The 126,405-nt window shown below is 38.1% G+C and overlaps 4 protein-coding genes across 13 annotated transcripts; 1 reads left to right on the top strand and 3 right to left on the bottom strand.

The window, feature by feature from the left end:
• Positions 1-7,548: 7,548 nt before the first annotated feature.
• RALGPS1 (Ral GEF with PH domain and SH3 binding motif 1) lies at positions 7,549-88,092 on the bottom strand. 8 transcript variants are annotated; one of them, XR_015278265.1, is made up of 24 exons: positions 87,903-88,092; positions 85,496-85,612; positions 81,503-81,678; positions 80,626-80,740; positions 79,621-79,736; positions 77,786-77,893; positions 77,353-77,403; positions 74,364-74,447; positions 73,791-73,880; positions 72,040-72,132; positions 70,031-70,157; positions 39,300-39,437; positions 37,528-37,621; positions 28,364-28,431; positions 16,963-17,089; positions 16,251-16,402; positions 15,001-15,052; positions 14,647-14,727; positions 13,643-13,748; positions 12,472-12,564; positions 12,195-12,300; positions 11,408-11,547; positions 10,708-10,799; positions 7,549-10,306 (listed from the first exon to the last, which is right to left on the bottom strand). XR_015278265.1 is itself a non-coding variant. In XM_086858548.1 (23 exons), the coding sequence occupies exons 5-23, from the start codon at positions 79,675-79,677 to the stop codon at positions 10,277-10,279; spliced, it is 1,749 nt and encodes a 582-aa protein (XP_086714674.1). In that variant the 5' UTR covers positions 79,678-79,736; positions 80,626-80,740; positions 81,503-81,678; positions 85,496-85,612; positions 87,903-88,092; the 3' UTR covers positions 7,549-10,276. The 8 variants fall into 8 exon arrangements, 4 of the variants coding, with proteins under 4 accessions (XP_086714674.1, XP_086714676.1, XP_086714675.1 ...); XR_015278267.1 differs by having other exon boundaries at positions 87,636-87,992; XR_015278266.1 differs by lacking the exon at positions 80,626-80,740 and having other exon boundaries at positions 87,903-88,082.
• Positions 48,835-65,940, top strand: ANGPTL2 (angiopoietin like 2). Its single transcript, XM_023938417.2, has 5 exons — positions 48,835-49,479; positions 58,105-58,960; positions 63,131-63,324; positions 63,571-63,841; positions 64,359-65,940. The coding sequence occupies exons 2-5, from the start codon at positions 58,153-58,155 to the stop codon at positions 64,556-64,558; spliced, it is 1,473 nt and encodes a 490-aa protein (XP_023794185.1). The 5' UTR covers positions 48,835-49,479; positions 58,105-58,152; the 3' UTR covers positions 64,559-65,940.
• A 7,003-nt stretch (positions 88,093-95,095) lies between the features above and the next one.
• ZBTB34 (zinc finger and BTB domain containing 34) lies at positions 95,096-106,009 on the bottom strand. Of its 2 annotated transcripts, XM_086858555.1 has the most exons (3): positions 105,879-106,009; positions 98,420-98,531; positions 95,096-97,457 (listed from the first exon to the last, which is right to left on the bottom strand). In XM_086858555.1, the coding sequence occupies exons 2-3, from the start codon at positions 98,455-98,457 to the stop codon at positions 95,936-95,938; spliced, it is 1,560 nt and encodes a 519-aa protein (XP_086714681.1). In that variant the 5' UTR covers positions 98,458-98,531; positions 105,879-106,009; the 3' UTR covers positions 95,096-95,935. The 2 variants fall into 2 exon arrangements, with proteins under 2 accessions (XP_086714681.1, XP_086714682.1); XM_086858556.1 differs by lacking the exon at positions 98,420-98,531 and having other exon boundaries at positions 105,879-106,000.
• Positions 106,010-112,953: 6,944 nt separating this feature from the next.
• On the bottom strand, positions 112,954-117,247 carry ZBTB43 (zinc finger and BTB domain containing 43). Of its 2 annotated transcripts, none has more exons than XM_086858558.1 (2): positions 117,010-117,247; positions 112,954-114,762 (listed from the first exon to the last, which is right to left on the bottom strand). In XM_086858558.1, the coding sequence occupies exon 2, from the start codon at positions 114,737-114,739 to the stop codon at positions 113,345-113,347; it is 1,395 nt and encodes a 464-aa protein (XP_086714684.1). In that variant the 5' UTR covers positions 114,740-114,762; positions 117,010-117,247; the 3' UTR covers positions 112,954-113,344. The 2 variants fall into 2 exon arrangements, with proteins under 2 accessions (XP_086714684.1, XP_086714685.1); XM_086858559.1 differs by having other exon boundaries at positions 116,669-117,118.
• Positions 117,248-126,405: the final 9,158 nt, after the last annotated feature.

Raw genomic sequence — 126,405 nt, 5'->3', positions numbered from 1 at the left:
TTATTCCAAGGATATTTTAGCATTCTTACAACATAGAGGAGGTCACATTTAGCATTCTTACCCTTGATTTTACCTATACTTAAAATATTGTTCTGTCTTACAGAATAAATATTTTTTAATTAAAGAAACATGAAACAGTAAATAACAAACTAAATTTATTACCTGTTATTTCTTCTACTTTTGCTAGCAATAAATAACTAACAAGAAAAAATATATCTTTTCAACTGTGTTTTGAACAGCAAACACTGGAAAGGAAAAGGTACCTTTTAAAGCAGATAGCCGAGTGAAGTTCTGTTCAGTCCTCCGTTCACTTTTAAGTTATTTTGCTAAAATAATCTACTAATTGTTTATTTGAAACAGATAAAAACTTAAATACCTTTAAGGTAAATTGCAATAATTGTTCAATACAGAACAATACTGAGAGAAAAAAAAAGTGGTACAATACCTAAGACCCTTCCTGGCACATTTTATTTCACACAGCTGCTGCTCTTTAATGTCAGTAACAGCAGCCACACCTACCAGAAAAACAAGTTCTCCTTCTCTTGAGTGAAGCACACAGTTGTGTTGCAAGAACTTAATTACAATTACAAGTATGTAAGTGAGTATGGAGTTGTTGAAGCAAATCAAACATTTTTCATCAATTTTTTTAAGGCTACTTAAATTTTCTTCTGAAAATTAATCTTACAGTTGATATAAATCCAGTTCTCACACATACTTAAAAGGAATTAGAAAAATACACTATATATATACATATATATCTATATCTATCTATATATATATATCTATATCTGTATTTCTTGGACAAACATTTTTAACATAACATGCTATAGGCCTAGTTAGAACATGTAGATACAGGTTCTGATTAGGAACTGTGTAAGAGTGCTGAAACAACAGCAAGTTCTAGAAGCCAAGAAAAAGCAAAATCAAGAGCTCAAAGACACATCAGAACACCAAATCTTAAAGAAATGAAATATGTAATTATTTGACAAGTGAAATTCATGGTTTCCCCAATACAACTCATTAATTTTGCACTCCTGAAATAAACAGTACAAATATGTAGTCATAAAATACATAAAGACAGTGTAATTAAGAACACTGCATTTGTATTTCCTCACTACAGAGAGGGTAAAATGGCAAGTTTTAACTTTAAAAGTATGTGTTCAGTATATTTAGATGAGTCTCTTTTATAGTAACAATATAGTTCAATCTTGCATTTTTTAATTCAAATTAATATGCAGCTAACCATGACACAAATTATGCACATTTGCTTTAACAAATCTAAATTTAAATTTAGCTAAATTTAGCTAATGGTATCAATGGCTACCTTGCAGTATTCTCCTTAACTGTAAACAGGCTTTCTTCCTCCCCACCACCCTGATAGACTACAGTAATATCACCTCCTCGTCTTCATATTCATTACCTTTTCTTTCAACAAAACAGTTGAATGCAAGGTAAAACCATGTCATAAGAAACAATCTTCCTTCAGCAATCATTTTTGTGCAGTTGGCTCAGTTTCCATTACTCTAGTACAGGAGACTAGAAATGTCTGTACCTTATCCACATGTATGTGGCAACTAACAAACCCTCATTGTTGGAAATTTTCTTTCCTAATGCATGCTAGGATATTTTTTGGAATGCAACATATTGCACAGATACATCTGAGCTTGTCATCAGCCAACAATTAATGTATCTGCCCAATCAGCCAAGCAAGTGCAGTTACACAATGTGTTTTCTTCTGCAGGTAGGTCATAATAAAGAGCTCTTGACACGGTTAGAATCATGGAATGGCTTGGGTTGGACAGAACTTTTAAATATCATTTGGTTCAAATCCCCTTGCTGTATGTGAGACATCCCTCACTCGATTGAGCTGCTCAAATTAATCGTGTTTCTCCTTATTTCATTGGTTACAGTCCTAAAATTGACTCTAAAACTTTGTATGGGACCAAGAATGCACCTACAAACTTTCATCTATCTGAATCTTCTTTTTTTCCCCATCCTAAACCAAGGAATCACTCATGCTGAAGCCACATTGTACCACTACACTCACAACAGATTTATTAATCTCCCATTATAGGTTCTTCCAATAGCTTGTCTTTTTAGAATTTTGAAATGGAGTTTTTTTTAATCACCTTCAAATTGGATGTTGTTTACACCTTTGCTGTCTAGCTTCTATTTTCAGATCTTCTTTTCCAAGATCTTTCAAAACCCCCCCCCAGCTAGCACTGTTCTTACCAAAAGGTGGTATCAATTGCTAATTTAGTTCAAGAGTCATTCCTGAGAAATAATTAATCTCCCTCACATACTCTCTGCATTGTGGCCTTCCTTTGTAATTTATTTTGTTTGCACAGAGACAGCTGAAGGCTTTTTATGTTGCTCATTTCAGTATCTTGACAATGTCTACATTGCATTAAGATTTTCATAACTCTCATCTTATTACTTTTATCTCCCAGTCTAGTGTAAGCATAAAGAGCAACTGACAAGAGGTGAGTGCCAAGTTTCAGTTGCTAATATGAAGTATTAGCTTCAGCAGTATAAGAACAATAAACAACCTAATCCTTGCTTATCCAGGGTCTAACTAAAAACCACCCACTGAAAACACAGCCTCACAAAACTTAGAATTTTTGAAAAAAGTTATTCTCTATCCTTTTGTTTATGATTTTTTGTCAAAAGCAAAACCACAGATCACTAGTGCCTAAATAAGAATTACAAATATTAACAATCATTTATCATCTTTACCTCAGTTGCCTGTTGCCAATCTCTTGATAGCTTCCTTTTTTCAGAAAGGTTCTTTGGATCTTACAAGAAAGGAAGGACACTAGTATGTCAAAGTCAGAATCACATTGTTTGAAGGATCAAACTGAAGGCAGTATTTTTCCACTAATAAAATACTATAAATAATTCAAACTGTCTGTTTCTATTCTAAATACAAAGACACTAAGCTAGAACAATATATAGTGTTGTCATACAACACTATATACAGTCAGTATACTGTTGTTTTACTTATTTTGTGCCATTAGAACGGACAAACCCCACACTTCCCTGTATACACTCAGAAACATCTCCGTTAACAATGTGCTGTACATCCCTAAGCCAAACTCCTCCTATTGCAAACACTTAAACTTTGTGTCTTTTGAAAAATCAAACAGATCGGGCAAAATAAAAACTGTGTGACATTTAAAAGACTGTTATTTCAACTTCTTTTCTTTCACACTGCACTTTTTTAGCTGGGACTGAGTTAATTTTCTTCCTAGCAGGATGTTGTGTTTTGTGACCAAAGCAAGTGCTTCAAACACACCAATGTTTAGCTACCACTTACGCAGAGTCAAGGCCATCTCTTGTTTCTCCTGTGGCTCCCATCCCAGGAGTTGCATGGCACAAGAAGTTTGCATGGAACACAGCTGGGACTGCTGAACCAAACCACCCAACATCATATGATGCCATGGTCAGCCATCTAAGCTGGGGGAAGGAGGAGAGGGGAAAACACGCAACTTGACAGCATATGGCTTCCCAAATCACTTCTAAACATGATGAAGTCCTGATTCCCTGGAAATGGCTAGAAACGTGCTGGCTAAAGGGACATGATGTATAGATTACACATTCTGTTTTCTATGCAGCTTTGCTTTATCTTTTAAAGTGTCTTTATCTCAGGCAAAGCCCAGAGGAAAACCCATGCTTGCCTGTCTGGTTCTATCCCCATCGCCACTGCAAGAGCGAGGGTGAGGGCTGAGCTGCCTTCCAGGATTAACCCACAACACACAGTGGAACTATGCTTTGGAGAGCTTTTGCATTCTTCAAATCTAAACTCCACCCTTAGTAGGTATTCAGACAGAGATTCAGAAAAACGTGGCTTTGATAATTAATATATACCTTTAACTTACCGTTAGGTGGTTAACCCCACTACTTAAAAATAATGCTACAGCTGATCACCATACTCCTATTTCTTGTGTGGAAATGAAATTCCGAATCTGTCGCGCTTCTCCTGTGAGCGCTGCCAGTTACAGGCTCCCGAGCAGGTGCCGCTGTCTGGCCTCCACTACGGTCCCCGTTTACCACCCTTGCACAAGCCGGCAGCGCGCCCCGTCCCGCGGCACCCGCCCTTCCCCGCCGCCAAAGCTGTGCGAAGCTGAGCCGGCGCTACCGGAATCCCCGCGCCTCTCTCTGCGGTACCGACAGCAGCAAACGCAACACGCCCCTGCGGCCCGGGGTCGGCGGGAGCGCCCGGTCCCATCACGTCCAGCCCGGGCAGGCGGCGGCGGCGGCTTTGGCCGCAGAGACGCCGCGGAGCCCTGCCTCGGCTGCAGTACCTCAGGCAGAGCCCCCGCCCGGCGCCGTCCGGATGGAGCCCTTGGCGCTCGGGGCGGCTGCTCGTCGCTTCGAGCCGTGGCGGTGCCTCGGCTGTGCACGCCATCGGCCCCGGCTGTCGGCGAGCGGCCCCGAGGGTCTCGTCCGGAGAGCGACGAAGGGAAGCCCGGGCGGGCCGCAGCCTTGCAGCCGCCGCTCTGGCCTCTCCCGCCTCATTTCCACGTTCGCCGAGGCATCGGCCGGGGACACCCCATCTAAGACCGCGAATGGACGCTAACACGTCCGTGCCGGCTGAGGATTTTGGGAAGCAGGGCCTGCCCATCCCGCCGCAGATCCGGACGCCAGCGGCTCTAGAGCGCTGATACCCCGGGTTTCACATGCTGTGCTCTGGGGGAACGCTCCCACACAGCCTGGAAATGATCGGCAGAGACGGCACAAGTTGAAAAGAAGGACCTCAACAGTGGTACACTGTTCTCGAAGAGGTCTCCGGATTCGACCCTGGCTGTCAAATTAACTTGTGTGAAAAGGAGAAACACAAGCTCTAGCCATTATATTTTCTAAATGCAAGTCAATTAAAACAAAAAAGTACAGGGAAATTGATAATTACACAACGATAAAAAACCAGTACTTAACTGGAGTCCTGTCTGCTTTTAGAGATAGACGTGATAGCTGAATCAATTCTACAATAAAATACAAGGTTGGCATTCGTAGGAGTCCTGTGGTGGGATTTTCTTTTCTAGTGCCAAAGGCCCCAAGTTACAGATCTTTGTTTCAATTATAGAGATCTCAGACACAGAGTGTCTTTATTTTCTAGTTTTGTATTATTACAAAAAATGGAAACCATTTACTACAACTATATTTCAGTGTTTCCAAGTGTTCCTGTGTGTTCCTTTGCATTCACAAATTACATTTTGTATTTTATTAAGACAGTAGTATCATTAACAAATTGTATGTAAAATAGTTTAGCTAGATAGTTGTTTGCAGTTTTTATTCTGCAGAATTTGATGGACTTTTCTCTATATCTGTGCTAGAACAAATCTGTTTTCTGGCCTTCCTTGTTTGCTTTATGTTCAGTTACATCATGCTTGCAAACACAAAACATGGATCATCTGAAGCAAGTAATCATTTGCAACACCAAATAATTTTCCCACCACAGTCTATTCTTCCTAAAACCTGATTTCTGGCAGAAAGAATATGGCTACAGACAAAGTCTGTCAAAGAAATACAAAGGATACATCATTCAGTTCATGACTATGGGCACTTCTTATGGACCACTGTATTTTAGCTGATGCAAAATGGGTGTTTCCATCCTTTGTGATATAATTATCTGAGATGCCCTTACATCTGGGATCTACTGAGACCTGTACACGTTGACTTTTTTTTCTTTAAATACTCTCCAAGATATATTTTCTGAATTTGACTGACAGATCTTCAGAGTAATGGTTCACAATTAACCATTAATTATTCACAAAGAAAAACTAACACTGTGTGCTAGTGCCCTCCCTTGCACACCTAGCACAGCCTTGCAACCAGAGTAGGAACAAAGCTACTTAATATTTAATTTAGTTTTTTCTCTCCCAAGTTACAAGACAAGATGCTTGGACATAATGAGCATTTAATGAGCTCTTCAGTACTGTGGGTATTGTATGACAAAAGCACGTTACCTTATAATGAAATACAGCAATGCAGAAGGTAGTCCTGTCTCCCCCCTGCAATTTGATTCCATAACAGTGTCAACCTGGGATATTGTGACTGTTAATTTTCCTTCCTAACATGCTCAATTTGTTTATTTTCTATCTTGCTACCTATGGAAAGGAGAAGAATTTCAGTCAATTTTCCCATTTTAACTGATGCTATTAGTGAAAAAAAATATTTGATAGATACGAGAGACACTTAAAGATGCTTTCTTTATAAAATATTTACAATGAAACACTGGACATGACCCTGAGGGAAAATTGTATAGTTCTGACTTACTTCCAAGACTGCTAAGTAATAAGAAAGTATTTAAACACTCTTCCTGTTTCTTGGAAATAACAGGAAAAGGAGTCAACTTCAGGAAAAGGATATATGCTTTCCTGTTCAGCTGCAGAAGTAACTTTTTTATATTAGCTTGCTTTGCTATCATCTTCACATCATTTTTCTCTCAGACAACTGTTCATGAAATGATGTTTCTGCAGAAATTAAAGGACCTTCATTGCCAGTGATAATCTGGACTTAACTTCCTTTGCATAGCAAATAAAATCATAGAATGGTTTACTTGGATCATATAGTCCACCTCCCCTGCCATAAGCAGGGGCATCTTCAACCAGGTTGCTCAGAGGCCTGTCCTACCTGACCTTGAACACTTCCAGGGATGGGGCATCCACCACGGCTCTGGCCAACCCAGTGTTTCATTACCCTTACTGCAAACAATTTCTTCCATTTATCTAGTCTGAATCAACCTTCTTTTAATTTTAAACTATTGTCCCTTCCCCTATCACTGTAGGCACTACTAAAAAATCTGTTCCCATCTTTCTTGTAAGTCCCCTTCAAGTACTGAAAGGTGGCAATAACGCCTCATTGGCACATTTTCTTCTCCAGGGGAAACAATTCCATCTGTTTCAGCCTTTCTTCATAGCTGAGGTGCTTCAGCTGATTTTTTTTGTGGCCCTTCTCTGGACCCACTGCAACAGGTTCACCTCTCTCCTATACCAAGAACTTGAGAGCTGGATGAAGCACTCCACATGAGGTCTCACAAGAGCTGAGTGGAAGGGCAGGATCACCTCTACCACCTGCTGCCCTTTTGATGCAGCCCAGGACATGGCTGGCCTCTGAGCTGCCAGCACACATGGCCAGGACATGTCCAGCCTCTCATATACCAGCACCCCCAAGTCCTTCTCAGCAGAGTTGCTCTTATCTGTCATTATAATTATGTCAGCCCCATCAAGCTTGTCCAGGCCCAGTCTTCAGGTGTGGGAACTGCTCCACTCAGTATGGTGTCATCTGCAAACCTGCTGAGCTAAATTTTAAGGGCAAAGAAATGTAAACTTTGCTCTACTTCTTTGGAATTTCCACATCTCACTAGAAAAAGCTGCAGATTTGGAGGCTTTTTCAATTTTATCCTAGAAATGTTGATTCTGTGTATTTATACTACTAAATGGCTAGACAGTATGCTCTATAAAGTCTGTTCAATTATATTACCATTCATTCACAAATGAAATATGCATGCTGCCTTTGAGCTAAAACATTCCTTCTGTATCTCTACTATTATTTTTCAGAATATTTTATTGTCAACAGCATACATACCCTGCACATTTTTAAACTTACAACCAAATGCTATTACTGTTGTAGTAAACAAACTGTTTTTACATTAAAGTATTTAATTAGCAAAACAATCATTATTATCAATGTAACAAACTGAAAAATGCAGCAACTTGATACAAGACTGAGGTAACAAAATACTTTGCCAAAATCCTAGATTCCAATGCCAGAGTTCTTACAGGTGAGACAGTTCACAAGAATTATAGAAAGAATCCTTTACACAAATGGCATGCAGTGGACTGCTGGAAAACACAGCCAAAAATAGTGCAACAGTTTCCACACAAAACAAACCAAAATGTTGAAATTGATTAACATTATAATGTGACAAGTCAGTCTCAGTTTGAAAACTAGTTTCTTTGCCTCATTTTAGTGCTATTTGGAAAAACATGCATTTTGGCACTGAATTACATCAAGATTGCACATTTAATAAACTAATAATATTACCTACAGTTATTGTATTGCCACAATTCTGAAAATAGTTATTATGACATAATGTTTACTTTTACATAACTATTGAAGTGTTCTCTTTGATGGAGGAAAACTTGTATGGTTTGTGATATTTTTTGTGAAAATGCTATAATAATCAATAGTGATAGGCAACATATTGTATTTCAATAGTAGCTTTCAATTAACCATAGAAGTACTAGAATGACATCATACCACCTCTAATCAGCAGCTACAAACTCTTTAATACTTAAAGACTAATTTTAAATTGTTTTAAGATGCTTTACTAGTATTCTTTCACTGCCATCAATCTGAATTTCTCAGTACTGTGTAGCAATTTCACAATTGTGCTATACTGAAAAGATCTTTAATCTCATTGATGGCTAATCACAAAAATCCACAGGTGCAGAATAATTCGGACTAGATCATAGTCTGACAGTCTGAAGTCATTTAGTGGTGACAGGATGTTAACACATTCAAAAGCTTCTACACCATCTCTAATGGTGTTAGATGCTCTGCCCTTGCACATAACCATGTTTTTCCTAGTTCAAAGTTGTCTTAAATTAGCAAAAAAATAAAAACTATACAAATGTACATTTTGCATTACCACTCTTTTCACACAGTTCCTCGGGTATCAAATAAACTTTGTCAACTTTACGTAGACTTTCCCATGTCCCAGGATCTAAATGCAGTTGTCATCAGGAACCGGTTTTCTTGAAAAGCTGGTATGTATTATGCTTTCAGGATTGTAACATGAGCTCTTAAAAGAACTCATTGACCTACATTTAACAACACAGGTATTTTTTCTTCCTTATTGTTAGAGAAGTTTCAAAATAAAAATGTAGAAAATCATGGAAATCCACAGAATACATACTGCTAATACTAGCTTGTTCTAGTAGAGGTTCTGTTCACTTAAACTAACTTCTACCGTGTTCCTGGTTTGTAAGCTAGAGGCTCACTTGTTAATTTCTCCTCTATGCAATCTTAGGAAAGTCAGAAGAGGTTTTCTGGTGATTGATGAAGTCTGAATAATGATGCTCTATGGCAAAAGAGTTTCAAACAGAAAAAGTGATGAATTTAACATATGAACAGAAAAAGATTCTGACTGTAGGAGTGCCAGGGCACAGCAGGAATACAACATAGAGAGTTCCTTCAGAGGGGAAGGCCCAGAAACACTTCTTTTGTTTGTTCGTCTGTTTTCTGGATATTGATGTGGAGACTTCTTTGTACTTGCTCCACTGTTAGATAGTCTTTCACTGCCACCATGATTTTATAATAGCAGTACCATCTACCAGTACTTATGTCCTGAAGTTGCAACATATACTGGAATTGAGTGGAGCCACGTCGTCCACAGAAGGACAGAACAGAAACAGTGATATGGAGCCAGGACCATGTGATATATAACACCTGATTACCTGCTTCCTTGTACTGAGGGATTTGAAATGAACGGTGTTCAGACTGAACTGAAACACCAAATTTATAAGCAACTATGCCACTGGTAAAAGAATGAAAGACAAATTTCAGCACAACATAAATTTAAACAGCCTTAAATCCATTACCAGGGTACTCCTGAGCAAAATAACTGAATGAAAAAAAAGACCAACTGTCCTATGCCAAAATACATTTTTTCCAAATAGCTCAAATATGAACAGCAGAATTGTCCAGAGATTTGATAGAAAATTTGAGGCAGCCACATTGCTAAGCAACTCAGTGCACTTACATTATAAAAATGTTGTTCCACAATTTTCTATTCTAACTGACACTTTGCAGCAAGTTAACACTGTCAATCATTCTGTGCATTAGAAAGAATTGAAACCCAACATGGGCCAAATATTCTTCAGTCACACAAAGCAGCTTAACAATAAAAAGAACCATTTAAAAAAGAATAGGCAGAAGATATGATGCTCAGTTTGTGGTCAAATATCAGTTCATGCAGTCTCTGACCACAAATAGGTGAGGGCTCTAGAATCCTGCAGGAGTCAGGATTAATCTTCTGTCCATATAACTTGCCTGCTTTCACTCAGTGCATGAGACTTTATCTGGTCCTAGGGACAACATTCACTTTCTGCTTTTAAAAGCTGTGTCAGAATAACTTTCAAGTTACATAGGAAAGTGCTGAAATATCTGTGGCTGGCTCATGTCAGGAAAACCATTCTCCTCTTCCTCCTTAGAGAATAATAACCTGTTTCTTCAGTTTGGCACTTGAAGTCACACCAGGTAGGAGAGGAAATTACTCGAATGACATTAGATTAGCAGGTACCTGGAAGAGATTGCAAATTACTCATAGAATTATTACATTTGGGAAAGATATCTAAGATCATTGAGTCCCTCCTAGTATGGTTGATTTCATTTTCCATAAGACAGTCCCTTCTAAAGAAGAGATGAAGTTATCTTGCTTGAAGCCACTGAGATTAGAGGTTATATGCTCTTAAGGTAACCAAACCAATAGCCACACCGGAATAAAACCTGATTTGATGGGAATTCTCTAATTTTAAATAATCTTTCTTTCTCTTATTGAAAAATGGGTCAGTGTACAGAATGAAGAATTATGTCTTTCCCCATAGGAATGTGTATGCACACAGATTGAAAAAGGTACCTTTTCTAGTAAGGATTTTCTGGAAAATAGGAAAAAGTGGGTAGAAATATTTTTCACAATCTTACCTGAGGCTTGTTGCTTTTGCATGCATCACCCAAATGTTTATGCCATAATATTGCATGAAACCTTGAACCAGTCTGAAACTTGTAAACATTGCCTAGAAAAATAAGAAAATGAATGACTCTGAATTTGCAGACAGACATATAGTTTCAAAGGATTTTGATTTCTGTGTAGAAGCCAAAGTCCTGAAGTAAGCTCTTAAATTAATTTGCACCTCAAATGCTCAAACATAATGCTGCTAGTGTAACAGAGCCCATGTGAGGCATGTTGCCCAGCAATTCTTGGGTGAAACAAGTATGAGAACATATGTAGCCTCATAGGCAGAAAGGCCAAATTACAGCCACAGAAAATACCATGTAGGTCGGTGTGGGGCAAGAAAACAAAGAACACTTACTAATAAGAGAACCAAAGACCATTTGGTTACGAAGTACAAGGACTATTCATCAAGGCAGGAGAGATGTAACAAAGTTTCTAAACCGTAACAGGCATCAGAACCTCAGTAGTTTGCAAAAAGAATTGTTATACAAGCACTTGATTTAAAGAAAAAAGGCTGATGTGAATATTAGGCATGTGATCCCTTATATTATTGGTTAGCAGACGCATGAACAGTTAGACTATTGGCTATCCAGGCACGTGATATTCTAATCTGATAGTGAAAATATTATAAAAGCTATATACACTTTTAATAAATGTTTCTGGTTATACCACAACTGGAGACTGTGCATCATTCATACGCCGCAGGTCAGATCTAATTTAATCCTGGCTTTCTTCTCATCAAGGCTTCTGATAAAGTTTTTCATATTTGTAAACTTAGTTTTCTTCAATGTCCTACTGCAAATTGTTTCCTGCAATCAAATATTTTGTGCAATTTAGTTAACACCCAGATGATGCACTTCACACAGTATATGGGACTCCATATCCAGCACCAAAGCTGAAAACATGGAAACTGAAGAAAGCCTCAAGAACCTGTAAGTAACCACTCAAAGTGCAAAGTAACTCCAGGAGTTTTCTTATTTTTTGAAGTTTTTGAAGTTTAATCAAGGGAAAAGAGTTATGGCACTGCAAAATTAATTATTAATTATTAAAAAGTAATAATTGCTTAGCAGACTTTGGTAAATGGTTTGATATTTTAATTGGGTCAGTGTAAGTCAAGATTGGACACTGACTGATTTTAAGGAAGCTATTCAGAGACTTGGAAAACAATGTCTGGAGACACATGGACATGCTGCAATCTCATATTGGCTGAGGAATTTCTGCAAAACTTACAGTAACTGTCAAAAGAAAGGAATCTCCCAGTAGGCATCAAAGAAGCACCAAAGCATATTGTAGAAATACATTCCATTTAATTTGTACCGTCCCTAGAAAATTCTGTATTGAAGATCTCCCTCTTATGAGTGCCACTGCAAGTTCTGTTATCTACAAGCTCATTAATAGATATTAATCTACTTCCAGTTACAGAAATGTAATGCAGACATTGTCTTTCAATACAAACCTTTGTCAGGATTATTTAGCTGGAAAATATCAGGATGTTCTGGGTCATCAGGCAGTGCCACCATCCAGCCCACAATGGAGACTTTTTTCCCAGGTGTAGATTTATACTGGAAAAGACACACAAGTCAGTGATAGCTGAGACTGTAGCAGAGAATAACTTTTTACTGAAGTTGTGCAGAAATATGGCTTACCCTGAAACAGAAAGTACAGTTTGGATGCCTTTCCAGATATACTTATGAGTATTCAATATTTGGTTTTAAAATAAATTTAAAGCTTACATGTTTTCTTTCAGTGCCTCTTAAAGCTTTTGCTCCAAAGTACAGAAGAGTTGATCCTGACAGCATGACCCAGTATCTAGTCCATGAGGAGAGCTGAATGCAAAAGGGAAAAAAAAAAAAATAGGAAAAATTCTGCATATCTCTGACATTTCAAAAATCTATTCACAGGCAAGTCCAAGTGCTACCAAAGTTAATTTCAGAAACCAGGAATGAAGATAAAGAGTGTCTCCTTGTGTAAATCAGCCTAGCTACCTAAATCTTGATGGCTGCCTGAGAATACAGTCCTTCTTAGTTGGGTATCTCATAAAAGTATCAGTACTGATTGTTTAGAGAATAGTGTTCTACCTTCTGCTGTACAGATCTTAGACTCTTGATGAAAAAAAAAGAAATTACTGAGTTGACAACTGTGCAATTCTTCACACCTTCTAGCTCTGAACTAAACTGGGTTGCATGTGAAATACATCAATCAACTCTACAGAAAACAAAAAAATTATCAAATGCATAGGACTAGAACCATGTGAAACCCCTGAATTCAGGTTAAAAATGAATTGCCATGACTTTGGTCCTATGGGTGGCTGCCCTGCAGCCTATCCATTTTAATGCAGTACCATAGAAGCACCAAAATATATTGTAGAAATATGTTCAATAGAATTTGTACCCTCCCTTGAAAATTCTGTATTGAAGATCTTCTTCTGTCTTTTATGAGTGCCACTGCAAGTATCTACAAATCTACAAACTCGTTAAAAGTTATTAATCTACATCCTGTCACAGAAATGTAATGCAGACATTATCCATCCTGCAATATCTGCCTTTGTCAGGGTTGCTTAGCTGGAAAGTATCAGGGTGCTCTGGGTCATCAGGCAGTGCCTCAAGATTTATTTCTGCCCTCACAACACTGCTTGCTAATTACACAATTGCTTCACTCCTGCTCTGCTGTCACAGCTAGAAACATGACTTGCAAATGCAGGGAGAAGCAAAGTGGCTGTACAACAAATGACACACAAAGGTAACAACCTTGTTATAATCTGGTTACAACTTTGATCAGAAAATCACAATTGATAAAACCATTGTTTTGTGTGGTATCAAGCTGCAGGTTTAATCTAATCCTGAAAATTAAAACAGCCACTAATGAATTAGGACTGTAGGAATAATTATAATTACAATCACTTACAGTAGGTTTCTTGCCTTCTTTGAGCATTGTTTTTCTTCTTAATGGCCCTTCCATGGTAATGACTCCTGTGGAACCACCTGCTGTGCAGCTGCATGCACCTGTTGGGCTGGAGAGACAAAGCATTCCTCTATGTATTTGAGAAGAAAAATAAGGACGATAAGTAAGCAATATAATTTAGCTCTAAATACATCTATCCTGCAGTGCTTTATGTATATTGTGTCATCTGATATGTGACTCTAGAATATGTGTTTCCCTAGCCTAGCTATCAAATAGGAACCAGGATCTTTCAAGAAGGTTCTGTTCTGGGGGCATAGACATAAAAAAATAAAACAGAATAAATACTGAAACCCAGAGTCAAAGGGAAAACAGGCAATTTTCTTTTTTATTCTGGTAAATTACAGAAATTACCTGAATTTCTGGAAATTTTTGGCTTACAGTTTTGGCAGAAAGAGTTCCCACAAATGTGATTTTACATAAAATGAAAATACCTTGCCTAATTGGAAAAGAGTTGTGAAAACTACATAAAAATAAATCAAATAATTATTAAAAATAAGTTGAATCATTTATTGTACAGCGATTACAATAGTTTTTCCTTTTCCAGAATGAACATAAAACTTCCCACATACAACACTGAGAAAGAGATACAACTGATAGAACCCAAACACAAGCAGTTAGCACTGTTGACTCACATGAGTCAAAGATGGCCTTCATGAGAAATCTGCTTCTGTAAAGGTTTCATGAAACCCTAAGTAAAGCCTAGTTTTCTGCAAAACGGAAACCAGACATCATTAGTTAAATCAATAGCTAAACTGAATTTCATGTCAAAGGGCCCAAACCCTGCTTTAGCATTAATAGGAGTTTTTACAAGTAGGATGGGGAGACTTCATAAATTGTTATGGTCATACAATGATATTTGGACACAAAGTACATTACACTAGGAAGACATAAAGACCTAAATTGAAGTTTAGCATCATACAATGAAAGAGGCAGACCCTGAACTGTACCTGTATACACAGCTTCGACTCCGAGGAGAATTCCGGATTGGTACCCTCCAGTTAGGCCCCAGTGTGGCATATAAACGACCCCTGTTTGTGAATGCAAATATCTGATGAGGGATATTCTAGTTCGAGACTTCAACAGTTAGGGTTTGGTAAACATGACAGATAGCTCCCAATCTTTTCAGGTTCAATACCTTTACAGTGCTTTATTTTAAAATGTTTGCCATTTTTTTTCCTAACTAATCAATAATTTGATAAAAGTAACTATTGATTTAGGGCTTACCTATGTTAGGGATCATTTGTGAATTTCTTAGCTAAGTCTGTAGAGTGCTCAGTGAGTGTACATGAAGACTAACTCACCTTTCAAGCCCTGACGGCAGCTCCTCACTAAATTCTGAGCTTTCACTGCTATCTAGAAAGAGAGTAGTACAGAGAAGGAGTAAGAAAACCACCCATGGGAAAATAAAAAGCCAATGTATGTGGATCACCAGAATACTCTTTTATATAGTACCGTGGACACCGCTTACTCAAATCATGTTTTGAAAAAGAAATGTTCAGAGTTCATGATAAAACCCATAGTTGGAAGAGGCTTACATAAGCCACTCCATTTACAGTATCTCACTGTTAACTTATGTTACTGCTGTGTTTTCATACCATTACTTTAACTTTCATCATGCTTCTACTTCAGAAGCTGAGCACTTCAGGTACATAAAATCTAGCTCCTTTGCAAGACAATATTTCTACCATAATGTCCGTTGACTGAAGTTATTAGGTATGGTGTCATGGTTTCTTTTCAAGACACCAACGCACACCTAATAGAGGATATGTCAGCTTTATGCTGCTGCTAGGAGTTATTAAAATATATACATGACAATATTAATAACTAAAGTTCCTATTTCTCCTTCAAGCCCACCACCCACTTGTCCCTCCTCTTCTGGCACAACTATTTAGCTCAGTTTTAATTTTCCCAGGACTGATCTTCTAATGCTCAGTTTTAACACAGTGAGCTGTGCCTGTATTTTCAGAAATACAAAGATCATCTCAGTGTCTAACTTGGACAAGTAATGTGCTTTCTTTCACAGTGAATTTCCTATTCTAGAAATAGCCTGAGTCTCTTAAAAGGTGACTTTCTCTTGCTTAGAACACAGATTCTTGATCACTTTTCTGATATTATAATAATTTTTAATTAATTATAATAACATAATGTGTTCATTTTATCTTTCTTTTTTAGTCTCAGAGAGTACTGTCAAACAATTCTCCCATCTTCTAAAACATATAGTTAAAATTAAAGCTTTCTTTGTGTAAAGGTAGCTTTTAAAATATATATCCACTTTTCCCCTGGTAAAAGCTGATGAACACTTTGTGTCACACACGGAGAATCTACAAAACCAATCTTCTTTCATCCCACTTTTACCAAAAGCATCAGTGGATAATTGAGGAAAGCTGAGGTAACGTTAACCAGGCAGCAGTCCTTATCTAATTTCATCCATGAAAATAATCAGTCTTTGCATGGGAACTAATGATGTTCCTAGTTCTCTACTTTCAGCTGTGTGTGAGGCTGCAGCGCCGTGGGACGGGCGCGGGGCTGTGGCTCCACACGCTCACGGTACCTCTGGAGAGCCCATTGGCGAGGCGCGTGTCGGGCGGGTGGCCGCGCGCGGGGCTGTGACACTCCAGGACGCTGTCGTCCAGCAGGTGCCTTGGCCGGTCTGTCGGGAAGGTGGCGCTTTTGCTCTCCACGACGCTCAACTGACACATCATACTGGAATATGGAAGATGAGAAAAATATTAAACCCCTCTTATGTCATGTAAAAGCAATCCTTGGCTTGCACTATTTCCACTCGGCCTCTGCCTCATCAGCAGGATATTAAGGAGCAGGCAATTATACACTACCACTTACTGTACATATAGATGCTCCTTTACTACCAAAATGAGTTTCAGATTTTACTTCTCTTTGTCAGTAACAATTATTAAATTTCTGCAGCTGGAAACTTTTAAATGTTTTGACTCCTGTCCATACAAAACCTGAACATCCTTGGTGGCAGCAAAAGCAAAAACCCAGAAAAAGGAGACACATCAGGAATCCAGAGACCAAAGTGGCAAGGAATTTTCAAGTATTGCCAGTGTCTGGCACTAGCAGAGAATAGAGTCAGCAAAAATAACAAAGTGTCAAGAGAAAACCTAGAGAATACATAGTAAAGCCTAAACCACTCTTGCAATACAAGAAATGGAAAGGACAAATGCTAGCATGTTCTCTGCTGCTATCTTAAATTTTTATGACACATGTAACTGCCTAAGCATGAGATAGCTGGGATTACGCACTTGTTTCCCAGGCTGTGACTCTTCCGGTGCCTTGGGACGGGAGGCGTAGGTAGACTTGCTGCTACTGAGGCATCAGGACATGTGGGTCTCCTGCTGAATTTCATAATTGCTGACAGCTCAGATGGACCTAAAAGACAGAGATTATTTAACACTGAACTGATGCAAATCCCAGAAATTTAATTGGCTGATGTGTTTAGGAACTGATTAAAATTAATTTTTACAGATAACCAAAAGGCACCATTTCTGAAGCACTGTTTCTTGTACATTAGGGTTAGGGCTACACCATCCATTTTGGTTATTAATCCATCTCCATTATCTTGAACTCCCTGAAGTAATTTTTAAAACAGTTTTGCTCATACTTTTAATAATGCACTAAAAAAACTCTTGGCATCCTTAAAACAGCTGGCTATGCCAAAGTGCAAATATGCAGAGCCATAAAGTCAGTTTGTACTTCAGGTGTGAACAGGAACATTCACAGGTGTTTGTTCACATCTTCATGTTGTGAATAAACTGTAAACAATCTGCTCATACTGACTCACAGCTTGAGCATGTAAGAGAAATTAAGGGCTTTTTCATATTCCTAATGGCCAGACTCAAACATCTATGAGCTCTAGAGATGTCTCATTGCAATCATTCCTCCTCTCAATTTACAGGTTTTATGAGGCCTCACAGAAAACACAGACAAACTGGTTTTGTAATACAATGGAAATACAGTGACCTTTGCAATACAGTGGAAAACACAGACTATCATCATCCTCGGCAAATGCCAGGCTCTTCTTGGCTTCACAGCAAACAGCTGAGATTTCGTTTTTAAACATTTAGTTGTGGCATTGGTGCTTGTGATGAAAGTGGGAACAGTGGTCATGAAAGTCGTCATCTGACCCACATCTTTCCCCTTGGGACAGTCCAGGTACCAGCAGAACAGACTTCCCTCTACATTACAAAAATCACTTCTTCGAGGCTCCAGAAACCTCAGCTTAGCCAGCTTCTGGACTCTAACCAAAACCCAGCCATTAAGAAGTTGACACAAGAAGAAATTTTGTGATGTGAAAAGCCATGTACAATCATCATCAGAGTCTTTACAAAAGTGTCTGGCATCAAATAAGTAATATACTGAAACAGAAAAAAACCTCAAAACCAACCCAAAACACCAACATTCCACAGCAGAGTTTGACAACAGGATGTGAACATGAACTTCTTACAGAAATGGTTCTGAGAGACAAGATTTCCCAGGAAAGTGGTCATGGCACTAAGCCTGTCAGAGTACTAGGTATATCTTAGTGATATAATTTAGTTTTATGTGGCCCTGCAAGGAGCAGGAAGCTGGACTCAATGATGCTTATGGATCTCTCCGTACTTGAGACATTCTGTTTCAATTTGTAATATAGGCTACTCTCTCTACCCTGATATCAACTTCCTCTGCCTTGAACTGAGGAGGATTCATGAGATACAAGAAGAAATAGGAGAACCAGTAATAAGTTTGTCCCAGTAAGAGTCAAAAAAAAGATACAAATAAACGCAAGATGGTTTCTTGCCCATACTCACTCTGCAATATAGACTTATAACTAGTTGTATGAAATACAAAAATTAATTCCAAATTACTTGTAGTTTTTATTTTCTCATAGCCCAGACTCTGGAATTTGACCATGAACTGGATTGTAACTAGGAAAAATTGCAAAGCGTTTTCTCTAGCAGTAAGGGGAAATATTTAATCCACATAGTGTTCTGCACATTGGAGCAAACAGTTCATTATGCTGCTTATTAATAATGAAGGGAGCCCCAAGACAAGCAAAAAGACAAAACTCCTTTTAGCAATGCAGAGAGGAAGGAGGGACAAATTTAGAGGAACCTTCAGTAGTATTATTCATCAGACCATCAATTTAGTAGAACAAAGACAAAACAGTTTTTAAGCCTGTTTTCTGCCTCATTCATATATACCATCAGGACAGCATTTTTGCCTGCCTGTCTTTGCTACCATCACACAACTGTGAATTTGTGAAACACAACAGTCATAGCATCAGTCACTGGCATATGCAGCTTCAGAGAAGGTCTTACACATGGTCTAATGGCCATGTGCAGTTTTAAAAAATGAACTTTAAGTCATTACTTCATCCAGAGATTCACAATGAATTCTAACTCATTACTTCATCCAGAGATTCACCTAGAGATACGCATCTGGGACGTTGGAGGGGCCAACAGCGTTCTTGCTGCCCATACAACTAAAATTTTGATCCATTTGGACTGTAACACAACACTGGAAGCTTCTTCCCTAAAACCAAAGTAGCTAATCTTTCATTTCTGCCACAGAGGCAAAGCACAAATTAGGACAGAAAAAGTATGATTGTGAGTGCAATTACGTGTTGCCTTGTTTAATGAAAAAACTGTATGGAATCATATTTCACCACTAGGTCAGAAAAATCTTATCTGCTGCATTAGTAGCAAGAATATACATTTCACTGAAGTCTTTTACCACAGGTTTTCATTACAAAATTAAAATTTATGCAGAGACAAAACAAATGCCTTCTGAAGTTTCAGAAATTATTACAAATTCTTTAGTTTGAAAACCTCCAATTCTTCTGATGGACTAGGTTCCCAAAAAAAAGTTTGCTCTATATGCTTTGTTTGCAGTGCCTTTCCATCAACTTGTGAACAGGAAAATACTTAGGACTATTGAGGTATTTATTACCTGCTAAGAGCCTAAAATATATTGGAACTGAAACCCATGCTAACGACAGTGGCAGCTAAAAGAGAATTTCCCTGAAAACTATGAGCATTTCAGCGAGAGTTTAATTTGAAACTCAGCATAAACTTAATAAGTGCTCATGTGCCCACTCTAAGACTTGTCCCTTAATTTGCCTGCAGGAATTGCTTGTTTTTATATTGCTTCCTGCTGTGTCATTCAGGTGTTTCTGGTGCCAGTCCTCAACCTTGATTTACATTGTTTTTTTCAAGTGGGTGATGTTAAATTCTTTTAAGTTCACTGAATGCTATTAAAGTATTATTTTTAACAAGCTACTGAAAACACAGCCTGTGAAAGAGCAGCAATCTTAAGGCACAGGCCTAAAGGATTACCAGTACAGTGCAGTGCTTTTTCACACAGACATTGCGCCACACATAAAAATAACTGTTACATTTTGTAACATATAATAGTTTAAACGTTTAAGTTTCTCACTGTGGAGAATCAGAGACCTGAAAGCAGTTTGATTAATTTTGTTCCAAAACACTGATATACAACAAAACAAAAGCATGAGACTGCATCAAAATTACTTTATCAGGAAGAACAGCAAAATAACAAATCCAGTGCTGACACAATCAAACCATTACAAAATGAAAGTTGGCTGGATTTGACTCCAGGTAGGTTCAAATGTTACTATCAAAACCTACAAAGAGTAAGAGATATTATCTAACAAGAATTAACTATTTGAGACTTTTCCCTCTATACTCCCTTTTTTTTCCTCTCTCTCTTTAGGGAGCATGGACTGAAATTTACTCTAATATGATTGCAACACAAAACTATTTAAAGATTCATCATTATAAAGATGACAATTGCTTGATATAAGTAAGAGCTTTTATTACCTGGACGGCTTTAGAACAGAAAAAGTCTGTTAAACTGTCCCCCATCCCCTAAAACAAATGATGTAGAATGTCTAAAAGTACTCCACATCTCAGATTATAATATAACATTAGGGAATATTATAAATAATATGAAAATAATATTAGGGAATAAAATTTCAGTTCACATAAAAATATTGCCAGGCTTAAGGTGTGATGTGTCAAGGGTGACAGAATTTATAGAAATGGGTATAAGAGTCTTACAACTTAAGACAACAGTCCAGCTTGGCTTCCTTGATATTATATATGGCAATCACAATTGCTTGCATCAGTCCTGTGAAAGAAGGAAATGTACTTGGATTGACAGACCACTGGAACAGGCTGCCTAGAGAGCTTGTGGAGTTGCCTTCACTGGAGATATTCCAGAACCATCTGGCCACAATCCTGTGCCATGTGCTGTAGGATGACCCTACTTGAGCAGGGAGCTCGGACTAGATGACCCACTGTGCTCTCTTCAAACTATGCTGTGATTCTGTGACTTACTCAAATTCATAGTTAGGCATCTTCAGTGAAGATCCCAATGGCAGAAAACAGAATGCTTTGTGGGATCAGATGAAAACAGAAATAACATTTGTGCATTTTCAATATTTGAGCATTTTCAATATAGTTCTGCATCCTCCTCTTCTTCAAGATAAGAAATTTATACAGTTTAGCTTTGTTAGCCCTGTGCTGAGGTATTAAGAATCTGAACGTAAACATCTTTACAAAGTCTTTGTTTCTGCTCTGCTGCCAAATGTCTATGAAGAAGAATGGTGAAGTTTATAGAATTCTCCTCAGCTGGCTACACTCAGTTCAGCAAGAAATCTGGGGTGCAGTGAGTGTCAGCATGAGTTACGGGGCTGAGGGCAGATGACCTCGTTTCTGTAAAGGCGTAAGAGACAAAGCGAGCCCATGCCAAGAAGGATGCCAAAGAGGGTAAGCAGTGAGATACTGATGAAAACTGCACAGACCAAGGGATGTTTATGGACATACCAGACTGCTGAGCAATTAGCTAGGGAAGTTATGCCTGATACTGCTGATAACAAAATTCCAATACTTAAATTCATTTGGGATTGAGTTATTTTGCCCCTTTTTTCCAATAAGTGAAGTCATCTGCTACTGCTAACTCTTGTCTTTACTCTTCTGGCTCCACTCCTAGTGCATACTGTTACCATGATTGCTATTCTGTTATTTTGCCTTTCATGGAGACAAAGCACTCTTAGCAGGATTTTCCAGTCAGCTGGCATGAACAAGGGTTAGTTTGGTTTTCATTATTTCTCAGCATCATTTTTAAGATTATGCTGACATGCACAGGAATGATGTATAAAAATATAAAAATGTTATTAAAAAATTTGTTTGCATTAGGGAACGTGAGACAACTTCATCAGAGTGAGCCGAGTGCTGTTCCTAGATCTGTGGCAAGAACATTTGGAAAAGTTTACACATATCCCAAAGGATCTCACTGTTTTTTCCTTTGCATAATTTTTCCATGAATAATCCTTCAAATGTTATAAATGAATGTTACTTTTGCAATCCTTCAGTAAAACATGTGAACATTTACAGTTTCCAGAGCTTTTAAAAAAAGCAGCAGGGTGAGGGAGTTACAGTTCACAATTTTTCTCCATTAAAAAACTATCAATATACCAGTACTAGATATGCAAACTAAAACCTGAAAATGATATTATAAGAAAATGCATATTATATGATGAAGAACAGAGTGATTTTTCAGGAAGATAGAACAGTCTCAACTATTCACTATTTTTTGGTGAGCAGTTAAGATGTAAAACTTACCAGCTCTGCTTCTAAAACTTAATAAAGACATTCCAAGCCACAGACTCTCTAATTAAATCCTCACTGTAAATTTTTACTACTCTGTTTCCATTGTAACCAGCATGATAATTAAAACTTCCAAAGAGAAAGATCTACTTACAAAACACACAATAAATAACTTTAGATTAACTTTGTGCACCGAATCAAGAATGACACAAAAAATTACATCTAGAATGATGGCTATTGTAAAAGAACAATTTTAATTTTCAGAGTATTCTTTACAATTCAACAAAAGGATACTAATGCACGCAACATATAAGAGACATATATGTTATGTCTGCTTCTTAGACAAGAGCAAACTAAATCCAAGAATCTGCATTCTTGGCTGCACCTCCCTATGCTCCTTCAATCTCCCCAAAAGCTGTCACTCACACTCACACTCACACTCACACACACATAGTTCTGACTGCACAGTAAGCACACCTGAGTGTACTTCCTTCAAATGCTTCCTGGATAGAAGTTGATATTTTCAAGTACCTCTTTTATGGAAACATTAATTGTCAGCATTTGTGTCACTTACTCTGCACCAGTGGAATGCACAAACCCCAGACTTACAACTTCAGCAAAAATGCTCAAGTTTTTGCAGTTAGATCTCCAAGGCAGCATATGGGCTTGGGTGACATCAACATTGGCAATGAAAACATATCCATTGTGAGAACATAGCTGCAGGAAAACTGAAGTTTGGGTTCAACCAAACAGATGAACCAGTTCATCAAAAAAACCCCAACGTTTTACAGAAATAATTTCAGGTGACTGCTGTGAGAAAAGAGTCAAAACAAAAAAAAAACCAACCCAACTAAGCCTCCAAAAAACAAGCCAGAAAAGTCCTTTGTCCTCTGGCTGGTCTATATTTGTAACATTCCTCAGAATAATGGCTTGGTAGTTAAAATAATCATCAATGAACTAGGACATTTGGAATGGAAGTCACAGAAAGTAATAGAAAGCAATAAAGTTGAAAACTGAGCAAAATCATTCTCTCCCTGGAAACTTAGCATTTGTTTTGACAGAACATTCTTCTACAATTTTTGTGAGGTTTTGGTATGTTAAGAGAAAACCCACAGCACACTAATTCCAGTTGGATTTAGTGGTTGATAACATGTGAATCCACAGATTTGTCTGGTATGGATTTGTTTCAAAAATACTCCAGTGCATTGTAAAAGTTTCTCAGGAAAGGATCACAGAGGAAGAGAAAGTAAACCAAAGAGTAAAGTTTTCTGGATGATCTGTAAATTTATGTGAAGGAAACTTAATTCTTCTATTTCTATCCTAAGTCCTCTGTAAGAAAAGCAGACATGGTACACAGTGACCAAGAACTCGCACATGGATTAGACAATCCTCATTTCCACAGAATGACTGGCTGCTAAAGCACTTAGTACAAATTATTTATTGGTTGCCAAAGCAACCAGTAAAACAAATGGCAAAACTAAATGTCAAACTCAGTGTTTACATGGAAAATGATGGTGTGTGGGTTTTTTATTATAAAATGCTGGAACTACTGTAGAGATATCACTAAGGTAGTATAGCTACTTCAGAGAGTATGTGCCCTTGTACAAATGTGCAATTATCTCCGGTCTTTCTTCCTTCTGTTTCTACATTTTCAACTCCAATATATCACATACTCTACATCCAATAATTGACCTCTTCTAATTAATTAAAATATATATTCTAAGTTTGTTATGAGCTAGCTGTCAAAGCTGAATGGGCTTGGCACAATAGGCTAAATTTTACCCCAGTAACAAAGAGGAGAATATACCTGTTTCAGATTAATTACTCCACATTCCTGGTATGATGGTAACATAAAACCTCTGATCTAATTATTCAATTATTCTCCCCTCAAGAATTACACCATGACCTACTTGGGGGAAAAACACAAAAAGAAAAAAAAAGAAAAAGGAGGGGGTGAGGATCCATCCCAAGCTACTGCGTAACGAACGCCCCCAAATAAGGGCTACCCACAGCAGAGGCCTGGCAGTTGATAAAATCTAATGCCAGGTGTTAACTTTAATGAAGGGGTTCATTAAAAATCACAGAATTGTTAAGACCGGTCTTTGAGTCACTTAGTATTAGTGACTGGATATGGTCATTATTTTACCATTATTTTAACTTTTTTATATTGTTTTTCAAGACAGAATAAATATGCTATATTCCAGAGAATAAGTAACCATTTTCTGTTCTGATTAGCACTGCACCCTGAACTTTTCCAAATAACATGATAAGAGAGAGTATCTGTAACAGAACATTTCTCTTCTGAGCTACACTTAGTGTGCAAATTCTGAGGAACTTCAGTTGCTTAGAAGGCTTACATTTACCATATATTGCATTAAATAGTTTCCTTTGTTCTGGGAAAATGTATTGAGTTATACCTTCCAAAACAACCTAACAGCCATACCATAAATGACAAGCACCTTTCAGGTAACACTGCAGGAACACAGATGTCTTTTACAGCTAATTCAACTAGAAACTGTGAACAGTTAGCTTACTATAAGCTCTCCAGCTACATTCTCTCTCTCTCAAGCCACAGCAAGACAGAATGAGCAGACCTAGGTTGCTGCCAAGGAAGTTGTGTGAATCACACCATTCCTGAAAGCATTCAACTAAACTGCTTAAAGCTCCTTCTTAAATGCTACTTGCGAGGGACAAGAATCTCTGCAGCTTTATGAAGACATGAAATCTTCCTGTGAAAGCACTATTCACAATATACATTTGGTAATTAAATGAGACCCTCTTAGCCACTAATATACGAAACATAGCTTGTGAGACAGTCACTTTAATCAGATGCCTGCCTCCTGTTTGAATTTACTGGAAAACTAGTTGGCAAAATAAGTGGAAAATGGACACATGGTTTTCTCCAGCACTTTGCAAATAGAAATGCTGTAGGATTTAACTGTTTTTATTAAGCCTCACACTCATAAAGATATTTCAAGGGGAAAAAAAGAATCCCACAATGTCTCTGGCTACAGTAAACTGTTAATATTTTTTTTTAAAGACAGAGAACTGGGTAGAAGATAAATTCACAGAGCTGGCAAGTAAAACCCATTTCCATCATGAACACATGCAATTATATTTTAGAACACAAACGTGACACTATTGTCTGCACTTAATCCCATTATAGACTTTGGAGTCATTACCAATGACTCCAATTGAGCTTTTTTTCTGTCCCTGGAAACACATACTGATCTCTAAGGAGGCAGCATGTCACAGGCAGAACTCAACTAGACTTATTGCAATTAGTAAGGTATTAACTTTTGGACTGTCGAGACAACTGAACTGATGACTGACCTTATCAGCTAAGAACCTTTATTTTAATTTTATATCATTATTATCAGACTCCCATGCCTTAAGCTATTGACTGGAACATTAAATTACTGCACACAGTATTTTGAGATCATCTATTATCGTTGTAGCTTACCAACTGCAAAGGACTTACTTCTGCCATACAATGTCCAAAGTGAAATTAATTTCAAGGTACAATTTGAATCCAAATAAAATTGACAGCAATACCTGTAATTGTGCTATTTTTAATTCTCCATGTTCAAACATCCCATTACTAATATTTGAGTGTTTTAGTTTAGAATTATTGAAGACTAACATATGGCTATATTCCCATTTATTAATGTTGTTAAATAAATAATAAATTATTGCCTTCATGCTTAGCTAAATTTCAATTTGAATTTATACTATCTTACTTAATAAACGTTCTCCAGGAATAAAGTTTTCAGTAAAATGTACTGGATTCCATTTAGTAGCATTTTGCAGCCACACAGGTGCAGCTCACTGAAAAATTCCTGTGGGTACTATGAAATGCTGATGGCATTCATTGTCTAACTGGCAGTAAGCGAGAACTCTCTAGCTGAGCAAGAAATACAGCAGTCCACAAAAGGGTCAAGCTTTCGAAGGAAATACTAACAGAAGAATGGAGCAATAGGGATGACTCAGCACTTGTTTTCTAGTCACCACATTAGTTCTCACTCTGAGTAAAGCAACCTTACAGAGCTCTTAAGGCCACTGTTTCATGATTCAGAAGGGAAAATTCACCCTCTCCTTATACTGCCAGTTACTATAGGATCACATATTCAGTGAAGTAGGTAATACTGAACATTGTCCCAGTCATTTTTTGTGAACTCCAGCTGAGCGCACTGCAGTATCATGCTGTATTCCTTGCCTGGATTAGGCAAATTTAAAGTTCTCATTTCCAGTTTTGGAACTGTATTTTTAATTGACTTCCATTAGAGTTCTAATAAGGTCTCAGCCCTTGATTAAGAATTACAGAGTATTGGCAATGATCACATATTATGCTGCTGTGACTGAAATTATATTCCATAATCATACAAATGAAGTGTTAACATCAAACAAGGATTGAACATATAGATGTAATACAAAGTAAAAGCCAGAAAACAAAAGAAGTTTACTTGTCTGCATTACATATGTAATCATATGAGAGACAATGACTTAGTTTCAAGTCTCTAGTATGAAAAAGCAAATCCTCACAAAAGCAAAAGAAAATGTGACATGATGTGGTGGGTTGACTGAAAGCAATGACTGTGTGCAGAAGCAAAAGAAATCAAAAGAAGAAACTATCCTCTACTTCCCATCAGTAGGCAGTGAGCAGCCATGGACTAACCCAAGCATTGTAGTGCATACTTAGGAAGACAAACACCTTAATAATAAATGCCTCGGTGCCTCCCTCCCCATCCCCCCCACTTCTCTTAACTTCTATTGATGAGCGTGTCATACAGTACAGAATATCCCTTTGGGGAGCTTCAATCAACATCCTGGCTATGTACCCTCCCAATCTCTTGCCCATCCCCAGCCTACCGGTCTTTTTGGCAGGGGGTTGGGTTTGGAGAGATAGCCTTGATGCAGTGGGCACTGCTTAACAGAAGCCTTCTCAACACCTTTCCAGACACAGATACAGAGTACAACACTGTGATGGCTCCTGTGAGGAAGTTAACTTCCAAATGCATTTCTGTATGAAGAAAGCATTCATACTTTTGAACTCATTTGGTTAATAAAAAAAATCCTGTGAACTATTTTTTTATGTTTAACACAGCAATTAATAATACTGAGCATTAAGCAGGAAAAGGGAAAGCACCTTCCTAAAGAAATTGAAGACCATGTCAAATGTTTATCTGACTCTGGGAATAGTAATCACAATACTAGGACAAACAAGAGGTTCCCTATAAATGACTGGTCACTTGACAGCAGCCAACATAAAGAGCTGGAAGGCAGATTTAAAACCCATGGGATTTTTCTTTGTTTTATATTTAGCATCTTCCTTCTTCTTTCTCTCATTTACTTTACTTTCATCGGTGAGAAAAAAAAGACATTTTGAATGCCAATTGAAACTGCATGTCAGATGTGGTCTGGACTTGGAGTTTTTACATTCACACATGGTTTTACATAATGAGACAGAAAATTGGCCATTCAGGTTCAAGAGATTAAAACAGAACAGCTTTTGAGATAACGGCTCCTATAACAGGAAGTATATCTCACACAGCCTGATGTTTGTTTATTCTGGTCATAGCAAGAAACAGCAGATTAGTTTTTGTCAACATATGGATGGTACTCTTGTTTTTCATATCTTGCTAGAAGTTATTGTTGCTACAAATTTTTGTCCTGCTTTCCACAATGAAATTGTCTCAAACGTATGTGATCACACAGAAACCTCAAAGGAGAATTTCCTTTGTTATTCACTGCATTGGTATGTTTTGTACTGCAAGAGGGCTCTTTTTTATTCACTTATTAAATAATGACAAAAATGCAAGCATTTGTAAAAAAAATCCCACAATCTGACACTTGTTCCAACACTAGCAAACACCCTGTGACATCCCTTGAACTGGAACTGCTTTTATACAAGTCAGCAATCTTTCTTGTTGACTCATGCTACTGATGTACCTCTGGGTTTTCCCATATACTTCAGTGGAGAATTTCTGTAATTAAAATTATTTCCTTACTCAAATTTTCAAATGTTGTTTTATACCTGCAAGATCTTCTTTGGAGGAAACCAGTCGAGGAGAGCTGTTACCTGGCTCAATTCTTAAAGATAATCTGGAAAAACAAGTTTTTAGAGAAATTAACAAAAAAAAATTTCTCAATTAAAGTTGAAAGAAATTGAAGAAGCGATTATTTTGGCAGTGCTAACTAGTAATTTTACTTTCTTGGAAGTGTAGATATTTATTCTGTGATGTAACAAAACAATAATTTTTTTAAGTAAATCTCTACCTGTCAGAACCAAGACAGATACTGTGAGGAAAGTCTGTGAAAGCAGAAAGAGAAATCATTTGATTCTCTCAGTTTAAAAATGGAAGTTCATACAGTCTTTCACCTTGGGAATAAAAACTCAAAAAGTAAGTAATTTAGATACAAACCTAAGATTTTATTCCCTCTAAACATGAAAGTTAATTTACTGTTACCATGTTGAAATGTGCACACAGAAATAACTATTTTGTTACTGTGACTTACAGAAAAGAAGCTTAATAGGGCAAAGTGACACTTAATAGTAAAAGAAGGTAATTAGAATAAAGTAGTATATGCCATGCTGCCTTGCTCTATGTGTTTTATTATGTACTCACTCACTCTTGTGTTCTCAGCACTCCAACAAATCTCAATCTCCCAATTCACATGATTTCTGCCATTTCTCAAGTTTAGGCAGTCTTAACTTGACATTCATGGGTCTTTTGCTCTGTACCAGTCTGACAAAAAGGCACGAAGGACTACATTGTGAAGTAAATTTTAATGGAATAGGCATAAATCCAAAGGATACAAAGAAATTTGGGTATTAAGCCCATTTTACTGGGTTAGTCCATATTTGACAAACCAAAGCTCCTAGGAAAAGCAGGCATTTCACATTGTTTCACAGTTTTTCTCTAAATGGAAGCACATAATCCCTCCTTCAGATAACCCATCACTGTTCCACAACTGCCAATTTATTCTGTGTCTGTCTGTACAAGAGAGATGTTACTGGTCTTTTCCCACATGTGAGAATAGCTTTTTTAGTTTCTGCCAGCTTTGACTAACTCATCTCTGAAGCTCTTTTCTTACCCTGTATCACAGAAGGTCCTCCATTTTATTAGTCCCCTGTGACAACAGCCATAGTTTATTTGTTCACTGTGGAAACATTCATCTAGTAAGTCCACTGATAAAAGATATGATTGTCGTTCAGTCCATGCAAGCCAATAGCCTTTTTATTTTACAGTGATGTGATTTGTAATGCATTCCTCCTGGAAATTTTTTGCTTGGTTAGAATAAAATGAATTTAAATCTGAATGTAAAGATTAGAGACCATATTTATTGCTAAGCATGCTGAACTGAATTGTGCTCATTAAGCAGGTCCAGTTTATAATTTCAGATAACTATTTACAGAACAACATATTTTTTATAGCAAGAATGACAGGACTACCTCACATAGCTGATAAGGCCAGAAGTCATTTGTCTAACATCACAGTTTTTACAGACTTCATCAGCTTACTGTACATCAAGCTCCTGGATCCAGTACAACTCCTATATGTTAGGAAAACAGCACAGGTGAAATACTGCCTAGGAATATGTACATCAGAGGAAGTGCTATGACCTGATAACACATTTAAGGCAAGTGCATTCTTACACCTTCTTTAGTGACAAAAGCAAGTGAGATCAACTTCCATGCAACTACTTGCACTATGCTATTTCTCTCTGTCTGTATAAAATTATTCTTGTAAGGAAGAAAAGAGGAACATAACAGCAGGAAGAAAGACCTAACACCTTTATGCTTTTAACAAGGTTTTAGGGAGAGATGTGCTATGATTATACCAACTAGAAAGCACATGTGTTGTGTGCTGCACTTAGAAATTCACTAACAGAGCAACAGATGAGCCTTCAGTGCTATAAAATGAGATTACATCACTCTCCACTGGTCATCTCCCCAGAATATGTGAAGTTAGATAATGTTGGTTATTTGTTTGGTTATGTTAAACTGCACTCTGAAGCTTAGCCCTAAGTCTCTGACAGTTTGGACGTCGACTTCCATAATGCCAGAATTCTGCAATGTTTCAAGAAAAATTAGAATGCAATTTATCTATTTCCAACCTACAAAAATATAGGATGTATTAAAAGAAGAACAAATAAATGCGAGCCTAAATATATTTTGGTAAATATAAAATACTCATGCTGACGTTATATTTAAACTGTTAAGAAAAGGGAATATATTCTAACAATGAGGTGCCATTCCTGAGCCACTTTCTCTTCTATTTCCCCTCTCCTCCAGAAGGCTGGAAACAATCAAAAATATTCTCTATTTCAAAGAAGAGATACTGACAGTCAGCACAGTTTCAACCAGTCCTGGCTTCTTTGTCATCACCCAAATTCAATTTTGCAATTCCTCTGACACTGTTTTCCATGGAGAAGCACAAGTTCCCTGCATGCACCCACATGCTCAGTGTCTCCCATAAAGGACACCTGGAGCCAGAATCTGTGGCCCCTGAGAGGCTTAGAGTGATACTTTCAAGAGATCACTGCAGACTTTGAGACCTGATGTGCTTACCACCAACATGCATCATCCATATCCTCACACACCTAACGATATTCTCACAGCTGACTGTCCAATGTTGTCCACTGGCATTACTTTAACTAAAAAACTACCTTAGTTCCAGCATGCCTAATAAACCACTCATAAGGCATAAAGACACTGTTTTGTGTTTGCTGCTGTGAGTCATCAGAAATTCATCTCAGAAGTCACTATATTAATCTAATATCACAGTACTGTAAGGATTTTTTTTTGTTTCAGGAATTATTTTCAAAAAACCAAATCTTTGCTTTACCATAGTAAGGAAGCGTGGTTTTAGTGCATAGTTCAAATGCTGACAATTTCAACATTCCAAAATTATACTGCAAGAGTTCAGCTAAGAGACATGTCAGGATAAATCCTAGATACCAGCCTCAGAAACAGCTCACAAGAAACTGAAATTTCAAAACTGAGGAGTTAGTATTAACAATCTAAGGTGAAACTAAAGTTAAAAGTAAAATCTCTAGGTAAAAAATCAGCATAGAGATTTGCTGAGTTAACAAATACCAATCTGCCATTAAACTAAGACAAGGTTCTACAGAACAGGCACAGGAAGAGTATGTGAAGGCTTTGTTCTTAGATAGTAGAAAGATGACTGAACAATTTCTGGTTCTTTTAAGCCTGATACTCAAAATATTTTCTGGAACATGTTAGGGCAGGTGCTCTGGAAAGTAAAATGCACAGACCTCTGTTTCAACCTAGTTCTAAATAACACTCTGCTGTTGGGCCATTCAGCCCATTTTAGAGTAACCTCCCCAGTAAGCAGGAAAAGAGGAACCTAACACAATGCAGAAAATAAAATAGGGAGTCAATCTTGAACATAGTTCTCTCTCATGGAAGTATGCTCTCCCAGTACAGGATGGAACTATTGCTAGAACAGTACAGCCACTGTTACACAATTTTTCTTATATCAAGCAAGTGAATGAAGATTAAGAAGAGTCTTACACAGAAGTTTAGCTGCTCCATGAGGAAGCTGAACAAAACTTACTCCTCTTTGCTGAAACAAGGATCATGCTAATTGTAACAAAGCAGTGCACTCCTCAAAGCTGCCCCTTAGGGCATTTCTGACCATTATTTGTGTACCTAACAAGATGGGTCTGGCATATCTGGAACATTCTGGGCTGCCTGTCTAACATTTAAACAGTAGGTTCTATGAGAGTAGGTCAAGCAACAGTAGATTGCTGGAAGCTTCTTCTGTAAGGATACTGTCCCTAAGTGTCCCCCAGTATTCTCCTGGAGAGGCTGCAGCCCATGGCATGGACAGATGCAGTCTTCTGGGACTGGGAAAGACCTGGTTAGATGATTGGGCCCAGAGAGTGGTGGGGAATGGTGCCACATCCAGCTGGGGACAGTCCCTGATGGGGTTCCCCATGGCTCAGTATCAGGCCCAGTCCTATTTAATATCATTGTTGATGATCTCGACAAGAAGATCAAGTGCACTCTCGGTAAGTTCATGGATGACACTAACTTGAGTGGGAGTGTTGATGTGCTGGAGGGTAAGAATGCTCTGCAGAAGGATCTGGACAGGCTGGATTGACTGAGACAAGCTGAGATCAACGATGGGAGGTTCAACAAGGTAAAGGGCTGGTTCCTGCAATTCAGTTACAACAACCCCATGCATTACTACAGGATGGGAAAGAGTGGCTATAGAGTGGTCCAGGAGAAAGGGACCTAGGGGTGCTGGTCAACAGAAGCTGAATATAAGCTGGTGTATGCCCAGGTGGGCAAGAAGGCCAATGGCATCCTGGCCTGTATCAAAAGTACTGTGGCCAGCAGGTCTAGGGCAGTGATTGCCCCTCTGTACTGGTGAGGCCAAAACTTGAATCCTGGATCCAGTTCTGGGAACCTCACTGCGGGAAAGAAATTGAGGCACTTGGGCATGCCCAGAAAAGGGCAACAAAGCTGGGAAATTACATTTACTTACATTACTAATAATATAATACTAAGAACCTGCCATTTAATTCCAGTTCTGGAACAGGACTGGAACTAACATGGTACAGCTAGGACTTCATCTGCACTGTTAGGAGTCAGTATAGCCTTCTAATTGCATACAAATTTCCCCTAATGTTTTCCCATAGCATCTTGCCTTTCTGAACCTAAATTTGAACTAATTTTTCTGTAAGTCATCTTATTACTATATTGCCTAATATACTTCGAAGAACTAAACTACAGGCATAGATAAAAGCCTGATTGTCCTGTCTTGTCCTGTACAGACAAATAGTACTATAATACAAATAACAACTGGTTTCACTCAAAAAACAACTGAAAATGCAAGGCCTGACCTAATGATGCCAAAAGGTCAGCAAAAAAATGCATATGAATGGCTGCAAGGTATGTCTGGTTAGGGGAGGATGTGGCATTGTGCCACAATGTTACATACTGCTAAAACTGAGCAGCTTCTACAGAAAACAGTATACAAGCTGAACAAGAAGGATCTGTTATTTTTAGAACATGACATCATTGTCAGAGGTTTTCTGCAGCATTCCTATTTGCTGACAAACACAAACCTAAAGGAAGCAATTGAACTGTCACAAAAAATTGTAGAGAAAAGCTTTGTTTATATAAAGTGGCTGCCATATTTTCCTTTCCAGTGTAATTGAGGTTCTCATTTGGCAAAACGTGTGTTGGGATTCTGCCAATATGTTTTAGGACAACTATTTAAGCATCTCTCTCTGACAGCCTGGTATTGAGATAGTTCTGTTCTTCATGCCAAAGAAGTGCTCTGCAGAGAGCACTAATGCTGTCCCTGGCTCAAAAAGAGCAGTCACTGCAAAGAAAAAGATGGAAGATATTCTTACCCAATCTAAAAACTTAGTACTCTCCGTATTTTTGAGGCTTACAGTTTCTTCTAGCATGGGACCAGAAAATCCTATGAAACTAAGGATTCATTAAGGGAAACTGAGAGGAAAATATGAAATCAAATAATCAAAACAAAATCCAAAAATTTCTTACCAAGTGCAAAAATGGAAGAGGAATGAGAGTTTTCTTTAAGGCTAGATGTGATGAGTTTTGATGAATTTAAATTAATTTTTAAAAAAAAAGTTTTATTTTGATGAAACAAACATGGTAGAAAGAGATCAAAGTTCGCCAATGCATATAAGCTGCAGCAACTTTCCTGTGGTAAGATTCAAATCTTTCCCTCTTTTTAATACCTTTTATGACTTTAGTCCAGTTTTTCCTTTCCACTTGCTTCCTTTTTGTGAAGCCTGGAAAGAAAACCACTAACCTTGATTGAATTAATCTCACAAATAACTAAATTCAAAGAAGTATTAAATGATCTTTTAATCATTCTATGATTAATGTAATTCTCTGATTCTATGATTCTATGATCTAAATGATCTTCTAATCATTAAATGATTAGATTAAATGATCTAATGAAATGTAGACATTTCAATATCTTCGAGCATTATTACTGAGAGACCGCCAGCTATTCACGACCGTTCACAGAAGTATCAGTGAACATCGTTTATTTCTATCTTTAGCACACCTTTTATAGGGTTTTACAGGGTCTGTGGGCTAAGCAAGTTACCATTGGCTAATACACACAGGTTTACATTTTTTCTCCTGTACACAAGGATATTGTTTTGCTTTATTCTCTCTCGTGCAGGAGAGTTTCAAGGACTTTAGCCTTTAATATCATGACTTATTCCAAAGGATGGTTTGTGCAGACAGGCCTTTACTAATATATCATGCCCACCTTCTGTTAAAATATTCACTACACATCATAAGCAAGGTTGCTGCTAAAGTTACATTAATATTCAAATTTAAAATGGAATTGCTTCTAGTTTTTACAAGTATTATGCTATGGTATCATATGCTTATGGAAAACACTTGTTTAATTAATTTTTTCTGAAATGGTACAGTTCATTTGTTGGGCAGATAAGCTGTTGTATACATGGTGTTAACACTGTTGCATCATCAGGAAATGGCTATCTAAAAATCAAATTGAACAATATGAACAGTTTCTTTAACCCAATCCAGGTGCTGTAAAACCTCTACTAATTACAGTCCTTTACCTTTACCAGTGACTACTTAGTTTAATTTTTCTCTGTCTTCACAACTTTAATGAAACACAGAAGTGTGTGGGAAATAAGTAATTAATGATCATTTGTTAAATTTTAACACTGAGATTTAAATCACAGACTACTCTTAACAAAAGTCTTGGACTCTTGACCTTTTCAAAGGCTGTGTGCACTGCTCATGGTAAATGTGCATCTCTTGCACAATGTGCCTGTGTGTGAAACATATACAATGTCATGAGACTGAGTAAAGGAAGTACTTGCATGTTCTACCATCAGTGCTCTGGCAGGAATTCTAATTCCATGGAGCAGATAAATTTTGCTATGAAAACATTAAACACTTTCTTTTTTTCCCCCAAATTATTTTCCTACGGAAACATCACTACTCTCAGTACCTGTGATCAATCAGACACAAAAGCACAAACATCTCAAATCTTCACCAAGCACGAGCTTCTGCAGTGAATGACCCAGTGCTTTCAGCTTCTTTTGCTGAAGCTTAGCCTAAGCAAGGGGACAAATTTTAGACATTTTATCTCTATTTGAAGCATGCCCTGATAATACTTTAAGAAATTCCAAAAGAACACCCTGTCTGAATGCTTTTTCTTTTAGAACTATTCTCTCAGGGAAAACAAAGCTCCACAGGCATTCATCACAAGAATTCCTATAAACAGATCTGGTCAAGGTATAGTCCTGCATGGCTCTTGGCTGGAGCCAGGGCTCAGAGGAACAGCTGGAGTTACCACCAACTGCAGCTATACTCAAAATCCAAAAGACAAATTGTCTGACTCATGTTATGCTAAAACATGGGTTGCTCTGTCTCTGTTATGATGACACCTTTTTTTCTATCTCAGCAGGAGGTTGCATCTGTATGCCAGCAGTGCCAGCACTAATTGCAGCAAAATGTAAATGGTTGGTGCAGATCACTCTTCATACACGTGTAGATGACCCCACACTGGTAATGCAGAGTCTTCTGATTACTAAATGTGCTCTTTTCTTTTTTTTTTCACAAACACTAACTGGTAGTCTTCACTTCATTAACTGATCAGGTTTCAACTTAAGACTATTTAATTACTTGTCTCACTACTCCAGAAAAGAAGAGGTTCCATAATTCCATTACTCTGATAGTTACAAACCATATTTCAACATTCAGATTCTAAAATTTTCTATGTGTTTTATCCTTGTGATATCATTACAATTTCATTTAAATTTCTTTTTACCCTCCCCATTTTCTTCCAGCTGTGTTTATACATTGTGATTCTCTTATCCAAACATCTCCTTTCCTAGGCTAAAATCCAACCTAGTTCTTTACATCTGCTGTTACAAGACAGATTTTATTTATCTGATTGTACAGGCATTTATTTGAACCTTCAAACATGCAAGCATGTATGGCCAGAATTGTATACAACGTAATATACACACATATGTATCCTAAAGTTGCATACAATGTAATAAAAATACTCCATGTAAGCTCTCACCAGCTCCTTCTGAAGCAGTATAAACAACTCTAGTTTTTCATAGAAACACTATATTTGACAGGCAATAGGGATGAATGAAGTCTTTTCATGGCTGTATCTCACTTGTGAGAGCTATCTACTGATCAACACCATAAACCAATGTTAGAACAATTATATAACATTTTGGGGTTTGTGTCACTATCATTTTAGTCATCACATTCATCCTTTGTGATAGCCAAACCAAGTTCTATTTCAATGAACCCTTCCATCACTGTTTTATTAGCAAACAGTCTAAGTACACATAAATTCTGATACAAAGTTCTTAACTGAAGTATTTAACAAAACTGGTAACAAGACTGGTTTTAAGGAAGTTCATTACCAACCTTGCTCTCTAAAACATATGCTAAAATATTTTGTACTAGCATTGTATTACTGAACATACGTTTGCTTTGAATACTTCAAATTCTGCGCACCTAAAAAGTTACTCTATTTGTCAACAGCTAATTGTATAGCATTGCATCTAGGTTGGCTGAGCAATTTAAAACCTTGCTTTCTTAGCCTATGACTTAATTTTTGCTAGTTCTTTCAGAATTACTGGCCAGGGATTATCACTTCCTTTAACTCGAGCATATTCACATATTCACCAATGTGCTCTCTGGCATCTGTTCAAACTTCTGTGTGAGTTAACTCTTCTCCAAGTCTTTTGTAAATATTGCTTTAACATGCTTAAACCCCCAAATTTAAACACCCAAATCATAAGTATTAACTTATTAAAAATAATTACTTGAAATTGGTAGATGTTCTTATTGTATTAGTCATAATACCAGAGCCAGTGCTGGACGTCTTGGAGATGACTTCAGTGTTACTGAACAAAATTCCCAGAACACAATCATGTCATAGAATAAAGACTAGATTTTCATCTTTTCTGAACTGTTGCTTTTCACTAGTATATTTCACTTTGTAAATCTGCTTATAGTCATAAAGACTGTCAGTCTGGATTTTACTTAGCAGAAAACACCCTAAAACATCTTCAGCCTTTGGTTGGGCTTTTGGTTCAGCTCTTAATAAAACTAATGACTAAGTAATCTTTTTGTTAAATTTCTCAATGCCTGAAGAAAAGAACAATACTTACTTGTAATTGTCATCTTCTACAAATTTCTGAAGTTCTTCAATGTAATGGACAGACTTCAAGTACTTTTGCACATGGGGAAGTGTTGTGAGATGATCTGTGGAGTGTTCAAACAAACAAAAAACATTAACATTCATGTCATCCAAAATTATTATTTTTTCAGGTTTTTTTTTTTTTTCTGATTCTTATGATACCTTCATGGAAAAAGAATTTGAACCTCTCTAAAAAATAAATTGGGCAGAAATACTACCTTGACTCTAAAAAGGTGTTAAAGACTTGATTGAGCAAAAGTGATGCTCTCAGTTATTAAAGAAAATACAGATGCATTTCATCATCATGAGAGCTGGTGGATTTTATTAGATGCTATCTTGCTGGTGGAAAAAAATTATCTGCTGTGAAACCTGCTTGAATTTTTTGGTTCATTGGTCTTGGGAAAATTAAAGCCTACAGCCATAGGCATTAGTGGGTCTCATATGTCCAAGAACTGAGGAGACTTTAAAGTTATTAAATAACTAATTAATAATTACAATGCTGAATACCAAGAATGAAAGACACTAAGTTCAGAATGACAGAAGAAACTATTGACACATGGTGCATGGACAGGAACATGTCTTGTATGTACCTAACTTAACTTCTGTGCTCTCATAAAGGTAACTGTTTTAAAGGCAGCCATTATCCCAGAATATTGTTTCAAGGTTATATTTTCATTTTCATCTAGATTTTAACAAAAGCACTCAAAATTAATGCATATGACTGCAGGAAGTTACCAGAACTGTAAAAAAGAAAGGGTCAATGAAATCATGAGGTTTCTTTATCATCCAAAGTATTCAGATACAAAATGAAACTCACAAAAAGGAAATGACACCTGAATAATCTAGCTGATCAGTATCATACGTTATTATGTTTAGTTTCTACCTTGAAACACTCTAAAATACCAAAGCTGACAAAAAAGGATAAGGGCTGGATACTTAAGCATACACAGCTAACATCTCACCTTGTTTTTTTTTCACAATCTACCAATCTTTTTTTTTTAAGCTCTCCAAAACGGCAGCTTTTAAATTTTCTGAATTTGACTGTTTAGCTGCACTCTAGGCTTTTCAGCTGGTTATACATTTAAGAAATGAAAAGTCATGCTAAGTCACCAAGAGTATGCTGAGTATTCATTCAGACACCAAAACCAGCATATTTCCTGATATACAGCTAGAACTGTAGAAATTATTTTTAGAGTATAATCCTGTTAACAAAAAGAAGCAACCCCTCATTTTCCTGACTTCATCCGGGAGCAACATCCATGCAAAATCTTAGCACAGTTGAACAACTGCTGTATTGGTGGAAATATTTGTATTTCATTCTGTAAATATATCACCAGGACGCTAATAACAAAATGATAGCCAAACAAACACATTCCACACTCTAGACATCATATCTGCTGCAAAGTAAAGGGAAGATAATAATTCTCTTTGATTGCCTCTGGTGGAAACAATATATAAGCCAAATGCAATAGCTGAACTTGAAAGCATGTCATTTGTACCCCACATGTAACAGTAAACTCTACACAACCTCTCTTACAGCTCTTACAATTTAGAGTACATGCTTATCTGCCCAATTTACTGCTAAGACTGAAGCTACACAGAAGTGGAAGCTACATCACTTACTAGCATTCAACTCTACCAACATTAGCCTCTTGTGTTCCCTCAGGGCCAAAATGTGCTTCCACAATTTTGCACTTAAGTGATTTTAGTCAAGGCTTGATAGGCATAACAAAATTTACCAACCATAGTTGCAGGATACTTGCAGATCAGCTATGATTCGGAGAATATTATTCATTTGATTGGATCTTTGTTCATTCTCCATTATGCTGTCTGAAGCAGGATATGCAGAATCAATGTAGATTAAATCCAAGAGATAAATTCCTGAAACAAACAAATCAATCAACCAATTCATCTAGTGTTTCAAACAGAAACAGCTGCATAATTTTTAATTAATATAGCAGCCAGAAGCTGCTTACCCCCACTGCAGTCTGGGACCATTGAACAAAGGAGAGCTTAGGATTTACATTTTGAAAAATTCTGTAATTACTGCTTGAGTTCTATCCCCTTAAAAAGACAGAGAAGCATTTTGTACTTAGGCTACTGCCTACAATGAGCAATTTGCAGGATCATAAAAAGGACGCTAAAAAAAGAGTGAGAGCTGCCCCAGCCAGTGGTGCTGACAGTGGGGAGACAATGCTGCTGGCTCCCATGACCAGAGACCACTGCAATGCTTCCTTTGTCTGCCACCAGTGTGGAAGATCTCCATTAACTTTTCTGCCCTGAGACTCAGGAATATTTTACGAAAATCTCTTGCAAGACTTTTTCTCACTCAAGCTGAGCTCACCACATATTTGTTTCTTCAGATCTCTGCCATCTTGATCAGTATGTTGCTCACTGGATCATGCTGTGTTATGTCCAGCCTTAGCCAGGCTGCAATACCCAATTTCTTTAGGTTTTTCCCTTATTCATTCATGCATTCTGGAAAAGCCTTATACTGCTTAGGGAGGAATGAATGAAGAAATCATATGACATGTCATTGAAAAGACATAGAAGAGACAGACAAAGAGGTGGCAACATGCCAGAACAAATTCATAACAAGTTTGTTATGAACTGTTAAATGTTTTGCTTGGAAACCATAAAGCCATAAACTATCTCTCAAGTCCCCAGTGACCTGTGAATTTGGACTACGAAAGAACCATATATGCCCATTAGACCCACTGATATGATAAATAGGAGAGTGCTCCAGTGACCAAAGGTAATTTAAAAACCCCACTAAAACAAAAAGGGACATTTAGACCTTGTAAATGAGTGGAATAGAGCTGGATTAACAACTGAACAACATACAAACCAATGGGAATTTCCAGTCGTGCAGGAGTTAAAGAAAAAAGACGCTTAGAGATCAGGTCAAGTTCTACAGTCTAGTTTAACCCTCTGCAATAACACAGATCAGTCCTTCAAAAATTTTCTTCCCCTATTAAAAATCCTCTCTTGAAGAAGTAATATATCTCATAAATATGAGCACAGTTTATAAAGCAGAGGTTCATATGACTCAGACTAGCTTAAAAGTTTTATCTTAAGAGTAACCTGGGGTATTTATTGCTTTTACCCCAAAAAGCATTTTCTAAAAACCATTCTCAACTTATCTTCATTTCTCTCTCTGCACGTTTCTACCTCTAGAATGACAGAATGACGGATCATCAAAAGTTACAAATGTTTTGACTGATTGTTTAATTTGTTCTCTTTTCTTGAAACAAAATGAAACAAAACCCTTCTGTTTTTGTGATTTGTATTACTAGTTTGCAGCTCTGAACTGTAGCAGCATGGCATATGGATATTGTTACTGCTACCAGTCCAAAGCATCTCTAGAGAAAGCCACTCGGGTTGGCACAGGCAGTCACTATAAAAAAACTCACACGCACACCATGGACAGGTCAGTGAAGAAAGATGGAAAGGGTCTCCTGTATGGTATTCCAGAGAGGTTTACTGCAATCCCATCGAGGGGATCCAGTGACAGAAAGACCCCAATTTCCTGCACTGTCTCAGGTTAAGTATAGGGTCAGGGGCCAATAGTCTCGGGGCACAGGGGCAAGGCAAAGGTCAATGACTATGGGGGATGAGGTTAATTTACCTAGTGTTCATAGCACCATGGGAGAAGCATTTTGTCTCATCCTAACCACTCAGGCTTTCTTGAAGCCTGTGGTGGACTCTTCCAGGGCATGTGCCCAGAAATTCCCCTAGTAGGCTCAAGGGCTTCCTCACTGGACCTAATGATTAAGTATGCTGATGTGATAATATTTCTCTCAGCTACAGTAATTTCCCAAGCTAAAGGATAAAAGAGTTTAAAGGAAGAGGGAGTAATCAGGGTTTGCTTTCCTAGATTATCAAAATAAATACAAAAGCAGAGAGGTAAAAAGAAAAAAAACTAGGACTTTATGTGATTAGAAGACAATTTTCTACAAGTTTGTCAAGGGCAGCAATACCTACTCTTTCTTTGTCCTTTTTCACTCTTGTGAAGCTAAGCTCTTAATCATACCAGTTTATTATATCTCATACTTAATTTCACTTATCATACTAGAGAAACATAAATAGCACTTTTGTCCTACTTTGTTTCCACATCCCAGTCTTAGATTTCAGAGGGGGAAAAACAACCTCAATTATTATTTTCAGATTTTCTGAACTTTATCTGAATAAGGGTTTCAGCCACACTGGGAACTGCTTCAGCCATCATCCACACACTTGAGAGATCCTAACACCTACACAAGGCCAGCATGGACCAGGCACCTTTCACCTCAGAGTGAGGGAAGAACTCCAGTTTCCCTAGTGTTAGCATCGCTTTGTAGCAGTTTAGCATTGAGCAAATCCTGAGACCCCGAGGTTTTGCAATGGTCTAGAGATCCTACCTAGACTGAGGTTCCATACAGCAGCTCTTCACTGTACCCTCCTGTCAAGTAGCATATCAAAACGTAGTTAGAGTTATGGCTGTAAAAATTCTATTTGCTCACAGCCTTTACAATGCAACTTGCCTTATGGCAGCCTGGGTCAAGGCCACTTTCCAGCTATTTTGAGCAAGTCTGAAGCTATTCTCATTGATATTAAAGGTATAAAAACACTTCCACTCTGTAGCAGTGGTTGTAAGCACTTTTCAGGACAAAGAATCTATTTTCCAGGACAACATACAGATGAGGACCAACAAGGTATACAAGCACCAAAAAGGTTTAAATGGTGTTAGCCTAAGCCCTGTAAATTCCAAATAAAAGTGTAAGGAAATGGGTTTTTGGCAGGTAGTGGGGTGCAGGAAGAAAAAACCTGAACTGATAGATGTCAAAAAAATTAAACTGAATGTAATATGCTAGAATATAAAAAGAACATATTACACACCAAGCTACACCTTTTCCATATTGTTCCTCTCCCTCTCTTCCTTTAAAGCAAGAAGGATAATTAGATTTTTATGATTTTTTTTTGTTTTAAACCTGAGCAGTGATATTTTAAACTCTTCTCAAAATATGATGTGATAGTAGGTATAGATAAGAATCAGCTTATTTTGCACTGAGGAATGACAAAATTATTCCCTTCAGCAAAAGATTTCAAGACCCATTTCTCAAAGGAAAGCCTCAGGGTTGCCCCATGCCAAAGCAAACACACAGCACTAGATTTTCAAACTTTGGCTCACATTTGTGCTACTGTGCACTGAAAAAAGCTAGGTTGTGAGGCCATCGGGATATTTTCCAGAGGGTGAGCTCATAGGCAGTCTCTTCCACATGCAAGTGTCATTTTCCAGTGATACTCACTTTTCTCCATTGTCACCAGAACTAATTTTGCAGCTGGATATTGTATGCAGACAACAGCATTCGTTCATTTATAGTCCCATGGAAGTAACAACACATGCTAAGGAAAATCCTGGCCAAATAATCCAGAACTACATTTATTAATGAAAATCACCCTGTGTAAAGGGGACCAATTATTTTTAAGTTGGCAAAAGAAAACCATACTTGTAACACCAAGCTTTTAAACTTCTACTGGAGAGATCAAACAAAGCAGTAATATTAGTAACAGTTAAAAGAGATGGAAACATTAGAATGGTAAAAAAGTAAACTTCAGATGTAGCAGTCAGTGCCACCAGGACAGCACACTTCGAGCGCTCCATCCACCAGACAACAATTTCCAAGACTAAATTTTACTGAAAAAAAGATTTATGAAGAACTGTAGGATGCAAACCTAAGTCTATGTACTTGTGCCTTGATTTAAAGTTAAGCTTCTATTATTTTCTTTATTCAGTACTCAAGGCTTCTGAGAAAACAGCACTGAGGCAGACAGTACTGATAAACAGTAGATAAACAGTAGGAGTTGATGGGTACTGACAAACAGGTCTTAAGAAAAGAACTCCCAAACTAAGGTTATTCAGTTTCACTCAATTTTGAAGAAGCTGAGCTGGAGCATGTAAGCTTTAAAATGTTCATGAACAGCTATGGTGTGCAACTGGTTCCTCATTAGAAAGACTGACATAACATTCTATGAAAGACAAAACACTTTCAGTCCAGTAAATCACATGTACAAAATTATACTAATGAGAAAAGCTGGGCAGGTATTACTTTAAATAGCAGTAACAGAAACAATGAGAAATCTGTTTTCTAAGGCATTTCCCTGCAAGTTAGAAAGCCCGGATTTAAGTTTTCTATTCTGTCACAGATTTCTTTGATCTGAGCAGCATCATCTATTCTTAACCATTCAGAATTTCAAGTCTCTTTGTGGGTTTATGACAATTTGCAGTCACAAGGTATAATCCAAAATTTACAGCACCTAAAACTGTTTCACAAATATACACTGTTGCAAAGCCCATCATAAAAAATTCTGTGCAGATTGAAAACTTGTATCATTATTAACAGTGTCTTTTTTTTCTTTTTATTTTTTTAAACTTCTTGTATAACAAATATAAAACTATACTGTAAAATAGTAGGGCTAACAAACCAAAAAATAGTTTTGGTTTTGTACCACCACTGCATACTTGATGTATCTTTTCATGCACAGTGCTCTGTTAAGGGTCTGCCCCTGAATGCACATAGGCTGTCATGTAACACAGATGCCTGGGCATAGAGCGTTCCTCCAGTACAGGAAGCAGGGTCTGCAAGACAAGTAGTAAGTGGCACACGTAATAGAAGAGAAACCATGGAAAGTAATTATTTTCCATTTTCACTCCTCACAAATTGAATAATGACACTGGTTTGATAGGAGAGCCAAGAAGAAACAAGGATATGTTTCCAATTTGTAGACAACTATATTTATGAATGCATTTTCCTACATACAGTAGTGTGGTTGTATCACACTAAACAAAGCAGAGGACAGAGGGACAGTAACTTATCAATTAACTATGTGGTAAAAAGTCCAAATTACTACAGTCAGCAGTTTGTAAAACCAAAGACACCACTGTTAGGAGATTAGCTCATAGGCAAAAAAGCCAACTGTTTTGTGGTATCACTGGTTTCAAGAAGACTGGATATTTTCCATGGATTAAGGGCTGGAAAATTTTTCTACAAAACCAAATGTATATACTGGTTAACCTTGGTAGGACTTGGATACTCTAAAAAAAAAAGACAAACCTTTGCTAAGGCAACAACATGTGATTTGTAATACGGAATACAGAAATGTATTCATTATAAAATATCTCAAGAGACACTTTATGCATTTACAACATGATTCCATAGATGGCTGTCAAGGCGATTACAGGATTGGAAAGCTTGTCATACGAAAAAAGGCTAAAGGAATTGGGTTTGTTCAGCTTAGAGAAGTGAAGGGGCAGGAAGGGAACCTAACTGCTCTTCCAGTACCTACAGAGCCGTCACAGGGAAGATGGAAATATACTCTCTCCAGAGTGATAGCAACAGGTCAAGAAGTGATGGGGGGACATTCTATCTGCATATAAGCAAATTTCTTCTCTGTGAATACACTTAAATGTTGAAATAGATTTCCCAGAGGAGGATGGCAATTTTTCTTCCTGGAAATACTCAAGATACGGCTTGACTAGACACTGGATAACCTCATTTATGGCCCTGCTTTCAGGGCCATAGGACCTGAAGGTGACCAGATGATCTCCAGGGGTCTCTTCAAGCCACAACTCTACTGTTCTATGACAAGTTTGATAAATGTGCTAGCCTATACCTGCATCTCTATTATTGAAGGGAAGTTTGGAGCATAGCAGTTATACAGACTAATTTGCTGCAGCAGGAAGGCTCTGTATGCATAAGCAGACAACAGACCCTGATTTTAACTATGAATAAAGCAAGGACTTCAAGTAATCTCTTTTATCATGAGATATAAGCAAAATTTACCTTATAAAAATGTAGAGCTAGAGAAGGTACCTTATTTTGGCTCAATCTGCCTCAGCAACATCAACTGTACAAAATTAAAATTTGATGTTGATCCCACGGTCTTTCCTGAGTAACCTCATCCTATTCAACCACTGGAATTAATCATCCCACATTTGTCACTACAGCAATTAAGCCAAATATAGAAAAACAGATCAATAAGTGCAGCAAAACCCAAGCAACCTTAAAACTAAGATACCAGTTTGTGAAAGAAAATGTTACCAAGAACTCAACTGGAATAACATTCAAGAAGTTGTACCGCGAATCATCTCTGACTGGTGCAAACCATTTCATTATCCACTGAAACAGGCTAAAACATTTTGAAGCTGCCTGGAACTTTCTACCAAAGATTTCCTCCTAAACAAATCAGATCTCCAGAATGCTGTCAGTTGTTTTTTTTTTTAAATTTTTTCCCCGAAACACAGCTATTTCCTAATACTTTCCCCATGAATCAGGAAAAATACATTATAGAAGATTTACGTTTTACAAAAATACATTACAGAAGCGTTAAGAGTGATGCATTTTAACATTTTAAACATATGCTATCCAATGTCAAAAGGCAGCAAATGATTCAAAAAAGAGTATAGAAAAAAGGCAAAAGTACAATAGCTGTTTTCCAGATGTTGCTTCCTGTCAGCAGCAAGTGGTGGTTAGGGACTTCCTGAGACAAATCTTATAAAAACACTTTTAGGTTTAAGTCTGCCTGGTAATTTTTCTTTACAATGTTTTTTTCTCTGGATCCATGAATTTTTTCTTCTTCCTGCTATTCTTACAAAAACACTTTTCCTTTTTTAACTTTTGGGTTTGAAAGATCTTGTGGCAAATGAATCCAGCAATTGAACTCTACTCTGTCCGGAAAAACAATCTGTTTGATTTCTTGAAGTTTACCTTTTTAAGATTGGCACATTCTTATCTCTTTCTGCTCACCTTGAATTTCTGATCACTGACTCTAAGTTGATTTCTATAATCAGATGTTTTATAGTATTTTCACTCATTCTCCAAGCCAAGTCTTTCAAACCACTCCTTGCCAATTGCATTACCCTGCTGAAGACAACTGTCAGATTTCACAGCCAGAAATAACTGGATATTAGTACTTTTCTGCTAGTACGATGTTTTATTCTGTAACCTCAGACTTTAATCCAAGCTGATTGCCGAGATTCTCAGTATGAAAGACAAATCAACTACGAAATCTTTTGAAAATCACACACTCAGCCTAAAGACTCTTAAAAAAAAAAGTGAACTGCACTTCACAGTACTACAAATCCAAGGAAAAGGTTTGCCCATTTGGTACCAGAATGCCCACACAAACGCAAATCTCATTTTTCTCTTCAGTCCTTCCCAAAGAGAAAACACCTAATGTTTTCCAAACAATTCAGTTATGCTACAAACACCTGGCACATCCAAATAAAAGATCCCTATCATCTATCAAGTGGGTACAAATTTTCTTTTTCCCTATAGACAAAACTGCAACAGGTGAAAAAATAAGCTTTGTCATATGCTAGTTGGAATAACCTATACACAAAAGCTTACAGGAACAGGTTATTTTGACAGCTTTTAAGGGACAAAAAAGCACTCAGTATTCAATCAAAAGGCTGATCTGTGTAAAAATATGCTTCTTGTTCATCAAAGAGGCCAGTCAAAGAAACAGATTTGGCTATTTTTGATTTTTCAAATATTTTATTTATAATGTAATTACCTCTAAGAGAAGGCTAGTGACTAAAAAATACACCACAAGAAAAGTCTCTAGGCTCCTTCACTAAGTAAAAATTTTAGGCATTTAACTGCACTTATTTAAGTGCCCTAAAATCAATGGACCTGAACTATATGTTAAAGAGCTTAAAAGTGGTTGTGGATAGTTTATAAATATTGGCCTAAATAAACAACCTAATCCTCAGGAAATTGTTTTTTTCAAGAACCTTGGTGCTGCAGGGCATAACTTCAAGTTAGAAATCTGTATTTTCCTACAAAAGCATAGAAACTAAATCTGTTCATTCTAAAATGAGAACTAGATGCTCCATCCAAGGAGTAATCTAGCCAGAGAACCACCTATCTACCTCTGCAAGTAGTTAGGAATTGGAGAAACCAATCAGGAAACGACGACAGGAAACAACCACTCTAATATCCTGACAAACACTCATGGCAACACACTCCCTTCGCTCTTCCTGCTCCCACTCCCCTCCCTTGAGCAGCTCTGTGTATCCTAGGCTGAAAAAGCACCCTGGGAAGGAAGGAGTGTGAATCATACACATGTTGAAAGAAAGTTTAGTGCGAATATTGCTAAATCTGTCAAAAATAAACAGAATTATCACTTTCTGGTTCTATTAAGGCAGCTTTTTCAGTATAAAACTGGTACATTAGAAAAGCTTTAGACTGCTTTAATCCCAAGCTTCCAGACTATGCTAACTAGCACTGAAATGGCCACTCCAGCCAGTGGTGCTCTTTCTTTAGAACAGAATGGAATAAACTTCTGAGTTAAAACAGAAAATAATTAACATAAAAGTAACTTAAAGGAATCACAGGCCATACAGGAAAGGTACAAAAAACATAAAAAGCCTAAGGCATACTGAATTGATACCGTAATATAGTTAGATGTGGGGTTTTTTTCTGACATTCACTTTTATGATGGAAATAATTTATCATTATAATAACAACCACTTGTTGATGTTTAAACTTGAACAGAATTAGTTTTAATACACTATCTTTAAACCTCTCTATTTGTCCTCTGGTTAACTCAAGCACTCTCATATTGGTTTCCTCCAATTCTACAAAATCCAAGTATCTTCAAAACTGACTGAAAAATTGCAAACAAACCCATTGTTACAATATGATATAGCTTTCTTATGATGTCAATAATATATAAGGACTGAAACAACCATTAGGTTTCCTAAACTGTAGTAAAAAGTAACATTTTTATGTTGCAAAGTTTCACCTCCAATTTTGCTAATTTCTTTGCAGTATTCCCAACAAGTTAGAAAGGCAGATTCTACATCCATTCATTTGACAAACCTTTTTTAAACCTGGAGCTAATATCTAGTAACAAAAAACATTCTACACACAGAGAGTTCCATAACAGCAAATTTTTAGAGAGATTCTAGGAAAAGTGCACGAATTCCCAGCACTCAAATGAAAAACAGGCTTTAGATTACCAGGACAAGTATGAAGAATCATTAAAAATGCACTGAGGTTCAACGAAACGATGAATTCTCAATCTGCATTAGAATGTTTCAAGAGCTTGCTTGAATTTGAACAATTTTATTATCCGTTATTTCTGCTTTCCAGTTGTTGTCTGACAAAGGTGACCGAGGAAGTACTAAGAAAGGAGCCCCTCAGCGATACACTGAGTCTGCTGGCTACGCTGGCCCAAGTGCCGGGGATGAACATCCATCTCTACATCCCTGAGCGCGCTCTGACGAGATCCTAAGGCAGGAAGTGCCCCCTCATCCCCGCCCCCCGACATTTTGGGGCCGAGTCCCGCGGTTACACACCCTCACTGCCGCTAGGTGTAACAAAGCGGAACCGCGTTCCTCGCGGTCTCCCCAGCTCCCCCCTAACCGCAGCATTAGCGTTTTCTCGCGGCTGAAACTCGGCTGCCTCCGAGGCCGTGTACCGCACCCCGGGCGGGGAGGACTCAGCCGGGGTGGCCGAAGCACCAAGCTCCTCCCGGCAGCCCCAGTGCTGCGGCGGCCCGGGGGCGGAGGCAACCCGCCCGTCCAACCAGCGCCCGCAGCTCGCCGCTGCTTCGCCTTCTCTCCCCCTTTCCCGGCCAGGATAAGCCTGCCACAAAGAGCAGGGGTTCAAATGAGGCTGCTCCGGGCCGCCTGAAGGGACTGCCGGGAGCGCCGAGGGAAGGTACCGCTTCGGACGCGGCAAGGGCTGACGAGCCCAGAAAGGTCCCGAGCAAGAAAAGCGCAGAAGAGGAAGAGAAGGCGCCTCTCTCCCACGTCCGCCCCGTCTCGTCCCAGCACAGCACACGCGGACTGCGGCTCGCCAAGGCGATGTCACCGCGGTCGGGCCGTGGCGGCAGCTGCTGACGGGAGCGGCCGAAGAGCGGAGCGAGAGCCGAGGTAAGGACGGGCTCTGCCGGGGCTGCCGACCGGACGCGCGGCTCCAGCAGCTCCCTCTGTACGGAGCCACCCCGCCAATGTAAGCTTATCAAAGTAGGACTGCTCCCTAAGGTAACGCAGCAAGCCTGGTTTTTAACTTCAAAAAAACCCAAACCAAAAACACCCCCGAGCGCAAACAAAAATCCGCCACACATTAAAATAAAAGTTGTAATGATAGCTGAGACATTACGTGCCAGGCAGTGAAAGCCTTAATATTATTTTCAGTAATACGATTTTATTTTTAAAAAAATCTTACTTATTTTTGCACGTAACTTCGATCTTCACACTTCCTTAAACTTGCCATCCAATAATTTTTACTATTTTCTAAAGCACTATCTGTCTTAAAAATTATGAAACCTCCAGTCGTTTTTACACTCATGTCTGATTAGGGGAATACAAAACTGTCTGATACTTTAACAGTCTATAAACTAAATATTTGAAGTATTTCACAAAAAACTTAAGTTAAAAAAGAAACTAGCATTTAGGAGTACATTCATGTAAGCATCAAACTATTTCACGATCTAACTACTATTTTTCACGGGTAAAATGAGTCACATTTATTGAAATATGAATCTGTTTAAAGGCTATTATGGACAATGTGCATGCACACGTATGAGCACACACAGTATGAGCACTTTCTGGTAGTGATTGGATTAAGTGAAAATAAGGTGAGGCCTCTGTTAAGGGAAGCAACAACAAAAGCAGTGCTTTTTTTCAGTAATTACATTCCACATCTGTGACAAAACTTTAGTAAAGCACAAAGAACAATCCACAACAACTAAAACTCTAGTTAATCAAGAAGAAAATTTGTGCTTCTTGTAACTAAAGAAGCTATCGCCAAAACTTGAAGAAAGTTACATGGCAACAAAAGATACATAATCTTCAGCACTTTATTGCAGCAACTGATAGTATTTCAAAACAAAAGTTCTCCAAGACCTCATGAAGACACTCTCGTTCCAAAGTGTTGCTTTAGTCTTCCATTCCCCTCATTAGAAACAGTATTACCTTTTAAGAAAATCAAACTGGTGCTTGAACTAAAATTTCAGTTTTAAGTGGGCAGAAAATCTGACAAGAGAATGTACTCGAACCAAGTGTCTTAAAGGAATTCATTGGTTAATGCCAGGTGGCACTTTATACAGTGTAAGCAAGTAACTAGTGGCAAAACTTCAAAAGTGATTCTTCCATAAGTTTGGAGTTAAATTTTCCGATTCAGTTTAGTATCATGTTTTCATAACTAACACTACATGCTCCTATGTGTCAGCTCTTTCCTATGTATTTACTTTAAAACTTAAAGCCCAACTTTTAAGTTGTTTTTGTTTTTTTTCAATACATGTGGTGTACATATTACTGTGCTGTATTTTCACTGTGAATTGCTGTTTCCTTTTACAAAACAAAATCACTAAGTTTTTCACAGCAATACTTTTCATCTAAAAGTCAAGATGTGAGTTTATTCTAAAAGAAACCCTGCAGCAGTGGGAGTCCCTCCACTTAGAAAAGAGCAAACTTCACATTAAGCTTGAAGATTACCTTTGAGAGGTAAAAATTGACAGGATAAATGAACATAATTCCATGGAAGAAAATGTGTGAAAGAGTAAAAACAGAGCATGAGCTCTAAGACAAGGGGCAGGGAGTAGGAAAGCAAGCAGATTCAAAAAATTCATGCTTGTCTGTCTTATCACAATGGTGTTGTGAAATCCAGATCATATTACTGGCTTGGTGCCTGGAACATGCCAGCTAACTGTAAATCCACAAACACTGGCTATCAAAGGATTCTGCAGAAGCAAAACCCTAAAATTTGTTTTAAAAAATGCAAAACCAAGCCTTCTGATCTTTTCATAGCAGGATTTTATATTTTCAACACCCTTGCTTCATTTGCTTTTATAATGCAATAAAAATGTAAAACTGCACTAATCTAAAAACACCTTCTAATATCAAAGACAAAAGTATTAAACAGTGAAGATGTGTTGCTGGCTGTTCATGTTTCTTCTTTAGAATGCACGGTTATCAAATTATGTATGAATTCACAATAAAATACAGCAGTTTTATCTTTTAGAGATTAAATGCTGTTATAACTAACACTACGCTTTTTGTGAACATGCCTTCCTTTATATGCCCCAGTGCCTGAGGACTCTGCACAGAACATATCAGGAATGGAGGTATCATGGTTTAGAGCAGGAGGAAAATCAACCCAGGACAGGAGGAAAAGACAGCCCATCAAAAACTCCTAGCCTCATTTTATTAAATATTATCAGAACAAAAGAGCTGATTAACCCACAGAGCTGAATTTTGTAACAGTGGTTTAGCATAGCCAAATGAGCTCATCTGTATGTACAGTATCATTTTTTTCTTCATAGTCAAAGCAACCATTTCAAAAAGTGTGAGAATAACGCAAAAGCGTGTGTGTTATCCTTTTTATATGTGCATTTTTCACTTATCTGGGTATTCTAAAAGGCTTTGATATGTGAGAGTTATTAGCAGTGCATTCAGTTCTGGCACACTGGACCTACACAAACTCTTAACAATCCAGCCTGTAGAATGTAAGCCCTTCCTCAGTCATAGCAACCTATAGAGACAAAAATAAATGTTGAGTGTTGGACCCAGCCTATCCACTCTTTAATTAAATGGAAGCCACCTATTATAAAAAAACCCTACCCCCCCCCCTCCAAAAACCCCAACCCATACCACAAAAATAAAATGCTATACAGAAAATGGAGTGAAATATTAAAAAAAAATAACCCCCACAATCCTGAAATTAACTTCTAAGGTGTGTAATACTCTGGGAGTCTTTCTAAGGAGGCTGAGTGACAATAATTATTGTAAAAACAACAGCTGTTATCCCAAAGACACAATGACTTAAATGGAGTAAAAAAACCTTAAAACCTATTTTATTTTGACAGCTTCTGAGCATTCTGCTTAAGTCACGTAGTAAATGCCCTACATCAGCTTGTTTACAATAATTATCATAGCCCAGTAAACTAATGTCTCCTTAGCTCCTCAGCTGCAGCATACAAGCCACTAAAGATCTTTTCTAACTTGTTAAAGTTTGCTGCGGTTTGCATTATATACCAGGTTCTCACTATCAGTTCCACAAACCAAACAGGTAGTGTTTTTTCTTATCTTTGCTGCAAACTCAACTATACTTCAATCCAAATAGCTACTCAAGTCCCCATAAATGCTCTTGTTATAACATCTGAGTATCAGCACAGAAAATTGCTTTCCCTGTAAAGGAGTTTCCGAGAGTAGTGAGACTGTCATGTATCATGTGTTCAAAAGCTGCCTTTCCCTAGACCAATGCATCACAATGTCACCTTTGTTTCTCTGGCTTTGTTGCAGTTTACTACACATAGAAATACAAGAGCAGCAGCAAGAAGCAATTCTATTGCTTTTACCTACTTGGATCTGTTATGTTCCTTACCTGTAGGAATAACCCATAATAATGCAATTTAAGACACAAAACTTCTATTCTGGTATGAAATCCAGGCAATTATTTTTCTCATTTGTCTTAGTTAAGATTTTCCACACAAGATTCACACAGATATTTTTTTTTGCTTTTGTACTTTTCCAAAATGCTACAGTAGAGGTGATGTCTTAAGTATCAAAACCTTTCCTCCTTAAACTTACTTGTAATGTTAAGCAACACATAATAAAGTTCAGTGCTCAGCCACCATTCAGTAGTCATCCTGCTGTTTTAGCTCTACTTTTTGTAGGATCTGAAAAGCACAGGTATAAAAAGGACATAGTATAAACTCCTAGACACAAAATGCCCATCTCTCAATGGTTGAAAGACTCAACATTGCAAAACCAGTTGAGACCTAGATGGGAGAATGTTGACACTATATACTCAGAGGCTTTCATGTACACATTTCTTTCCAGAGTAATAAGGCAAGAGTCTCTTTGATGAACAAATTTCATTCAACAAAAAACAGCCATAGCATTGAACAGCTACTGGCAGCATTTTCAGATAAGCTTAATGATTCTGTGATTGTTACTATAAGTCATATTTTTCATCTGATGGAGACAGATGAAAGAGACAGTTAACCAGTCTCTTGAGTAAAAATGAGATCCTCCAAGCCATGGCATCAAAACCAACAAATAATTAAAATAGCTATACAGTTTGGATTATCCAATATGATGTATATTGTAATTAGCTGAAACCCAGAAAGACCTTAGTGCTGACATTGCTACCTTTAATGATCCCTCTTAAGGCAAGCTGATTGAAAACAGAAATGAACATTTGCCAAATAGTAATATCTTTCATGTAGAAATATTTTTACCTTTATAATTTCAGGATCATGACAATAATTAAACAATAGGTTGCAAAATATCTGTATAATTTTATATTGTAAAATACTAAAATCTTGTTGAAATACAGATTTCAGAAATATACAGAAATATAAATTTCAAGATATTTGTAAAAATCAAAAGTTAATACATTTTGACTAATGAAAAGCTTCACATAAACAAGACAGAATACAGAACAGAAAAATGTCTTAAAGCAAAGCCAAAGAAATATTTTATTTATGTTGCATTCTCCGGACAGAAAAAGCAATCAAAGACTGAAACATCCCTTCCAGAAAGTTTATTTCCTCTTTTGTCACCAGATCATGGAAACATCTTTACTTGGGTAAACAATGAATGAGCAAACCTACTTCCAATTATATACACAGATAGGCAAACATCTGGTATACAGGCCAAAATTTTAACTAAAGCACTTGTGCTGGCTATGAGTATAAAGCTGCTATAATTATATGGCACACAACAATGCTGCCAAACATTTTCATACAAATGCAGTTACACTGGAAAAGACAAATAGGAAAAAAAAAATTTGCCTATTTATTCAGGCAAAATACAAAAATGTATTTTGCCTGAATAAAAAGTGAAATATACTGCTAAGTAGGGCAGGCATAGACAGAACTGAAGTTTGGTGCCTCTGCACTAGGACAAGTTTGCCTCAACTCAATTGCCACGAAAAGTGCTTTTACAAGTATGCATTTTGAACAGCCAGAATCTAGAAATGAAATATTGAAATTACTTCAATCTGATTAGAAGCTCAATTTGATGTTTAATCAAAATAATTTCTTTTTAAGTATGCCTCAGTCACCTGCTTTTTGTTGGCATGCTTGTGTGTTAAAGTTTTGTCAAGTATGCATGAGGACAAGAGACAGACAATGTTGAATTTCCAGTAATTAAGAAAATTTGCCCCAACCCTGCAAGTTTGCTTTTAGGTTGAAAAGTCTACAGCTACCCAAGTGGAATTTTTCACTAGGAACAAATATGGCCCTAGTAATATAGTTTCCTCCCAGTCCACAGCAGAAGAGATACTGGCACAGGTCAAGGAGAAAGGAGCCAGAAAAACAGGAAGAAACTGTGTAATCAGCAAGGGACAGCAGCAGTTAAGTACAAGAACTACCAGCAAGTACATGGCACAGGAGAAAGCTGAAAGTTAATGTCCTAGACATTAGATATAATCTTCCTCTCACCTGGGAAGGAATCCTAATGTAATGTAAGAATCTGATGTTCTGCTACGCAAAGAGTAAGGTACTAAAAAAGCATTAAATCCTTCCTCAAAATTGTTTCCTTGTCTTCCCTCCCTACTTTCTCCATTCCAGCAAGCTTTTTTGTCCCTGAAAGATTAATCATTGAGAGTTGTTCAAATGACCATGTTGTGAACTTCGTTTTAATCCAGCTGCAGAAAGGAAGGAATGCCATTTATTCACGTAGTCCTTCACAATATGCAACAAGTAGGCCTCATTCTAAACACTTCTTTTAAATCAAACAAGTACAGGCTGTAAGAGGCTTACAAAATTATCATATACAGACTGCAAGAAGGAGGACAGCTGATGACAGTATGGTTCTTGTTTTTGGTTAGAGAATGCCCCAGTACAAACAATGTAATTTTCCTTCCACTGATTTTTCTTATAAGAATCTTAAAAAAGGTGACATGCAGGCAAGATCATGACAGAGAAACACTTCAGCATGGTCTAATTATGCTGATGTAATTCAGTGGTGGTTGTCTGCAACCACTGGTCAAACCCTAGAATAGGCTTCCTAGAGACAGGTCACGCACATGGTTAGGCAGTAGGAACAGATGATCATTAAGATGATATGTTATAACGAGGCTGATGAATTCTGTCCCATTATTTTCCTACACAGTTCTTCAAAGAAATCAGGAGAAAAATCTGTTAGATGTTGCTCTTTCTTCAGCTCAGAAAAGTATGGTTACCCTAAAGCCATACTCAAAGATATGAGATGCTGTAACAGACAGAAGTGAACTCTGAGGAAAAAAACCAGTTTCTTTTCAGTGGTCACAATAAGTACAGGTTTAGAGGGAGGAAAAAAGGATATTAAAATTCCAACAATGAAATAAAACTATTTTACACCTATATGCAAGAGACATTTGCAAAACCAGTCATCTGTGCAGGAACACGAGGCCTGGAAAACTGCCAGGTTTTCCAAGTGTGACCTGCTGTGTAAATGCCGATTATGCAAGTTAAAGCTGTCTGGGGTGAATTTATGTTCCCTATTTTCCAGGGCTCCAAATAGCATTACTTTACTTATAGAAATTCTGTCAAATTCCAGATTTTCATCTGACATGTTTTCAAGATTTTTGAAAAGTTCTGTACAGCACAACTCCCTTCTACTTGCAAAATGAAAATGAGTTCATTCCAAATAAGAATCTGAGGCAAAATTATGTACCAAAAATTTTAAGAAGGATTAAGACCTGGTCACTTATACAGAAACATCTATGGTTTATTTCACAAAACCAGAAAAATACGAATGACAACCCTATCTCTTCTCAGTATGAATAATAAAGGATGCATATCCATTATTAGCTTGAAATTAAAGTCAGCAGCTGCCTAGAATCATAAAACAGTCTAGACTGGATGGGACCTTATCTTTGTCTTGTAGAGCAACTCTAGTTTCAACATTAGATCAGACTGCTAATAGCCTTACCTAGATCAAAACTTCATGTATTTCCAGGAATAGAGGTTCAGCCACCTATTTGGGTGACTGCTTCAGTCCTCAGTCACTCTTCACAATGAAGTTAATTATTTAATTAAACCAACTTTTTTTCCTGAGATAATTTGTATCCACCATATACTTTTACTGTGCACTTCCAAAAGAATTTATCTTCTTTATGAACACCCATTAAGTAGTTGAAGTAGTTTCTTTACCTTGTCTCCTGGAGGCTACATAAACCTTGTTCTTCTGCTACTCTTCATTCATCATGTCTGTCAGCCTCCAGCTATCCATGCTGTGTATACTCAGCTGGACTCACTCCAGTTTCTCACAGCTGTTACTATCACCATTTCATGTAATTTAAAAAAAATTATTGTACTAAAGATGACCAAACAGTAAGGTGATAGATACTGAATGATTATTCCATGAGAAATGTTTTACAAGCAAAGAAAAAAAAGATGGCAACACCACCTTGGTTAAAAAGTACCTGTCTTTATACACTGAAAAAACTCCATACTGAATTTTTCATTCATTTTATTTAAGAAAACTAGGTTGCACACACACAAGTATTAAAAATCAAAGCCAAAAAAGTTTTAGAAATACACGACATCAAAGTGCTGTTCAAGTAGCTGGTAAGAGTGGATTGTGACGGGGATTTCTGGCAGCAGTGACAATGTTAAGCCCATGTTTCCAAGTCTACTGTTGCCTACAAAGTTCTGGTATTGACTTATTTTTTGAGACACTGTGAAGGCCTCAGCTGTCCACCTTGAATATGAATCTGCATGGAAAACTAAATTAGGGTCATTTCACCAAAGGGCAACTGTTGCAGTATGCCAGTGGACAGTACCAGTTGATTTACATCATCGTGCATCATCACTGTCCACAATGCACATATGCAGCTATTTTTCTCCTTTCAAGAAGGGACTCTGAAATGAGATGACTAGGCTGACTGTAGAGACAGTGAGAGTCATAGTAAATGTTTCAGTTGTTAATTCTACTGGTCGAGAAAAATAACTGTTTTTACTGCCTATAATATCTGAGTAGTAGAGTTTTTAACTTACAGTTATTAAGGACCAATGTAAAACAAGTTTTTCCTTTTTTCTTTTTAAGCAATGGAGGTTCATTACAGCTGAATAAAGTAAAATTGTTACATGTCACTAAGTTGTATCTCCTGCAATATATATGCAGTTATAAAATACTGAAAATTAACGGTTTGATTTTCCTAGAACTTTTAGCAGCATTAATATACATATTAACTTACATTCTGTTCACATTTAAAGGTTGTATTTCTTTAAAGTGTAATTAATATTTAAATGAAAATGCCAATCTTGTAAACTTGTGGTATTTGCCTGGAAGAAAGGACTCTTCAAATCCTTGTTATTTATTGTTTACTTTCCTTTGGTTCTTGGCAGGCTTTAGATGAACCTGCAGCTAGTAATTACAGCTCTTACCATAGAAAGGTACAACTACTCCCCATAATGTCCGCTTTAGTCAACAGTTGATGCTGGACAACAAAAATACCTCATTTGTACACAGTTTCTATGTACTATTTTTTAAGTTTTAGAAGAGATTATCACTTGTAAATCCACACTCTTGTTACTTGCTGTTAAATTTATTTTAAAACAGATTTTAGGAAGTTCTTTGCAGAAGAATATTATCCAGAACAAGAGTATCATGATGACAAGAGGATTCATCTGTTTAATGCTAGCAACTGTTGTGGGAGTTACTACAAGTGAAACACAGGAATTTGAAGGCAATGAAAAGGAAAAGGCTCAAGAATTCATTTATATGAACAGATATAAGCGTTCCAGTGACACACAGGACAAATGCACTTACACCTTTATTGTACCTCAGCAGAGAGTGACAGGTGCCATTTGTGTTAATTCTAAGGAGCCTGAAGTTCTGCTTGAAAACAGGGTAAATAAACAAGAATTACAGTTACTTAACAATGAACTTCTTAAACAGAAGAGACAAATAGAAACTCTCCAGCAACTGGTAGAGGTGGATGGTGGAATTGTTAATGAAGTTAAACTCTTAAGAAAAGAGAGCAGAAATATGAATTCTCGTGTCACACAACTCTACATGCAGCTACTACATGAAATTATCCGAAAACGTGATAATGCCTTAGAACTTTCTCAACTTGAAAATAAGATTTTGAACCAAACTGCAGACATGTTACAGCTTGCAAACAAATACAAAGACTTAGAGCACAAGTATCAACATTTGATGTCAATTGCCAATAATCAGACAATAGTAATTGCCCAGCTGGAAGAACATTGTCAAAGGATGCCATCCATAAAGCCATCGCCACAAACTCCACAACCACCAATGAAAGTGTACCAGCCTCCTACTTACAATCGCATTAATAACCAGATATCTACTAATGAGATTCAAAGTGATCAGAACTTAAAGGTTCTGCCACCTACCTTACCAACCATGCCTGCAGTTACTAGTATTCCAACTTCAACTGATAAACCATCTGGTAAGTAAAATTATTGATACATTTACATTAGTTTATGCTAATATGCAGTGGGCAGAATTTTAATTTTAATATCAGAAATGAAATCAGGATTTATTTAGCTAGCAAATTCTGCATACATACGGTAGTAGAAACGCAGAAAGAAAGCAAAAAAATTACTGTGAATGTCTAAGACACATTAGACTCACAGAATTTTCTCATGTTACTTTGCCAAGACAAACCCATCATTTATATTACATGTATGAGAAAAAGGACTTTCAGAAAAATCCTACTAATCAAGTAATCTAAATTTCATTTACTTTTGCTCGACTGAGCAGCTAGTTCATGACATCTGAAGGAGTTTGACACTGTAAACTCGTGAAGTTATTACAACATACAGCATCTGATAGTGTGCTTGTGTAATTAAAAAAAAAGAGTAAGTATCTTCTCTGTAGCTTATATAGGGCATTTGTGCTCTAGACAGGTGTGAATGGAAGCAAGTGGTAGAATAAGGGGATTTTACCCAGCCCTTATTAAAAGTCATAGGAGTTCTGCTACAAGCATGATTTGATGATATCACATTAGAGATCAACTGATCTATGTGATAACAAAATACCAGGTAAAGAATTCAGTTTCACCATGGTCCCACACTTGAAAAAAAAACCCAAACCCAAAACAGTTGAGGTATGGGTTCCATACAAGAAAGGTTTCCTCTTCACTGTGTGGACAACACATACCTTCTTCACAAAAAAAGAGACTCACAGATCTGTGAACTCAGAGCTAAATGAAATAGAGCAATGCAGGGGAAATATATTTTATGGCTATATGCAAACTTCCAAAGAACATCAACAAACTTTTTAGGATTATCAAATAATGCAACTGTGGCATGTTAAATCCAAACCAAGCAACCCCCATATTGTTTTTCTCTGTGGAAATACTCACAATGAAAGAAATTTGAGCAAGTCGCAACTGAGTCTCTTAAGTCTTTAAAACATTTTGCTACAAAGCAGTATTTTCACAAATTACCAAAGATAGTGCACCAAAGCCTGTATTGTGGCATGCAAACCTCTGCCAGAAATATCATGATTCTGATGTACTATATAAAGAAAAATTCTCAGAAGAAAATCAGATCTACTACAACTCCTTTGGAGCAACACACCATGGCCTCTCTAATAACGGCATTTTTACTTGAATCTCCAAGTAGGTTCAAGCTTGGAACAGTATTCCCTTATCTTTCTGGAAGTGAAATACCTTTCCCCTTCGTTCCATTACACTCTTTGAAAACTTGTTAATTGATCCACATCTTCCTTGTGCTTTCAAGTCCTTAAACTGGAGCTGAAGATTCACTATCAAACAGCAGAACAGAAAAGTTACTTCAGGTGCACAGTACTTTTGCTAATCTATCTTCATACATTTTCCTGCTTTTGAAAAGTAAAATGCTAATTCTGAACCAGTTTGCAAGCCTGTAGAACACCCAAGTCTGTAGTTCACCTGTGGAGGTGCTGGTTATCCAGCAGTTTTTCACACTGATCTCCAAAGGTCCCTTTGGCAGTCCACAATCCTAAGATAAGATTTTGCATCTGCTGCTTCTCCCTAGATCACATAACTTACCAGAAAAAGAAATTTCATATTCTTCTGCACAAATTGATCATAATATTCTTTAATTTTCTCATTTGCAGCTTTTTATTTGTTCAAGTAAATTTCCAACCACTGAAGTTAAACTAATTAAGCTTTTATTTCCAGGGTATCCTCCTTCCCCTCTCCTCATATTTCTTTTCAGTCATAAGACATTTAATGTCTTTTCCTCATCCTCCAGAATGCTGTGCATTCACAAAGCACATCTCAAACAAAACCCCTCCTAAAAATTAATGCCATAAATGATGCTTTAGTCAGGAGTCTGGAGGGAACTAGAAAAAAAAGACACCCACAAACAATATCCTACAAAACAAACAAACAAACCCTGCCACCACAACTGCCCTGACACTGGAAAAAATCCACCCATAGTAATTTCCAACTATGTGTTGAGTTCCCAACCTTAGCCAAAACTCCTGGCTGTACTAACCACCTGATCACAGCCAACCTGTGCAATGAAAACTGGAGGAAAATACAAGAAAAATAGTGTCTTCTATTAATCTGTTGACAGCCTTTCTCAAAAAGCAGTAGACCAGTACTCTCTCTTAATAGCAGGTTTACTACACTCTTACTAGTCTCAGTTTCACTATTAACTTTGTCCACACTGTTTGCTTTCTGGTTGAGGTTTTTTTGTTGGCTTTTTTGGTAGGTGCCCCTTTCCTGGAAGTGTCAAAGACCAGGCTAGATGGGGCTTGGAGCAACCTGGTCTAGTTGGAAGATGTCCATGCCTGTGGAAAGGAGGTGGAATGAGATGAACTTTAAGATTCCTTCCAACCCAAGCCTTTCTCTGATTCTGCAACTCCCTAGAGACAGTTTTATCAAAATAACCTACCTTAAAGTCAGGGTGTCACTTTTTCAAGGGAAAATACCCTAGTTAAAATTTTGAAAAGTTACTATCTGACAAAAAAAGACTTGTTATGGAAAAGTAGTAGCAACTTCTACTTTGACGTATAATAGTTCATCTTAAATTACTTTCAGAAAAAAGAATCATGTGCACTAGAGCACTGCTACCACATGCCATAAAAGAAACTTCAAGATTAGAACAGTATAATGCTACATTGCATACTGCTAAATATATATTTTTACAAAGACAAGATCAAAGATCTGTGACTATTTTAGGAGTTCTTCAATAATGACTTTATTTTTTTATTTTTGGTAAGTGCCACTACATACACATTATGATAAAAAAACCAGAGCAATTTGAATTATTAGTGCTCATTAACATTTTTTTCCCACCTCTCATAATGAGCTATGCAATTGTGTGACAGAGTGTGGCATCTACATCTTAACTGCCAGAAATCAGTCAGAGAAGAAATGGAGAAGGGGTTTATAAGCACAGCTCCAGGTACAGTCTCTGATTATGACTGAGGCAACAAGAACACAGCACTGGCCACAGAACAAAGACTTGGACTGCCTCTCTATACACTGATTTGCTAATTAAAACAGTTAAAAATACAAAAAAAAAATTAGTCTTCAAAACACTGAGATAGTTTCTATAAAGCTAATTTATTTCTAACTCATTTGCTGAGTATCATTACTAGTGTTGGACAGTGAAATATGAAAAAGCATAGGACTGAAATAATTGAAAACAGAAATTGCTCTTGATAGCAATATATGTTTCAGTAAGGCTCCTAGTCAGAAGATCTGACAAGCCTTACTCCTTCAGTGGGCAGGAAGAATCAATCCAGGGACTCTAATCCTGAGGATTCTTGTTGACTTCACTCTTCTACTCAGGAATCAAAGCAGCTGAGTGAGTCTATCTGCAGATATCAACACAGACTCTAAATCATTTATATCTGAATTTCTCAGACTCATTAAAACAGATTCTGTCTTACCACTGGAGAAAATTTCTTGAAAAATCAGGAATATAAGATACTTTCAAAAACTATAAGCTCTTTATGGACTCTCTTGAACTGAAGGGAAAAAAATGCATTCTCTTTCTGAAAACAAGACTGGGTTAACAGCGATTTTTGTGAATGCAAAGTATATTAAGTATATTAAGAGTCTTCTCATTTATATAAAGTTTCTCACACAAGCATTTCATGTAAAAAAAAAAAAATCTTAAATTCCATGTTATGTTGTAATTTATTAAGGTGGCAGCAGTAAGACCTACAGTCTGAATTTATGCTGCTGCTTCCACCGTTAATGTCTGTGCCAGTGACACTTTTGGGGATCTAAAAGGTGAATTTCTCCAAGATAGAACCAAGGTTAAACTTACTGTTTTGTTTTTTAAAGGAAATTCTTACTCATCTATGGAGTCATTCATATTTAGTTTCTTCAAACATATAATTGATGGTAAAAATAGCAGTACAGCTGCCTTAATTTTTTTTTTTTTAATCTACCCTTATCAGTAATTCATTGTGAAATGTTCCAGAAATAAAGTTACAATAAATTAATCTGTTTGAAAACACTTGGTGGATACTCGTCCTTTAGTAAGAGGAAAAGCAAATATGCCATTCAGTGAAACCAATCTAGTATAAAAAGCTACCAACTCAAATACTGCCCTGCATTAAAGAAATGCTCAACAGCAGTTTGATGCAGAGTCTTTCTGTTTTGACACAGGGCCCTGGAGAGACTGTCTACAAGCATTAGAAGATGGCCATGATACAAGCTCCATTTATCTTGTAAAACCAGAAAACACAAACCAGCTGATGCAGGTCTGGTGTGACCAACGGCATGACCCTGGTGGCTGGACTGTCATTCAGAGACGGCTGGATGGTTCTGTCAACTTTTTCAGGAACTGGGAGACATACAAGGTTAGGACAAGAGAGCTGATTAATGTTTTCCACCCTCTGAAACCTACTGATAAAGTAAACTTAAAGGGTGATTTAAATTTAAAAGATGGCCAAGAACCTACTTGAAAAAAAACTTGTGTGTTTACTCTTCCAGAAGAGGAAGTCTCTATAAAATAAGTTACTGCAGTTTTCTACTTAAGAATACACTCGGATTTACCAGTGACACAAATGCAGGATATTAACATGCTTCTCTTGCTTCCTTTACAGCAAGGATTTGGTAATATAGATGGAGAATATTGGCTTGGATTAGAAAACATTTATTGGTTAACAAATCAAGGCAACTACAAACTACTCATAACAATGGAAGACTGGTCAGGTCGAAAAGTATTTGCTGAGTATGCCAGCTTCAGACTGGAGCCTGAGAGCGAGTACTACAAGCTAAGACTGGGACGCTACAACGGCAATGCAGGAGATTCTTTCACTTGGCACAATGGCAAACAGTTCACCACACTAGACCGAGACCACGATGTATATACAGGTAAGAGGTCCCTCTCAGCTACCTTGTCATTTTTTGCTTTTACATTCCTGCCCCTGCCTTTTTTATCTTTTTTTAAAGGAAAAATACTTACGGTCATACATATATATATAAAATAAATAATTCACTTAAAAAGGTATTTGTCAATTACTATCTTATGAAGAACAAACTGATGTGTCAACCCTTATACATACTAACACCAAAACTAAAAGTTTTTACACTAGACAAGGGTCTGTAAAATATCCTATGAAGGTTTATTTGCTATAGTAACACACACTGATTTTCAAGCAAGAGAAAGAGAAAGTAACAAGAAGAATTCTATCTGTAGAACTTAAGTACTTAGCTGTTTCCTGAAAAAGCCTAAATTCACTTTGTACCACAGGGTATCTACATGTTAAACATAAGTTACTAAAAAAGCCCAGAACAATGAACCAAAAAAAGGACTTAGTTTTGTACTTAGCTTGCTTGCTTTAAGATTCTTCATTTACTTCTCAGCCTGAACTGGAGATTTCTTTTGCAGGTAACTGTGCTCATTACCAGAAGGGAGGATGGTGGTACAATGCATGTGCTCACTCAAATCTCAATGGAGTCTGGTATCGTGGAGGACACTACCGCAGTCGATATCAGGATGGTGTTTACTGGGCTGAATTCCGGGGAGGATCATATTCACTAAAGAAAGTTGTTATGATGATAAGACCTAACCCTAACACATTTCACTGAAATAACTCTTCTCTTGGTTTGCTTTGTTGTTCTAAAAATCATATAAAGCTATTATGGTATTACCTGAAATTATCTTTTCAGAAATGAGAAATGTAAGATACTGTACATTTACTGATAAGATATGAGGGCTTGTATATTATATTTTCAAGAATCATCCCAGGAAAAAGAGCTGAAGAAAAGGAACTGCAATAACATTCATAACACCTTTTAGTACTATTAGAACTTGCAGTTTAGATGAAAACTGTAGATAAACTTCCTGGTTTTTATTCCCTGTAAATTAAGTTGGATGATAAAAATATTGCCACCACATTTAAGTATTTTTGTATGTCATGTATAAATATTCTCAAATACAGGAAATATTACAAACTGTACAGCAAGAGTTTTATTATTGTTGTTATTATAAGCAATCAATCATTTGACACAGGAATCATATCCTTTGAACTATATAGCTGGCATATGTACATTAGTATGATGATTACATAATCTTTGTTAACTACCATGAATAAAGTTAGCACTATGTAATTCTGTTTTGAGAGCAGATACTCAAATCATTATTGTCCTGATAAATCTGGCGTTCCCTTCCCTTTTCCCTTGAACTTTTTTATTAAAGTTCACCATTAATTCAAATATTTAGATTAAAAACACAAATTAGTTTTCTTACCAAAATGAAGTAGCTACTTGCATATGGAAATTAACCCAGATTTATAACAGGTATTATATGCTCTACAGCCAACACGTTATACTACTCAACTGTTACACTATTTTGAACCTGACTTCAGTGATTACCTGCTGTCTAGCCTCTGTAACCAGAAATGGCTGGATATAAATTAAAGGGTCTATCCAACTTTGCAGGCAAATGATGGATACCAATTTATAAGCTATTTAATAGCCTTAGCCTATAGTTAAAAATTATATAGAGAACTTATCAGTAGCAAAAATAAGTTATTTTTAACATATTTCACAATCATAACATTACTGTCAAATTACTAAATAGATTTACTCATTTATATTTAGAAGTCAGTCACACTTATGAAATACAGACTGGCAGAATTCTAATATTCTTTTGAGAAAGGTTTCTATAACAGATTGTTAGCACACCCATTACAAAAACAGCAACTGCTACAAAAAATACAAGTTAAAGAATGCATAAAAGAGGCAGCATAAAAGCCTCTACAAGTTCAACATAGTTTTTGGTCAGCCTGTATGACATTGAGCATTTGTGTGTGTGTTTGCATATTTTCCCTTATTACCTCATCACATCTTTACCACAGTATGATGTGTGATGTAGCATGTGTTGTATACAACTGAAACTAGGGTTTTTAATATATTAGAACACCCCTGTAATATTATAACCCTTAATAAAGTAACAAATATTATTTTGACATGTTGAGATTTCATCTTGTAGTTCAGATTACTTCACATTAGTCTGCCTCTGATTCAAACAAACTCTGATACACAACCACTGTTCATGTGTGTGAAGCGTTTCAATATTTCTACATAAAAACCAAAACAATTTTCAGCTGAGAAAAATACAGAATTCCACATAGCCCAAGGAGGAACAACTTTTGTAGGTTATACAAAACAGCCAAATTTTTCAAATGGTAGTCAAACTTTCTCTTTCATAGGTTTGTCTACTGAATTTTGGAAAAGATTTAAATTTTAGATTAGAAATAAGAAATGCACCTATTGGCCCTAAAGCCTGGCTGCAGTGCTCTTACAGTTAGTTGCATTAAGGCTACTTCATGCTTGGCTTGAGGAAAGAATGCAGAGAACTTCAGTTATCCATTGTGCAGATCTCAAGAATGAGGCATTCCCTAGAATGGTTGTTCTTCTGTAGCTGGACATATGGCTGGAAATACATCTTTATAGTATATACTCATAATAGGCTTTAAACCCATGTTCAAGCTGACAGTCTTTTGTTAAAATAATCATATTTCTTAACCTTTCTATCTAAAAGGTGAGATATTTACCTAGATACTCATCCACATAGTTAAAAAAGATAATGCACAGAAGTCTGTTCATGATTACCTGGAGATACCATGTGTAAGAACAGAACTTCGTAATTTTTTACATAAAATCTGCATATTTACATAAAATTATTTTAAACACAGAGCTTGGTATATAAAAAATAATTAAACATTTGGGATTTGGAACTTATACTGTGAAGTTAATTGGCAAGTACATTGGCAGAATCACCAATTTCACTATGCTTGTTTTTTTTAAAAATTCACACAAGAGAACTCAGTTTGCACTAGGTTCACCTACTGTAGTAGGTGACATTACGACAAACTGTGAAAAGCTTTAGTTTTTCCCATTTCCCTAGTTATTTCCAAAGGTTTAAATTACATTATTTCATTGCTCCCCAAATATACATCTTTGGCACTGCAGTCTAAAAAGCCCATACCATACACTTTCCTATCATTAGCAAAAGTACAATTAGGTGAGTTCATACAAGAGAGAAGTGTAGCACTATGGAGAAGATTTCTAACTTCAGTTCTCCTGTAAGCCTCCATTTCAAGAAGTGTCATAGGAAACTGAGGTTGCTCTTCTAAATTTTTTAAAATATCTCCGTCTTTTTCAGAAGAGAAAAAAATTGCTGTCAAACTAATACATTATCTACATATCAGGAATCAAACAGTGGGGCTCCACCTATAGCATTTAGACAAAAGACTGTCATAAGATTGATGTTACCTCCGAAGACAACTCGTTATTATTTTGTATACACATTTCCAGAGAATTCTTTCCTGAAACTGTTCTATTATCATTCAAAGTTTTCAGAATTACCCCCACTGTCACATTCCAAGCAGATAAAAAACAGCGCAACAAATCTATAGATTATGAGATCATACATGACTTTGTTTGTTCTGCAACATGCAGAGACAACTGAAAAGATCACCAGCAGTGAGACAAGAAAATGCTGTAACTAGCAATTACACTCGTGAATTTTCAAAACAATGGACTGCTATTTTTTCTTAAATCACACTGTGACTAAACACTTCCAACAGTCCACATCACAGCCTTGCCAATCTCATGATTTGTTCTTTTTTTTTCTTTAAGTGTCTTTTTTTAAGTTGAAAGACCTGTCTGAAAACAAAACTATTGGATGCTTAAATGGTAGTTTTAAACACAGTAAGGAATGTATTAGTCTCTCATATTATAGCCTGAGGTTGGAAACATACCGGCAGTTGTCTCCTGTATGAATCTGGTTACACAAAATGTCCAACTACACCCCTTACAATGCAGGGAAAGCTTTACTTTCCAAGAACAGCAACACCCTAGTCTTTGCCATTAGCAGGGAGAGGGTCTCTTGTGTATGAAATACAAGATAGAATATCTGGGGGATTCAAAGTCTCAAGGAGACTGGCTAATGACCATCAGGAATTTCAGATTCAATGCTGAACTCGGGTTGGGAAGGAAATATGCAGATTTTTTTCCTTTCACTTTCTTTATCCAAGTCTTTTATTAGGCTTGTAACACGCCTGTTCATTTCAGAAATATTTTAAATCTCATACAAAAGTGGTTTGGGGTGATTTTTTAATAACTGGACAGTATTAAAACATTTCTTACACAAGGCTGTGAGCCAATTTTATAAACCAGAGTACCTGGAAAACTTAAGCAGCAGTTTTTATTTCCCAGTATGTTCTCCAGCTCATTTCAAACAATCTCAGTTTTCCACAGATGAAATAAGAACTGTTCTCTCACAACTAAGTAACTTTCTTGCAGTGAGACAAGAGGCTCTAAAGCACAAAACAGGATCCCCATGAATTCTGCAAATCTTCACACCTTGTCATTCTCATTCAGTTGTTGTATATTCAGTAGTTACTCCTAAAATCATTTATAGGTCTACTTGTTCATTTAAACAGAATAAAGAAGCTGTTCTGTAAGTAATGCTGTCTTCCTTGAGAAGATATTTATTCACTGAAACAAGTCTCAACTGAACAGTCTCTTTTGATAAGCTAAATATTCATTCAAACCTGAAATTATTTACAAAGCAGTTTCAGTAATTCATACCAAGTTTTCAATAAAGTATGGCCATTAGGAATGGCCATCAAGTTTATTAAATAAGAAATATTTTAGATAAGCAGTTCTGATTGTCTTCCACAGCAAGTTGTACTAGGACTCATGCTGCTTGACCTGTTCATAAGTGATCTGAAAACACGAATTAACAGGAACAAAAATCTACTAATGATATTCACTAATTGAGAGGAGCAAACAGAAAGGCAGACTGATAGGAATTACAGAAGGATTTATGAGACAAACTGCTTGAACAGTAAAACAGAAGATGGAAATCTACATACAGTGTTACATACAAGGGGAAAAAAGAATTCTGACTTTCAATACAAAAAAAGGAAAAGCAAACCAGTGCCAATAAAGGCATAATCTTAGCATTACAATAAGCCGTAGCATGATTGCTACTCTGTGATTGCTGCTAAACTTTGAGGTAACAGAAGGTCAGAAATTATTAAGTAGAGCACAAAAACCTTCCTGAAGTAACTGTAAAATACAATCTGCATTTCTATCTTGAATTTTGCAGGTAGTACACTTCATGTGCATACTGTTTCCCTAAAAAGTGGATACAGGACTGAAACACTACCCAGACAAGTTGTCAAGGATGCAAGTGGCATCTGTAGAAGGCATGATCAAGTAATCCAAAGACCCTTCCTTTTGGAAGAGAGGTAGTTGAAGATTTACTATGAAGGCAACAAATAATGACTTCAGTCCATAATGTCAGGAGTAGCCTCAAGCTATGTAAGGAACAAGGTAGGGTTTATCCAGTGAAGATAAAAATTACCATGTTCAATTCAGATAAAAGAATGTGGTACTGGACAGAGTTGAAGTCCTGCCATCTCAGTGCTGTGCATGCAATGTCAGTTTAGAGCGAGAGTGCAAGTGTTCATGGAAGACAGATCCACCAAGGAATTAGGGGTTACTAATACAGAGACAGCAACTCTGGCCCAGGAAGGCTAAGCAGAATTCTTGAGCTCTTGTTAATCCAGGGTCAGCAATTTAAAAACATTTATTCTTTTTAGCTGCAGTTTAGTATCTTACTAAATCACTGATAAAGCCAGAAAACAGTTCATTACATTGGACCACTTTCATTAACAATAACCTTTGTGCAGAAATATTTCCAGGTGAAATATTCACCATAAAACCAATTCATCAAATGGCTACTTGGTGCATGTCACAAAAGAAAAGGAGACAATACCAAGACTGGACAGTATTTTAACTGTAGGTCTCACTTTTAATACATGTTTGCATTAAAATAGACATATATTTAATCAGCACCTGAGAGAAAAAGTACTTCCAAAAGTATGTAAACATATGTATAGCCTAAAAATCTCAAGCTGAACTAATTTTTCCAAATATGAAATGGAGTGAACCATTCTTCTACAAACAGTGTTCTTCAGGTGCACATCGTGGTACATTAGCACTCGTCTGTCAATGATAAATAAGGTAATTGTTCACACTCACCTAAATATGGAATTGTTGGAACCATTTTTAAGCTTCTGATGTACTCTCGTGTCCTTTTGTAATTATCTTCCTTAGACAGTAAATAGTCTAACTTCTCAAAGGTGGTCTTGTCTTTCCGATTCAAAAGCTACACAGAAAATGGAGAAAATACATAAAAATTTCAAAGACAAATCCACACAAAACTAGGAATCAATAACTTGTTGAATTTCACAGAGTAAAGGAAAGCACAGTCTCTTAAGATTAAATTTATCATCACCATCCGAAGCAGCACAATGTTTGAAAATGTGCTACCTGTCATGGGACACTACCTGTTAAAAAAAAAATTACCTACAATTTACTGTAGGTCTTAAGCTATTAAAAAACATGATCATTATTTCTGACTAATTTGTCAGCAATAACCTCAGCAATATTAAATTTTTAGAGAAAAAGTGTGTTCTAATACAGTCACCAACATACCAACATTCTCGTAATTTAGCAAAGTTGCTAAAAATCCTCTGAATTTAGAAGTATGAACAGCAATGGAAAATGCTCGAAATAAATGCAAATTGTGCCATTTCAACAGTATCTTATTAGGAATATGATAAAACTGTTCAGAAAAAAGTATATGGAAAGTAAATACTTGTGATATTAGATCCATGTTTTCTATTAGACTTATTACAGAAAACTAGAAATACAAACATGATTGTGCCTAACAAAATGCATGATATACTGCAAAAATCCTAGTTGCAGGGGCTGAAAAGTAAAGATAAAATACACAACTGTAGCTATAAGAATGCATTTCCTGTTTCAGCTGGCTTCAGAAATCCCAGCAATATTTTTAAGATGGTTTTAAAAGCCAATTGAGTTGGAGTGAGTGGAGAATTATGGCACTGTACACTGTCTTCTTGCATTGTGTCCTTTCTGACAATAGACAGCTGCTCCATAGCACATTCCTTCATATATCTTTTCCTCTGGAAAATTCCAGTTCTTGTACTACTTAGCTTTTAAGTCTAGCTGTTAATAAAATAATAACATAAAAAGAATAAAAATATATCAGAATAATTTTGCTGTTTTCTTTTTAGCAGCACTGAGAATTGCTTGAGCTACTGCCACTGCAATGTATTGTATTTTTGAACTACTGTGCCTACAAAGAGCCTGGCACCTCTTTAGGTCTAAGTCAAATTAGTCACATACTTCATTTCATACATAAGCAATTTTCCCTATTTATTTCCAGCTTCAACAAGCTGCTTAAAACACCTCACTTTTTTATTAAAGGTACTTAACTTTTTATTGGACCATAACCTTATTCTGAGCAATTAAAAAATAACTGCAAGCATTTTAAAAGCTTGAAAAACCTATCTAAGACTGAAGTATAGCCATCTTTTTTTATAAGTGCTGAACAGTCAATGTGATCCATGGTGTGTAGAATACTTAATTGATCAGAATTACCCAAACCTTTTTCTAGTTAAATATTACATACAGTAGAAATAACCTATAACTGCATACTCCTCTTTAAAGAAATATTTAAATTTACTCTAAGTTTTGCTAAGAAATTCTGCCTTCCAGAGACAGAATTTCTGAAAATAGAATTATCAATGTTTTTCATTTCTAAAATAAATAAAAACTGAAATGCATCAGACAATAATCACAAAATTAACACTTGTATATTTGTAACATGCCTTTTGTCTTCCTTTAAGGTAATGTATTAAATGACTATGTTTTGGGTAAGGGGACACTGATACATGTTCTGTACAAGGGTATTCTAAGATTACTTATCAACAGAAGTCTTCTTGAGCGTATAACCAGTGGCTTCTAGAACACACAGGAAAACAGGAAATTTACAGGAAAATAGATGCAGCTGTTCTTCTGCTTTTCACAGAACATTTAACAGACCACTACCTCTGCTACCACAGTACCACAAAAACAAGAACATAAAAGCATCCTCTTTCAGAGTTTACAAAATGACAAATTTCCAAAGAACCTCAGAATTCAAACAAAACAGAAGGGACAAGGGTCAAGGCAACACTTACAGCCCAAGTTTTGGTCAGCCTGAAGATCGGTGCACTTTGCAGTGCTGACACCACAGACATAAGAGAATGAAGATTATTCAGTTCCAGAAGCTTCTGAAAAAAGGGAATGATAGCTTTTAGCACATTGGAAAGGGAAGCAGGATTAGTTAATATCAAAGTAGCATTAATAAACTACGATTTTTTCATTGATAAAATACAAAGTTTCCATCTGTCTGCAGACAAAGTATTATCCAATGCTGTCATGTGCAAGATTCTTAAGACCACTTTAAAAGTTGCTAATTTTACAAGTATACCCACCACTATAAAAAGCATTTCAGTTTTGAGAATCCAAACAGCACTGGATTTCAGTTTGTTATTTTCTAAGGCTGTTCCTTCAGGAACAGAAAATAGGAAAAAGTGTTTGATGCATTGTTCTTGAAAATTCATGCAATTTTGGAAATTAAAGATTTAATCAAGCAGAAACATTACACAAAGATGTTGACAACCGTCTCAGAAGTAACACATCTTTTGCCTTTGTAATCTGTTTTATATGAAAAAATTTACCTCACTTCAATGTACTTTAAATTTACTCTGTGTGTTGACAATTACTCAAAATACAATGACCTCAGGCAGACAATACTTTGGAATAAAGCTGTCAAGATGATAATGCTTGCTACAACAAGCATAAAAATGTAAAACAGAAAAATGAGAATTGCTGCCATGTAATGTATTTAAGCATTGTAATGCTTAAATAGAGGCTGGATTCATCCTTGAGTGATTATTTACTCACTGCTCAGAAGCATTTAAGGAAGATCTGGACTTTATGGGGGGAAAAGCAGGAAAAGTAAAAAAGCAAGAGAAGGAAAGAGGGCAGTGTTTCCCCTTGTTCAGGCTAAAAAAAACCCCAAACACCACAACTCTTATTTCTAAGAACAACCCAGGACCTACAAAGTCAAACACTCTCCTATTACTTGGACTATTTTTTTGTGCCAGTAACTTACACAGATAAATTTTCTTCTAAAAGTACAAAACTGCTAAGTAAATTAATTGGAAATATGCACAGCACAAAAATTGTTTTGTACTACATGGAAAATATTATTTTAATTATTTACACCCACACAATTTCACACATACAAAATTAGCACTCGGGACTTAGATCCAAGTGCTGTGTCATTCAGGGTCATATAAAACAGAATGACCACAGCTTGTAAATATTTAAAATACTTTAATTTTTTTTTGTTTGTTTTAAAGTGAAGAGTAAAAGGCAGTGCTCAAACTCATTAAAATAAATGAGCTGTAACAGCAGTGCTTTATACCAGCAATTACTGGTATATATACTGGTGTGTATATATATATATACTGGTATTCCAAGCAGGAATACCAAACAAGTCTCACAATAACTATTTTAGACGCAAGAAATTTCATTTCTTTTCATAAAAGTTAAGCTTGAAAATGGAGGGAGAAAAAACCCAGAACAATTTACAACCACATTTGATGTTGTCAACACACAACTGGCCACCAACAACCCAAACCACTTTTAAACTTGGTAGGCAGAGGTACAAGATGAGTCACACTGAACTGGGTAGTTTCATCTAACCAAATGGAAAAGAACAGTTCTCATGCCTTTATCTAATTCACATGGTACAACATAACAGATGTGCTAAAACAGAATTGTAACTCTCTGCAATTCAACAAGGGCTCACAGGAGTAGTGCACAAACAAACAAGAAGAAATTATGGTTTTGATTGATAGTGTAAGAAATTTGCACTTACTTTTGCTATTTTCACAAAGTGGCTCAGTATTTCTGCCCTTATTTTTAAGGTCTGTGCTGTTAGTATTTCTCGTACAACCCAAAAACTGACCTGTAAAGACATGCAACTTTAATTTATTACCCAAAAAATGGGCTTTATTAGTCAATTAGATTAAATATTTGCAAACTCTCACAATGCTCCAGGAAGAAAACAGCGTAAGGAAAGAAAAGACTTCTGATCCCACTAATTCTCATCTGTATCACTGCAATTGCCCTGAAGCATTACCATCATAAGAGATAGAGAAGTGAGACAACACCAAGATAACTGAATGAGCAAGTGAAACCCAGAAAAAAAAGGGAGCAAAATTGCTAATGTTGCACAACAGCAAAACAAATTAGGAACTAATTATTAGGAACAAATGGTCTAGAGGAATAACATGAAAATGTGGACAAAACAATTGAAAACAGGGGCTATCATTTAAAAATCTTAAACTTCGTTTGGAAAAGTAGGTTTTAATTCACATGAGTAGTTCTGTTTATACTCAAAGACAACTGTCAAACAGTACCTGATCATGACAGTAATCAAATTATATACCTGGTTAAACCTCCTAGTAAAGGCAACAATATTTGGCGCGAGGGTGTGTTTTTCTTTCTTATTCCATCCACAGCTGGCTAGTTCCTAGGAAATACATTTAAAAATTGCCTTAAAAAACAGAAATGAGTTCCCTTTAACACTAGTTCTAAGTCACTCTTCTGCTTTTAGAACCACAAATCTTAGTTTCAATTGAAAGGTTGTTCAACTTTCCAAACATACACTACTAATTTTAGACACATTCACATAAAAAGGTAGAGTCAGCCAAAGAGAATTCTGCATCTGAAATGCACTTTGTAATGCCGAAAAATGGAACATACTCTAGAGATCTGTACATGCCTGTGTGAGCAGCAGGAAAAGCACTTCCAGTTCCAAACATATTTTGAATCCCCCTCTCCAGCACTTAAAACTTCTGTAAATAAAAATGCCAATTTGCTTATGTCAGGACATAGACTCTCCACATGAATAGTCCATGTCTTATGATATTAGAAATCATATGTTTACATGTAAAAAAAAGTCTCAGACACTCTACTAAGAACAGCAAAATTTACCTTTGTCAGAAAAGTAGAAGAGGTCAGTAACCCAAGGATATTAAGCAGTTGCAAGAGGACTAGTGAGTAACAATGGAAAATCCTGTGCATGGCAAATTTGACTAGGTTTAAAATTCAGACTAAATAGGAAGGTTGATAAAAGTGAGTGATTCAAAATGCCCCTGCCAATTTTTTTAATACTGCTACAATATACCGTGTTTTAGAATTATACTTCATCTCTTTTTTTTTAATTTGGTATGGAAAGATGCTGGCAGTTTCCTCAATGCACACAGTCACAGGAAACTTTCCCATCAAGTGTGCAAAACCGTGAAATTTGTGGAGATTGAAATTTCAGGACTTGGAAAAAAAATCTAAATAAAGTTACATAGAAATCTATAACTTAACCACAATTATTTCTGCTGGAGAACAAAGAATTGTTAACTAGACATCCTCTTTCTAAATTCTGCAAAGTAAAATGCAGATGTGATTTTCAGTAATAGCTGTTGGAGAGCAGGAAAAAGCTTCAGCAAATACCATGCTTAAAGGATGTTTGTGTGTTTGAGATAAGACTTAGCAACCAAAACTCTAAAATCTTAGGTATTTCCATCTATGCATAAGGTCACGTTAAAAGATTAACCTTAAATTTCAACCAGAATATGTGAACTTTCTTAGTCTAATAACTTACCTAATAGCAAGGAGCAGGTTCATGACAAATACACAGACTATTTATTGCCTTAAAACCTAGTCCTACAGTTGGCAAAATTTCAGTATAGACAAAGTAGTTTATTTTTGGCAAACAAACTATATTGACAATTCCAATAAAATGAAAATCAGAAAGCACAATTCACAGCTAATAGTTCATGGTAACTGCTACATATTCAAAGACCTACATTCTAGCAAAAGCTGAAAATAAAATAGTTTTCCTTCTAATCACTCCTAAGTGAGTTACATCTATTTGACAGAATAGCACTTCAGGAAATTTCATTTCCAAAAGGCAAAATGAAGCAATGACAAAGGAAAAGAAAAACAGCAAGTCAATTGTTTTGGGGTATTTTTTGCTGTAAAATTCTATGGAGCAGGTTTCATAGCAACTAAAGTAAATGCAAAATTTGCTTTAAAAATGAACATCCTATAATTTTGTATTTTATTTTTTAGTTCGTTCATCTCCTCAGAGTACGACACTACCTCTGCTTTTGGAAAAGGTAGTTAGAATAAAAAAACCCTCCATTTAGTTCTGATATTTGTCTAAATAAAACTTCCTCATGGAAAAGAAGCTGTATATCAATTTGTACATAGCAAAAGTTTTTTGTTAGCAGATTTTTCTATGGGTCCTGCTAATTTCTTATTGTGTTATTTGTTTGCCTTTTTTTTCCCACAGGAAAAAAAAGTCTCCCCAGTTGCCTGGAGCACACACGTAATTTTGGAAGCATGAAAGTGCTTTCAGCTATAAAACTGTCCTGGTGTTCTTGGGAGAAAAAAAAATCTGACAGGAAGGACAGAAAACAGATAGTACATGAAGGAAATCTCAACCATTATAATAAATGATGTTAAAAACAACAAAATGTTGTTTTGTTAGTGAGCAAATTAGGTGGCTAGAGCTTCCACTAAAAATCTTCTAAACTTGACTGCCCCCACTGATGTCAGAAATTCAGTTCTGCTGACATTATGGGGCAGCAGGAGCTGCCCTTTATATAACCACTATATTCCAATCTTAGGACAAGAAGACAAGCCACAATGGACACAAGTACATGTTCTTATAGTAAAACACCTGAAGCAGGAATTACATGATTCTTGTACCTTTTGCAGTAATTAAATCCATCATATTTTTACACAAATTTGTTATATTCAGATAACTATTTTTATTCTTCATTTCTCAAGTTCTTATTACTGATTTTCAAATGTCTATGTTACCTTTGACTGCTTTTCCTCAACAGGCCTCAAGTTCCCTTCTGCGTCTTTCTTAAAGGTTAAAATCTTAAAAGACAGTAATACACTAACTTTTAAGGGTTTGGGATGATTTATTCCCAGCATTTATTACTTTGTTTTTAAGATTCAATCACACAAATTAAAAATCTTATCAAGCAGCTGATGCAACCTAAAAATGAGATTATGGCCAGAGGCATTAGTCAAACTCTGAAATCAGGTATGAATTGAAAAACAGCAGCAGAAAGGAGAACCGAGAACTATTACACTTGATAAACTTATCCTGAAGAAACACTCCACCACTCAAAACAAGACAAGAAGACTTCAGAAATACACAGTCATCTCCTTTGGCAACAGATGAAAAACCAAGGTAACTCATGCTGGATTACACATTCACGGTGCTAACAGAGAATATGACTAGAAAAACATTAGTGTGCTGCAAGGTGAGCATTTTTGAACAAAAAAGCATTATTTGAACCATCACATTTCCTCAGGCACTAAATTCCAAAGATGTAAGCAGATGGTTTAAGAAAACCTACCTCAGGCTGTATAGCTTTAAATACAGGCATATCCATCAATGTTATCTGGCTCTGCAATGAAGAGAGAATTTTATATCATGTAATATCAAGAGCTGATAGTGATGTATTTCCATCTGTCCTTTAGTAACTACAAATCATACACATATTCCTCACTGACCAGAACTAACCTATGCTAAGATCTCCTAAAAGAATTAAAAAAATTCAAATGACTTTATACAGTAAAACAAATATGCTGTGTCAGGTCAGTACTAAATGACTAAATCCCAAGACAGACTTATTTCATTGAAGTTGATAAAGGTAGAAATTTGTTTTAAATAAACAAAAGTGTTCCTGAAAAGATTTTTTTTTTTAAGAAGATTACATGTATTTTTTAGTACTCTACTAGCCCTGAATAGTATACAAGTTTAAATGCAAAAATAACATTTGTACTTACAGCAAACTCCTCAGGAGTTACTTTCAACACATCAAATACGACTGCATCGTAGCTTTTATTGGCATAATCTGAACTTCGCCCTTCCAGAGAATCTGAGCTGCTACTACCCTACAAAGAAAAAATAGTAGGCTTATCTGCAGAATGATGAATTTCATCTGCAAATCAGGAAATAAATATGTGCAAAAATACTACGTAATGACAAGAAAATGTATGAACTTCAAGAAGTCTGACACCAAATTATTGAATTTAGTTTTAAACTGTTCACTAATGTTTTCAACTTCCTTCTGCAAAAACTACAATGACAAAATTTTAGCTGTATGACATTTTCAGCTTTAGCAAGCCATTTTAAAAATCATAGACTAAATTAAAGAACTGTCACACAAAAGGAAATGTGTTGAGATTTTGAAGATTCATTTTCCATAGGATTTTTAAAATTAAATGCACAAAGAAAAGAGTAGGTAGATCCAAGTCAAGATGCTCTATCCACAACATTATAACTACGGGAAAATTGACACATCCTGAAATTTAACCTGCATACTACTGATTAGGAGAACCCGACATTTGTACAGGTCAAACCTAAGAAGGGAATACAGGGGAATTAGCAGAAACACAGAATTATGTTGTATCAGGAAAGTGCCAAGTCAGTGTCTCTAAAAGAGAAGCATTGCCTCAGTATCTACTGAGGGTAGTGAGTAAAGGATCAAGATTAATAATCTTGTTAGACTTCCAAAAGATTTTTGATGTTGTTCCTCACTCCAAAGACATTAAGCCCAAGCACAGGGGCTTGCAATGTCCTTACAATGATAAATAATTAGTTACAAGGCAGTTGTTAAAAGCACTGAAAATATATGAATGTGAAGAGAATTATGTATAGATAAGTGATGTTTATTATATATTCAACAATCTGGTAAACCCTGTAGAATTATTAAAAACTATGGATCTTCATTTATTTAATGTGCTAAAACAAAAAACCTGGCAATGAAAGACTGAAATGGCTTGTCACAAGATTTGATTAAGTCCGGAAAAGCAAAAATAAAAATATATAACAGATTATTAATATGCTCCTTTATAAATCCAGGTGCACCCAACTTTGGAATACATATGCAGTACTACTGTCCATCTTAAAGCTGAAAAAGAGTTTCTCCAATCCCACATTTAGAATATGCACTTTACAGGACAAGCTTTACTGTTGCTGATTAGTAATATTTCATCATAATATTAGATGAAAGCAAACACCTAGAAAAAGTCCAGCAGCTAATTCCCAAGCAGTGTTCCATTGGCTGTCATGAAGTGACAAACAGCTGTTAACTGTGCACAGCAGCTCAACACAGAATGAGGCAGCTTTTGGAAGTAGCACCAAAAAGCTGCCTGGTCTCCAAAGGATATAAACATTAAAATGAAGAAAATGTTAGAGCACTTTCTCACAAGCAAACCAGTAAATTAAAAAGAAGAAATAAAGAAAAAAAAAAATATAAAAGGGGGGGGGAGGGGGAAGAAAGGAAAAAATGCAGCTGGATATTTCTGGGTTCTATTTCTGACTGATTCCATTTTGATTACATTGCTCTGAGCTCACTAATAATACATGCTCTAAGTTACAGAGTAACAGGTCAAAAATGTTATTTAAAACTAAACAAAGTAAGTAATCATCATCAACAACAATAAAAAAACACAGCTGTGAACACCATGAGCCATGGAGTGTTCTACAATTGCTCTCTTGCCATGTTTCTTTGCCTTACAAATGGTGTGGTATTTTACCAGTAGTGGAAAGGGCTTCTGTGAAACAAGCCCAAATTTCCATTTTGATACAGAAGCTAATAAAACCCAAGGAACTGTACCTCTGGAGTGGCGGAGGTGACCATCACATTGGCCATGAGGTCATTCCTTTTATACATGCTCTCCACAAGATGCAAGAAGTTTCAGCTCAGCCACCACTGTCTGAAAACAGAAATTCCTGCAAAGCAAATTATTTGTGGAATAAATAAAATTTATAAAAAAACTGAAACACGCACAGAAAATAACCCAGCAATACAAGAGATTTAATTTTTCTTTCTCAGAGCAAAGAACTTAGGAGATAGGTGCTCTTTTCCAGGTACCAACTCTGAAGGAGTACAACTGAATATTGCAAAAGCCATGCCAAGTTGTCACCCCTAACCTCCATTCAACTCAAGAAATGCAGGAGGGAAAAAAGTGTATTATTTGCCATTTATGTTGAATTAGGTTTTATATGAAGTCCCTCCTAGGCAGGACAAAGTCTCAGAAACCACAGGCTACCACAAACTGCTTACAGAACGAGCAGGTCAGCTGAAGCTCTGATCCTCTTTAACTGAGGAAACAACATGGTTGTGTCATCATTCCCCACAGCACACATGCATGAGCCCATAGCAGGCACTGCCACTGATTCCTATGCACGGACTCTTCCAGCAAAATCTGTAGTTGCTCACATGTGCAGCAAGGGATATTGCCACATCTCCCCCTGCAGCCTCACGTTCCCTCCCACAACACTGATCACACCAATAGAAAAATTCTGAAAAAGCAAACAGCTAAGAATAAAAATAATCTCTTATATTACTCCCTTTTGAATGATGAGGTCTTCACTTCTCATTCCTATAAAAACTAAGAATTCTTCCCAGGATCTCACATGAAACAAGTCACTAATTTTGCCTCAAATAATGCCAAAATCTTCTTTGCTAAATAAGGTAAGATTCAATTTCTTTTCTTCTTATAAAGTTAACTCATTTTGAGCATTAACAGGCTGCTAAGTATTTCTAGGTCTGAGTTGTTCTTCTTAATAGTCCTTACAATCCTGAAGTGGAAAGTAATTCCACTTATAATCTACTTACTGTAGATGTAATTTCTTTAACATGTGGCATTTACATTAAGGCCACAAAAATATTCTTGTGTCCTCCATCCCTGCCTTTCTGAATAGGTTCTCCAGGGCATGAGGAATCAATAATGCTGTGAAAGGGAAAGAAAAATCCCATATGTGAACTTGTACTATGCTCAAGTTCAGTTTTACACCAAGTTTTAATGTTCATTATATCAAAGTGAGACAAAAATGCTTTAATACCTAAACCCAAAAGCACTAGTATACTTTTTCCTTTCAACATTCAGCACATACATAAATCTTGCAAGGCTAGAAACTTTCATTCTAGACAGGATCAAAATAGATTCCTCTTGCCTTACCCCCCTCCCCCCAAAATGTTCCAAATATAACACAAGCATTAAAAATGCACTGCTTCTTCCTATGTGCAAAGATTTCTCCAAGATTCACATCTGTGAAAAAAATACTTCTCTACACACCCACTTGTTTTGCTACCTTCATGACAGTCATAGAAATCAATTATCCTTTTAAGTCAAGTCCACTTGATCATTTGAAGTGTTTCCTCACCTGCAGAAAGCATCACTGCACACAAAGTAACACAGGAGCTAATACTAAGCCCACAGTATGAAGAGGCTGTCAGACAATATAAAGATACCAAAACAATATTCCCCTTGCATATTTCACAGCAACAAAATTAAAAATTCTGAAATTCTAAAACTTATCAAAGGCCCAAAATGTTTGCAATAAAAGGCAAAAAGTCACTAAAATGACATAAATTGACAGACAAGATTCTTTTCACAGCTTGTCATTCATACAATTTCTTTCAACTTTCTCAGGTTAATCATTAAAATGATGCATTACATAAACAATACTAAAAGTCAAAACTAAGAAAACACCTTTTATGTTTGCACGGAAGGTTCACAGGCACACTGCAGCAGATCTCCTTCACAGACTGCCAGAAGCAAAGTGGATAAATCAGGATGCAAACATACATATCACCAGAGGTTGTCTGTTCTTCTTTGCCAATTTGATAGCACTCTCTGAAGCAAAACTGAAGACAGTGCAAAAACAACTGGAAAAAAACCACAAAAATACCATCATCAAAACCAAGCACAGAAGTAAACCTTAGAGCCATTATTTTAGCAGCATTTGTAAAATCTTGTTATCAATGCCACAGAAGCAACATTCTCCGAAAGCAAAATGACAATTTTATACTGCTGTTAGTAACGTGCATGTAATGCAGTCAAAGTGCCCTTAAGTTCAATCTCTCAGTACTAGTTACCCAACTCACAAGAAAGTCAGAGACTCTTAAGCACAGAAACCACTTCTGGCCAACAAAGTCCCTGTGTGCTAATTTCTGAATGCTAGCAGAGCAATCTAAGGAAATCACTGACTGTTCACATTGCTTTCAGCAAATAAAAAAATAACCATGTCAGCAACCACTGATGACCATTGTTCTTATTGATTCTACCACTGGAGGGAAAAATACTGAGTTTCTTACCAGCCCTAATTCAGCCATTCCAGACTCCATAAGTCAACTGGCTTCATTGATTTGGTTGAAAAACCATCTACTTAATATTTTCCTTAGCTGATTATGGTTTTCCTAATACCACTGAATTATGAACCGAGAGCTGCAACATGCTTTTAAGAAAATACACTTCAGCATTCTACCAAAAGATAACTGTCCTTTCTTAAGTTAGCTGCACACCTGGTTCAGTGAAAACATAGTGCACTAGGGCCCTACCTCAACAGTGATAAACTTGGTTAGAACCAATAGAGGTAACCAGTAGGGATTGGGTTTATTTTAAAACAATAAATTTAGAACAGATTAGTTCCAGTTGGATGAGGCATACAATGATCATCTAGTCTCACTGCGTGACCACTTCAGGGATGACCAGAAGTTAAAGCATGTTATTAAGTGCACTGTTCAAAGGCTCTTAAACACTGACAGGCATGAGGCACCAACCTCATCTCTAGGAAGCCTGTTCCAGTATTTGAGCACCTTCCCAGCTAAAGAAATGCATACTGATGTTCAGTTTGAACCTCCCCTGGTGCAGCTTTGAATCATTTCCATATGTGCTGCTCCTGGATTCCAGGCAGAAGATCACCATCTCCCTCTCCACATTCTCTCTCAGGAAGCTGCATAGAGCAATGAGGTTGCTGCTCAGACTCCTGTTTCCTAAACTAGATAATCACAAAGCCCTCAGCTGCTCCTCAGGGGATATGCCTCCCAGAATTTGTAATCAGACATCAGAATGGTTAACTGGCATCGATCGAGATAAGGAGATGCAGAATACCTAAAACAATCTTGCTTTTTACCTTCAGCAAGACCAACACTATATTACTACATCCCCAGGCAACATCCAGCCTAAAGACACATTTACAACACACCATATAGAACTCATATTCAGTTCCGAACAGTTTTTCATCATTGCATTAACTTTCCTTTTCCTCATTCCTAAACTATTCTTCCAGATGTTCACCACTAGAACCTTTCTTTCCTTGAAGAACCAAGAACAAAGTCATACTCAGGTGCTGTGGGCATAGAGTACAAACAAAAGTATGTTAGCACAGCTAACTAGTGGAAGAAAAGGATTCTATTATGAAAACAGAATGAAACGGTAACAGGGTTATATTTTTGCCCCCTGCTTGCAATCAGTCACTGATGTGACACTTGTATCACCATCTACATCATGTCCAAGTTCAGCTCTCTTAAGGGCAGGGTGGTGGCTGGGGAGAAGCCCCATCTTTTTCTTCTTTTGGTAATAAAGACAAAAAGGCAAATACCATTGCAGTATCTAAATCAATACACTGCTTGTTCTCTGTATCCTAGATGTTTACATACCTTTTCCTGCCCTCTCATTAGGTTTCTTTTAGGTCATTATCACAACTCTAATTAAAACAATCAAAAAAAAAAAGAAGTAAATGCAAAAGGATTTCAAAATCCTTTTGAGCTTGCACAATTTAGAAACTGTCATTGCAGTGACAAAGTAAACCATTCTGAAAGGATTTGTAGAGAATTTCTTTACATCTTTCAAAGTAGCAGATGCTGAGTGCTACGTGGATACTTGCTAACCTAGAGAAACACAAACCTCAAAAGCACTGAGCAACACTGATGCACGACCAATTACTTCTTGACAGCATCCATCCTGTCCCAAAAGTACAAACAATGTATCTTCACTTGTGCCCCATCCAGTAAGTACCACCTCTCTCAAACCCCATTTCTCAACCCCTCACATATGATTCCTGGAAAGTGGAGGGAAAAAGGATCATATCTCCTAGAGTAATTATAGAAATTACCCATGTGAACCCCACTTCCTTCAGAAAATAACTATCTGTAAGCCACTCTGAGCCCTTTTATGACACACACGTCATTTACAAACACAGATATGACACCAGACAGTTGAGCTGTGTCAATAGTCATACTGCTTTACATGAAAAATCTCTTAATTTCAAAAAGTCTTTTTGAAGTAATTAAACATTAGGCCTTGGTGGACATTTTGCACAACATGAGAAATTCTAGATTATTTGAAAGCCTGGATTTAAATAATATTTGCCAACTAACAGTTTATTAAGAACAAAGCAATTAGGCTACAGAAGATTAGTCACAGAAATGCGATGGCTTTTTACAGATCTTCCAAAGTAAATGCTTGTGTATTTTCTGTATTTATTTCATCAGAAGTCCCTAATATATTTCACTGTGCTTTAGGCAACAGTACCACCTATAGATAAAATACACTATGAACAATTTCATATGAGCAGTTTCATGCACATCCTTTTCTGAGAAACTTCTTACTACAGTTAATGATCAATAACAAAAAATGTAACAGAAATAACATGGGGATGTGGATTAATTCAGCTGACCATAAACTGAAATCACTCAAGCAAATAATTATTCCTCAATAATATGCATTGTCCCTGAGTAAACAGGTTGAAAAAAACTGAATCTTGACAATCTTCCAATAGCTGACAATGGATCGAGTCTAATTCAGGAAAAAGCACAAAGTTGACTTCCCTTTCCAAAATTTTCTCAACTCTCCTGCTTCCACCCCTCCAGTGCACGTACTCAAATGAGTTTGACTTTGAGTAGAGAAACAGCTTCTGTGATGAGTTTAAGAAACAACTCCAGAGTCCAAGTCCTAAACTCTTGGGTTTTATGAATACACAACTGATTTGAATTATATCTAACAGTACATTAAAAACAACACCTAATGCGCAGGTCATGCATTTATGACATGTTTTACTTGACTACTCACATGTTACACTAGACTGTCATCAGTCCCTTTGCTGTCACTATGCTGCCCTACAACAATTAAAATTTCAGCTTTTCAAAGTAACTGTCATAGGACAACTTGGATACAAAGACATCTGTGGCATTCACTACACCAAAATAGTAAGCTCACATTCTACAAGTTGAATAAAAATAAGGTTGTCTTATTTTTAAAAATTATAATGAATACAATGTCTCAGTTTTCTACTTTAAGAGCTGTATGCAAAATATCCTAACAAAAGGCTGTCAAAAATTATTTCAAATCTCACAGAATCCTCAGCTGCTAAAACCTTGAATGAGTAGAAAGTTTACAATGCTGGCTTGAATGTCCCATGCTATTTTTCTAATTATCAAAAATTCAAAAAGTCATTACCCTTCAAACAAGTCTGCAAACTTGAATAACTTAGAAGATACATGTTTAGGGAAGTTATACTTTAAGGGAAGCTTCATGGAACAGTTACAGGAAAAGAAACATGTACCTGCAAATTATAGTAAAATACTACTACAACTCAAGTTTCCTAAACAGAAGAGAACTGACAGGCACTTCCGTGATCTCTGATTATCAAATATAAGTGAAAATATTAAATACCTGTAACTTTAAATACAATTGCATACTTACAGTGGAATAAGGCAGCTCTACTCTCAACCCATTTTGCTGCACACCTCCATTAGTCTTTTGCTGGGTCTAGCTCTGGGTTTTCAGCAGTTTTATCTCTTGTTTAAAAGCATAACATTCCTGTAAACATCAGGAAACAGGATTACAGTGACATTTATTTTACAACTCAGTTCTTCTCAGACCGGGCACTCCTCATCTGAAACATGCACTCTAATATTTTTATTCTTACCTCTCCCTCACAGCTTTCATTGTTAGTTCCCCATTCTAGTTCCATTGGTATATGATAAATTCTCAAACTCAAAAGAACTACATATACATCACAGAGGGAAAAGCAACTTATTATAAATTTCATAGCTAAATATACTCTGAATATGTGCTTGTAACTCTTCCTCAATGTCAATCAACACAAAGGTCCAAGCCAACACATACTGTTTATTGGTTTCATTCACTTCTTTCCAGGTGCTTTATGAATTGTAAATGCTAGTCATCCTCACACCATTTTCTTCAAGGCTTAACTAAACAAAGCAAAATGGACACAAGCCATAGCTCTTCCACCAAACATGACCAGCAACAAACCTGAGAAAAATACTGCTTAGGTAATTCATTTTGGTAACATTTATAGTAGGCATAGCCCTTCCTTTTTCTTCTCTTTTGCCTTATACCAACTTTCATAAAACATAATGTTTAATAAAATTATGCATCAAATGAGAAGAAAATAATCTCAAAGACAGCTTGTTTTATATAGATTGACATGAAAACCCCATTAAAGCCCATGTTGTTTTGATAAAGGTGAAAAACATTGCAGATCAATTGGTGTTACAACTATGCCTCTACTACAGTCTCTGTTTTCCTTTCATCATTAGGGAACCTCCACCTGAAAAAAGTCTGTCTTCTAGACTATTACTATATATAATTCCAACTGGCATCAAAGCAAGCTGTCTTTTGCTGGAAAAGCAGTGTTCTTTTGGCACATCCAAAACTCATCCAGTAGGCACTCCTTGAGCGAGCAAATGATCCTAGTTCATAGAAGAATCAAAATAACAAGTTAAAAATGGGTTAGCATCCACTTAAGCATTTCAATCAAATTACAGACATGATGCCTGTTGTCTGCCCTGCATCGTGTGCCACTTTAGTAAAGGGCAAACCTTGTAATTACTATGCACCTGAACTTCTAGATGTCTTCCCTTCACTAAAATAAGGTAATGAAACAGAAAAATGAATAACATAACTTGGTTTAAAAGTGTTTTGTAGTTACTTTGCTTCAAGCTGGTGCTACATCATGCAAGATGGGCAACATACAGAAAATGAACAAACAAGTCTGTGTAGTTCTGCCCTTTACAGCAGCTTCCTGTCCTTCACAAACATGAAGAATATCTACTAGGCATGGCATGAATGATCAACAAGAGAAAAAATATCTGCCCGTCAAAGTTGGACATAAAAAAAAGATTGCAACATTCATAGATAAGATTTCTGAGGCAAGGAATATCCTTCTGTATTTCAAAGACACATTTCAATTTTTTCAATAATTAGTATGACAAGAACACATATACTCTATTGCTCTATTTTGTTGGGTTCGGAACAACAAACCACAGATAGAAAGCACCATGTACGTCTATAACCAAGAATTTCAACATCCATTCCTTCTCCATCCACTACCTGCCAAAGCCACAGGCTGACAAAAGCCTGCAGAAGCTAGACCAAAAGCTGTCTGAAGTGATTTGAAAACAGACGGCAGTCAAGCCTCTTAACAAGACCCTCACGGTTTCATCCACATGATATGCAAATAGTTTTCAAATTTATTCCGAAAGACACAGGAGGACGTGGCCAACCTTAGGCGGTTTCCCTGTGCTCCCCCCACGCCCCATATCGGTACCAAGTTCGCTCCCGCTGTCCGCCCGCACTCGCGCCGCGCGGCACCGACCGCACGTGCCCGCCCCGCTTCAGCGCCCCGGGGCGACTCCGGAGCCCCCCGCGCGCGGGCAGGGCCGCGGCGACCGCCGGCCCCGCGCCGGCGCGACATCGCCCGGCGGGGACGGGCCCGGGGCCCTCTCCAAGAGAGTCCCGGGGATTGTCGGTCGCTCGCGAAGCGCGGAAGTGCCGCCAGCCCCTCCAGAGCCCGGCGCCCCCCCCGCCTCCCGCGCACCTGCCGAGCCCCGCGGAGGAGGCGCCCGGACCCGCCACGGCGGGCGGCACTGCGGCAGCGGCCCACGCTGTCCCCTCGGGGGACGGGAGCCGCCGGCCTCCGGCAAGTGGCGCCTCCGGAGGGTGGGCGCTCGTCCGGGCCCGTTGCCGCAGAGCTCCGCCCGCAACACACGCCCGGAGCGGGGAAGGCAGAAGGCGGAGGGACGAGGGGCTGTGGCAGCCGGCCCCACCTTTTCTGCGGGGCACGCGGGGCTCGTCCGCGGCTCACCTGTTCGAGGCTCGATGCCCCCAGCGAGCTCTCGGTGAGGGGAGGCGCCCTCAGCGCCGCCGAGGACGAGGCCCGGCCCGGCTGGGAACCGCGGGGCGGGGCCGGGGCGCGGGGACTGACGCGCGCGCCAGCCAACTGTCTCCCGGCACGGGAGCGCGCGCCAATGGGCGCGGGCGGGGCGGGAGCGCGCGAGCGCAGGTGCTCCTGCGCCGTCCTTGGCCGCGCCCGCCCCGCGCGCGCCCCCTGGCGGTCACAGCGCGGCTGCGCACGCGGCTCCGTGAGGGCGGCGGGAGCGGGGGGTCCGGCCGCGGGGCGAACCCGGGAGTTCGGGCAGACCTTCCGAACAGCCCGAGCGTCCCTCCCGACAGCAGCCCGGCCCCGAGCAGAGGGTCTGGCCGCTCCCGGAGAAGAGTCAGTGAAGTGCCGTTCGCTCGCGTCCCTTCGCCGCAGCACGGGCTATGGCTCTCCCTTCCCCGTGCACTGACAAACCTCTCGGAACCTCCAAGCTAAAACCGGGATCACGTTCGGGTCCGGGTGATGATACTGCAGGGCACTGAGCGTTTGTGTTCTTCCGAGGCAATCAAACAGAGCTTTGTTGGCTTCTTGGTAATTGAGACTGGTACTTGAAGCTACGAGGCAGAAGGACAGAGCTCCCTTCTCTGATTTACAGCTTCTCTAAAAGCAACCTTCAGGCACAGTGTGTGTGTCTACACTGTAGGCATCACTACAGGAAAACATTGGCTCCGTGGACTCCTAGCTACATGCAGTATTCCACCCAGTCCATCAGGCTGGCCTGCAGGTTCGCATGTTAGAGAACGAAAGTCTAGTGAGTGTATGCAGGGGAAGCTTTGAGATACTGCATGATGAGCAGAATACATTTAGAAGGTGTCTTTCTGATCTCCTGGTTACTAAAAGTTTTATAGTGCCTATCAAACTCAGAGCAGTTTAAACATTTTCAGATATCACAACTGTGTATGAGCCTGCCTTTCAAGGCAGAAAATTTCAGTTTGAGAATAAACTATAAAAATAAGATTTGAGATCTGCTTACAAATCCCGATGCTCACAACACCAATAACTATATCAAAGCCAAAGCCACTATGCAGAAGGTATTTTCCCTACACTTCCCTCCCCCTTAGAGAGGCTAAAGAAAATTAATTTAATTTGAATCTCCAATCATTTAATATACTATTGTTATTTTAGTTTATCCTATTGGTGTACTACCAAGCAACACATTTTCCTCTAATACTTACAGCATCAGTTCCCACTAGAGCAAAAGTACAGAATTCTTTGGTAAAATGCTTTCTGCTCTGTCCTGTATCACCGTGCCAGGACATTAAAACAGCTGTCTATGGGCTACAGTCTTTGAAAAATATACATTAGTTACTGGTATTTCTACAGGTCTCATGCAGCACAGCAGGACAGCCTCTGAAATCCTGGGTATAAACACTGCTCTGCTAACAATGGAATCACCCAGCACCTTCTCCTCTTGAAGGTGTCATAATGAAGACTGCAAACCTCTTTTTTTTGTTCCTATTTTAGGCTTCTGCTATGTACAGTGCCTTAAATGACCCCTATATAACATATTTTTTTAAATCAGCCAGCACCCTCTGGTGGAAAAGTATGCATAGACAAGTAATGTTACTTTAGACAATGTCATCAGCCATATAATTTCCCTAAATTTTAATGAAATGTTTCTTTCTATAATTCAACTGACTTTTGACATAATATTCAATTTAAAAATTTTCTAAACCCATGCACAATACAAATGTACTATGCTATTTAATATAGCTCATGAAACGTAGCATCCATGGGATTTGGCTTCATTTTCTCTGCATAATTATTACTGGAAGAGTATAAACTCTGAATGTCATTTTCATTGGCTATTCTAACTTCCCCTCAAACTGTTTTCAGGAAGTTTGCATTACAAAAAGTTAAGCAATGGGGCCTATGTCTGCATGTGCACAAATATCAGGTGAACAGAACTGGTTTTTTAACCTAAACCATTTTTTTCCTTAGCTGTCTCAACAAAACTTTTTCACAAAATCTTTGTCTTCTATTTTCTGCTTTGCTGGAAGTGGTATTTCATAGCACTTTTAAAACAAGTATTCAATCTCTGCATCTGTTTTTTCCTTGATGCTGAATTTAGATGTGCCAGCTAGGATGAGAAAAAATCAGGTATTTCAGAACATTCATAGAATCAGACTGATTTGGGTTGGAAGGGACTTAATCTCATCGCATTCCACCTCCCTGCCATGAGCAGAGACACCTTCCACTCTCCAAGAGTGCTCCAAGCCTGGTCCAACCTGGCCTTGGACACTTCAAGGCATCCAGGGGCAGCCACAACTTCTCCGGGCACCCAGTGCCAGGGCCTCCCCCCAACACCATCACAAGGAAGAATTCCTTCCCAGTATCCCATCTAACCCCTCCCTCTGTCAGTGGGAAGCCATTCCCTCTTGTCATGGCATTCCAGGTCCTCATCCAAAGTCCCTCTCCAGATCTCCTGGAGCCCTTTTAGGTGCTGGAAGGGGCTCTGAGGTCTCCCCCAGGTGAGCACCACAAGCTCTCTCAGCCTGGCTCCAGAGCAGAGATGCTCCAGGCACCTGATCATGTCCGTGGCCAGGGCAGCAGTTTGTTTGTCCCACTCCTAATAGTCAGGTCTTGTTTACTCCATTCTGCATTGTTTGAAGTTTCAGACCTTACAAGGGGATTTGAAGGGAGGTTTTGCTGGAATAGCTACCCTGACACCAACAGGGACTCAGGGACTAACCCACTCAACTCCAATCCCACTGCCAGTCAAGATAACCATGGCCTACAGCTGCACAGGGGCTGCTCCTGTTAAATTTGAGCTTGTGGGTGAGGAGGTGTGTACCTACACTTGCTGGGAGCAGCATCAGCCCTACTGATATATGTGGCAGAACATAAAACAAAACTGCTGCTGTAGGAATGAAGCAGGGTGTCCCTCTTCAACAGACCTGCCTTGGAATGGCATGGATGGATTGCCACCACCTGGCTGGACTTTTTGTTTTGCTCTGAAAATTGGTTGAGGTTTTGGAGCGCACAATGCAAATGATAATCTTAGTCCTAATTAATCTAAGTAATTAATGCTGCCAAAACAGAGAAACTTCAAGAGTAGTTGTCTCTAAAGACTTTTGATTTCTAGTTGGTAGATCAGTATTAAAATGCTTCTCGTAACACTTCAGTAAGCAGTACCTAAAATGTAAGCCCCTTAGCAATTAAATATCTAAATGTAGACACTGACACCATAGATTTGCTCTAGAAGCATTTTAATTTACAAACAGCAATTCCGATTGACTTTATACCATAAAAAAAGCTATTTACAAGCAAGAAACAAACTCATCAGAACAAAATAAAGCAGCACAGAAATATTCATGTCACAAATCTAAAAACAAAGTGAATACAAGAGTAAAATATCATTTGAATAAATATTTTAAAGTTCATGCTGTAAAATAATCCTTAATGGCAAGTTACTAATTCTTACAGCATCAGCTTAGCTAGCTTCATTTACTTCATGTGGCGATGAAGTGCGGAGGTGTGAGGTTCCTGGTTTATATTGCAAGATAATGACATCAAGTCAAGTCATTCAAACTGTTCAATTATTTATCTTGAAAAATAACCATACAAACAAAAGTTATTTAAAAATACAAATTTTCAGTCAGAAACAAACACTGTTAAAATCGTGCAAGAGCTCTAACCAGATCTAGAACCAGAGGTTCCTGGGCTGAGTCCAAAGGCTGAAACCCTGGCCTGTGGGAATGGGAGTCAGCAGTTCTGCATCTACCATAGCAGGAGCGAGCTACAGGAGCAAAAAGCAAACCTGCTCAGTCAGTGATACGTGGCTTCACATCCCCTGAAGAAATACAGGAACACATGTCCCAGGCTTACTTATTTGTTTAGCTTTTTTTATTTTTTTAATGTAAACTTGCGTAACTTAATGCTGCCACAGGGATGTGCAAGTAGTATTAAATCTACAATATTAAATACAAGTATTCTGGCACTTGATAAAATATATGTAAAATGCACACAGATTATAAAGTTTGAACATTTTGAATGACTTTACTAAACTTCCAATTTGATCACTGAGTATTATGAAATTTACAATTCATGAAATAAAGAGATTCATATAAAGGATTTACATAATTCCCCAAATACTTTCAAATATAAAATTTAATAAATAACCCTGACCAGTCAAAAAGCACCATTCAAGGGTAAAATTCCCTTGGAAAATAGATTAGGTGTTGCATATTTGAGTCCCTTTCAAGGTTTCATGTGAAACCTATTTAGAAAAATGACAATAAAAGAATCACAGTAAACTAATACAAAAATTCAAATTATATATATATTTAAAGGTAAAGCTTATTCAATATTTTCCCAGCCCTTGATTTTATTCCTGTTCTTCTTCCCATAATTCAGCCTTAACATATTAAGAGGCCTCATTGTTTCGTCTAGAAGTAAACCAAAGGCTTCAGCATAAAACATGGATCTATGCTGGGGAAGACTGCATTAAAACTTTCAATTTAGGCCTACAGTCTACCCTGCTGACAGTGAACTGACAGTATCCTTTATGCTACAGAAAGATTTCACACTCAGAAAGCAGTGCCAATCTCGAGGCCTTAGTGACCAAACGGAACTTTGAATACACTGTAAGTATTTACAAAGCTATTTTCTAAATGTATTTACAAGTTTAAAAGAAATAATATGGAAGATAATTGATAAAGAAAACTAAAATAATGGTTTTAAACCAGAAACATAAGCAAAGGCATAAAATCCTTTATTTTCACAGTTTGGGTTAAGCAACTAGAGGAAAGGACACTGTCACTGTTTTCACATTTGTCTAGAATTAAAAAGGTAGATTAACAAGAGACTCAATTATGAACCAGCCTGTATAATTTCATTACTTATTTTGCTGTCAAATATTTCTTCACATATTTTATTGACTTCTGCATTTATTGTAAATGAAATGTGTAACAGCTCTGTGCTGAGAACCGCACAGACACTGCACAAGGTTTCCACCATTTGCTAAAGCAATGGCCTCCTGCTCGGTGGGCTGGTGACACAAACTCCATCATGACACCTCGTGTCTGTGACAGTGCTGATCCTGGCACCCCACTATGTGACAAGGCATGGTGGCACCGCTGCTGCCAAGGGTGACGTCGGTGTCTGGGAGAGCCGCGCGTGGGGCGCTGCTGGGCCGCAGAGCTGGACTATGGCTTGGAGGCAAGAATGTTGCCCGCCTGCGGAGGGAATGGCACACCCCACCCGAGCTGGGGCGAGCAGGATTTGCACACTGCTGAATCACGGCTCCTAGAAAAACGGATCATTTCCTGCCCCTTAACAGTCTGTTACAATGTATTGAACCTGAACCTGTACAATCAACGCAATGGTTTTTTTTTGTTTGCTTTTGTCTGAGACAATTTTGGATAAGTCACTCTTTGGTAAACTCAAACCATTTTAATACATTTACAAATACAAAGAACTAGATTCAAATAATGCTAAGATTGTGACACAGAGAAATTCAAGAAATATAAATTTGTTACCCATATCCTGCTATCCTCAAGTCATCCTTCCAGGGAAAACATCACACCAAAGGCACCACAGCACAGGTTCAAGATAAAGGGTTAAGAATAACTGTACATTTCTTGGATTTTGCATGTCTCAAACTTAATTTACCAAAACACACTTTTTGCATTTAATTACTTAAACACTCAAGGAAAAAACTGTATCAGAAACACCATGTTTTTCGGTGAGTAAACAAACAGACTACCTGCCTTAGACATAGACTATCCCTTCCCTTACTGGAAACGAAATTTCTGTTGTTGCTTCAGGGAGAGAAACATCTCCCTGCCCCCTACCTCTTCATTTAGGCAGTTTTAGGACAAAGAAGCAAACAACGTACTCAATTTAACTGAAACTACTCCAATAAAGCAGGTGGGGGTTACATTGTAAATCCATGTTTGAGAGACTAATTCTTATTGCAGACTGTCACAATATTAAGAACTAGTGTATTTAATAAAGCTACTGCACAAATATGCCCCAGCTTCACAGGGGCCAGAAAGTTTTACGTGATAGCAAACCTACCTTTTTCTTTCCAATAATTTAGAAATTAGCTTTTATTTTCTAATTTTTGGGAGTTAAACAGCACGTTCACAAATGTATTTTTAGTATCAGCTAAACAAACGTAAGAACCAATATAAAAACCTGTATTCTAAAGAAGTATGTGATTAGTTTAATAATTAATTCTGTTCATCAAGTAGAATTCAGGTAGAATGTTAAACAGTAGTGTTTGCCAGTCCATGCTTTTGAGGTCTCTTAAGCTATTGGTTTTTTTTGTGGTATGGGTTTTGTTGTCAGTTTTTTATCTGTTTTGGGATTTTTGTTTTTATTTTTCTATTTTTTTGTGTGTTTTTGTTTTTCCTGTTTGGTTGGGGGTTTGGGGGGTGTTGGTTTGTGTAGGGAGGGCTTTTGTTTGTCTATTGTTGGAGATTTTTTTTTCTTGACCATTATGATTACGTTTCACATTTTATATATTATACTGACCTAAATTATGAAGTTAGCACCATATTAAAAACATACATTTGGTGAAACAAAAAAGATTTAGAGTATTTTTAAAGTTGTTGGTAGCTCCTTTATAGAGAAAAAAAACACTGAAAAAACAGAGAAGCCATAGCAACTCTGTAATACTCACACATGAAATAACATATTGCTCAAAATTCCCATAGAGTATTTGTTTTTCTATACAAAAAAAGTATAAATTCCAAGTGCTGGCAGATCACTTGGAGATTTAAGTAGGAAGTCAACGTGCACCTGAAAACAGCTCTCTGTGAAGAGATCTATTAAAATACTGCTTGGAAATACTGTGGTTTAAACTACATCTCTCTCATGTTTTAACCAACCATGAAGAGTGATGAAGTTAAGTTTAATTACCTGGTATGGTTCTACAGTACGAAATGAAGGTAGATTCTGAGGCCAGTAAAAACACATTTTAGACCACAATGCTACTTTTAGGTTTGCTAATATTTTACATATATATATATATATACATATATATATATATATGTGTGTGTGTGTGTGTGTGTGTGTATGTATCTGTATATATATAGATATATCTATCTCTATATATAAAAAGGTCAGCACCACAGGTTGTCCAGCTTGGATTCTAGACAACTAACAAAACCTTTAAACAATTTAACCATAGTTTAATAGATTTATGGCATTTGGTTTACATATGTTATAAAGCAAAGCTCTTAAAACAAGGTAATTCACTTTGCTCACTTTTGCACACAAGGTAATAGCTTTAATAAAATGAAAACCAAACAACAGGTTTAAAACCAAAACCATCCTCCCAAAGTCTGAAGTTCTGCACCCTAAGCAGAGAGGAATCCTAACAGTTGACAGAGTGGCATATGGTATAAGCCTTGACATACTTTTACATTCACCTCAACCAGAACAGGGAAAGTGAAAGCATTTTATATATATAAAGCAAATTTATATATATAAACAGACTCACTACCAAAAAAATCAGTTAGTAAGAGTGAACGGATTTCACTGTGACAGGAGAATCAAATCAAATCAAAGCTGTAATATTCTCTCTTCCACTGCTGTTTAACTCATTACCAGGAACAGGACTTAAGAAATAAACGGAAATTACAGCTTCTTTGAGCATTCAGCAGAGCTGCCAATCTTACTCTAGTTTTCTCCACTGGCATTTCTGTCTCACCAGATCAGTCAGCAGGGACACTTCAGCAGACTCTTCCTAGTCTTTCCTCAGTACACTGTCCTTATATTCTGAGCATCTTCAAATATTCAAAAACAAACCCCAAACAATTCATCCTCCTTAAAAATCAAAATACTTCTGAAGTCTTCTCCAGAAACCATTTCTAACTGATTTCCAGAAGGTCAGGAAAATTAAAAGGTTATTACACTTGTACACAGTAATTGAAGATTACTGAAAGAATAAAATACTTAAAAAATACATTAGTAATGTGCTTTTCTGTGTTTCACTTAGATGTAAAATTTTAATCTGATGTGTTAGACATTGCATGAATTTCCATACTAGAATCCATGGCTTCAGAAGCTGAAGCATCATTATCTACTTTCTGTTCCACAAATGTTTCTGTTCTGTCTGGAGACTCAACCCTGTTTCGCACTTCTGTAACCCCTGGGTGATTTTTTCGCAAGTGCTGGTTTAGTGTACCCTGGAAAGGAAAACATTTTCCACAGATCTCACAGCGAAAGGGTTTGTCATCTGTGTGACCACGAATATGATACTCAAGTTGGTCCTTACGGGTATATTTCTTCCCACAAAACTTGCACACAAAAGGAGTTATTCCCATGTGCAATCGCATGTGTCGATCAAGGCTCCCCTTCTGGTTGAAAGATTTGCCACAGTAAATACAAATTAGCCTCTCATTGTATGGATACCAATGACCTCTTGCATTTCTTTCCCGTGGACTATTTTCATATCCTGGATTACTCACCATGGATTCACTGTCAGCCCCTTGCACCAAGCCCTGGACATCACTATGCAAGTGACCTGTAGGTACGCGCTTTTGGCGTGCACGACCCCCCCTGAAACAGCTCAGCATTGACCTTGAAGGACTTGTATTGCTCAGGCTTCCAAAGGTTTCCGACACACCTGTAGCCTGTGATGAGGCATGGGTAAATGAATAAACATGTTGTAAGACAGACCCATAGGAACCAACATTTACTGCTACCACCTGCTCTCCATCCACCATTTCAGTGTGATATCCATCATCACCAAGGGAAGAGCTATCAGAGCAGCTTGGCCTGTCAGATTTTTCCATTTTAACTTTCACCTCTGCAATCTGACTTTCCCTTACTATCAGGTCTCCTTGCTCATGATCACCTTCAATCTGAATCTCATATTCAGAGATGCTCCCACTGCTCCCTCGGTCTGAGTGCCCTTCTTCTTGCAGACGACTACGTAGAGTTTTGCCTGGAGTAGATTCCATCCGAAGATCACTGCCTGCTGTTGACTGTCGCACCTGAGAGCAATAGGGAGGAGATATCTCAATAGGGTTGGCAAAGTAGCTGCTGTCTTTAACGCCATTGCGATTCTCTGAATTTTCTTCGGCACCAACAGTGACAGAATCAACATCACCAACACTAATCTTTGAATGGATACTCTCCAGTATCTGTGTGCACTTGTCAATGACGCACTGCATCTGTAGAAAGCTAGCTGCAGTCAGAAAACTGACAACATCCTTCAGTTGCAAGGACATCCTTCCAGTGTAACAAAAAGAAAGCAACTGTTCAAAAACATTGGGGTTTTTAATAACTGATATAGACAGGCCACTCATGGTGCTTAATGCTGAATGGTCACGGAAATATGGAGAACTGGCCGCTAAGACAGCTTTATGGGCACGGAACGGCTGACCCTGGATGTGCACGATAATGTCACAGAGCTTCCCTTGCAAGCGGAGTTCGTTTAACTGGCTCAGAACAGTGTTGCTGTACTCTGGCACATCAAACTGAATGAAACTGCTGCTGTCCATTTCTACAGACGTAAAGAGTAATCTGAAAGAAAAATTAGAAGATTTAAAACAGAGAATGAATACAGAGTTTTCTATTTCAAAAACAAATGCTTGCAAATGTTTAAGTTAAATCACCACACTGATCTGTTAAAGGTGCATTACAACAAAACATTTAGTATCAATACCCGATGTAATAAAAAAGTAGAGTCTTAATCTACACATTTTTTGCATTTCTATAATTTGAATTACCCCTCTGCAACATTCACAATGCTCAGAATACATCACAGTCTTGCTAGGACAGTTTGTCTTCAAAGAAACTTTGCAATTTCATTCCCTGGCAAGAAGTGCAGAACAATCCACCTTCCAAAAGAATATCAATTTAATAGCCATTAGGCAAAGTAAACACTTCAGAACCCTGAGTTCAAGACAAGTATTACAGTGCTACTTGCAGGGAACTATATTGTTAAATTTCCCAAGAATGACTGTTGGAAGGTACTTTGTGAAGTTTGAAAAATCTCCTAAGGAAAAGTCACAGGCATGCGTATGCGTGTGTGTGCGCGTGTGTTTGAAAGAAAAGTGTTTGAGCCACCCATTCACTTTCAATTAAAAAAAAATAAACTCTTCTCTAATTCTTTTTTTTAACAAACAATGATGTGAACTTTGAAGCCCATCGGACACAGCAGTGATTTCCTAGCTAGAATGATCTGACATTTAAATTCTAACCTAACTTAAAAGCCATAGGTACTCAAACACCAGGAAAGGACATTCTGAGAGCCTTAAAGAAATGTACAGAGTTCCAAACAAAAGCTAAAGAAAAGCACTTTTCACAGATTACTACTGTAAAATGCACATACACACACTGTCAGCCTGAGAATGTCGATCTGCAACATTACCTTCCATTTCCAAGACTGAGCACTAATCAAGCACCCAAGCACCTTCAGACTTTTATTGCTATTCTAGTTCTTATTAATGCGGAAGTCTAAAGACATAATATTGCCACCATACCTGCTTTTCCAATTGAACAAACAGATCTCAACATCCATTGACTTCAGATGCAGGAAGCATATCCAATGTATCACAATATACTAGTGGATTTTTTTTTCTATTATGTTACATGCTGTAATGGGACATATGAACAATTTAAATCAAATTATGAAAATTCAGGTATTCTAAAAAGAAAATAGACAGGTAAAAATAAGATAAAAATCCTAAAAGGAAGCACTGGAACTCTGTCAGCTGACCCTCACTTAAAACTAACATTCGCAACTGTCACAAATGGAACTTCTTTTCAGCAGACACAGGAAAGCCAGCTTCCGGACTGGACATTATGTTTGACTTAGAAAATTGGCAAAAAACTCTCACAGAACATTCAAAATCAAGTTGTCAGACTTGCTAAGCATGTTCTCTAACTTACCATTAAAATGGGTAAATGGGACTTCATTTGAGTTTTTTTGGCTGAGATGTAAAAGTAAGAAAAAATACATTTTATAGGCTCTTATATCTAAGGTGAGAAATAAGGACTGCAAGATGGCTACCAGAAGTGATGACTGCAGTAACACCTTCAGAGATGGCTTTGGCAGGACAATTCTTTTATTCGGCAAAAAAAGCTACAAAACAATTCACAGTTGTGAGCTGATATAAGTCAAAAATCAAACAGCACAACACATAACCTATCCCAGCTGTGGGGTAGTTACTTGGCAAGATTAACTTTGCTTTTCTAAGCATCCCTGACTGTTGTACAGAGAACCACTATCCCAGTCACATGCAGAAGACAAGACTTCCAGCAGTTGGATGCATGTTTGTGTTACAAATAGGAGTTTTAAGGTAGCTTAAAGAATCCCTAGGGAGGGAATGCACCATTACAACCTGTCACCTTCTCTTGTGTCTGACAGGGCAGCAAGCTTCTTAGAAACCCAACACAGGAAACATTTAATTTGTAAGGCTTATTAGATATGCATAGGAAGCTTTTAATTTGTGAGGCTTATTAGATATGCATAGGTGCACCATCAGCCGTTCCTGATTAACTTTCTCTGCTAAATGGAGGAATTGTTTTTGTTGACTTGAAGTGACACAAATGGACCTCGGTCAGGGATTGTGTACAAACCAAAAGACCAGTCCCCAGAAGCAGTAATTTGGCATTCCAGTCTAGGATTTACAGAAAGTTTGTCACATACAGTGGTGTTCCTCTTTGTTCCATACTTCCCTAAGGGCTCTTACCCAGCAAAATCGATAACTTACTCCTGGAGAAAATATTAAAATATAAATTGTCACCACTAGCACTGATCCAGACAGAAGGAATTAATTAAGGATAGGCACCTGAGAAGAAAGAAGATGCACCAAAAAAAATTATGTTCATCATGGCATCTGTGGATGAATTCATAGTCCCTGGGACATGGCCACGCATTGAAAACATGTAACAGAGAAAGTGTGAGAATCGGAAGGACACCAAGGAGATAGGAATCCACTGTGATCCTGCCCATCACAACTGTTAGAACACCCCATTATCTCCGTATGCATATAGATATCTGTAAGTAACTCTACATCCTTGTTCTCAGAGTTTTTTCATCTTTCTTTTGGGAAACAAAGAAGCTTTTTTGGCTTAAGATGCTAGGAGTAAACAGCACTTCCTGTCAGTGAGTGGAGAGGATGATGGCATTAAAGGTCTGTAAGTCTGTTCATCAGTGTAGCAGAAAAGCAGTAAAAACCTGCAATAGGGATCAAGGAAACATAGTGTTGCCTTCAAGCAAACAGGTCAAATACAGCGTGCCTAAAAGGCAGCGGACAACAAGATTCTATACCCATCTGCTCTTAAAAAACAAAGAGAATAAGCTACAGCACACTCTTGTGACTACTTTTTCACCTTAGTTTCTTCCTTTGCAGACACATGCTTCCTGTGACCTTGAAAACATCTGTAGAAGGCTGGGGTTAAATGACAAGAAATTTGAAATACAGCACCAGTGGACAGAATGGAACTTGTCTTCTGATTTCAGCCACAACCTTAAATCTCCAGCTAGAGGGAACTGACCAGGCTACTAATGGACAGCCCACTCAGGAGTAGGCAGGACTGTAACAGGAACAGCACTGAGGCTGCAGTAATTTTGGCAGGGTTAGTACCAGAGCATCCCAACTTCCTTGTATCAATTTGGGAAAGCAAGACCTGGGGGAAAACCCAGGCATTACGCACATCAGAGAAGCAGTCACCACTCACCATATTTAATTGGTGAGTAAGAGTCAGAAGAAAAATTGTCTTATTTATTCACAAAAGACCTGAATATCACTATCCAAAAATTAAAAGTAATCCATAGATTATATTCCCATACACAAGAAGGTTTTATTTTATTTGTATATAGTATCAAGTTAGCAGCTCCATAATAAAATTCTAGTAAATTAACCAAAATAATGTTCAGCAGGGTATGGCACCATACCAATACTCAACTATTCATCAGTGCTGGCAGAGCAGCAGCACTTTCAAGACAATAGCATTTTTGGCTGGAACATTTCTGAAAGAGTCTGGGAAGATCACTACAGTTTGAAAAGGCTAGTGAAAACCCCTCAGTTTTTTAACAGCTTCCTTCAAGCTGAAACATCACACTAGCCTCTTCTCTTTTGGGGTCAGGCACATAGCATTTAACTCAAGCAAGCAGGTACTTTAAAGCACATATTAACTTTGGACACATCCACTGTGTGCTCTAAAGAAAAAAAAAAAAATTATCTCTGAAGTTAATCAGCAGTCATAATGAAACTTAACACACAATAATGCCTTAAAGAATTAGCACAGATGAAGAAAAAGAAATAATGCTCAGTCAGAAGCCCCGTTCGTTACCTTCCATGGTACCTCAGCACATGCAGAGGGAACCTGTGTTACTTAGGCTCAGTATAGTCACATAGAACAATAGCTTAGAATGACGACAGTTTTATTTGCAATATGTAAACTCACGCATTTGGCAGGTACTGACAACTAAGACAACTTGAGCTGGACTCAATGACCCTTTTGGGTCCCTTCCAGCTTCAGAATATTCTGTAAACTCACAGCAGTACACTCATTGTACACTCATTTTTAAAAAGTATTGCATTTCATCTCGCTTTAGCTTTCACCCCTGCCTGGGAGTTAGTGTAAAGGTAGGGCAAAGTCCGGTAAAATTTGAGTCTGGGCACCTATCTACAATCAGGTCCTCTCTTAACCTTTCCTCAGAAGTAGGTCAAAGTGTTTAAGGTTTTCATAGCTATTATGTATCTAAGAAAGTGGCTGAAGGCACATGCCAAAACTGGACACCAGGTTCACTAGGTTATAGAAGGGCTCTGTGTTGAGCCTCATGCCTACTTCTGTAGGAGATGATGCAGTCACACTCCAAAGAATCATGTAAATTCTCTTTCCATCTGCATTACATTTATTCATCAGGGTTTTATACAGCAAATGTAGTCCACAAAATGGTGTTAGTAGCAGTGGATCACTGCCCTATGTCTTCAAACAGAAGTGTTCGTTGAAGCAACCTGTTAACATCAGAGTGACAGGCACTTAACAATTCCTATTAGATTTCAAAAGAAATTTCCTTTAAAAATTATGTTCTATGAAAACTCTTATTTAATTTAAATAACAAGAATAGATGTTGACAAACCACATTAGTTATTTAATTTTACTCACATCATACAGCAGCAGCAGAGAAGCATCATATAACTATAACACGAAGATGTGTGTCTGCCAACATAGTATTAGTTTCTGCTGCTAAGTCTGCACCTGTTTAATTTCCCTCACTCACAGAAGTATGATTCACTGTTCCCACCACCAGATGAATGACATATATTATACTCATTTTAATTCACACTAAGGTGTGAGAAAAGATCCCTTGCTTTTTCTTAAATTAGCTGAGCAACAAGGAATTCTTGAAAAAAAAAAACCACATTACAAACCATTACTGTTGTAGCACGTCTGAGAACAGAAATACATAGAAAAGCTAGGAGGGTCATAATGAACATTAAGACAAAAACAAAACAAAATACTCCATGACACCAAAAATGCCTCTAACAGGCAACAAGTGACAGAACAAGAGGAAATGGCCTCAACCTGAGGCAAGGCAGGTTCAGGATGGAAATCAGGAAGAATTTCTTCACTGAAAGGGTTGCTAAGCATTGGAACAGGCTGCCCAGGGAGGTGGTGGAGTCACCATCCCTGGAGGTGCTAAAGAAATGACAGGACATGTCACTCAGTGCTCTGGTCTGGCTGACAATGTGGTGATCACTTAAAAATTGGACTTAATGATTTTCAACTTCAATGATTCTGTGATACTCCCTCCATACATTCCTGCTCAGAATACAGAGAAAAGGCAAGAAAATAAACAGGTATTTGTATAAATCAGTGCACTCCTCCCTTGCGTTTTGTAGGAGCTAGTATCTGCACCATCTGTTCGAGAACTCAGGACATCACTGCAAATACGTATCATCATTCAAGAGAATTTTAACCTAGGAATGTAAGCCTTATCAGCTGTGATCATAGAAGTTTCTGGACAAAAGTCTTCATCAATCTTACTCCCTTCAGACCACATTTGCATCAGTCTTCAGATTTACAACAGCCACACTAATTAACATCAGCTGTATCAAAGAAAAACTGCCATCAAGTATGTCACAGGCTAGGAGGGGTCTCTAAGACGCTATTGAAATAATCTTGAAGCGACTGATCATAGAACATTTTACCAGTTTATACCTCTCATAACAGTGAAATATTAATTACACTTTAAAAGTCAATGTATAGTGTTCTTGGATGGCCTTAAAAAATGCGCCACACAAGACTGCTGCTGTACTGAAATCCCATCTCCAAAGCAGGGTAAGCTACCTCACTGATAAAAAACAGGGCTTAATCTTGCAGCCATTAAAAAAACCCAAAACTAAAGGAGGAAAAGAAACCCACATAAACTCCCAACAACTGAGATAATTTTGAAGTACAACAAACTTCTAATAATACAAGCAACACTATGCAAATACACAGAATTGGTTTTTGCATTAATTCTTCACTTCCTCTAAAGTGCCCATTGGAATCAAGGAATATAGAGGCAGTTTGCCCAAATTATCTGTAGGAAAGCACACAACAAAAGCTGCATGTGGCACATTATTCACTGGAAAACAGCCTTGAAAGTCAGTCTGCTTCACGTCTGGCTTGGACTGCAATAAAATCTGTTAGCTGACAACTACACAACAATTTAAAACTTCATTACTTTACCTCATAAAAATGCAGGAAATGCTCATTTCTTCAGAAACAGAAGCAAGTTAATACAGGCAGAACTGCAGTTACTAGAAAACAGCTCGTACACTCTTGCATCCATAGATATCAGAACACCAGTGAAAGTCATCACTCCTTCTCTGCAGCCAGCCAGGCCACGTTGTACCCAAAGTATTGAACACCTGCAGTGAAGCCATAAACAAAGCTCCTGCCTGGCAGGTGAGAGCTCTGGCAGTGCTATGGGACACAACTTCACTAAATGCCAGGGGAGCAAAGCAGGAACCCCTGACACTCAGTTTGTCTATCAAAAAAATTAAATGGATTTATTTTATCTCATCGAGATTCACAACATGATGAACAGAAATTTACTTGAAAGAGTGGATGATTTAGCATTGAAATAAAATCAATTTATTTAGCTGTATGTACATACATGGACACGCATACATACGCACAGGCCAATAACAGCAACACTGCAAACTCATTCTCAGTAGTCAGCATGATGAAGCAGAGATATTGTAGGAATATTTAGAATTGTATAGGAAAAAAAAAGGACACTCTTATTTGAGCAAATATCCAAAGAAAGCAGATATGAAACTGAAGTCCAAGTGACACCTTCGTCCCTCATTCTCTTAACTGTCTTCCTCATAACTGCTTGCCTGTGTGGAAGTGATTGAAAGGGCAAAAATGAAACACCAGCAATGCATAAAAAGTTTCACCTAAGAATTAGAAACCTCAATAGAAATAATCTCTAAATCTTGACTCTAGAAATCAAATTACCACAACAGTAGTTGCAGGTACGTATCTATTTCTGAATGCAAAAAGTTATCAGGATGCAAACTGGAGATAAGCCAAAACCAAAAGGTGTCTTCCAAATCAAACTATTCTGTATGTTTATGACAATAGTATCAACAAATGGATTGTGCCAGATAAATAAACAAAGGGGCATGATGGTGATACATACACTTCAAACCAGCAATATCTTACAAGTAATGATCAAAAACTTTTATTTTGTGCACAAATTTTACGTTATTCCATTATGTAATTCTAAATAGCCACATTTTCTGAATACCTGACAACTTCAAGAAGTCATTACCATTATACAAGTCTCAGCCTGTATTTTGAAACTGAGTATATACATATATATATATATATATATATATATATATATATAGCCAGACTTCCACAAGTGAGAAGAGAGCTCTTGAAGTTTCTGATATTATGATTTTATTTACTACCAGGGTAATAATTCATCACTATTGTGCATTTTAATCTGCACTTTCTTTTCTGTTTTTGGGGTAGTGTTTTTTGGTTTTTTTTTTTTTGGTTGGTTGGTTGGTTTTTGGTTTGTTGGGTTTTTTTTCACAGTAGCCATTCTTCATCAAATTGTTGACTTTTTGGCTCCTATGTTTCTATTAGGCAATGAAGTGACTGATGATGAACGATGCTCTCTAGATACCAGCAACATCTTTTGCAGTAGATTCACAATAGCTGCTAAGAGCATGTTTTCGTGGTTTTTTTCCCAGCACACTCCTTGGGACAGATGGAACTGTTTGGAGCTGTCCGTGGACAGGCAATGAAGCACAGGCACATTCTGTTCCAGATGTTGAGTATTCTGTAACATGCAGCAAGTGCAGTGCAGCTAAGCCTCTATCACTTTTTTCCCCTTGAAAACCAGGCTCACCCACATTAATGTTTCTGAGACTGTTCTAGCTTGTTCCAAATTCACTCTCAACTCTGATTTACTCTAAGCCAATTCCAATTCTGCATGCTGTGCACACCTGCTGGGATTTGGAAAGACCTTTGCATTAGAGATTGGGGTTTCACTAGAACTTACACCTTCTCTGACGGAACAGCAGCAGCTGAAAGGTCCCCTAACTCCTGGCAATAAGCACCTCCCCGAATGCGGCCAGGTTCGTTCCGCCCCAGTCCTCCGTGCCAAGGATTTTACGCCTCGCTCGGGCTAACAGCGGACCCCGACACAGGCGCGCCCGCCCTCCCTCCCCGCACGCCAAAGCTGCACCAGAGGCACTGATTCTGCTTACGCGACAGCTCCTGCCGAGGCACGGCCGGGCGACAGCTGCCTCGACAAAGCCACTGCCGTCGCTCCAGGCGGCCGAACCGAGCCACGGCCGCCGGGCCGCGGTCGCCGCCCCCGCGGGGCCTGGCGGGCGCCGGGACCCCTCCCGAGCACGGCCCCGTCCATCCGGGAGCGCCACGCGCCCCGGGGCCGAGCGCCCTCCGCGCGCCGCTCACCTGGGGCTGTCTGCGGCTCTCACATGGCGGATCCCGGCCGGCCCGGCCCGCTCCCACCGCCGCTTCCCGCCCGCTCCCGCAGCCACTCGCACCCGGAACTGATTCCGCTGGCGGCCGTTCCGCTTCCTGGTGACGCCCCGGCAGCGGGCGGTGCCCCGGGGCCGCTCGGGAACCCGCCCCGCTCCTGGCGCGGAGCCCGGACGCTCCCCGCCGCCGGGCTAGGGTGGAGCCGCCCTCGCAGCGCGACTTCGCACGAAGACAGAAGGATTTGAACATTGGCTGAAGCCGCTGAGTACGCGGGAAGAGCTCTTCCGAGAACACTCTGGTGTGCAGCTCCAGAAGAGAACGCGCACTCAGAGCCATATCCTGGATGGGCAGTCGCAGATGCAGCGAGGGAGATTTTGCGGGAGGACACCCCCCACTTAAGCTGTGAACTGCCACCTTTATTAAGCAAAGAATTATGAAGTTCACCTCTATTAAACTGGCCTTGTCACTCACAGAAATCACTTCAGCAAGCATGCGCTTTTTTCTTTTTTTTTTTAGTTATCCTGCATATGCTTGTAGGTCAGGTAGTGCAAGGATTCCGTTTATGAACCGGACAGTTCATGTACTACCTGATAACAGTCAGAGAGACTGGTGCCAGTAGGTCCTGCTGGGATACCCACCCCGTCTAACTGGACACCACATTCTGTCTTCCGGAGATACGTCTTTCTCTCCCATTAAGACACAGAACACTCTTCACACATTAGGCATTGAATGATCAGATAAAGCAGCGGCCTGGGAAGCGTCCTGGCCAGGGCACAAAAAACAGAGTTAAAGAATACAGAGACAAATTGTATGTTCGCTCAGATAAAAAACACAGTAAAAACAAGTAATTCTGAACAGGCAGAAAACTGGGCTTATTCTTCCATGTTCAGTAAATGTGTACCAAAATAGAAAATTAATTTTCTTGTTCCATATGAGTGTGTTATACAAATACTGACTTCTCCAGGTATTGACTGAATGTGTTTTCAATAAGAATGAGCTCCTTTTTTGCTTAGGTAGTAAACAGCAGCTGGGACAGTTCCACAAGGACTGAGTGGATGGAGCCTGGACAAAATCAAGTGTTCAGTATGAGTACGTAAATTTAGTCAGGGAGAGGAGGAACCCTCACAGATAGGAAAGGGAAACTTAATCTTTAATACTTTTTATAGCATGAAATTTCTTTCATATTTAGACAAGAAAAAAAAAATCTATGTTATCTGTACCTACTTCCAACGCACCAAGAGGCTTTTGGGACATGCAGTTACTGGTACTATGAAGTGAGTATTCTGGAATTTTCCTATCAGCATGTACATTCTCTATCATAACTTCAGAGGTCACCATTCTGTAAAAAACAGTTATAACAAAACCCATTTGGCAAATCTGAAGCAGCATGGAGCCAATTACCTAAAGCAGCAAAGAAAGCAAAAGTGTCCAATTCCACAAATTCATCGAACTTACTGTCATAAAAATCAGGTTTTAGTTTAATGTTTTCTTAAACTAGGCTGGCATGTTATTACTTCAAGAAGACACATTACTAGATACACTTTTTTATATATTTAATAAAGTTATATATCAACAACTTTAGGATTTGTACTTTTGTTTAAGCACTTATTTTGGCAAAGTGAAATATTAAATACTAGTACTAGACATGCTTTCCTTTCATTCAAGCTTAAGAAAACGTTTACAAAGTTGACAGATAACATTTATTAAAACATGTTATAGAAAAAAGGGGCATGGGACTCTTCTATAAGAAGAAAATATTGAACAGTAACATTAAATTAAAACCATGCTGTACAATTAGGACAGCAATATTTAGAGACAAAAACTATCCAACCTCTGCAATACAGGCATAACATCTCACAAAATATCACGAGATGCAAATTTACTATTATAAATGACTTGTTTAGAATAAAAACTTATAGCTCATTAAGGAAGATTCACTTGACTTACATAAACAGTTACATTTCTGAAAGAAATATGGAATCCCATGAATAAAAAAAAAAAGGAGCAGCAATCGACAGACACAGGCTTCAAGCAAAAATCAGAACTTGCAATTTAATCACATTAAAAATATACCATTTTCTTTTCCAGCATCTTCCCCTAGGCCACTGACAGTTTACAGCTAATAGCTAAAGAAGCCAAGCTATCCAATGAAGCATTTAAAAGACAAAAAACAACTTTCCATTGTTGCTTTGAGAAAGGTCCTAATTCTGTTACAGTAAAACACTCAGTGTACTGCTGTAGACTCTCATAATTCAGAGACAGGTCACCTTGCTGGCACCCAGGCAAAAGTCTTGAGATTACAAAACCTGATGTGCCTCCATTCTTTCAGGATCAGTAATACTGGAACACTGAATACATCAGCCTTTGATCATCTGCCTTGCTTATGATACAGGATGTTTTCTCAACCTCAGGCACACCTCAGATGAAAAAAACTGTGACCAAAAACTGTACTGGCAATACCTTCTAGGGTCTATCTGCTCACCAATAAAACAAGGAAAGTTAAAAAAATTAAACAACAAAAAAGCGCCCTGCGCAGTAACACTGGTGTGTGAAATAGGAACATTCTCCCTCAAAAAGGTCTGATATACACCTAAGCAGATTTTAACCCTGCTAACAGTCAAATTTTTCAGAATGGCAGTTACACAGATTCCATGGTAATTAACATCATAGTTACAAAACGGAGTAATAAGGAACTTAGCTGTAGTATCATTAAGTCTTCTCACCACTACTAGGACAATGAATGGCTTCAAAGCAGCAGGAAAGTCTGAAAGCCACCTGGGTGTACAATACTGCTGGTTTTCAGAAGACACTCACTTTACTACAGCCAACAGCCACATCATCAAAGGTAATGAAGTATATGGGAAGACTAATGAAATTCATCATATACATATGCATTCATATTATTATATATATACATATATATATATGGATTGCTTCCCTCCTCCCCACACATAAGAAATAATTTTTCGTACCTTGAACAAGACCACTCCATTAGCAAAAATCAGAAGCTTGACAGAAGCTGCATCTGTATATCTTGGCTTGCTATGTTCAACTGGCCACCAGTGGCAGGACTGCAGGGGTGACACGTGGCTAGAGGTTGCGAGCTGCCCTGTGCTAGTTAAAAGAAGTTCAGCCTGCACAAAAAATGGATGTGAACAATCCACTGCAAGCCAAAATCTCAACCAGAGGTGCACATAATGCTTCTGCTTAAACATAATTAAGGAAGAGTGGCAGCTGCTAGCAAGAGGTGCAGGGGGACACATGGAGAAGATACTCCTGGGTACATGTAAAGAAACTGAAGAGCTGCTCTTGGGAAAACACCTGAAGAAGTCACTGAGAACATATATAGACATAGTCATAGAAGGACACACTCCCTGCCTGAGGAGATTCACTTCTAAGAGAACTCTGGCCTACAGCTAAGCTCTGCCAGAGCAGGTACACCTCTGAAAGAACTGAGTTCCACAGAACAACCAAGCTGGAACAGACACATCCCTGAAAGGACTGTGGCTCAGTGTCTCCATGAACAGTGACATTGAGCAGCCCAGAGCACCAGAGGACACCCACTAAGAAATGAAGAGCATCAGACAATCAAGTGTACATATGAGCCCAACCTCCTGTGTGACCTGTCACCTTACTAAGGGAAATAGCAGGAGCTGAATACAACTCTTGGTGAGAGCAAAGGAAACTGAGACTACTAAGGCAGGGAAGTGTTAGACTTAAGTTGAGCCTGAGGAAGATGGTTTAAGGAATTTTTTATCTTTCCCCCCCCAGTACCTTAAATGGTGATTAGAAGTTTGACAAAGGGCAATAAACTGACTTCAGGAAAAACACCACAATTGTTTCACCTGTGACATGCAAAAGTAAGGATTTTAGATATGTATCTCAAGCTGCCCTTAAATCATCAATCCTCTCAACTTGATCTCATGACAATCAGATCAATATTTTCCTGCAATCAACTGGTTTCATGTAAATTGACAGCAGAAAGCCAAGTGCTACAAAATCAGTGGAGCAACATGTGTTGGACTTTCAAGACAATGCCATAATGTGGGGTAAAACAGCAAGAGGCAAATAGTAAAAAGTTACTATTCATGCGAAGTCATTAAAAAAGGACGTGGTTCTATAATACGATCTACTGAACCTGTTATAAAATCTTTAAAGTGTCTCTTGCAGTACATTTGATTTTAAAGCTTTATTTCAAAGTAATCTAACTGCAAATAGAAGTAATGTTAAACCTTTAAATATCCCATATAAAAGTCATTCCAAGGTGGTAAAAGAAACAGTTCTGCTGGCAGCTCTGTAGGATGGTCTGAGTTTGACTTTTTTTTGACCAGTTTTCAGACTGGTGTTTCTGTCCAGCCTTTTTTATGGTTAAATGGGAAGAGGCACCCTTAACCTTTTTATGCAAAACTAAAGTGACAATTGGAAAGGGGCTGAGAACTAATGTAATATACAAGATCATTCTTGAAATGAGTATGAGAATAAACATCCTGGACATGTTCAAGGCCAGGCTGGATGGGGCTCTGAGCAACCTGGCCTAGCTGAAGGTGTCCATACCTATGGCAGGGGGTTGGAAGCAGACGACCTTCAAAGTCTCCTTCCAACCCAAACCATTCTATGATTCTAATGCCTTCCTTCAAATGTGATGATGGTACTTGCAGAAATGACTCCATGTATGTAGTAAGGCCTTGGAGAATGGAAAAATAGGGCCACCAAGTGCAAGACCCCTTTCCTTTACCCTCATGTAAACAGGCAAGCATTATAGTATCTTTTAGTATTAAAAAGGACTGTTAACAGTGTGTAAACAAACCATAGAGGGAATATAATTTCTAAGTTTAAAAAACATATTTATAAAGTTTTATGGTTTGTTTGGTTTTTGTTGGTGTTCGTTTTATTTTTTGTTTGTTTTATTGATTTTTGTTTTTGTTTTTGTTTTGTTTAAATACAAAGTGCTTCTATACATTAAGCAGGTTACAGTGTTAGTGAACAAACTGTGAAATCCCTGTTTCAGTACCTTGATCACAAAGGTTAAACATGGCCACCATGGTATCTGTAAAGTTCAATTAAGTGCTAAGAACAGGAATTCTGATGCTGATCATTCATGCCCATTGCCAGCAATGGGTTCACTGTACTTGGGAACATCTGTTTTAACAAAATTCCATATGAAAAAATATTTGAAGCATTATAAGATTAATAATTAAGAGCCTCTTTAAAAAAAAAAGTTTGTAAGTAGAATGCCAGTAAAGAAATTACAGTAATTACAGCTCACTGAGTAGAAAACTCTCAGATTGCAGCAGACATTCATTTTCAGGATACAGTTCAGTTGTCTGTTAAGACAATTTGTAACTGGGAGTTCAAAAAAGAATCTGAAGTATAATAATCTTTGTGTTGTTTTGCTTCACCATACTGTGTCAGTACATTATCCTGCACACAGCAGTGCCTAATATAGAAACTGGGGCCAGACAGGCTTAGTTCTTTAATGCTGTTTAACATTTTTCCCCATGTGAACAGCACTGTGCTTGGATATCACCTCTTTCTATTATATTCTATGCATGCTCTAAAGGCTCTTTCCTTATCATTTTTCAGTAAGCTACTAAGAAGCTTTTGCTTACTAAGAAGCAATTGCTTTTGCATTGGACTGCATTAAGCTTTCAACCCCAAAATCCTGTTGTCACCTTTACAACCGATGCCTTTACTCAATCTGCAGAGCTGGCAGCATCGCTTAGAACTATACACACTCTTCCCTCCATCTATCTCCATGAATAAGCACCTTTTCAGCAAAAATCCCAACTTCAGACATGCATGGTACCATGTTCTGCAGTACCATTAGAAGATCCAAATCACATGCTTCCTACCTTTTTCCACAAGCAATTTCATTTGAGGAGGTAAACAATTCTGCTTGTGATCACTAGTCACAGTAGTTCAGTACCAAGAATCTGTATTATAGTTCTTACTATTCAAATAGTAAAGAATTAAAAGTATAAATAACTATCACTGACTATGTAATTTTCCTAAAGCAGGCTTCTAAAACTAGATTTAAGTTCTCAAAGAAGTTTTTGTACCAATAACAAGTCAATTCATGAATCCAGAGTTTGGTACTTGCTAATGTAGTAAGCCACAAAAATTTGAACAGAAATTTACACTTTAAATATTTGATTATTTTGACTAAGTTCCAAATTTTACATCTTACTTTTTGTTGGTATCTTTCTTTTTTTAATAAGACATACTTATTACACACACTTCTAGAAGCTCTCACAATGTAGTGATTGAAATCTAATGAAGTAAGGAGTCGTACAGAATTAGACCCTAGAAAAGCAAGGATAAGTATACTTAATACATACTGAGGTTTATATAGTGATAAACTGTAAGTGCATTACAGACTCTAAATAGAAATCAGCACAAAATTAGACATTTGTTTTACTGAAGATAAATTAAAAAACAGAAGATGGATAAAGGAAAGCCAAACTACCTTTACCACTGCCTTTCATTAAGCAATACAACAAAGGCTACTGAATGATGCACACTACCTAATGATACACGTTAAGTATGTTGGCAGTCTTCACCTTGAGGTGGAATTATGTTTTTTTTCTTCATTTAAATGTGTATCATATAACCCAGTTTGGTCATCTTAGGTTTTTTTTCCATTAAGGAGTACTAACTGAATTCCTGGTTCATCTAAGTATTTTCACAATTTCTGTCAATTTACAGCTGAGTTTAACTGTGAATTAAGATGACTTAGAAATATAAGATGGCTTCTAAATACTACTGTGATTACAATCAATCTCAGACCTCATTTTGCAGGCACCTTTCAGATTAACCACACACACTTCACACACTGAACACCTGAAGTAATATTGCAGGAAGCAAAATACATTTGATCTGTTTATACCAGCATACTCATTAAAATTATTTTTTTGAAAATGTACAATAGCAAGTACCAGACATTATTTGCATAATTAGTTTATTTTTCTTACTCTACTATCACCCTGAATCTAAAAGCCTTCTGATATTGTTTAGAACATTGTTTGTTTTCTCTGTTATTTTCCTTCTGTTTGTTTAAGATATTGTTCATTTTCTCTGTTCATTTTTCTTTTCTTTTTTTTCTTTTTTAAAAGACAAAAAGGGTGAGATGTTGCCCTGAAAATCAGGCCTTTCAATATTGTTTTCATAATTTCTAGCCACTTTCCCAGGAAAGTAACTATAAATATAGATGTGTATACATTCCATTAAAGATATGCCTTTTGATAGATGTCTCTCACAACCAGTGTAGTTGGGAACGTGGTGACCTGACTATCCAATCCCTAGTCGTTGTTGAAAATCTATAAATACTGAAAAGACAGAATAAACCTTCTTCTTCTTTCATCACATTTCGAGCTGTGTCTGTGTGAATCATCTTGTGTCCAACAGTGACACTCTACTAAGCAGACGTAAGCACTAATGTCTTAGTTCATGTCAGTAGTACTCTGCTCAGCTTTAGAAGCCTGATAGGACTTGGTACAAGAGGTCACATGCCGATGAAAACTGTCCCGCCACATAAATCTTTTCCCACAGATGTTACACTCATATGGTTTTATGCCTGTGTGAATTTTCATATGGCCTACAAGATGGTGTTTCATTTTGAATTTCTTACCACAGACACCACAGCCATAAGGTCGAAGACCAAGGTGCATACTCATATGCCGATCTCTCTGACTTTTGTGTGTAAAGCTTTTTCCACACTGACAAGGATAGAGCTTATCGGCATGGGAGAATCCAGTGAGAGACGTTTCTTCTTTAATCCCAGCAGCCATATCAATGCTTTCACCATAGCCTGCTGCCATCATAAGATCCTGTCTGTGAGCACTTATATTTCCATCTGCCCTTTCACCAGAAAATTCTTCCATAGATGAGCCATAGAAGTCAACTTGTTCATCATAATTACTTTCATCTGCCTGTTCATCAAATTCTGCTTCCATCTTTTTGTCACCTATGTGAAAATCTTCAACACCTGAAGACTGGATTGAGTGATCTGCCTGGATGGCATTCATGGATTCAGAAACTTGGTGTTCATCATAAGGATTATCAACGCCTTCACAGTCTTGTTCAAACCTTTCTGGTTTCACATGGATCCACCGCTTGTGAGACATGATGCTGGGTTTGCTATACATTGGTCTGGTATACTGGTACTCTGCACTATCACTAGTTCCCTCTTCCCCATCCTGACTGGTCATTCCAGTGCTAAGTCTATCATGTTCTGTTGAAGAATTACTGGGAAGGTACTCGTGCTCTGTCAGCTGACATGACAGTTCATCTTTAGAGCTTTCTTCTTCATTTTCAACATCCCTTAGTTCCTGCACTTTGTGGAATTCTGTCTGTCCTCCAGAGCCAAGTTCAAAGGTTTCAACAAGGCCATTGTAGCTACTACTGCTTGGGGACTGATGGTCACTGCCATGATTCATCTTTTGACACAGAACTGTTGGGTTTCCCTCAAGCACTTCAGTGCACTTATCCACTACATGCCACATCTGAAGGAAACTTGCTGCGGTCAGATAACTAACAATTTCTGGCGCAGGCATTACCAGCCGGCCTGTATAGGTAGACAGAAGAATGTTTTCAAATACTCTGGGATTCATCACATCAGGCAGAACTATTCGCCTGCTGTTTTTCAGGAGAACCTGATCACAGAAGTAAGGCGAACTAGCTGCAAGAACAGCTTTATGGGCTCTGAAGAGATGGCCCTGTACCACAATGGACACATCACATAATTGTCCTTGCTGGCGCTGTTGGTTTAACTTCTGCAAAATGGTGCTAGAAAAATCCGGAAATTCCACTCGAAAGGAGCTTGACCCAGACTCCATTGCATTACAAATTTAGTGCTGTGCTGCAAGAAAAAAATAAAAATAAAAAATTAGAAATTATGCTCAGCCAAGTATTGACCATTTCATTCTCTTCTATGCTTTTTCCTTTTTCTTAACAGACTCACATGGAGCTCAGCATTTTCTAGTACCTTTTGCCACTGTTGCATTTCTCTCAAGCCACCTCATTTCCCTCTTCTGAAAGATGTACTAAGGCCATAAATTGCTATGCCAGCACATTTTGTTGTGTTTCTTCTCTCCAAGAGGACTCATCAACTACAACAGCAGCTACAGAGAGCAAGTTATCTAGCTGGGATAGACTTAGCATTTCAAACACAAGTTTAGGCTAATGAAATCATTATTTCATGGAGTTATACAATAGAGTTCTAACTCCAGGATGCCCCACAGTTGTACCAGGATATGAAAGATTCTGTATTTCAAATGCCAACAAAATCATCTCATTGATCCCCCAACAACTACTGATTTTATTAATGAAATATTTCACTTTAAATCAGTTTTTCAAAAGCAACTGTATCAACTCACAGGATGACACTGGAATCACAACAGAACCCCACTAAGAATGAGGCTTATGGCCCTTCTCATGCATTTCCCTATTGTTTTAACTGAAAGACTGAACAGCTCGTACAGTTTTTAATTCCAAGCTTACTGAGATATTTGGGTTAGGGTTATAACGTTCCTTTTAGGGAAATCATACAGAATTTAAAATGTCAATCAAGAAATTGATACCTTTGCTGCACAGAACTTTACCTGTCTGTTCCTTGTGTATTTTTAACAACATAACAATTACATGCCAGAATCTCAGCGCAGAGCTCCCAGATTTTCAGACCTGTACTCTCACAAATCTAGATGTCTTACTACAAAGTTAACACCCCTTTAAGCAGTAATACAACTTTTTCAAATGCATACATGAAATATTAAATTGAATTTGAAATAAATTTGCATGTTATTGTAATTAGAAATGAAAGAAATTTAAATGCCACTATTAAAGATCAACATTAGCTGCTAAAATAAGTTAAATTTGAGCAGTTTTTCTATTTGATAATGTGTAAATTGAGTGCTATGGGATTCCTGAAGAGCCACGGAGCAGCAAGTGGTTTCCTTCATCAAATTCCATGAAGTTGCCACCCACATAATCACAGCAGACACCTTTAAATTTACTGTCTTCAGCACTCCTCAGGTTCTTTTCCTCAAAGCACTAGCCCTCTTCAGAATAGAATCAGCTACCAATACTTTTCCAATGAGCAACGGAATACTGCACCTACCAGTTCAACTATTATTTTTTTTTACCACTTTGCTTAAAGCAATTTGACATAATTATTTAAGTATTTTAAGTTACCTTATACCTTGTGTATAGTTATGTCTATTTTTTGAAACAATCAGATTTTCTTTACAGAGGCAGTTCCTTACCTCCCTTCGGAATATTCTCAGATTTAAGATTCTATTTTTCAATACTTGTCTACAAAAAAATAAGCTTCCAGGATGTGTTCAACTAAAATTTAAAGACAAATAACTGTAGAACTTATATACCTTTACTGATAATCTAAACTGGCATCTTTCAGCATGGAGTCAGCATGTCACCACAGAAACATTTCCAGATGATAGCAGACGTTTTTGTATTTTAAGTTCTTATGCAGACAAAATGTAAGTAAAATATTTTCAATTAGGAAAGCCATATAAAGTCAAGCAAGCTGGTTTTCAAAAGGGGTTTCAGTCCCTCCTTCTATGATCTGTTTTGCTTTGCACTTTTACTCCAAACTCATAAAGAACAAAGTATTTCTACTTCAAATAATAATAATAATAATAATAATAATAATAATAATAATAATAATAATAATAATAAAAAATATCTCCATGCTGGAGCATTGAATAGAACATACAGGTCACTTTAAAGTTGCTGTAAAATAAAATTACTTCTAGTAAGTGCTAGCAGGGAGTTCCTTCCCCTCTAGGCGCGCAGGCCTGCAGACACCGATCTCTCACGCTCCCACGCGATGCGGCCGCAGCGGCGGGGCCCGCCCGGGAATCGCTCCAGCCCAGCGCCTCCCGTGGCCGCGCGGACCCGCTAATAGGCTCGGCCGGGGCAGCCGCCGGCTCCGGTCCAGCCGGGGACACCCACCCGGCCCGACGGAGCGCGGGATCTGAGGACGAGAGGTGTGGGAAGGCCTCGCGCGCCGCCCCGCCCCAGAGCGGAGCCGCGGAACGGGCCCGGAGGCCGCACAGCGTCCCGGGGACTACGAGCGGCAGCGTCTCACCTGCGGGTCTCGACGTCTCTCTCATAGCGGGACGCTGTCGGTGCGGCCCCGGCCCCGATCCTGCCCGCACCCACCCCGACCCGCACCGGAAGCAGCTCCCCCCCTTCCTGCGAGCACTTCCGCGTCCCGGTCACGTGACGATAGCCCGGCCCCTTCCCCCCCTGCCCGCTGAGGGACCCTCACACGGGGCGGCGCCCCCTGCTGGCTCCGTTCGCGGGCGGATGCATTTGAGCGGAGCTCTCAGCGCGAATGATCCGCACCCCAAAACCGCCCTGGCCGAGCTGTGCTGTGCTGTGCTGTGCTGTGCTGTGCTGTGCTCTCCTCTCCCTTTGCGCCGCAGCTGTTCCCCAGCGCAATACTCTCAGCGCTGCTGTGGGCACTGCTAGGAGGGGACCACCGGACAGTACAACTGAAGCCCGCTGAACTCGGCAGTCGCTGGCTCATCCCGCATGTCCCGCACAGATGCCCGATGTGCTGGGGCTCGGGCAGTGTCATGCAGCCGTTCCGATGGGCACGCAACCAGCACATCCGCGCTGGAGCCTTTGCACCCTTCAAGCTCGGGCCCGCAGGGGGCGCCGCTCCCCGCCTGGGCCGGCTCTGCCGACCGGACTCGAAATCCCCCACTTTCCGCTTAAAAATGTCCCAAACAAACTGATAAAAATGTAGTATTAATTATGCTTACTCTTTAATATTTTTTAAAGAAAACGGACTACAGTATCTCATTTTTAAAATTCATCACAAAGCCTTCAGGTGGGCCGGCTCTCCCGGTTGGCGGCAGCAGCCGGCGCAGCCCGGGCTGGCTCTGTGCGCGGCCTCGGCTGAGTTCCGAACCGGAGCGCGAGGCTCTGTGCGGCAGAAATATTTAATTAATAAAATCAGCTGTCCCAGCTGTCCGCTCGTGCCCCGGCAAACCTCACCTGTGCAAAAGCCATAGAGGTTTTCTGTGGCTGAACTGGAGCAAGAGAACGTGCTAAAACCCTGGGGTAGGAGGGAGAGCAAGTTGTTCCATAGGAGTTGAAGGAGTTCTAGACAGAAGCCATCCCCGTTTTAGCAAGTACTGTATCTGAACAGAATTTGGTCTATTGTATCTGAACAGAATTTGGTCTATTGACTGTATTTTCAGGTCTGGTAGTGCACATTCACATATTAAGTACATATCCTTCCGACATTAATGGAAACCCTAATAAAAACTTTAATACAGAAATGAAAAAAGAGAAAGACAACGTTTAAGAAAACACAATTATGTAGTTGTCTCTTTTAGGCATTGTGAGAGTACATGGCCAAATAAAGCACTACATAAGAATGATAAGCAGTAGGGCAAGGAAGTTTTGAGAGATGAAGTAGCGCTCAGTTAACCAAAGCATATGTTTTGGCCTGCATCAAGAACAGTGTGATCCCACAGTTAGAAGTGCAAAGTGTTGCAAAAAGTGAATAATGATTTATAGTGTAGATGTGAAATCAACTCAGAAAAGAAGAGAACTCAGTTCAACTTCCAGTGGCATAAACAGCAGCAGGGGCTGCCCTGACAGCTCTTGTTGCAAGCTCAGGAGACAAGAAGAGTTCAGTTGCTCCAGGTGTGGGGAGTTAAGTACTCCCTACTGGTAGAAGTTGTTGAGGTATAGCTTCACAAGGGTCATCTGACTTCCACCACAACTGATTGCACAAACCCCTTTTGTAGGGAGGTATTGTAGATTTTCTCTCTAGACTACCATACTATTAACTCTGCACCTTGCTTGATCTGCCAGGTAGCTTTCCTAAGCATTTGGATAGGAAAGAAATCATGTACTCACACTTTTTAAATGAGATATTTCTGTAAAGAGTCAAAACACACACACAATTGATAGTTGACTCAAACAGCTTCATCCTCTAGCTATGACAGCACAATTCCCCAGCAGGAACTTGCAGCCCACAACAGCATATCTCAGTTTTGAAAATATCCCAACTAATATCAAATTCATGCTGCAAACTGGAATCTCAGTGAGAGTCTTGAAAGCTCCTTCTACCTTCTCTGCTCAAATGCTGCTGCTGATTCTTCGCTTGCCAGGCTCCTCTCCTCTCCTTTCTTTGAAGTGGCCTCTGTCTCTGTTATGTCTAATAGAAGCCAACTGGAATGGGAATCATCTGGTACAGCTCTGAACTATGGAGTAGAATTCTGAGGTCAGGGTGGAGAATTACAAACCAAACCCTCATTTTCTCTCTTATAGTTTTGGAAGCTACTAAATTCTTTGCTAAGATGGATTTCTGCATTTATGTGATACAGCATCTTAAACAGGATTAATAATAAAGCATTGTCCTCTATCCCACCTGATCCTTTGCCAGTCATGAAGTCTTGAATTTTCTTCAAGTTTACAGATTATATACAACCTTGCTCTTTTTTGTAACACTGTCAGCGAAAGATTTGGATTATATTGGCTCAGCATTTATATTGAATTAGCACTGTCAGTCTTTGTTAAGAGTCAGAATCCCACAAGGCTGATTAATGAATAAACAAAGGTTGTTCCTGCAGAAATATTTGTGGAAAAAGGGATGCAAGACATGGCAGCTGCCTTAATTGATGGAATAAGTGGGAGAAAGGCATTGTGGTGTGAGTTGTATATGATTATGATTTGAAATACAGAAAAGTCATTCTATATGCTTAAGAGACAGAGAGCGCTTCTCAAATTAGCATTGAGACTTGTGCTGTGAGCTCCTGTAAAGGTTTACTTTTCAGGATTTGGGGAATTAACTACTTTTGCTCCCGTTTTCTGCTTTCCAGCATTTTCTGGAATGTTTTAAATCATGTTTTTAAAGGTAAAATCTGCCACAGTGCCAGTTGTGATTAAACATGGGTGCATCATGAACAGCATTTTGGATTTCCTCCATGTGATCAGTTCTGCAGTCTTCATATGATAACACTGACTGCAGGAGCAGGGCTGCAGGGTCAAGGCTACTTTATTAAATCAAAATTCATGTTTTACAAAGGAAGCAAATGGAAACAGCATTAACTAATGTTTGTATGCTTTACTTTTTCCTGAGGTTATGGATATTTGGGTCAAATTCATGGATGATCATTCATCTAAGCTTAGAGACCATAATTTTTCTCCCTTGAATGCTTTTTTTATTATAGTATGTTTTTTTAACTCCTCTGTACTCCCTGCTGTGATTCATTTACATAATTTATTTTTAAGGCAGTGGATTTCATACCTTTTCTGCCATAACAAGAAACACAATGTTCTAATAAGTGAGCTGAAAGGGAATTTTTTCTTGACATTTGATAGGCTGACACAGGTGTCTTTCCAAAGCATATTTGTTTGGATTTTGAGATGGAGATAGTCTGCATCACTTTGTGTTGGTAAACAAAAGGTCTCTATATTTCTTGCCTGACAAGATTCTTCAATTCTATGAGGACAACAGCAGATTAGCTTCACTGTAATGGTGAAAAAAAGTCTTTAGGTCTGTCCCATAGTTTCATATATTCTCAGAGTTTGTACTCTTGGTACATCTAGTAAGATGACACTGGTTGTACTTTGCTGTATGAGTTAGACTTTAACCATCAAACTGCTGGGAAGGGCAAACTGATACTTGTGGATTCTGTGCAGTTACATAGAAAAGTTTCCTTCTCCAGAAAACTTGAGGTTCGATGCCATAGACCCTGCTTAGATCAACCTCTTGCTGATTTTCAGTGCTGGAGAACTTGTCTCAGAGGAAAATAGGGAGGATTTTTTTTTTTCTTTAATCAGCTTCTTCATAGTTTTAAAATTTCTTTCTCTAAGTGAGAAGAAAAAATTGATACAGCTGTAATTATGTAGGGTGGGTCATTTGTATGTTGTCAGTTTTGGTTTTACATTTGTATTAAATTTTATATTTCAGCAGACAAAAGCTCACTAAATGCATTGCAACACTATTGATCAGAAATGCAACAACCTATTAATCTCCCCATTATATTATTGAAGAATTAAACAAAACATTGATGGAAGTCTAGGAAATAATTATGTCTGTATCAAATATTCATTGTTTTCTCATAAAAAAGGGAATGCCACAGTGATAAGACAGATATGTGTTACAATGTAACAAAAAAATTGTAAAATTTTATAGCACTCATCAAGAACAGGAAAGTATTCGGTTCCACAACACCTTTAAGTTTTAAACAGACATACACTTCAAAATCCCTTTAGCAAAGCTTAAATAATACATTATAAAAATAAAAATTTCATTCTGCTTCTCCCCAAAAAGGGACAGCTGAGAAGACCATTCTGTGTTGAAAATAGACCCCAGCATTGATGCATGCAGAAAACAAACCAACCAAACAAACCTCCATTTATGATCCAGCTATAGACTTGTCTTTATTGTACTTATAAAATATACATAGCCTTTTATTGAATTGCCTGCTGTCGAAATCTGCAAGAATTTTATTGCTTTTTACTGTCCTGGAGAGGAATAAAGCTGCAGCCTCTGTGTAATTTTATAAGAAGCAAGGACACTAAATCTAATTTTGCTGGATATTGGCTCAATCATAAAAAAACACACAATGACCAAAATTTAGAATTTTGGACTACAGAGTATCTGTATGTTTCTCCTTATTTGTATTTCCAAAAAAATTCTATTGTATTTATATCTGAACACATACTGCAGTGCAGTGCACTGTGCACTATTGTAAGCTTTACATTTATGTATGTCTCATGATAGGTGCATGAGTCTGTTCCACTATTAAATCAGGGTTTGAGTCTATGCACTGTATCTCCTTTCTTTCACTTCAAAATGGGCTGGAGTGGACTCTGGTATACAATGGGAATAAGGTGGACTTGGCTATTGAACAAAATGCTTTCCTTGCCTTTTGTAGCCTTTCCTCTGAACTTAATGAAGGATCAAAGTATGACATGCCCAGACTGTCTCCAGAGAAGCCAATATCCTAGAACTTGAAAATTTGGATATAATTTTAAAGTAAAATATGTAGCTTAAGAACTTCTGAACAAGGTTCACAGTATGCTTCTCTTGGCTGTGTTTACAGTCTTGGGATCCACTGTGTCTCTCCCAGATTTCCCAGATATCCAAGAGAATACTGGACCGATGTATACCTAGTTTTTTGTTGCATACTTTCAGGGGTGAAATAAAACACTCAAAAAAAATTATTTGACCTCCTGTTTGCCAAATACTGGTGTTGAGCAACACGGTGATTTTAACAGTTCAAGGAAAAAGTAGGAAGAAAAAGTACTTTCCTATTATAAGTTTTGTAGTTTTACACGAGGAAAGGGCATGCAGGAGCTGATATTACCAGGCATGGTCCCTCTGCTCTTATTCTGGAGGGTCCCAAAGCACTTTATAGTTTACAGTTCTGATGCAGCTTTGATCTAAGTCCTTGAAACTTCAATCAGTGGGAACAGAAGAATCAAACTGTTAAATTAATAACATTCCAGGACAGACAGTCAAGAAGAAATAATAATACTACTGAAAGTTTTGAATGCAAGGAGTTATGAAAGGAGAAAATTTAAAGGAGCAGTATTGCACACAGATGGCTAGGGAAAAAAAATTTATCTTCTCAGCACAGGACATATGAGTAAGGGACAGTTTCTGTTGCTACCAGAAGACTATAGCATCTCTGTGGTGAAGTTAGAAAGTACCTTGAACTTGACTAGTATAAGAGATCTGATAGTCAAGATGTCTTGGTAGGATCAAACAGTGCTTTGAAGATTGCAAGAAGATTGAATCAAGCCTGGCAGGGAGAAGATTGAATCAAGTAAGAAAGATGTTGTAGAATGTATATTGTAAAGTTGTTTGTATGTTTGTATGATGTTTAACCCGATCATTGTAGTAAAAAAAATTACTAGCCTTCCTAGAATGTATGTAAGCTTATGTAGCCCACAGTAAAATCAGATTCTGATCACCACTCAGCTGTTCCTGTCTCTCTCCATCGCTGATACATCTCAGTCACAAAAAAGTACGGAATGGCCTGGAAGCAGGATTTTCTTTTACTACAAGCTGAAAAGCCCTTCAGTCATAATTAAACCTGCCTGTGAGTCATAAACTTGTTCCTATCTAGAGTGCTGAAATTTTTTACTCATCTTTTCATCCAAATTTTGTTTTTAAAGGCCATTAAAGTTTAAATTAAGTATATTTTCATGTAAAAATAGTGAATTTCTTCCCAGGGGGAAATCTGCAGAAAGTTCCCAGGGGAAATAGTTGGCTTCATTTGAATAAACAGAATAAACACTACTTAGGATGAATTTGAGCATCATCACAAAATTCTGTAAAAAGACATTTTGTGCCTGTATGGAAAAATTCATTAGGAAAAATCTATGAAGCAGAAAAACATTTTAGCTCAGCTTTAATACAGCAGCTAGGGGGAGGATGCATCTCTGATGTTGAGCTGGTGGCTTTGGCTGGTGCGTGGTTTCCCTGCCCACCACTGGTGATGGACAGAGCCTGTTTCTGGCAGGAAGCAGAGCCTGTCACTGAGCCACCCTGTGGGACACCAACGGGCACCCTGAAGGGCTGGGCAGGTGGGCTGTCCTATCCCACCCTGTTCTGCACTGCATGGGAAGTGCAGATGTGACTGGAAGCACTTTAAAATTTACTTCTAAATTGTGGTGGCTATTATAGAGATTTTCTGAGGGAGAAAAGAAAATTCTGTATCACATATCTCAAAAAATGTGCCTTATTCTCAGACATTTCTTTACACAATGTGTTTGTATTCCATCTGAATTTATTTTGGTCTTGGTTTTTTTTGAACTGCACAGGCACTTATGATGAGGTGCCTCTCTGGAAGCACCATGCACAAAAAAAAAGGTAAAAAATTATTTGACATCACATGCTATATTCTGGTATTTTCAAGAAGCAGCTTGATGCCAATGACTGCAAGTAGACGTATTTTGGAATAAACCGACACCAGGCATCTGCAGGAATCATTTGTTATCAGACACTGACTCTTTAAAGCTTTTAGATATTGGATACCTGCAAAAATTCAATTCATTCTTTCTTGTGAAGCAATCTGATTCTAAGTGTTTTACTGTTCAAATTCTGTCACAAGGCCAGGAATGAGACATAGAGCACTGTGTGTATGTGCTAGTGCTGTCTGTTCTTTCAGCAACCTCAATGAAAAAGGAACTCAAATGGAGCTTGAAGGTGTAGTTACTGAGGAAAGAGAGCCATGTTAACCTCTCCTCAGATGTACAGGCATGAAAGTTACCCAAAAATGAAGGGCTACAACTTTGAGCATGCCACTGGTAGAGGGTCAAAAAAGGTCAGAAAGGGTCAGCCCTGCAAAAATTGACTCTGTGAACAGATTCTCTGTAAGTTCTGCTCTATTCCTAAAAAGCATATCTCTGGAGAACTGCTCAGACTGGGAATATGCTGGGATCTGCTCATGCAGGACTGGCTGTGTGTGACTGTGTGAATGAGCTCATGGGCAGGGCCAAGGAGTCAGTGGGGCACCCCAGCAAAGGGTGAGTGGGTCCAAAACCTGCAACAACCTCAGACCTGCTGCTGGGGAAAACAGGTCATCCCCCAAGGCTAAATAGTTGCTGAGGCCAAAATGAGTGTTGCCAGACAGTTTGGCACTGGAATTGCATATTTTTAAATTATTATTATTTTTTCTGGAATGTGAACTAATGCCTTTAAAATCAGTCTGTTTGGGGATTGGTGTTGGTGTCAGTCTTGCTTTTTAAGGCTACAAGTCTACTGCACATGAAGAGTTTTTGTTGACAGGTGGCCGAGTCTCAGGCAGAGCAGCACACAGCCAGGCTGTCCAAGTGACTCAGCTGATTAACTCCATAGATCACCCTTGCTGTGATGGAATCAATGGCTTTGGTTAAAGGTCTGTTAAAAGGTTTTTCCAGTAATGAGTTTATAACAAAGCTGCCACCAAATAGTTTAGTGCCATGTGTTTTCTCCTTTATTGATTTCAATAAAAAGGCTAAGTTGGAGATATGCTGGATTGTCATTTCTGGGTGGAGGATGGTTAATACAACTAATGGCATTGCTTCAACACAATGGAGACATCAACCCTGACACACTTAGAGAGAACAGACAGAGTTTAGCAGGCAAAGAAAGATGTTCCAAGTGCACATCCTGGGCTTGACAAGACATGCAGCTACCCAGATGCATGCATGGAAGTGCAGGTAAAAAGCACAGCCAGATCAGCCAGGTTCTCGCTTGTTCTAGCAAACCAGCACCTGTGTCCAGGCCTGGTTTGTGTTCTGCCAGCCCATGGCCATGGCATGGCTGTTGGCCCACGGAGGTTCTCAAGGGACAAGGACATCCAGGCTCAGCAGTGCGGTGGGCGCTGCTGCAGGCAGAGGGACAGAGCAGTCAGGGTGTCAGCCCAGGGTGGAGCAGAGTGGTGCTGGTGCCTGGCCCTGCCACAGTGATGAAGAGCAGCTCCAGGTGGGAGCTGGCTCTACCAAAAGGGTGTTGTGGACGTGGTGCTGGTCTGCCCAAGGCCCTGGATGTGACCGGGCTGAACCTCCAGAACCACAGTCAGACCAAAGCTGCTCTCCTCTGTGCTCCCAGACCAAGTTAGAGTTTGCAGGGTGAAACAATCTCTGTGCAATAGACTGCCTAATTCTCTGAGCCAGGAGATCATGGAGGGCCCCTGAGCACAACAAGGGAGGTTCCCTCACCTTTGCATGCTGCTAGAATTCACAGAGATTATTTCTTCTGTGCTCATGTTTCCTTGGGTTTAGATCCCAATCTGTTTGCTACATCCTTTCATAAGTGTTAGGATTATAAATTCTAATGCTTTTCAGAGGGCCAGGACTATGCTCAGAAGAAGGCTGCTGTCAGAGAAGTTGATGCAAGATTTGCCACAATAGTTTAAGAACGCAGAACTTGCCTAGGAAAAAAAAATACTTTAGTGTCAGACTCTGAGGTACATGGCTCTGAGCCATTTGAGATTGTGCCCATAACTTTTAAAGAATTCTGGCTTTGGAAATATTAGCTTAAGAAGTTCTGAGCAATGCTTCAGGAAAGTATTATATTGGCTTTAGCTACTGTAAGTCAAGCATTAGTAACAAAACTCCAGTTAAATACTTGATGAAAAAATGTTCTCAAAAAACTGGATCTGTTTAAAAGCAGTATCCACTTTGGCTATATTAAAAGTTCCCTTATTTAAAAAAAAAAAAAAAAAAAAAAAAAAGGATTAAACAGATTAAAAAAAAACCCCAAAAAACCACCAAACTAAACATAGTCTGACAATGAAGAAAGCCTGCTTAGCTGTGATCTGTTCTAAATACTAACCTCCATTCAGTGCAACATAATGGGATCCTGCAGCTGCCTGCTGAGGACTCTGTGGTTTGCATCTTTTCTCTGTGTCATGACAGAAGGTGAGTTAGTCCCAGTACCAGCTGCTTGAGCACCAGTTGCTTACAGCCCCAGACCCTAGCACACTGCAGCTGGTGGAAGGACACCCATTTCCACAGAGCT

The sequence above is a fragment of the Cyanistes caeruleus genome, chromosome 20 (assembly GCF_971803275.1).
Source record: "Cyanistes caeruleus chromosome 20, bCyaCae1.hap1.1, whole genome shotgun sequence".
In the NCBI taxonomy this organism is placed as follows: domain Eukaryota; kingdom Metazoa; phylum Chordata; class Aves; order Passeriformes; family Paridae; genus Cyanistes; species Cyanistes caeruleus.
This window is presented reverse-complemented; position numbering and strand designations above follow the sequence as displayed.

Excerpts from the sequence above, each read along its gene's own strand:
- ANGPTL2 (XM_023938417.2), top strand. The coding sequence starts at position 58,153 with ATGATGACAAGAGGATTCATCTGTTTAATGCTAGCAACTGTTGTGGGA. Across the intron at positions 63,325-63,570 it reads GGAACTGGGAGACATACAAG|CAAGGATTTGGTAATATAGA; the intron begins GTTAGGACAAGA and ends CTTCCTTTACAG. Across the intron at positions 63,842-64,358 it reads AGACCACGATGTATATACAG|GTAACTGTGCTCATTACCAG; the intron begins GTAAGAGGTCCC and ends TTTCTTTTGCAG.
- RALGPS1 (XM_086858548.1), bottom strand. The coding sequence starts at position 79,677 with ATGTATAAAAGGAATGACCTCATGGCCAATGTGATGGTCACCTCCGCC. Across the intron at positions 74,448-77,352 it reads TTAAAGCTATACAGCCTGAG|GAACTAGCCAGCTGTGGATG; the intron begins GTAGGTTTTCTT and ends TGTATTTCCTAG. Across the intron at positions 28,432-37,527 it reads GTAGAAGATGACAATTACAA|ATTATCTTTAAGAATTGAGC; the intron begins GTAAGTATTGTT and ends TTGTTTTTCCAG.
- ZBTB34 (XM_086858555.1), bottom strand. The coding sequence starts at position 98,457 with ATGGATGTTGAGATCTGTTTGTTCAATTGGAAAAGCAG. Across the intron at positions 97,458-98,419 it reads TTGTTCAATTGGAAAAGCAG|ATTACTCTTTACGTCTGTAG; the intron begins GTATGGTGGCAA and ends TTTTTCTTTCAG.
- ZBTB43 (XM_086858558.1), bottom strand. The coding sequence starts at position 114,739 with ATGGAGTCTGGGTCAAGCTCCTTTCGAGTGGAATTTCCGGATTTTTCT.